At 36.8% G+C, this 144,179-nt stretch overlaps 1 protein-coding gene, 1 non-coding gene and 1 pseudogene across 2 annotated transcripts; 1 reads left to right on the plus strand and 2 right to left on the minus strand.

Annotated features, from left to right (window-relative positions):
* Positions 1–14,998: 14,998 nt before the first annotated feature.
* LOC139707678 (transport and Golgi organization protein 1 homolog) lies at positions 14,999–62,784 on the plus strand. Its single transcript, XM_071619320.1, has 21 exons — positions 14,999–15,056; positions 17,800–17,915; positions 19,502–19,588; positions 21,425–22,373; positions 25,833–25,984; positions 42,518–42,649; positions 47,630–47,701; positions 47,881–47,985; positions 48,629–48,751; positions 48,850–48,958; positions 49,982–50,037; positions 50,126–50,213; positions 50,385–50,523; positions 56,205–56,265; positions 56,381–56,416; positions 56,493–56,560; positions 56,675–56,775; positions 56,956–57,093; positions 58,070–58,146; positions 59,748–59,910; positions 60,925–62,784. Exons 1-21 carry the CDS (start codon positions 14,999–15,001, stop codon positions 61,236–61,238), a joined length of 3,144 nt encoding a protein of 1,047 aa, XP_071475421.1. The 3' UTR covers positions 61,239–62,784.
* LOC139707752 (U6 spliceosomal RNA) lies at positions 29,019–29,126 on the minus strand. Its single transcript, XR_011709231.1, has one exon. It is a non-coding gene; the product is annotated as a U6 spliceosomal RNA (small nuclear RNA).
* A 2,525-nt stretch (positions 62,785–65,309) lies between the features above and the next one.
* LOC139707679 (axin interactor, dorsalization-associated protein-like) lies at positions 65,310–71,551 on the minus strand (annotated as a pseudogene).
* Between the last annotated feature and the right edge of the window lie 72,628 nt (positions 71,552–144,179).

The following is a 144,179-nucleotide window of genomic DNA, read 5'->3' on the forward strand; positions in this document are numbered from 1 at the left end:
TGGCAGTTCAAATTTGGACCAGGAAGACCCTGCTGCTCCAGAGCCTGAAGATCATGAAGAAAGAACCTTCTGCCACCCAGCAGAAGAAGAGCACCAAACTCTCTAGCAAAACCACTGCTAAGTTATCCACTAGTGCTAAAAGGTAACATTGTCAGGTTGTCTTCCAAGCAATTGGATGCTTTTATTTTTACATCAAGAACAATACTCCAGAAATACTTCATGACCAATTTTATTTGTACTTGAATGAATTGTCATCCTTTAGGGGGACATGAAAACGTCCTCACTAAAATTATGCTTCTAAGCAAACCTATTCTGTACCTAGAGACTGAATTCTCTTCCTGACAGTTTAAGGAGTTGGCCAGGAAAATTTGTGAAACTGAATTAGATGGTACATTGGGGATGTTTCCTTTTGTGAGTTATACTCTTGAGTGAAATTAGCACATGTCCACGTGGGTGTCAGTCCAGGCATCTGTGGTGGCAGCTTCATAAAAGGAAATGTGTCACTTTTCATGAAAGGAAATGATCAAAAAAGTTTATATTTGCTAAAAAATGTTGAATGTCAGGCCTTGGCTTTTTTTGAAAGCAGATTTTAAATTTGCTTAGTTTTACAAACAAGTCTTTAAATCCTTCATAATAGGTATAATTTTTTTGTAGTTATAGTTATCCCTCCTTGTTCTTGTGAGAACAAATAAAACTGAAAAGTAGCCATTAACAATCTCAGGAGTCACTTTGCTGTTAAAACTTTGCACATCTTTAAAACTCGTGGATGTTCTTGACATAGTAGTGAAAACAACAGCAGGAAAAAACATTTTGTTGGTTGTAAGTGAAAGATTATTTGTTTCCTGCTGACTTTTATTTTCTATGATGGCAAAAAAATCCATCAATGGGACTCCATTAGTGATAGTGGTTGTATTGAGTAGAACTCTTGTACCCCCATCTTAAAAATAATAATAATTACTGATGTCAAAACACATCTCAATCATTATGATAGTCACTAACTCTTCATTGTTTTCCTTGAAACTCTAATATACATTTAGTGAATGTCAATTTAGGACTAATTGTGCTGTTTTATAGAGGAGAAAGCTGATTATAATGGTAAATGAAATCAGCTAGCATGAACTGATTTGTGTTTATTTAATTACAATTATCATGCTGATGACTCTACATATTAAGTCTCCACCTATAGTCCCCTAGGTGCTAATTTTAAAAACATGAGTTTTCATTAAAAATAAGAAAAGAAACCCCTCCATATGCATTTCAATAATTCAAATTGTATCATAATTTGACTATTAACACAAAGGAAAATCAATGCAACTAATTCAGATTTAAATTTAAGATTACACAGTGCAAAAGAGGAAATAGTCTTGGAAAGGGAAGTAGAAAAATGTAAGATCCCTCTTAGAGGTCAGAAAAAATAAATTCAAAAATGTGATTTTTTTAAAAGGTAGTGTTAACTTGAAGTGGAAAACAAAAAGCAAAAAACCTTTGAAGCAAAGTCAGTTGTGTTAACAAGGGCCTTTGGGTTTTTTTGATGTTTTAGTGCTTCTGGTTTTTAAAATGTTGATTTGTGGAGGATGGGCACAGGGGATTGAATCTAGGTGCTTAACCACTGATCCACATCACCAGCCCTTTTTTACATTTTTTTTTTTTTATTTTGAGATAGGGAATCCATAAATTACTTAAGGCCTTGCTAAATTGCTGAGGGTGACTTTGAACTCAAGATCCTCCTGCCTCAGCCTCCAGAGCCACTGGGATTACAGTGTGCATCATGAAACCGGGCCTTAAATGTTGATTTTATAATCCTTTCTTTTTAGCTGATAAGAGAAATTACAAAATACAGAATACTTGCAAACTACAAAATATAGGATACTTACAACTAAAGATGCTTTGTTAAATGATCAGAGTTTAACTAAAGTTTCAAGCAGTGACTCTCAAACTGGGAGAGTGATTCTAGTCTTATCAAGAGAAGTTTAGAAATGCCTGGGGGCATTTTGTTGTTGTTTCACCATGACTGAGGAAACTACTAACATTTTTTGGCCAGGCCCATGGATAGTATATAACCTTCAGCTAGTAGGAACAGTCCAAACCAAAGTACCAATAGAGTTCTATCAAGAAACCCTGGTGCAAAGAAGCAATCTACCAAGGTCTCTTACTTAACTGCAAGGAAAACACAGTTGCAGTTAAGTAAGAGAACAGAGCAGATGCCTGGTGCAGTGCTGCATGCCTGTAATCCCAGTGGCTCTGGAGGCTGAGGCAGGAGGATCATGAGTTCAAAGCCAGCCTCAGCAAAAGTAAGGCCCTAAACAATTCAGTGAGACCCTATCTCTAAATAAAATACAATGTAGGGCTGGAGATGTGGCTCAGTGGTCTAGAGCCCTTGAGTTTAATTCCTGTTACCAAAGAAAAATAGACCACCCAGGTGACTTGTTTGTACCAGTAGGTCTACCTAAAACGAAAAGGGATTTTATGTGATCAAATTGTTTTATTATCCATTTAAATATAATTCTTTATTTCTTTATGTTTGTCAAGAAGTAAATATATTTAAGATAACAATGAAAAATAATAAAAGAATGACAAGTATAGGAACCTAATGATGACTTACACTTTTTGATTACAGACTTGAGATTCATCTGAAATGACAATGCAATCCCTAGCTATTGCAACAGAAATCTTAACCTCTCAGTGAAAAAAAAAAAAAGAGGGATGTTGAGATACCTTCAATCATCTTTTCTCACTTCTGCGTAAGTACCAAGAGAGGTTGGCCCAAAATATTTTAAAACCTAACACATACTTTTAAACTTGACTTTTTTTAAAATAAGTGCAAGTATATGGTATGGCCTAGTGTTAATTTACAATCCCTACTTTCTTATGCTGTGACTGTCTTTAAATGTGCCCAGTTTGAACTGAGATGTGCCATAAGTCAGATGTCGAAGACTTATTGTGAAGAATGTAAAATAACAGTTATATTTTTATTTTGATTACAAGTTAAAAGAATGACATTTTGAATATATTGAATTATGTAAAATGCATTATTAAATGAAGCTCGTCTGTCTTTTTAAAATATGACTTCTAGAAAATTTAATTTACATGTAGAGTTAATATTATATTTCTATTGGTGGTTCTAAGGGATCAGTGAGAAATAAGAGAAAGATCATGTTCAGATTCTCTATTTCATCATTTGGGTTTGATGTCATTCACTGGTCCTCTTATGTATTCCAAACCATTTCAAATTTCATGTGCATTTGGGTAAGGCTGAGCTTTCATACTAATCGCAGAGAACTTACTTTCCCATGTATGTTTGTTCAGTGTCCCCCACTGAGTATAGTCTTCATAATAGTGATTATGGTCCTGTTTCTAATTTTATTTTATTTTTTTAAAGAGAGAGAGAGAGATAGAGGAGAGAGAAAGAGAGAGAGAAATTTTAATATTTATTGTTTAGTTTTTTAGGCCGACACAACATCTTTGTTTGTATGTGATGTTGAGGATCGAACCCGGGCCACACGCATGCCAGGCGAGCACACTACCACTTGAGCCACATCCCCAGCCCCTGTTTCTAATTTTATACTGCATGCATCAATTAAAATGCTGAAGATTCAGGAGGGCTTGCTTTGCTTCAATGTATGCTCTGGTAGACTATATGTTATCCCGAAGAACATATTTTCTCCTCCACTCTCCCTGTCTCCTCCAAGAGGTGCTTGTGATCTTCCAAGCACACTTTGGGAGGATGTTATCAGCCTTACTTTGTTTCAGTGAGAAGAGGACAGTTTCCAGAGTAGGCACTATCTAAAAATGTCTCCTTAGTGATGAAAGCATTTATTGCCAAGACTTTTGTTGCTTTGTCAATTGTCTATATTGGCTGTAACAGCCAGGATTTTGCTGTATAATTATTTAAACCACATAAATGGGCAATCTTTCATATATTATCTCATTTTCTTCTTAAAAAATGAACTATAAAATTTTTAACTTTGACCCATATTTGTATAGATGAAATATCTGAGACTCAGAAAATTTAATGATTTGCCTATAGTCACACAATTAGACTTTTGACTCTTACTACAATCCTTTTGGCTATATTCCTTACTTCTGCTGTTGTTCCGGTAAGGAAGTAATTTATATTTCTGAAAACTAAATGGATAAAGCCCAACAGTGCACTGTGGAAACTGAGATGTACAGGCCACATGTCCCCAATATCTGTTCTGCATTTATTTCAACACACCAAATATTTGACCTCCATAGAAAGAATGCCAAGGTAAATTAGGCAGAACCAGAAACAGGAACTCATATACATGCCATATATTAGTGGCAATTTCAGATGTTTGAGTTTCTTTCTTTGTACAGTTGAAAGTGGAATAATATTTGTCAGGGCTAGACAAACAGTAGATGCTGGCAGAAGACCTTGCCTTGTATATGACTCACTTCCATTAGTGCAGTACACTTCGACATGACTTTTTAATTGTGGGGAATGCCTCAGCCCTACTGGTCATGCCCAGCCTAAACCTCCATCTTCCCTGGATTTAAGGACAAGATACTTGTTTAAATTCCACTTAAGTTATATGATCCGTTTACTTAAAGTCTAATACTTTCTGCATTTTTATTCAATTAAGTCTAAATCCTTATGCTTGATTTTCAAGGAATTTCATAATCTGACCTAAGCACACAAATATGTCTTCCTTTATAGAATCCTTTCCTCTTAGCAAAATGAGGTGTCCTTACTGTCCTTTAAACATACTTCTTTCTGCTGAGTCTTTCTTCTGCTGTTTAATTCACTTGCCTTTTATTCTCTTTTTAGAATCTGAATCCTATGTACTTACCCAGGTCTAGCTCAAATCCCAAGACTCATCTCTTACTTTTAACTCTTTAATGTTTACAATTTGTACCAAAATACATTTTAGCATTTATTTTGCGGCAGGGTAGGGCCCTTGCCACCCGCCCATTACACTAACTCTTACCAAGGAGGAAACTGGTGTTACCAAGAAAGACCTATTTATTTTTTTAGGAGTTCTCACTCTCGAGATTATAATGAGGAGCTAGAATCACCTCCACCCTTGGAGATAGATCCAAGATTGGGGTCCTTAGGCACAGGTGTAAAGGTTGATCCATTGCCTAAACCTCTTACACTGGCACAGAAGATGATGTACACACACACACACACACACACACACACACACACCAAAACTCAGAGAGGAAGGGAGGGAGGGAGGGAGGGAGGGAGGGCAGGGAAAGAAGGAAGGAGACCCTTTGAAATCCATTGAGAAATGATACTGTTCTGGTCAACCTGACAGAAAAATGGATATTTGTTGTCATTTTCTGACTTACCATATTGTGACCAAGCATAGTGCTTTTATTTTTATTATTTTTTTATTAAGACCTTTACTAGGATTCACCTGGTTTATAACTTTCTACCTTTAAATATAACTGAATCTGCTGGGAGGTGGTGGCAGAGTCTGTAATCCCAGATATTCAGGAGGCTGAGGCTGGAGGATCGCAAGTTTGAGGTAAACTTGGGGAACTGAGCCAGACTCTGTTTCAAAATAAAAACTAATCTGGGCATGGTGGCACACACCTGTAATCCCAGCGGCTCAGAATGGTGAAACAGGAGAATTGGGAGTTCAAAGCCAACCTTAGTAATTTAACGAGGCCCTGAGTAACTCAGTGGGACCTATCTCTAAATAAAATACAAAAGAGGGCTGGGGCTGTGGCTCAGTGGTTGAGTTCCCAAGAGTTCCATCTCTGATAGCAAAAAAAAAATTAATAATAAATGAATAAATAAAATAAAAGGGCTGGGGATGTAGCTCAGCAGTAGAGCACCCCTGGATATTTGTACTAGGGAGTACAAAAAAAAAAAGAATTTTCAATGCATATTACTTTTTGTCTAGTTTATTTCATTCAGAATCTCCCTGTTTTTGCTATTATCAATAGTTCTTTATTCTTGCTAAGTATGTTTCCAAAATTTATTATCTATTTTCCTATTGATATACATTGGGGATTTTTTTTAAGTAAACCAGGTTATATTTATACAGTGGAAAATTATTAAGCAATGAAAATAAGAAGTACATTCACATTCAACAACTTCGATAAGTCTTATAAAAATACATATGGAGCTAAAAAAGCCACACACCGAAGAACACATGTGTATGATTGCACTGTATAAAGTAACAAAACAGGCAAAACTAATCCTTGTTATTAGAAGTTAAAATACTGCCTAACTCTGGGGGAGCGGAGGGAATAATTAGGGGAGCAATGAGAGAGGGCTCATGAAGGTGCATTTGATGTCCAATTTCTTGACCTGGGTTAGGGTTTAGTGGATATGTTTACTTTGTGATAATTCATTGTGCTATACGTGATTTTCTTTTGTCTGTTATATTTAATAAAAGAGAAGCTCTATTAACAGTAAAAAAAAAAATCAATCTCTACATTCATGGAATAGTTAGTAATCAAATGCCTACTATATGTTTAATATGAGTATAAGGGTTCTGAGGCATGTAAGACAGACATGTTCCCACAGTCCAACATTGGGGATTTTTTGACTATTACAAATAAAACCACCATGAATAGTTGTGCACAAGTCTCAGTGTGGATGTATGCTTTTATTTCTCTGGAGTAAATATCTCGACAGATGTGATTTAATTTTTAAAGCAACTGCCAAACAGTTTTCTAACAGTTTGTGCCATTGTTTGTACTACATGTTATACTCTGCAGTTCTAAGAGAGATACCATAGTCTTCATCTTTGTCAACATTTGTTATGATCAGTCTTAAATTTTGTCCATCTTACTGTATGTGTAATAACATTGCAGTTTTGATTTACATTTCAACTTATGTTGGATATCCTTTCATGTGCACATTCACCATATTTGTATCTACTTTGGTGAAGAAAAAAATCTTCTGCCCATCTTTTCAAATTGGGTCATTTTTCTTATTAATAAGATGCAAAAATCATTTGTATATCCTAGATATCATTCTCTTGAGAGATATATGTTTTGCCAATACTTTGTCCTAGTCTGTCAGCTTATCTTTCCATTTCCATAACAATGAATATAGAATAGACAAAGTTTGTTGTTGTTGTTGTTTTTGGTACTGGGGATTGAATTCAGGGGCATACCACCACTGAGAGAGCTAGTTAGTTTTAAAAGTCTCTGCCAAACAGCTTTTTATATTTTCTTCCAGAAGTTGTATAGGTTTAGCTGCTACATTTAGGTCTGTAGTCTATTCCTACCAGTAGTGTGTGAGGGATCCCATTGAGTCACATCCTTGCCAACTTATTATTATCTTTTTTATTATAACCATCTTAATAGATGTGAAGTAGTATCTCACTGAGGTTGTACATTTCCCTAATGGTGCTGGGTATCCTTTCATTTGCTTATTGGCTTTTGCCTATTTTCTTTGGAGAAATGTCTATTCTAATTTCTTGCCATTTGTCTTTTCATATTGAACAATAAGAATTGCTTATATATTCTAGGTAGTTATATTCTAACTACATGAATTGTAAATATTTTCTTCTATGATTGTGTTTTCACTTTCTTCGATGGTAGCCTTTAAAAGTTTTAAATTTGATGAAGTTCATTACTTTATTATTTTTTCTTTTGGTGCTTGGGCCTTTGGTGTCTTAACTACAAAGTCATTGTCTACTCCAAGATTTACCTATGCTTTCTTACATTTAGTTTTGGTTCTTACATATATATGTGTTGTCCATTTTGAGTTCTTACATTTATGTCTGTGGTCCATTTTGAGGTAATTTTTATGTGGGGTAGCGTTTAACTTAATTCTTTTGCATTAAAGACTACATCATTTTGAAATATATTTTCATTTGGAATGCAATTCTAGGATGTCAGTGTTTTTTTTCTTTCAGAACTTGAAAATGCTGATGTACTGTCTTCTGGTTTGCATGGTTCTTGAATGAATTTTGACATTTTACTTTCACTCCTTTGTACATAATGCTATCTGATTTCTGTAGATGCTTTTCAATTTTTTTCTTAGCACTGGTTTTAAGCATTTAGTGTATATTTGTGTTATCTTTATCATTTTTCTTATTTATTGAGCTTTTTGAATCTGAGTGTTCATCAGATATAGAACATTTTTATTTATTATTTCTTCAAATGTGTTTTTCTCACCTCTTTTTGGAACTAGCATAACACATATATTGGACTGGTTGAAGCTGTGCATACTGATGCTCTGTTCAGTTCAGTCTCTTTCTCCGTGTTTGATTTTGGAGAGTCTTTATCACTGCATATTCAGTTTGCCGATATTGACTTCTTCAATGTCGAATCTGCTGTTAATCTCATTCAGTGTAATTTTCACCTTAGCCATTGTTTTATCTGAGCTTGAATTAGACATTTTTATATCTTCTTTTTTCTCCTTTAAATGCTTATGCTTTTCCATAGCATCTTGAACATATGGTATACAACTGTATTAATGTCCTTGTATAATAACTCTATCACAGTGTAATTAATGATCATTTCTATTAATTTTCTTTTCCACATGGGTTATATTTTCCTACCTCTCTGCATGCCTCATACATTTTTATTGGATTCCAAATATTGTGAATTTACCTTGTTGAGTATTGGATATTTTGTATTCTTTTAAATATTCTTGAGCTGTGTACAGCTTTTTGCTGAACTATCTTGGAAACATATTTTGTATTCTTTTAAATATTCTTGAGCTGTGTACAGCTTTTTTCTGCACTATCTTGGAAACATTTTTGTCTTTTTAAGATTCTGCTAGACAGGAGTTACCTTCAATCTTGGGCTAATTTTTGCCTTTTACTGAATGTGTTACTTGATGCCCTTTTATTACAGATTTTCCATTCCAGCTGGTGATTACAAAAATTGATCTCCATGCCAACAATCACCACCACCTTCTATCCTGTTCCTTTCTGAAGGTTCTTTCTCTGGCCTTACATGTGCACCCATTGTTACTTAACCACAGACTTCAGGGGAACCCTCCATGGATGTCTAGAGAGCTAGTGCATGTACACACTCTCCCTCCCTCTGCAGTTCTCTGCTTTCTCCTTTATTCTGCTCTGTGACTTCTAGCTGCATTGGTCTCTTCAGACTTTGAAATCCATCTCTTCAACTCAGGAGATTTTCTATTTGAATTTCCCTTCTCTGGATGTGACCTGAAAAATTCTTTCCAGGGAGTAAATTGGGATAATCCTAGCACTCATCTCTCATGCTTAACTTTATCTTAGAGGTCACGCTTATGCTGCTTATTATCTAATATCTGAGAAATGTTGTTGTTTGTATTTTGTCCACTTTTTTTCCAATGTTTCATATGCAAGGGTAAATATGTTGCCCCTCTCGGAGAGGTTTAGTCCTCCATAAATGTTTAACACTATTCTCTGGCACATCATTTACAATAGATGAGGTTCTTCCTGGTAACAGCAGCGTTAGGCCTTCTGAATGCTCCTAGGCAAGTGCCTTCACAAGTTTCCAATGGTGTATGTTATTATGCTGCCAATTATTTGTTTCAGATATGTTTTTCTTGTCTCATTTAGATTGTACTCTGACATTAGGAACCCTTCATATCTTAGAATTTTATGTCCCCTCCACCCAAACTGGATACATTTACCTTTAACAATTACTCAACTCTTACCCCATAAGAATTCCCTTTGAGGTATTAAAGAATAATGCACTTGAGATTATTTATCTCCATGCCAACAATCACCACCACATTCTATCCTGTTACTTTTCTGAAGGTTTTTAACATAACCTTATATTAAACATCAGTGCCACATATTTAAATGCTATAAGTAAAAGTGAATGCTGATTCATCCACTAATTGTATGTATCCTGGTAGAAAGAACTACCACTACCTTATTCTGGCCAGTTGAGAAATTTTCTTCTCATTATCCACCAGACTAGTTAATATGTCTTTAAGGCAATAAGTTTAAAAAATAATGCTGATAAATCAAAATATTGAAAACTCTACAAACTAAGCAGCTAGTTCTTCAGTAACTGGAAGCACTGACTATGCATATAAAATTATATCTGATTATGAGTCAAAGTAAATATCAAGAAGATAATATACAATTAGATCATTTTGCTATTCTGATTTTTCCACCAATGAATTGTCATTAATTTCTATTCTATAATAAGAAAAATTCTACAACATACCATATTCTATAATAAGAAAAATAAGAAAAAAATTAAAACTAGTTTTTAAAGATCTGCTTAAATATTCCAGTATCATGTAACCAAACAACTACTCTCCACAACAACTATGTTTTTATTCAACAACAAACACATTCAGGGGTACATTCCTGGAGTTGAGGATGCATGCTGCTGAGAGGTGGACCTTAAATGCCTTGTTCTCATAGCTTATTTCCTCTCAGTACTATTTATATACGGGGGCTTAATAGTTAATATATGTGTTTAGGTTAATAGTGTAGTATATTTATAATATCATTGGAACCATGAGTTTATCCAACAAATCATTTGTTAACTCTCTCATACATTCTAGGCATTTCCCTAGTCACTGATGTAACAGTAGTGAACAAAACAACTAATTTCCTGCTCGTGTTGGAAATTGTGTTTGAGGTTGGGTTGGAGCAGTCGAGTAGATAAAAAATGTAAGGCAAGTAGTAAGAGAAGTCTAAAGTGGTAAGGCAAGTCTGAAGAGAAAGAAAGGCAAGGTGATGGGCTTGATAGTCATGGCAAGAGGCTCTATTTTGTGTAGGGTGGCCAGGGAAGGCCTTTATCACATGAAATGCCACTGTTACAGAGACATGATAAAGTGAGGGGGTAGTTAGCTAGTCAGATGATTTGGGGAGTTAAGGTTGAGGCAAAGTTGCAAGTGTAAATGCTCTGAAGCGCAGGGGTGGGCTTGGTGTATTTAAATGGAACTAACAGAGCAATTGAAGAATGTTAGGAAATGGGGAGAAAAGGATGAGGGGAGTCACATTGAATAAGAGCAGTCCATAATAAGGCAGGGCAGTCCATAATAAAGTCATGGCTTTTTTTCCTTTTTTTTTTTTTTTTCCTGATACCAGAGATTGAACCCCCAGGGGCACTTAAACACTGAGCAACACCCACAGTCCTTTTTAAAATATTTTATTTAGAGATAGGGTCTCACTGAGTTGCTTAGGGACTCGCTACATTTCTGAGGCTGGCTTTGAACTCAGGATCCTCCTGAGAGCCTCCTGAGCTGCTGGGATTACAGATGAGTACGACCAGGCCTGGCTAAAGTCATTGCCTTTTATTTGGAAATGGGAAGCTATAGGAAGATTTTCAGCAGAGAGACACAATCAAATTTATATTTAAAAATATCACTCTAGTTGCCATCAGGACAATAGATACTGGGGAAAATGAGGGCAGAAGCAAGGACAGAAGAAGGCTATGGGAATCATTCAGGTGACTTATGATGTGGGTTTGGCCTGTATATTGGCTTAGCAGATGCAGAGGAGTGGTCAGATTCTGGGCATGTTTCAAATGCTTATTTGGAAAGAAGGAAGTCAGAAAAATAAATAAATAAAATGCTGTATAATTTATATCAAATTCTAGAAAATGCAAAACAATCTATAATGACAGGAGATGTTTGGAGACAGAAAAGGAGAGGGGAGGGATTACAAAGAAGGATGAAAGACTCTTGATTTTGGTGATAGTCTCATGGGTATATTCATGTCAAAACTTATCAAATTGTACACCTTAAACATGTGCAATTTATTGTAGGTCAACTATATCTCAATAAAATTATAAAAATAAAGACATAATATTGTCTAATGGACTGGAGTTGGAATGTGAGAGAAAAGAGATCAAAGATGGTTTGTAAGTTTTGGGCTTTGAGCACCTGGGTAATGGGAATTAAATTGTTGTTCTTATTTCTGAGATAGGGAAGACTGAAAGGAGCAGATTTTGAGAGAAAAATGAATTCAGTTTTCAACATGTTATTAGAGATGCCTACTAGATACATTTTATAACATAATAAATACATGGTAGAAAAGAAATGAAGAATGACTCAGATGATCCACTGGTTCTCCAGAAAGCGCAGAAGTACACTGGACCAAAGGGGACCTCTCATGGCCCCTGTAGACAAATGTTTGTGCACACCTTTTTTCCAACGTTTTCTTTATTTAACATTATGAACATGGTGGACTACATTCTTTTCTCTGAGTTTTAAAGATTGAGTTAATTTGGGGAAACAACTGATGGGTTCATTGTTGGAGGTTGATGAATAACTTTAGCAGAGACTATAGTAACAAGCCCTTGGTCACAGACAAATGAGAATGGCTCCACCAAGGATGGGAGCATTGCAGACACTCTTCCTTGGGCTGGCTAGCTTGTGCCTTCCCCCCCTTAACTGTACATATCAGTAATTCAGCTATATTATGATTTAAATCAGATTTTGCTCCTCTTGTCAGAAAGTACAACATTTGCTTGTTAGTTGATAGGTTGTGATGAAAAGGAGTCTACTCCTTGGGTTTGAAACTTAGCTCCGTTACTCACTGGATGTGTGACTGCCTCAATTTACTCTAAAATAAGGATTGGAATAGGACCTACTACTACTGTAAGGTACTATTGTTATGAAGATCAAATGAATTGATATGTATAAAACCTTCAGAATAACAACTGGACATAAAGCGTTCAAGAAATGTTAGCTACTAGCTTTCTTCTCTGACAATCGGTTTTGTCAGTTGGTTCCCACTAAGTTGTGGACTTTTTCGGACCAGGACCAGATATCTTGTCTTTTGATTTTCATCCACTCCCACACCATGCTAGGGCTTTGTCCAGCGTCTGGCATGAATGGTAGCACAAAATGAAAGTTAAAAATATGCTGTTGAATTAAATGATTTCTTCCCTTCTGGATAAAGATAAGAATCTCAAGATCTTAGCCCCAAGACTACTGTCCATCTCTCTGCCCTCACCTGTCCCCGCCTTAAAAAAAAGCAGGCCATTCATTGTCTCCAGTTTACACACTCACTCACAGTTCCATTCACCTTCCCCTTTCCTAATCAGAGGGATCTTGGGGTGGGGCTTCAAGGAACCTCTAGGAGTTTGAAGGGGAGGGAGCCTGGAACCATAGACTAGCTGTGACAAGTCATGAGTGGGATTTGGTAGTTCAGAAAAGGAGGTACCCAACCAGGAATGGGGGATGGGAGTGATGGTGAAGTGGAGTAGGCTAGTTCAGGATGGACCAGAAATGAGACGTTGAGGAAAGCCAGAAAGGACTGGTTGGCGGAGTGGGGGGGGGATGGGTGGGTGATGACTGGAATCATGCAGAGGGTCGCTTGTGACGTCACAGAAGCAAAGGCAGGTGATTGGAGGAGAAAGAGAGTCCTAGTTGCCCCGGCAACGACTGGAGGAGAAGGTCTTCAGTTGAGGAGAAGGTCTCCACTAGAGAAGGACGGAGCTCCGGCTCCCTGCGTTCTCCAGTAGAGTCTGTGCATCGACCCCCAGATATCCCTGCTGACGAGTCACCTGGGAAAGGCTTAAGCCTTCCCAGGCGCCACCCCTCCGCGCCTCGCTACCCACCCGCCCCCTGAGGCCCACCCTCACCTCGGGGAGCGTCACCAGCTCCCCGAGGTGACCACAACATGGCTGAGGCGCCGGGGCTGCTCTTCTGGCTGTTCGTGCTCTGTCCGACCTGGCGAGTGCCGGGCCAACCGGACCCGAGCACCGGCCGGCGCTTCTCGAAGCACAAACTCTGTGCAGACGACCAATGCAGCAGTGAGTGCACAGGCGGGCGGGCGGCCCGGGGTCTCCGCGGTGGCTCTTCGGGGCTGCATGGGGCTCCAATCCTGTGGTCCCCAGCCCCGCGGGCTGGGCTAGGGGGTCGCTGGAAGACGGGTGGGGCGCAGGAGTGACAGAGCCTCGGGACCCTGCGTGTGTCCCCTCCGGCTCTGCCGGCGCCCCGGCCACTCGACTCCCACTTGTTGCCAGCGTTTTATTTTTCTCTACTGAGTGAGGCGGGGTTTGGGAAACACGATTCCCCAGGGACAGCTCTCAGTTTATTCCCTTCCAGGATTCGCCTAGGATCTCAGTGGGTGATGGGGTTGCGTGCCGCGTGCCGGGGGGCTCCCCACGCTGTAGCAGAGCGCTTTTCTGCCCCCGCCACAGGGACCTGGGCCGGTGAGGTATCAGGGCAGATGCTCTCCAGGGCTCGGTGGCCCTAATCCCAGCGGCAGGTTGATGGTGGGGCTCCTTGGGAAAGGCTCACTGGCCCCTTCGTCCTTTTGCTGCACTGGGGATTGGGCTGGTTTTGCCTTTTAACAGGGACTAGAGTTTAGGCTTGGGAAGAGCACCGAGTCCAGGCACGCAATGTGTTCCGAGGTCTCGGCCCCGACTCTGCTTCAGTCCTGTCATTTCTGTGCATAGAAACCTCCCTTCATATTTGAGGTAGGGTAGCAGGTGGGCCAATAATCTTTTGCTTTTGAAAGAGGCCAAGGATCTGCACCAGCCACCTGGGAACTGCAGCCTCTTCTGTGCACAGGAAGCGGACAGAATTGCTTCCCAGTCCTGGATTGGAGGTGGGCGGTGGGGAGGATGTAGCCATTCAGATTCAGATGAAGAGGTTTGTTGCAATAACAATAATAAATACTCCAAGATTTTTATAAGCCAATTCAGTTTTAGACTCAGTCGCTAGTGTTGTTGGAACCTCTTTCCTCTGTATATTTACTGGCCCAGAATACTTCTTATGGCCTCCCGCTTGGTTTCTAGTAACCTTGTAACTTGATGACCCTGTTGTCCATAAATTGTAAGCAGTACATATTTTAAAATATTCATGCTAAAAAGGCCAAGAAGTTTACCATTGAGCTCTTTATGCCTAAATTGGTGTTACCAAAAACAAATTTTATAATTTGAATTGTTTGTTCCACTCCAATAAAGAAAAAAGATGTCTCCAATATATGTTAAGCAGTTCCTAGAGGTAACCCTAAGGCTGGAGTAAATAAACACTCAGAAAAGCAAAGCAGCTGCCATGATATTTCCTTTCAGTTTTGGGTGAACAAAATCAGGCTTCCAGCATGGTAAAATGTTTGCTATTCTTTGCTATCGAGCGCTATCCTACATGGGCTACCTGGACAGTATCATCACTGATGCTTCCTCAGTACTAAGACATGGTGTTGGTAAGGTTCAGTGGGGTAACATAACTTGAGAAATGGCCTATGTCCAAACAGATGTGACCAAACACAACAGGTGGGTCTGTGTTGTGTTGTAGGAAGTAGTGAGGTGTGGATGTCAGGTGTCCTTTTGTGTGCCTTCCAAATAAGTGCTCCAAAAAAAAAAAAAAAAAAGAACTAAATAGGTGCTCCATAGTATGCATTATGTTGTCACCTAATATATTACTGATTTGTAAATCCTCTATGACCTAAGGGGGAACAAGAGAAACATTGCCATTTCCACTTGTGATGAGAATTCCCCACCTTAAAGTGTCTCTCACCTTCAACTTGGCCTCTTAATTATATATGAATTAGGATGCTGACAGTTCTGAAAATAGTCCTATTTTAGCTTCAAAAAAAAAAAAAAAAAAACAAGTTACCCTCTCCAAATCTGTGTTTGTTCCTCAGACATATATTTTTATAAAACACACATTCTTGTGTATTTCACTGCTAATTGGCTTTTAGAAAAAGTGTTATTTCCATTTATTCTTTGTGATTTTTACATACATCTATTGTCCATTTCATCTTAAATCAGAAACTGTGTATTTGGTCAACCAAAAGAAAAATGTTGCTTCTACCAGTTTCTAGATCAATTGTGATTCTAGTCCTGCATTTTAAGCATGAAGGTATTGCCTGACCTTTTCTCATGGTTAAACTTGTTCCTTGTCAGATAGGATACCCACTTTTGATTTTGTTTATTAAAAAAAATACGAATGAGAATGTTTTGAAACAATGTTGAATATAGTCAACAATATTTGCTCAGAGAAAATACATTTCCTGGTAATTTACCCAGATCCTGAACACAGAGACAGCAACTCTGCTGCAAATGAAATTTACAGTGTTTACGGCTGCATGGTAGCACTTGCAGCCACTTAAAGGTAATGTCTTTTAGTGGTTAGTTCAAGTTAATTAACCCCTTGGGGGTTCCTGGATATTCTTCCCTCTTCCCTATTACCTCTGCATGAAGCCATACTTAAGCCTGTCCGTGTCTACACTTGGATTTACATATTTGCAAAATGAAGCTTTTTATGATTATGAAACAGAAAAAAATTGAGGCCTGCAAGAACCAAGAGTTTCACTGAAACCAGCCATGGTTGGTGGTAGCCACTTTGGTTTTTATTTCTCAGCACAGAGAAAAATAGAGAAGCTTCCTTTTCCCTTGTCTAATTGCAGGGAATATTGTATTTTATAGCAATAAAATCTCTAAGGATTTTAGATACTTTGAGCAGGTGAATTAAAAGTGATTCCAGAGAGTACTGGAAAAACTTGATTTTTGTTCATAGTGGGATTCATATTTCCTGATGAGTCAGTATGGACTGTGAAAAATCAAATCCTAATGTTTGTTTTTCTTTTTTAAATGTTCATATACAGTGTTAATGTATCGAGGTGAAGCTCTTGAAGATTTCAGAGGCCCAGATTGTCTTTTTGTGAATTTTAAAAAAGGTGACCCTGTATATGTCTACTATAAACTTGCAGAGGTATCACCAGAATGTTGGGCCAGAAGCGTAAGTAAAAGTTTGACAGGTGTTATATTCTTACTTTTGATGGGTTTTTCAGCAGTGTAGATTTAAATGACTGATTTCTTGGGGTCTTTGTAGAGTTAACCTGACCTCTCTGCCAGGCCCTGTGCTCCTAACACGCCTTGGACCTGGCACAGCATAGAAAGTCAGGAGACTTTCTGAAACAGAACTGAACTGGTTGTGGTTGCTATCCCTCACATCAAGTTCCAGAAGGCTCTACACATCATAAAGGTTGTCATGGTGAAAACCTGACAATTTTTAGTTTTACTGCTTCAAAAGGGAAGGATTCATGGACATTAGAGTTAATCCTGTAAATTAAGTCTGAGATAGTAACTCAGGCATGCATATTTAAAGTTGATTTTTTGTGTATTTTACCTAATCATTTGTGCTGTTTTTACTCTAAAAAAGCAGAGTATTATGTTCATTATGTGCTTTTTTTTTCTCCCCTTTTTTTTCTTTTTTGCAACTTCTGGGCCATCCATTTCCTGCTTTTCCTATATTCTATGCCTGAAGGTTCCCCCAGGGGTTCTACTTCCAGCCAGTTGTATGGATCTTCTGATGAAAGACATGACATTGTTTATATCATTCTTTGATATTTTAAATGGGGAGATTCACTAGGAGTGACCTCATTGAGAGACTTATGAGTATTGTCCTTTTCATTTAAAAAAATGTGATATGTGGATTGTTTACTTAAAATAGTAGCAAGGGTCTTTGATGACTGTAGGGATGTTCCAGTTTAGAGACATTCCGGGTTGCATCCCTGAAAGTTCTCACCCTAAATAAAACACCACACAGCAGAAAATAAGACAGAAAATAAGAGTAATCCCTATGGGAAAACTAGTTTCATTTTGTTGCCATTTCTGATTCTTAGGGAATGATCTTGAAACATGGTGGCTCTAGGTACAAACTTTATATTTAGACAGAGTCCCAGTTGCAGTACTCCATATAAAGAACCATCTATTGTTTCTTTCAAGTATACCAAATAGGATTGGTAATCTTTAAACTTGGAACTGTTTTTCCATGTACCTAAGTGGCATTTTTCATATAGTAGTCATCTTTCTCCCCTTCTTTGAGCTTTTGGATAAATGGCTTGATTTACATTTTCTTCTGTCACATTGTAGCCTGTTAACTATGTTCATCCCTAGGACTCTTGCCATTCTGGGTGGCAGCACTCATCTTGTCTTCCTGAGGAGCCCTGCTTTCAGCACCTGACCAGAAAGGATCTTTGCCGACTGATGAGTATTTGGGTGGCACTTTGTTTGCATTGCTCCTGTGGCATTCATTTGTCTTCTTTGCCTTCAGTCAGGTTGTGTTTTATGTTAGCTCCCTATAAAGTAAAAAACTCAGTTAGAAAAGGACCCCTGTCTAATCCATCTTCCTTTTGAATATTTCCTTTCAGGGCAGTGGCACTTAAGTACATTTGTTCTGATAGTAGCTTATGCAGAATTTGTTCTCTTGTGGCAGTTCTTTGCTCCCCACCCACAAATCAAATCAACAGCACCTTGGCAGGGATGATGTATGGAAGCAAAATTAGATATAAAAATTATTTCCAGTCATGAGCTTCCATGATTCTGCATCATTTCTTTTTCATATCACAAGAAATGGGATACCACCCAGTGTGTAATTATGGAGCTTTATATAATCTATGGTCTCAATTGACACAGATTAAGAAGAGATAAATGTGTTTCCTTTCTCCATACATCTCTGGTTTCTTTCCCTTTTCCAAATTTAACCTTAATAGAATTTTCAACAGAAGGGAAAATTGTATTTCCCCTCAGACTCGCCTCTCATGTCATGAGTGTTATACTTAGGAAATTAAAAACTCTTTATTTAGTTTTCAAAATGATTTCTCCTTTCGAGTTTTTAGTTTTCATTCTGCAATGTTGTTGGTTTTCTAGAGTCTCAGACTTTATCTGCAGTGATGAAGCTTTTAATTGCTCTGTCTTATCTAATCTTCATGGCAGTATTCTACCACTAATACTGGCTCTCAGATGGTTTCTAGATATAACAAGAACATTCATGAATGGGGATATTTTAGAGGTAGTGATAAGATGCCTTTTTAAATTTTCTTTTTTGGGCATTTGATTTGCCTATCAGTTTCCTTTAATTATTGGCAAGAATCTTCTGTTCCTTTTAGTCAGTAGTTAGTAATAAGAGTGCCTTTCTCAAGGGGAACTTTATATACCTTTTGTACACTTTATGTAACTTCATATAATTTAGCTGTTGGTGCTGAAAATAAATGGCGTTCTTTTCTGCAGAGGATTTATTTTCGGTGAAACTGAAGCTTGATATGTGGTTTCGTATGCATTATATTGTAATTTTATTTTCTCCCCAAGTACTTGTAAAAGTAGATTTGGAAAAAGCTAGGAAAGCATATACTATCAATACATTTGCTATAGTGGTAATACATTTTAGAGATTTTGTATTGTTTTTACTTATTAATTTTCATGACTGCTGTGTATTGGTTAAGAAAGACATAAATATTGGTTTATGAGCAATGCTACAAAATGTACAGGTAAATTCTTGCTAGAGGTTATTTGGAATTGCATTTATAACCAGCTTTGATTTACATAGTTTTAACCATATAATATACAGTAATCTCCTATGCAGATCTTTTATTTACTTCAGAAGTCTTAACTTTATGTGCTCTGTGTTGAGAATTAAGCTAAATGTAAAAAAGAAAACTTCAGTGGTTGGAAATGTTGTTTTAACAGTTCTGTACTTAATTTTTATTTGGAATAATAATCTCAGTGTAATTGTTATAGCAACTTTCTTTCTTGGTTATACCATATACCTATCTATTATGTGTATATTTCCTGCCACTTCTGAGAAATCTCTTATTTATATTCCTTGTACAGAATTTATTTGATATTTGTCTCTTTTGCACTATAGGTTGGCCATATTTTTGGATACTTTCCAAAAGATTTCATCAAGGTAGTTCGTGAATATACTAAAGAAGAGCTACAAATTCCAACAGATGTAAGTTATGGATTTCTTTTTTGTTCTCAATTGTAAACTGGCTTATAAATCCACCAGCTATATTCAGTTAACTGCTTCTGAAAGTTTTATAATGTGTTTGGGGGGCAATCTAACATTTGTGTATCAGATTTTCATTTGAAATCAGACTACCTGTTAAAAAAAAGTTTGAAAGGCATTCAAGGGTGATTATATTATAATCTGAAAGTTGTCTAATATGTTGAAACAGATATTCTTGTAGAAGGCTGTTTACTCAACTATGGGGCTTTTCTCTTCTGTTTTATATGTGAAAAATAATTTAATATATTTGTACTTGGCTATTAAATTTAAGAGGTAAATAATTTCATTTTACAGGCAAAACTCATTGGATAGTTATTAGACATTTTAAGTATATTTAGGTTAAATTAATAAACTCTAACTTTTATACTAGGCTAGAACTATGTACTTACAAAGGTTTTCTTATTCTTAGTCATATATGGGATCATAGTCATGTTATAGATTTGGAAAAGGGGACCTGAGCGTTTCAGGTGATGTTCAGTCTCAGATCTTTTAAGGCCCCAACTGCTTCCTTTATACAGCATTCCTGTATGGTGCTCTGACTTAAATTGATTTTGTGACTGAAAGGATTTCGTGTTCTAGAATTCTCACTTCAGCTGATTATATTCTAAAGTTTTAAATTGTATAGTAATTGATGCCCACCAACATTGAAACATCTTTGGGCAGCTCTTTGTCGTGGCTGTAGAATATGCAAGCTGCTAGGCTAGGACAGTTCTTAGATTAGATGGGCTGAATGGATAAAGTCATCCTGTTTGTTGCTGTTGTTCCTAAAATTTCTTCATAATCTCGGGCCATAAAATCACTTCTGTTGCTTGTTGGACTTCATTGTTGGTAAAGAGAGTTCTTGGGATTTAAGCTGTGACAGCAGTTCACTGATTACAGAGAACTCATTTGTTTTGAACTCTGCCTTCTCATTATATTTCCCATTACATGCATCCCTCATGGCTTAGAAATGCATGTGATGGGGAGAGGAAATCACTCATCCCTCCTACATTGAACTGCCTCCCCCACCCCCGGAACCCCCGCAGAATATTATGAAGATTTAATTAGGAGATGGAATTTTTTTTTAATTTCCATTCATACTATGGCTCCTTTTATATCAATTTGCTTACTAGTGGCAAGAAGGAAGACTAGATAAATATATAGATAGTCCTGAGAGAGATCTTAGTGACTGTGAAACCCTGATGAAGAGGAAGGTGTATACCTTGTTGAATCTTGTTTTCAGTTTGTTCTTGTGGTAATAATATCCTTAATATCATTCTTTATTCCACCAAATGTACTTGTATCTCAGTAAGATACTTTAAAACTGATTCATCTTTCTCAGTGCTGCAGGATCTTCCAGCTTTTCCTGAGCAAATGATTAAGAGTTAAATTTCTGAAACATAGGTGTAGATATTAAGAGCTGGAGGATCCTATAAGTGATACCTTGCCTTTCCCTACTTATGCTCAGAGCAAATTGAGAGAGACCCAAGAGTCAGGCAGTTGGAGACCAAATTGTCACCATTTTTACTCATTATGCTTTTTAAAGAATATGACCCATGTGAAAGAAAGAAAGAGAGAGAGAGAGAAAGAAAGAAAGAAATAATAGACTTTCTAACACTGTAGTCTAGAAAAAGACAGATTTACTCAGCCATAGATGGAGTGAGCCAATGGGGGTTGGAGGAGGGTAATCTGGTTGACCCCAAAGATTCTTTAGAACCAATCCTGTATTTGGGAGCGTGGATGAGTTTGCTTTTGTGACTCTTTGTTATTGACACACTAATGTTTTTCTTTTCCTTACAGGAGACAGATTTTGTCCGTTTTGATGGTGGAAGAGATGATTTTGATAATTATAATGTAGAAGAACTTCTAGGATTTTTGAAATTGTATGATTCTGCAAATGAAGATTCTGAGAAAGCTATAGAAAAAGTGGAACAATTTCCTGAAGTCTCCCAGGACGTTGAACCTGAACCTAAACCAGTAGTAGCAAACTCAGAGCAAATTGAAAGTGCATTCTCAGAAAACACTATGGATCTTGAGGAACAATTTTTGGCTCAGAAGAACCATCCTCATTCGGATAGTCAAACAGATAATGCTCAGGGTGAACAAACTTCATTTGAACCTTTTGAAGAAATACTACCAGATAAATTGAAAGTGCCAGAAAGTGAAAACAACAAAACCAGCAACAGTTCTCAGGTCTCAAACGAACAGGAGAAGACTGATGCTTATAAACTTTTGAAAAAAGAAATGACATTAGACTTGAAAACCAAATTTGGCTCTACTGCTGATACACTTGTGTCTGATGATGAGACGTCCAGAATGGTGACTTCATTAGAAGATGATTTTGATGATGAGGAATTGGATGCTGATTGTTATGCATTTGATAAGGAAGAAGAGGAGAATGAGGAAAGCTTTGGGGAGCTCCTGTTATCAATCTTTATAAATGAAGAAGACATGAAATTCCCAGTGGAGTTTGGAGTGGAGAAATATTTAATAGGTGAAGAGCAGAATTCAAATGAAGAAGATAAGGTTGAGTCACACATTTTGAGCGTAGCAGAGCAAATGCTTGATAATCGTGTGAATGATAATAGAGACATAGGAATAAAGGAAAGTAACATATTTGAAGAGGCTGCAGAGCTTGATGATATCCAAGACTCGATCTATTTTGCGAGGTACAAGCACTGCACAGTGGAGGAGACTGCTCCATTGATAACAGCGAATCCTCTAGAGGAAATCTGCGCTAAAGCTAAAGGTAAATACCTGCCTTCGGCTTGAGCTGGAGAAAAGGAGTTGTTCCATCCAGGTGTTTTCGTGTATTATTGTAAAGTTCTGTTCAGTTTCCATGTGCCTAAAGAAGAAAGGAGGCTGACTCAGGGGCCCCATATGTTCCTTTATTCATTCTTTTGGGCTAGAGCATGAAAGGACATTGCTTATTCTTTTTTTCCTTTAGGACAGTTGGGATTGGTTAGCATGTTCAAAAAGAAATTTTATAAAAAGCTAAAGAGAAAGATATAAATGAGAAACTAATGCACAAAAGTAGACCTGTTAACAGTACAGATTTTATGTTAAAATTATAAAAGGGCTTTATTAAACATAATTTCTTAATCATAAAATACCTGTACTAGATCATGTGGGTGTGGAGTGACTAGCATAACTTTTTTTTTTTTTAGAATTTAATCTCTTTTTATGTGGTGCTGAGGATCGAACCCAGTGCCTCACCTGCACTAGGCAAGTGCTCTATCACTCAACCCTAGCCCTAGAATAACTTTTAATGGATAGCTTGCCTGAATTCCCCTCCCCAGCATTCATCTTTTGTGGATACCATGCTATTTCCAGTCTCTTGGGGTTCTGAGGTCCTTGCATTCATATTAATCAAGGATGGAACCAGGATGACAAGCCTTGTAATGTAGTGCTTGACACATAGAACTGTCTTTCAATTAAATATTTGTCAAACTGACAATGAGCCAATATCCTGATAAAAGTTTTCTCTTTCCTGGTTTCATATTTGATCATCTCTATCCATTGTTTTTCAAAATGAAATATTTCAACTGAGAGTATATGATAAGAATTCCAGAACGACATAAAGCCATTGGAAAATTTACTTCCCAAGAGTGCTAATTTTACCTGATAATTGGGGGAAGAAAACAGTTGTACATTTAATCAAAGCAGATATATTTTGGATAAGAATGCAAAGTACAAGTGAATGTTCAGGGTAGAGTATGAAGCTGTAAAGAGATAATCTTTGCTCTGGATCCTATTGGTCTATGTCCTGAGCTCAGGAAGGAGACAGGTTCACCATTTGGCTCCTAGGTTACTTTGAATATATTTGAAAGGCACATTAGCAAGCTAGACTTACGGAATTCCCTTGTCTATACTGGCTCAGTGAGACCAGCACACTTGTAGATGAAAGAGTTCCTGTTATTTCTGAGCAGAATAGACATTTCACATTTTTGTTCTGGACCAGAATTCTCTTCTGCACATTTATTCATGTGGGTGTATGTTGGTTTGCCAAGGGAAGGTAAGTTATTGAAGCCTCTATCATAATAGGACACCCATAGCACAAAAGTTAATAACTAGAATCAACAAATGGGACTTACTCAAACTAAAAAGTTTTTTCTCAGCAAAAGAAACAATAAGAGAGGTAATAGGGAGCCTACATCCTGGGAACAAATCTTTACTCCTCACACTTCAGATAGAGCCCTAATATCCAGAGTATACAGAGAACTCAAAAAATTGGACAATAAGATAACAAATAACCCAATCAACAAATGGGCCAAGGACCTGAACAGACACTTCTCAGAGGAGGACATACAATCAATCAACAAGTACATGAAAAATTGCTCACCATCTCTAGCAGTCAGAGAAATGCAAATCAAAACCAACCTAAGATACCATCTCACTCCAGTAAGATTGGCAGCCAGTGGGAGATGAGAAACAATTTTTCAAAAAAATCCCCAATAATGGCATCAACAGCATTCTACTTTTGTGTTGCTCACTCTCATTTTATCAGTAAATTAGATGATGATTAAATGTTTCATTTTATCCATCCAGTATGGTGCTATGAAGCCATAATTACTGTATTTTGTGTTTTTAAAGGTTCTGGTCTGTAAGCATAGCTATAGCATTATCCTGCACCAGTGCAGGGCTTGGCAGCACTGATCTGACCCCCGCCCCCCCCCCCCCCCCCGCCCCATCTGCACAAACAGAGTGTAGGAGAACTCATAGCAGGGGGGATTCAGTTAATTTGAGAAGGAATAACATATCAGTTCTCCCATTTTCCAGAAGACATTGCATCCATATATGAACACTACTGACTTCTGAACTGTCTTTAACTCCATAAGGTTCTGAAATGAATTATGCACCATTAAGATTTGTTATTTTCATGCTCCAAAACTTTCAAGATTAGGGAAAACTTGGCTTACAAAATTAAGAATGAATTATTTCCCTGGCCTTTTAGGTTCCACCACAAAATGATGTCAATGACCTTTATGGGTAAAATCTTCCCAAATGTCATTTAATGTGTCTCAGGTGCTGAGATGCTGAGCCAATGGGGCAGACTTCACCAGCAGTCAAATTCATAGACCAATAGTGAATGGAGGGCCTGGGGTTGTAGCTCAGTGGTAGAGCGCTTGTCTAACATGTGAGGCACTGGGTTTGATTCTCAGCACTGCATACAAATAAATAAAATAAAGGTCCAACAAATAAATAAAACAAAGGTCCATCAAAAACTAAAAAGAAATTTTAAAAAATTAGGCAAAAGCTTAAAAAAATAGTAGTGAATGGAATCTCAGGGTTGAGAAAGACCTTAGAGGCAACTACTGGTCCAACATCTTTTTTTAGAGGGAGGGAGGGAGGGAGGGGGGAGAGAGAGAGAGAGAGAGAGAGAGAGAATTTTAATATTTATTTTTTAGTTATCGGCGGACACAACATCTTTTTTTTTTTTTTTGTATGTGGTGCTGAGGATTGAACCCTGGCCACACGCACGCCAGACGAGCGCCCTACCGCTTTAGCCACATCCCCAGCCCAACTGGTCCAACTTCTTAATAACTGCATGTTGGACTCCTAGCTGTTTAATCAAACGTACCCCAGGCTCATGTAACTCATACTGAAATTCCACCCCTACAAGCTCTCAGGTCTGACTGGAATTCTACTTCATTCACAGAGCCTCAATGCAGGTCTGTACCCAATTCCCTTTAGTCTCTCTTGGTATTACTGTGTTCTTTTTAAATAGCTGTCATCTGTCCGTTCAATAAATAGTTGTTGAGTATCTCTGCCAGGTGCCAGATGCTGTGTTAAGCCTTGGCTCATTCCACCTGCAAATCTGCAAACCAAGACTCCCTCTCTTTCAGCTTTCCTAAAATTTTTAACACAAAGTTTCACCAGCACTAAATCCATGTTTGTTGAATGTGACCCTGTCTATATATCTCTGGTTTTAAAAATTTTCCTTGAGTAAATATTGTTCTGATAGCAGTTGTATGGTCATGGAAGTATTGGAGAATAGACTGGAGATTGTTCATTTTATAATTGAAGGGTCTGACAGCTCTAATTAGGATTTTGAAGTTTTCTTCTCTGTGTTAATTGTCTTTAGGAGAGCCACATATTCCAGGCACTGTGACTCATATATTTAGTGAAACACTCGGTGAATATTGAAACTGAAGAGAGACAATTCTTATTCTATAGCATAAAATAAAACAGCCATTCCCCCTTTCAGTTTTAGAGCTACTTATAACAGAAGATACTTCTGTTGATGCTGCTGATACAGAAGACCATCTAGAGATAAAGGTGGAAGAGCCAGCAGATGCCACCCTTTTGGACAACATACTTTTCTTGTTATATTCATTCTTGCTTTATTTCTCTAAGACGGTAAGTTTGATATAGTTTCTTCAATTAGAATGTTGATTATTTATTAGTTTTTAAGTGGCTTCTGGTCATGAAGTGAAGAACTTAAAATGTCTTTATGAAAATGACTCCTGACCCTTTGAGTAGATAGCTCCTGAAACAAAAGCCATAGGGGTGTGGCTTAATGGCTACTTAGTTTAGCATATGAGGAAGATTTGCTGTCTACCAAGGCTGGACATTTGTACACCTGTAAAAACTTGGTTCTTCCCCTCAGAACCTTTCATTCTGGCAGGGAGATAACAGCATTCACTTGAAACACAGTAAGATAATGGCAGAAAGAGAGGTATTTATTTGATGGTAGAACATTATTGTCCATAAATGCATTTATTCTGGTTGGAAGGGTGATCAATAAGGTCAGAAAGTAGTTGAGATGTGTTTGAAGCACAGGCAAAGGGCAAACAGGAGTCTGACATGTGGTTTGTTGTTGATTAGACAGGCTGGGGTGGAGGACGGTGGGGGAAGCTGGCAGTCAGAAGAAATGTGTTCAGAGAAATGGAAACATGAAGAAAAGGGTATTTGGGGAGGCCAGGAGAATGTGAATAGTTGGTATTGTAAAGTGTAAAGTTGGAGGGGGATGGTCTGTTGGAGAGGCCAGCAAATCTTAAAGGAAGTCATGAGCCAAAGTAGCATTAGACCATTAATAGTGGGGATCCTTAGAAAGTTTTAAGAATGAAAGGAATTAGGTTATATCTGTTTCTTAGAAAGAGTCACTTAAGGCTGATCTTTCTAAAGAAAATCATGATCCAAACAAGACATTTAATATGTCTAGAAGCTTATCTAAGCATTTTAGGACTTACCTCCCCCTCATGGTATTTGTTGATATTGGACTTTTAGAGTTTAATTATAGGAATGAGAAAGCTTTTAGAGATTGGAGGATAAGATGGTCCTAGGGCCATTGTGACAGTAATCCTTCTCAACTGAAGTTGTTTCCTATAGGTTGTGTTATTTCAAGGCTTGTGTAAGAAAGATGATGTTGTTGTTTTCCTTGTAAAATGTATAGATTTTGAAGCCAGGTAGATCTGGTTTCAAATCCCAAGGTTATCATTTAGAAGTTTGGGCAAATAACTAAACTTTTGAATATCAGATTCCCCATCTGAAAAATGTAGATAATGCTTACTCCAATCATAAGAATTAAATGATTTGACAAGGTAAAGTGTCTGGTGAGGTGTCTGGCATTTTGTAGCGTTTTACCCCCACGCACCCCCTAATTCTCATGTAGGCAGTCAGAGGTGGTATAAAGACAATGAATACCTGGGGAGGAAAGACCACCAGGGTGGAAAAGATGTGGTGGGGAGAAACAAATCATTTTTCAGTTGGCTCCATGTTTGTTCATGGTGGTGGCAGCCACCTGGGTAAGGGGTATGTACAAACCAGGCAGTTAGAATAATGATATTTCCAGTGATTAAAGCAGTCTTCCACAGTCATAATTTGATTATCAGAATGAATCAACATCACTTGGAAAGTTTACAGCCTCACGATATGGGAAGGATTTCTTTATTCATATTTTTAGGTATGCACAGAGCCCTCCTCTAGGTCTAGGTCGGGGGACACGAATGTGGTGCAGGTATGGTCAGTGATTGTACGGTGATAGGTAAGACATAGACGTGAGTGGCAAAGCAGAGGCACAATGTTACGAGACTGATTTGAAAGGAGCCTTCAAAAAGGCATTTTGATGGCCCAGTATGTATAGGACATTGTGCGAGGACTAAAAGAGTCTAACAGGTGTAAGGCATGATTGTGATTTTTGAAAGCCTTAAGAAAAGGACTTAACAAATATATGCAAAAATTATGAACAAGTCAATGTAAAATCTTAAACAAGTAGTATGATATCTGATAGGACTGGAGAGTAATAGGTTCTGATGTGTTTGGGAGATGTGCACCAATCAGATTCATTGATCAATGGAATCTTAGTAGAATCTTAGTGTTAGAAGAAACCTTGGAAGGCTGTTAGTCTAGTTTCTCACTCATTGCTGTCGTTTTCTTTACTGTGGCCCTGATGAGTAGTTATGAGGCCTGTACACCAGTATTTCCTAGCATGAGTCACTCTCTTACAAGGCTATATGTTCTTCTGTTGTCTAGTTCATCCTTGTATTGACTCCAAATTTTCCTCCACATGATTTCCTCTATAAAATTGAATTCTTTTCTACATAGAAATCCTTTAAATATTTGAAGTTATATCTTAATTTAAAAATTATTTTTAGTATTTTTATCACGGAAACTTTCAAATAAGAGCAGAGAGAATAGTAGGGGACTATAGGTAACCATAACATACTGTACATTTCAGAATACTAGAAGAAAAGATTGTGAAAGTTTTACCATAGAGAAATGATGTTTGAGGAGGTAGATATGTTTAACCTGATTTAAACATTACATAGTGTATACATGCATCAAAATGTCATGTTACCTACTTCAATAATTATAATGTTTATTTCTATGTACTAATTAAAAAAAAAAATTTAATTAGAAAAGCTTTAAAGAAAAGCATAAAGAATAGTATAATGAACCCACGGGCCATCACCCAACTTAACAGTAATTCCTTGATAGCCAATATCAGTGAGTTTTTTTTTTTAAATTTGTTCTAATTGGTTATACATGATAGCAGAATGCATTTCGATTCATTGTACATAAATGGAACAAAACTTTTCCTAGTTGTACACAACACATGTGTAGTCCTACATGTACCTCGGGTAATGAGGTTCATCTCATTCCACCATCTTTCCTATCCCTATGCCCCCTCGCCTGTCCTACCTCCCCTTTGCCCAATCAAAGTACCTCCATTCTTTGCCACACACCTCACCCCCTTTATGGGTCAGCATCCACTTTCAGAGAGAACATACAGCTTTTGGTTTTTGGGATTGGCTTACTTCCCTTAGCCTGATATTCCCATTCACCCGCAGATGCCATATTTTTTTTCTCTTTTAATGCTATAAGCAATATTCCATTTTGTATATGTACCACAGTTTCTTTATCCATTCATCTGTTGAAGGGTTGGTTCCACAAAACTATGGAATGATTCACAAATGTGGGTGTCATCCTTGCTCAGGGACCATGCTAATTTTTTTCTGTATTGTCCCAATTTTAGTATATGTGCTGCCAAAGCAAGCACACTCTGAGTTTTAACAAATGTAGATACCCATGTAAAAACTACCATAATCAAGATATAGAGCCGTTTTTTCACTAGAAAAGGGGTTTCCTTGGGATCCTTCCCAGTGAGTTCCTTCACCACCTGTTCCAGGCAACCACTGATAACTTTTTTTTTTTAAAACTATAGATTCATTTTTCCTACAGTACTATTTCATATATATGCCACTATAAGTGGACTCATATCTAGAAGTGCAATTGCCTCCTACGTTTAATGTATGTTTTTATCTTATGTGATACTGTCAAGCCATGCTAAAAAATGACCACAATCATTTTATACTTCCACCAGCAATTTAGGAGACTTCCACTTGACTTCATCTTCACTAGCACTTGGGCCATTCTAGTGGGTATGTCTTTGTGAGTTTATTTCCTGACAATTAATGATATTGAGTGAACTTTTTTTTTTCTTTTGAGATAGGGTCTCACTAACTTGCTTAGGCCCTTGATAAGTTGCCAGCCTCAAACTTGGGATCCTCCTGCCTCAGCCTTCTGAGTTGCTGGGATTACAGACATGTGCCATCATGCCTGGATCAAATAGTTCTTCATGAGCTTGTTGACCATACTGTTTTTGTATGTCAGCTCTCTCTGGCTAGCTGGAATCCAGACTTCTCCCAGCTCAGTGCCAACTGTGGGATTGGTTAGCTTATAGTTGTTCTTGGCCCTCGCAGGTACTGCTTAGAATGTAGCCCCAAACTGAAGACCACCTCCATGCAGATTTCTGGAACTCTTTTTCTTGTGTCTCCCATCTTTCTGGTAGTTTTCTCTACATATTTTTGGCTGCTTAATCTCCTGGAACTCTGGTCTCTCCTCAGTGAGACTGTTATGCCCCATTTGGGTTCCCCTTCCCAAACTGAGGTCTAGAGGGTGCCTCCAGGTAGAATGCTCACCTATTTGTTCTCCTGCTCTTAGGGGTGACAGTTGCATATCCCTTGTGGCTTTCTATCTGAAAAATAGCTCTTTAAAATATATATTTTGACTGGGCATGGTGGCACATGCCTTAATCCTAGTGGCTCGGGAGGCTGAGACAGGAGGATCACGAGTTCAAAGCCAGCCTTAGCAAAAGTGAGGTGCTAAGTAACTCAGTGAGACCCTGTCTCTAAATAAAATACAAAATGGGGCTGAGACTGGGGATGTAGCTCAGTGCTCAAGTGCTCCATATATATATATATATTCCAACTTTCTGGTTGCTTTCAGTGGGAGAACAAGTCTCATATAAGTTACTATCTATTGATTTCTCCTTTTGTTGTAACTTTTTGCAATAATTGAAAAAAATATGTTTGTGGGACTTCTAGGATATATTGTAGTTTTGGTGAATAAATGACATCCCCCTGGTACAACAATTTAACCTGTTTTCTCTATTGCCTTTTTTTTTTTTTTTTTGGTGGTGCTGGGGATTGAACCTCAGGCTCCATGCATTCTAGGCAAGTGCTGAGCTGACAACCTCAGCCTCTCTCTGTTGCTTTATATTTCTTGGAAATTGGTAGTCAGGTTTAGGTTCAATTCTGTTTCTTATGAAAACTTAATAGGAAATATTGCATTGACATCTGCATGTCCTCTCCTTTGATGTTGACTACTAGTCAACAGTGACGTTGGTGAGATTTGCTAATATATTACAGGTTGCAAAATAGCAATGGTCTGAGTTGCTGGGATTTTTCTTTCTTCATTTAAAGGTTGGGATGCCTACACAAATAAAAATTTATGATTGATTATTCTTTCTTTTTTTTTTTTTTGGTACTGGGGATTAAACTCAGGAGCACTTGGCTAGTGAGCCATATCCCCAGCTCTATTTTGTATTTTATTTATATACAGGGTCTCACTGAGTTGCTTAGCAATTCGCTTTTGCTGAGGCTGACTTTGAACTTGCTATCCTCCCTCCTCAGCCTCCCGAGCTACTGGGCTTACAAGCGTGTGCCACGGCGCCTGGCTATGATTGATTATTCTTTACACAGATATTTGGTTTGTATAGTTAAGGCAGGAGATAAACATTTGATTCCTTTTCTTCATTTAAACACTTTTCAGAATAGTAAGATATTCTTCTAGCATTATCAAATGATACCCAAAGGGGCTTGAAATCTTTTTAACTTTTATTTAAGAGTCAATATGATGTCATGCATTTAAAAATATTTGGTGTATTTAATTCAATTAGGAATAGTAATTGTTCTTACCTGATGCTCCATTTCTCCCCCTTTTGCCTTGTAGAAGCCTCTTTATCTTGGCTCCTGGGACCCTTTGCCACCATCTAGTGGTCATTGTTGCCTATTTCCCTTGCTTTTGAAGTATGAAATGTTCCAAGTTCATCTTAAACATTTCCTGTCCAGACCTTGAAGGAATTATTTCTCTAAAAGAACTTTGGTTCCTTTCAATAGGAAATGATATTTAGAGGCTACATTCCAAGTACTAGGATTGCTTATTGCTCAAATTGACTGTCATTTGTAGGCCTTTTTAGTGAACAAAGCTCAGAAATATGTGGGAATTTTTCATCATGTCATTTAGATAATTCCCATGAAAATTCAGGATGCTAGAGAGATTTTACTTCACTTCATGTATCTTAGATTTGTGTTTTCTTTCTCTGATGTTGGAATTCCAGTTTTAAATGACATCAGTATAATTGTTTACAGTCTTGTGCCACTTAATGACATTTTGGTCATTAGTGCATAATAATGGAGCTAAAAAATTCTTGTCACCTAGTATTTTTAGTATCTTTTCTGTGTTTTGATATGTTTAGATATATAAACATTTACAATGTTATAATTGTCTACAGTATTCAGTATAATAATGTCTTATAGGTCTTTATCCCCAAAGCGATGATATACCACCATATATGAATACCTACATGTGGAAATGGCTATATTTTCTAGGTTTGTATAAGTATACTCAATGATGTTTGCACACTGAAATTGCCTAAGATGTGTTTCTCAGAATTTATTCCCATCATTAAGCAACACACGACTATATTTATGTTATTTAAAATACTTTCAGGAATGTATTCCTGAAATTAAATGAAATTCTCTTGTCTTTAAGCTATATCCCACTAAGACGTGTTTGAAATAATTCATTTCTGTGGTTTGTCACCAACTTGATATAACAGGTTGTTTCATTTTTGCTTTCAATATTTAGGTGTTACTTTTTAAGATTTTTTTGTTTATTTTACAATTATTTAAATATTTAGAAGAGCCAAAGTTAATTTGTAAAAATAAGTTGTTTCTGTTTTTTGGTACTGGTGATTGAACCCAGGGCTCCTATCCACTGAGCAACATACCTAGCCTCTTTATTTTTTATTTAGAGATAGTTCTTACTAAGTTGCGTAGGGACTTGCTAAGTTGCTGAGGCTAGCTTTGAACTTGTGATTCTCCTGCCTGATTTTGAAAGAACTCTAGCTTTTGTCCCAGTTTTGTCTACCCTGATGTTGTTACTCTCTTTTATAGTTAACTTTTAAAATTTATTTCATTATGTATTCTGCTATTAAAAAATAAGCAAATGAGAAAAGGGATATGTAGCTCAGTGGTAGAGCACTTGCCTACCATACATGAGGCCATGTGTTCAATCCCCAGCACCATAAAAAGAAAAAGAAAAGCAAATGATTTTTACATCTAGCTATGATAGCTTTATATAGGTACTGGCTTCACCTTCCCAACTGAAACAACTAAAATAAATATGAAAAAAAAAAAAAAAAAACCACAAACAGATCAAATTTGAAGATCAAGCAACATTGAAGATCAAGCAACAAAGAATAATTCTGGAAACATAAGGAACAAATGCTATGATCTCTTTAGTTGTCCCAGCTTTTACTATGTTAAGAGATTCCCAAGCCATGACAAAGAAGGGGAAGTCAGGCAGAACCAGAGGATACCATGAATTGAGAGATGGTGCTGAAATTCCAGGAAAACCAAAGTGACTAGAATTCACAGGGTGGAGTACCAAAAGAAGGTTGCTACATTGAGAGACAATTCTGGAAATCTGTGAAAGGCTCTCTGAGTGTTCAGCAGGGTACTGATCAGCACATAAGTGTGATGAAACTGCTTAGCAAGTCAGAGAAACAATCTTAAGTGATTAGAAGGAACAGGTCCTAACACAGGGACCAGAAAAGCACCTGGAAGAAACTATCTAAGGAAGTTGGGTAGAATAATCAGAAGGGTGTCACCTCAGACTGACTATTACAATTTATGTCATACCTAACAAATATTCAGACCCAAGAGAATCAAATTGTTACCAGTAACTTAACTGTATACAAAATATTAAGAATAGTAATTCGTAATGTATGGCATCCAATCAAAGCTTACCAGGCATGCAAAGAAACAAGAAAAATACAATCCACAATGATGAGGAGAAGAATCATCCAATCAAAGCCAACTGAGAACTGGTGGAGATGTTAGAATGAGGTAATGGCATTAAAAGTTATTACTACGATATTTCGTGTGTTAAAAGGTAAATAGAGATATAGAAGATATATTTTTAAAAATCAGACTTCTAGAGTTGAAAATATATGATAAATACAGTGGATGGGATTAATGCCAGAATAAGCATTGTGATGAAATTGTTAGTGAACTTGAAGACATAGCAGGAGAAGTACCCCAAATGAAACACAGGGAAAATTTCTTCTGCTAAAGAAAAGTGTCCAGAGCATCAGTGAGCTGTGGGACCGTTTCAAGTTGAGCGATAAGAGGTTTTCAGAAAAATATTTTAAGAAATGATGGCCAAAAATTTTCAAAAATTTGTGAAAACTGTACATCTGCAGATCCAAGATATTAAATGGAACTAGAGTACAAAAAGCATGAATAAAGCTATATCAAGGTATATTATACCATAAACAAATTGCTCAAAACCAGTGATAAAGGGCAATCTTAGCAGTTAGAGAAGACATTTATGTAGAGAATAACTAAGGATGACATCAGATTTCTTGTCAGAAATTAGGCATAAGAGAATATAGTGGAGTGATACCTTTAATATATTTGAAGAGCGATAATGTTGGCTGATAATATCATGCCCAGTGAAATATCTTTCTATAAAATGAAGACTTGTACTGACATACAAGCTGAAAGAATTCACCCTACACTTGCACCAAGACAGCAGATGGAAATAATGGAATAAAGGAGTAAAGAACACTGAAAATGGTGACTCTGTGCATAAATATTTAAAATAATTTTTCTTATTTGAATATTTTAAAAAGTCATTGACTGTTTATTTTTTTATTGGTTGTTCAAAACATTACAAAGCTCTTGACATATCATATTTCATACATTTGATTCAGGTGGGTTTTGAACTCCCAATTTTACCCCAAATACAGATTGCAGAATCACGTCGGTTACACATCTACATTTTTACATAATGCCCTATTAGTAACTGTTGTATTCTGCTACCTTTCCTATCCTCTACTATCTCCCCTCCCCTCCCCTCCCATCTTCTCTCTCTACCCCATCTACTGTAATTCATTTCTCTCCTTGTTTATTTTCCCATTCCCCTCACAACCTCTTATATGTAATTTTGTATAACAATGAGGATCTCCCTCCATTACCATGCAATTTCCCTTTTCTCTCCCTTTCCCTCCCACCTCATGTATCTGTTTAATGTTAATCTTTTCTTCCTGCTGTCATTGACTGTTTAAAGACAAATATCAGTGTAGTATGGGACTTAGAAAACATGTAAAGTAAAATACATGACAACAGTATAAATCTCAGAAGGGTAGTAACTATTGTAACGTTCTTATTGAATATGTGAAGTACTATAGTATCATCTGAAGGTAGATTGTGACAAATTAAAGATGTATATTCTAAACCCTGAAACACTAAGATTAGAAAACAGAGTTATAGCTTAATAAGCCAATAGAGGAATCACTAAAAATACCGATAGTGGTATTTCTGCAAAAGAAGACAGAAAGAAAAGAAAAAGAACAAAGAACAGAAGGAACAAATAGAAGATTATATTAAGCTTACACCTATGCACAGCAGTAATCCTATTAAGTGGAAAGTATCTAAATACATCAGTTAAAAACAGAGTTTGTCATATTGCCTAAAGAAGCAAGACCCAAATAGATGTATATGGGAATAACACTGTAAATAGAAAGACACAAAGAAGTCAAAATTAAAATGATTGAAAAAGGTATCTCATGTTAAACACTAGTCAAAGGAAATCTGGAGTAGCTACATTAAACCAAAAGAGGTTGTGGGGCAAAATATATCATCAGGACTAAAGAAAGTCATTTCCTAATGATAAAGGAGTCAGTTAGTCAAGATTATATAATAAATCTAAATGCTTATACTTTTAATATTAGACCTTCAAAATACATGAAGTATAAAAATTGATAGAATTATGAGGAAAATGATGAATATAGGATTACATTTAGAGATTTCAATATCCTCTCCTCAGCAATTGGCAGAAAACAAAAAATAAAAGTAAGGTTGTAGAAAGTATGAATGACATAATCAATCCATCCATTTGAAATTAGTTGACATTTATAGAAAACCCCCAAAGAGCTGAATACCTATTCTTAGTGCACGTGGAACATTTACCAAGATAAACCATATTCTGGATCTTAAATTATCAGTAAATATAAAAGTATTCAAAGACAGGCAAAGCTTATTCTCTGAACACAATAAAATGAGAAATCAATAATGGAAAAATCTGGAAAATTCCCAAATATTTGGAAACGTAAGTGCCAGGCTGCTATATATATAAATTTTTTTTTCTTTTTTTCATTTTTGGTACATGAACACACAGTACATTTATTTTTATGTGGTGCTGGGGATCGAACCCAGTGCCTCACACATGTGAGGCAAGCACTTTACCACTGAGCTACAACCTTAGCCCCCACTGCTAAATAATTTTTGAGTCAAATAAATCAGAGAAGAAATTCATATTTTGAGTTGAATAAAACTGAAAACAACATATCCATTTGTGCAATGTCACTAAAGCGTTACTGGAAAATTTATAGCACTACCAGGCCCAGATAGCTTTATTATAAAAGAAGTCTCCAGTCATTGACTTTAGTTCCTACTATGAGAAACTAGAAAAGGAAAAATAAGTTAATCTCCAAGTAAGCAAGAAAAAAAGATATAATAAAGACCATAAGTCAGTGAAATTTTAAAAAAGGAAAATAAGAGAAAATCAATGAAACCCAAAGCTAGTTCTTTAAGATGAATAAAATTGATCAACATCTAGCGAGGGAAATAAAGAGGAGACACAGATTATCAATATCCTGCAATTAGAGAAGGGATATAACTACAGATTCCACAGATACTAGACTGATAATGGGGATATTATGAACAGTTTATGTTAATTAACTTGACAATTTAGTTGAAATGAAGAAATTCCATTTAAGCCACAAATTGCAAAAGTTCACTCAAGAAAAACAGACATCTTCATAAACCTTGTTGACTATTAAAGAAATTGAAGGTATAGATAAAAACCTTTCTACAAAGAAAAAAATATAAGACCCAGATAGCTTTATTGGTGATCCAATTAAACCTATAAGGAAGAAATGATACTAATTCCTAATAGTAATACTAAACCCTTGTAGAATATTAAAGCAAGGAAATATTTCTCCTATGAAGCCAATGTTATCACTACACTAAACCAAGACAAAGATATAACAAGAAAACCACAGACCTCTCATGGGATCTCCAATGAACCTGTAAAGAAATTCTAAACAAAAATTTAAGTCAAATACAATAATATGTAAAAGCTCAAGAGATACAAAACAAGCATTTAAAAAATATAGCAGAGGTGGGAAATATTGGGGAAATTATATTGTTATTTTGTGTGCATGTACAAGTAGGTGACAATAAATCCCATCGACATGTAAAAAAAATCAGCCCTGATTATTATTTAAAAAAAATTTTTTTAGATGTTGATTGACTTTTATTTTATTCACTTATTTATATGCAGTGCTGAGAATCGAACCCATTGCCTCACACATGCTAGGCAAGTGCTCTACCACTGAGTATCAACCCCAGCCCCTCAGCATTGATTATTGATGTAGAAAAACAAACAACAAACTAGGAATAGAAAAAGGGAGCTTAAAACATCCTCTGAAAAAATGCAGCTAACCTCATACTTAATGGTTGATAATTGAATACTTTTCCCCAAGATCAGAAACCAAACAGAGATGTCCACTCTCATTACATCTATTCAGCATTGTCCTGGGGTACAGTAAGGAAATAGCTAGTATACTAAGGCAAGAAAAAGAAATAAAATGCACTCAGATTGGAAAGGAAGAACTAAAATTCTCTTTATTTTCAGATAACATGAACATATATAGATAAAATCTGGTATGATCTAGAAAAAAGCTATTGTAAGGTTGACGGATAAAATTTATATCTAAAAGCAATTATATTTTCTATATATTAACAATGAATAATTAGAAATTGAAATTTTAAAGATTTCCATGTACAATAGAATAAAAATATGATGTATTTAAACAAACGTGGCAAAAACTAAAATGTATATATTAAAAACTATAAAATATTGCTGATGGAAATTAAAGAGAACCTAAATGGAGAGATATACCTAATTTATGAGTCAGAAGACTAAGGTGTCCATTCATCCCAGTTTAATCACCAGAGTCAACATTATTCCAATCAAAATCCCTGCAGAGTTTTGTAGAAAATGACAAGCTGATTGCAACAGACCTAGAATACGTGGCTTCAAGACTTAAGCTAGGGCTGGGGATGTAGCTCAGTGGTAGAGCACTTGCCTAGCATATGCAAGGTCCTGTGTTCAATCCCTAGTACCATACGAAGAGGAAAAAAAAAGAAAAAAAAATATTCTAAAGCTACAGTAATTAGGATCGAAGACAAAACATTGGAACAGAGCCAAAAATTCAGAGATAGATACACATATATATGGCAACAGTCATTGACAAAGATGGAAAGACACGTAGAGAATGGAAAGTTTTTCAGCAAATGGTACTGAAATTACTGCATATTTATATGCCAAATATTGATCCATGCCTTGCATAGACACCTGAGTTAACTCACAGACTTAAATATTAAACTCGAAACTACAAAACCTCTAGGAAAAAAATAAGAGAAAAATTTTTGTTGAACTTAGGTTTGGCAAAGATTTCTTAAATTTGACAACAAAAGCATTAAAAAGGATTTGACAATGTGGGATTCATCAAACTAAAACCTCTGTAATTCAAAATACACTTCGAAGTGAATGAAATAGACAAAACACAAGCTGGGAGGAAATTACTGTAAAACATTTTTCTGATAAAAGACTTGCATCAAGAATATATGAAGAACTCTTAGAACTCATTAGAAGGAAAAAAATATAGTCCTGTAAAATAACACTTCATCAAAGAAGATAAACAGATAGTAAATAAAGACATTAAAAATGTTTGACATAATTATCAGGGAAATGCAATTTTAAAGCATAAGAGTTACCACTACACACTTATTAAATAGCTAATATTAAAGACAATTGTGCTGAGTGGTTGGAGAAGAGATGGAGGAACTGGATGGGTACACAGCTGGTGGGGATATAAAGTGGTAGAATCACCTTCTTAAAAAGGTAAGCATACACCAGTCATATCCAACCATTCTTTTCCAAGAAAAGATAAGTTAGATAGCAATAGAAGGAATTTTATATCAGTGTTCTTGGCTATTTTATTTGTAAAAGCCCCAAACTGGAAAAAAATCCAAATGTCTATCAATAGATGATAGACAAATTGTGGTACGTACATATAATGAAATGCTACTCAGCAATAAAAATAGATGATAGATAAAACTGATGTAGATGAATCTCAAATTATGCTGAATGAGAAAAGCCGTAGAAATACAATATATTATCCCATACACATAAAACTTGAGGAATACAAAGCAATCTATTAAGATAGACATTTTGCTGGAGGAGTGGGAAAGTGGGGGGCAAGAAGGAAGGGTGACAAAGGGCAGAATTACCTAGAGAATGAGAATATTTTTGGAAGTAAAGGATGTGTATATTATCTTGATTATAATGGTGATTTCATAATTTCATGTTAAAATTTATCAAATTGCACACTTTAAATACATGTAATTTATTGCATGCCAATTTTACCTCAAAGCTATAAGAAATATATTCATCTTTTTTCACTTTCTAAGATACAAATAGTATTCTATAAATACTTTTCTCTACTTCATTTTTTAAAAATGTATTCTGGAAATCAGCTCTTAGCAGTATTTAAAATTATTTTCTTTCTTCGTTGGTTTATTCAACAACTTTTATTGATGACAGTTGTTTCAGCCTTTTGTGACCATCTTGTGTTATTATAATTAATGCTTGAATAACATAGTTTTGTAAATACAAGTTTTAAACATTTGTTGTTGTATTCCCAGTATATTTAGAAGTTAGGGCTGGGGGACTATAGCTCAGCAGTAGAGCACTTGCCCTAGGTACCCTTCCCCAGCACTGAAAAAGTTAAAAAAAAAAAAAAAGTGGGATTGTGGAGTTAATAGGTAAATATATAAGCAGTTTTGGGAGATGTTGCCAAATATCATTCATAAGGGTTGTATCATTTTGTATACTTATCAGCAGTGTCTGAGAATTTGTATTCCCCCACATTCTCTCACCTACTGAGTATGTTGTCAAACGTTTGGATCTTGCCAATGCAAGTGAGAAATGGTATCTTGGTGTGGTTTAATTTGTATTTTGTTCATTATGAGCTAAGCAGAGCATGTTTCCATATTTTATAGCTGTTTGCATTTCTTTTCCTGAGATCTGTTTATTTCTTCAGCCCATTTTTGTATAGGTTTGCTGGCCATTTCATTTATAATATTCTTTATATTTCAGGAACATGATTCTTTGGACAATAATATGTTGCAAATATTTTTTCTCAGGTTGTCATTGTTAAACTGCATGTGTGTGTGTGTGTGTGTGTGTGTGTGTACCAGGTTTAGATACAGCCAGGAAAGATTTTTTCATTGAGGCAGGTTTTGCCCACTCATAATACATAGAAAATTTCACCCAATATTTTCTAGTACTTGTTTATTTTCTATTTTTACATTCATGTTTCTTATCCATTTGTAGTTTATCTTTTGAATAAGTAGAGAAAAATCCAATTTTATAATTTTCCATGTGGTATTTGCAAACGCTACTTATTAGAAAGTCTATTTTCCCCAAACTCACTTTTATTGTACCCCAAATGTCCAGTGCAGTCGGTTCTGTTTCTGGATTCTCTATTCTGTCCCAGAAACTCTATGTATTCTTGGGCTTGGACGAGGGTACATGATTTGATTATATAGTCTGCCCTCCCTGTACCCTTCATTGCTCTTCTTTTTCAGTGCTTTCCTGCTTATTCTTGTTCTTTTGAATTGATTATATTCAACTTGACGACAGATTTTTAAAGATCCACATATGTTCATTCCCTCCCCAAGTTAAACGTCCCCAGTTTCTTCAGTTTTTAGCACGTACTTTTCGGGCTATTCATGATTCTGTTCTTTTCCACAAGTCATGCAACCTTAAAATGTGGCATCCAGAAATGAAGCCACCGGCGTGGGGTGATAATGACATGATTCCTTAGGGTAAGGCTTTTTAAAAAGAGTATCATCCACAAGTGGAGAAAGTAACATAGGACTGGAGTGAGCAGGGAAGGAAAGCCCAGTCCGAGCAGTAGTCCTTTAGAAGGGAGCAGGAGAAGCATCTCCTCTTGTGTCTGCACTTTTGGGGCAGGTACCTGGTGTCTCAACACATTGACAAAAGGGTTTTGCTCTGGGAGGGGCTGGGAGGCCTGACTTTCTCCTTTTTCCTAGTCTCTGCCTATAATCCCCTTCTGCTAGTTCCCTGGCTTCCTCCAGGGCCTTCTAAATCGCAGGTCCTCTCCCAGTTCCAGGGTCAGGTGAGCCTCTTTCCTCCTGGAGTCCTTTCATTTGGACTCTTCCGCTGCACTCTCCTCGCGCTGTCCCCTCCGTGCTCCGTAGTTGGTTCTTCCCGCTCCCGGCCCCGCCCCTCGGCATCCTCCATCTGCTCACTGCAGTCCGCCCAGTGGCTTCGTCTGATGACACGTTTTACATGCGTTGGGCGGAAAGCGCCTGCGTGGAGGTAGGCAAAGTTCACTCCCAGTACCCGCCCCCTGCGCTGGGTCCTCCCGAAGTAGGAAACGGTGAAAGAGAGGGTCCTGTGCTGTTCTGCAGGGAAGCGTCGCTTCCGCTCAGCTGTCCCTACACCATGGACTCAGTACCTGCCACTGTGCCTTCTGTCACTGCTTCCCCGGGGAACCCGGAGCTCCTGGGACTCCTGTAGGTGCTCTACGCAGCCCTCATAGCCAAGCTACTGGAGGTAACGGTCCCATTCCCAGCGAGGGACCCCAGCTCTGGCAGGCGGGTGGCTGAGTTCTGGCAGAGTGGGTGCACTGACTGTCGCGGCGACGGAGAAATGGAGTGTGTCAGGCCCAAGGCAGGCAGGACGTGACTGTATTGTTAAGCGAGGCCGGTGAGGGTGTACTTGAGCTTTCCCCACTTGCACTTTTTTTTTGACGGAATAGAGGTGACAACCTCATGTTATGTTCCGAAATGCAGCCAGCAATCGAAACAGCTAACATTACTACAGGTCTTTTCCCTACGGAGAGTGCTGGGGAATTGGGCCCAAATGACAGTTATCTCTCATTACGTGTAGAGGGCGGTGAAAATAGGGAAGAGTAGGCAGGTGTTTAATGCACTGCCTTTGAGCAACCATTTAAAATTAGGCTTTGAATTTTATAGAAGGATGTTAAATTCAGAGAAGTTTATCTAAGCCAGTTTTCAAGAGTTGTCTGAAATTACATGTCACTTATCTGTTTATATAAGAGTGGAATGGAAGTAAGATTTAAAATCTTATACGTATATCATCATTGTTTTTATTTGTTGCCATCAAATTAATTAGTTCTTTCATATATTTAAGTTTTTGTCTTAAATGAATTTTTAAATTATAAAAACCAGGTTATCTAAGAGAAAAGAATGATCCAGAGGGATTCTAGCCAGGTGTTAGACAATGTGATGATATAGGGCCTGTTACAAACTGGAAATGTATGCTCAATTTAAAGTATTTAGATTCGGGCTGGGGTTGTGGTTCAGTGGTAGAGCGCTTGCCTAGCATGCATGAGGCACAGGGTTAGGGTTAGGGGTTCAATCCTCAGCACCATATAAAAACAAAATAATGTGTCCACCTAAAACTAAAGATACATAAATAAATATTTTTTAAAAAGTATTTAGATTCATTATACTTGAAAACACTGCAAGTGAACAAAAAGTATGAGACTGCCAGTATCCTCTCTCTTGAAGAAGCTATTGGAAAATATTGAGGAGGTGGATTTCTGATGAGGAGGTTGGTTTAGAATTGCCATGATTCTTTGTGACTGTTTTGTTATAAATTTAAGGTTTTCCATTTCTTCTAATTTGTCTGTTTCAGCTGTTTACTACATTGCCTGATGATACTCAACCTGGGCCTGATTTTTATGGACTACCATGGAAGCCTGTAGTTTTCACTGTTTTGTTTGGATTTGTATCCTTTGTCGTTTTCTTTTGGAAAACTATTCTTGTTGTGAGTAAATTAACTTACTTATACCTTAGCACATAAGCACAAGGATTATTTTATATAGTCACTGGCCCCCACCTTTTTTTTTTTCTTTTTCAGTTGCTAAAACACAAATTAGTGGTTTAAGTCAAACTAACCTTATAAAATAATTTAGTGTGGGTGCAGTTGGTAGAACTGGTAATTCTTATAGCCATCCTGACCAGTAGTTTCATATGTATCAGAAGTTTTAAAAGTGGGATAAAAGATGGAATAGGTTAGATAAATATCCTTTTATGTAGCATATATGTCTAGTAATCTATATTAAAGAAATAACCATACTTTGAAGATTTTGGTAATGTTTTTCAGTGGAACAGTGTATTAGATTGAAGACTTAGCACAACATAATTCATTTAAGGGTTATTGTATGTTCGCTTAATGTAATAGTAGGCAGATTTATCTATTTCAAAGCTTTGAGGTACAGAAAATGCTCACAATTAAATGTGAAGTGGAAAAAAAAGCAGAAACTAAGATTTAAATGTTGATGAACTGTATGTTAATATAAACACATATAAACAGGGGGAAATGCTGCAAAGAAATACAGTAAAATGAGAAAAAGGAGATGAGATAATTTTTCCAGTCTTTTATATATATTTTTCCCAGATTTTATGATTTGATCATATGTTCAGAAAATACCTTTTTATTTGGAAGTATAGATTATGTGTTGTCCAAAAATCCATTAAATGTTTTGTTCATTAAGTCTTTTTTTTGTTCTGAGCAGAATTAGTCCATCTCTGTGTATGTGTGTACATATATGTATAAGTGTGTGTGTGTGTATATGTATATATATATGCTTATACATACTTATGTTTGTACTGTAGGTCATTCTGTTTCATAGTTATTTAACATAATTGGAAGAAAATTATTTTAGGTAAATGGGCTTTGCATATGAAAAGCCTCACAGTTAAAGAGGCCAAAAGCATTGGATACAAATATTTTCAAATCTGAGTGTTCTTTTTCTGATTTCTTAATTATATCAGATATATCATTGTTAAGATAAGTTTCCTCTCCTTGTACAATTGAGTGTAAAATCTCTTAAAAAGTATTCCCTTCTTAAATAGAAGAATCGTTTGCCTGGATTCCTGTGAGGAATTTTCTAATCTCATTGAACTTTTTCTCAGCTAAAAGAAAAAAGGAAATAGAAGGATAAAGAGAGGGGAAAAACATTAAAACATTTTATATTTCTCTCTCTTGTTTCTTTCATTTCAAGAACCCCGGTACCTGTTTCTCTTTTTACTAGGTTATGTGGGATCTGGTTCCTAGCTGTTGCTCCTCAGTTTCAGCATTTGACTTTGGAGCTTTAGTCCCTTCCTTAGATGACTGCTTTTATGCTACTTCCCATTTTCCTCTGTTGTCATTTTGAGTAAAAGGTTAGCAAGGCTATGACATTAAACAAATGTTCATTTCTTTCTGTGTTGGGGTTTTCTGAATGCAATTTCCTATTACGAAGATCCCATGGATGATCCTTGGACACATCTGAGTATCCCATCACCATTTATAACATTTGAAAGGACAAGTATATGCTAAGTTACAAAGAAATTTAGTGATGTTTTTAAAAAAAATCCTGCTTAGGTTTTATTATCAGGCAGTTTATTGCTGTCTTTAGGAAATGATTGTTTTTGTCCTTTCCAGAATATGTTAATTGTCATTTCTCTTGTTGCTTGTGCATTTTCTTCTAGCAGTCTTACCTTTCAGATTTCTTGCTATATGTTTAGTGGTTTGCAGAAATAAGATGATGTAGCCTCTTAGTTTCTAAATTCAGCCAATAGCCAAATTTAAATTGGAGTTCTAAGATGTTTTCTGGTGAGTGAAAGTGGCATATCTTAGTACAAAGATATGCCTTTAATATTGTTTCCTCATATTCCTTTTGAATAGTCATTGTTTCTAGACTTTATCCTGGTTATTTAGAATTGTCAAGTAAATGATTTTGGTTACACACACACACACACACACACACACACACATACACACACACATCTTTACTGTGAAATAAGGTACATATCTTAGTGTTTTTATGTCAGAGGCTATTTATGAAATATCACTACCAATTAGATTTAAAAGGCTTGTTAACCTTTACTTATTTTTAATCCTATAAATTATTATCCTGAACCAGAATGTTATTAAATTCTCACTTGGTTATGATTCTGACTGTTGTTTTAGGAATGCTGTTTCTATTGAGCAGATGTTTGACATCAAATTTAATCTTTTTTCTCTCTTCTAGGTAAAAGATAGAGTATATCAAGGTAAATTTTTAGGTTTCTTAAACTTGTAATAACCCTTTGTATTGGTGTTTGATGTGTGTTTTATGTATGTTAGAAGTAGATACAGTGACTTTTAATGTTTATTATCTTTTTTACCTCCTGAAAATTTTACTATTCCTGGGTTGCTAGCATGGATAATAGAGTAGATGATGATGGTTCCAACTCTGAGATAGGAGATAAAGAGGAGGAACAAATTGTGGATAGGGAGATGATGATAAGTTTTAATTTGGGGCAGATTAACTTTGAATATTGATGTAATGCAGATGTATTACATTTGAAGAGTATTTCTATGCTAATGATTTAATCATGCATTAAGTAATTGAGTAGATAATTTAAAGAATGGTAATGTGCATCAGTATGCTTTCATTTCTGTTTTTCTTTGCAAAGAATTAAATGATTCCATTTTCTGAAAAGAAAGTGTTTTGAGAAGGGAGGAATATCAAGCTACAACACTTTACTGTATTTCCCATCTGTGAAATAATCTTAAATTGAAATATCATTTTGGATGGGAGGGGTACCTGGGATTGAACTCTGGGGCACTCTACTGAGCCACATCCCCAACCCCCTATATTTAGAGACCAAGTCTCACTTAGTTGCTTAGTGTCTCGCTCTTGCTGAGGCTGGCTTTGAACTTGGGATCCTTCTAGCTTAGCCCCCTGAGCCACTGGGATTACAGGTGTGCACCACTGCGCCCAGCAAAATATCATTGTTCTTATATTTTTCTTAAATTTTAATAATTTTTATACTCTTATTGCTAATAAGCATAGATTGCTTTTTAAAAGCATAATAGTTATGCTAAGAAGTATTTCCTCATAGTACCATATAACATGTCTTTGCTTTTAGTAGATTGAATAGTTGAATTTCATTTAGTGATTGTAATAATCTTGTGTATTTCCCCCTTTTAGTCAATGAACAGCAAATTTCCCAAAAGGTGAACAATTTCACGAAAGAAAATGAACTGAAGCAGAAATTGTCAAATTATGAACAGAAGGTATAATTATTTTTTTTTTTGTTTCTTTCTCCCTTGGTTCTAGCTTAAATCATTTCTACCTGTTTTAATTTAAAAATCGTATTTTAAAATTTTTGTTTCATTATTTCCTACAAATCATCCAAATTCTAAGCAGTCATATGTATTAAGTACTGCTTTCTTCTGGAAAAGGGTCACTTGTCTGGAACTTGTATAGTAGCACTATAATTTGTTTGTCTTAATTCTGAATGCTTTATTTACATAGATGAAGGAAGAGGTCAAAGAAATCATGAGGCAAAATATGATTCTTTCTGATGAAGCAACTAAATATAAGGTAAAAATCCCTTCTTTGGGGGGAATTACATTCTAAACTCAAAAGTAAATGTAATGAGTGAGTAATCTTGACACCTTTTTTTCCCAGGATAAAATGAAGCTTCTTGAAAAAGATAAAGAACTTCTGGATGAGAGAGCTAAAAGTCTTCATGTTATGTTAGAATATGAGAGAGAACAGAAAGCTAAGAATCAGGACTTGGTAAGAGTTTTGCTGCTAAGTGTTACTGTAATTTGGCTTTTGAAATATTTTGTAAAATTGGTTAAGTTGAACTTAGTCCAGCTGTTAACTAAAGTAAGATTAGGAGTCAAGGAAGTTGAACCCACTTCTGCCCATTTTGTGGAACTTTTAAGTACTGATACAACAAATTATTTTTATGGGCCTAGGAAATATTTTTATTCTCAACCTTGGATAATTTTCATATTGCTTTGATCTGCCCTTGGAAACATGCAGAACAACTAAAAAACTATTGTCCAGTTGAACAGTATTTGTTTACTTTTTACTTGAAAGAGTAATGAATTAATCAATTTTCTCTACTTAAAAAAATTTTACTTACATATTTCATTTTCAATTTCTATAAGTTTCTGTAATTACATAAAAGTTGAAAAAGATAGTAGAGAGTGTGTTCTGAAATATCCTACCCCCAAGTAAGCTTGATCACCTAGCTGAGGTAGTATTTATCAGATTTCTCCACTGTAAAAATTCTTTCCAATCCTTTTCATATTGTATTCTTTGGAAGTTACCATGCACAGCCCACAGTTAAAGTATGAAGAGTTACAAGCTCAGGATGCAGCTCATGGTAGAGCACTTGCCTAGCATGCATGAGGCCCAGGATTCAGTCCCAGGCATTGCAAACAAAGATTGCAGAGTTATGTCCACTTCCTTAAGGAGCGAGTATCTTTATAAATTTTTTGGAATTCTTCTGTATGTGAGATTAGTCTATTCTCCCTTAAATTTTATCATTTTTTACTTCAGATAAGAAAATTTTAAAAATGATCTTGGGAAATTTTTTTCTCTATCACTAGAAAAAAAATTTACTAATTTGAACTGGTTTACTTGAAACAGTAATTAATTAGTTAATTTTCTATGCTTTAAAACATTTTATTTACTTATTGCATTATGTTTTTCTATACTTTGACCTTTTTTTCTGGTTATCTCATAAACCGTAAGGTTGTGGATGCCATGAAATATTTATGACTTCATTTTCCCTCATCTCTTTCAGTTCTTGATTTTTTGCTTAGTCCAAAGCTGGATCCCCTGCATTTACCTGAAATGTAATGGGATGGCTTGACAAATATTTTGTTGTGTTTATCTTTTTTAGTATATATATATATATCAGTATTTCTACTGAAATCCTAATGCATATTTTGTGTTCTGTTTTCACCTGGCAGATAATGGAAAATAAGAAATTGATAGAGAAGCTTAAAGAGGTCATTTCAGTGAATACTGCTGAACTTTCAGAGGTAAAGCTGCCAACTCTTGCTAACGGATATTAATACTACATCTTAGTTTTTTTGCGGACCAAAAATTTGAGGTGTGCTAAAATGTGCAAAAAATGAGAACTATATGATGTCTGGTTTGGGAAAGTATAACTTTGTTTTTTCTTTGGAATTAATTCACTAACTGTAGTGTTTTGCATTAGCTTCAAATTATCCTTAATGAAACTAAGCTTCGTGAAGAGAAGGTGAAGTTGGAATGCTGTCGGCTTCAGAAAGAAAATACCATGCTTAAGAAGAAGAAAGAGCAGGTAAAGAAAATTTGATGTCATACGTAATGTAAACTAGAGAAGTGAATATCATTATCTTGTATCTTTCTTGGATCTGTTTCTGAGGTAAGGAATATTCATGTAGGACCTTTACTAGATATGCAAAGTTTAAACAGTGCTCCCCAAATTGAGTGCATATATTTGTTCTCCATCTGTTTTGGATTTTTGGATTATTGCTTTTCTTATCAAATATCAATCAGTTATTAACTTGCATAGCCTCAAAGAAACTTTTTAAACCAGAAAATTAAGTATTTTATGATCCTCTTTTGAGTAGTTACTGATTCACCGGCCAAGAGAAGATTACATGATAAGGAGTCTAAATTTAGGAGACAGTCATATGTGCCCAGCCATTCCTGCTGGAGGTAAATTATTTGAATTGGCAGCAATTTTCTGGGGAATGCAATAAACAGGGTCAACTTCCTGATAGCTCTGATGTTCTTACTGCAGCTATGAGAGTTGGGGCCACTCTGCCCTCTTCCTTAACCAAGGTCTCAACCCCCTCGATTGAGGCAGGCCACCGAGGAGTATGGCTCTCTATTTCTTTGTCTAAGTCTTGTAGTCCTGATGTATCCAGTGCAGAAACCTCTCCCTAACCCATAGGAATTCATATGTTTTGACTTTTCAGTTGCAGCAGGAAGTCAAAGACTGGAGTACATCACATGCTGAGCTCAGTGAACAAATCAAATCATTTGAGAAGTCCCAGAAAGATTTACAAGTAGCTCTTAGTCACAAAGAAGATACTATTAATGTAAGTTTATACTCCAAATACATGTTTCATCTCATGAATTCTCCTGAAATCTTCTGAATTAAAATCGAGAGTCTTCCAACCTTTTGCTTCTTTTCTAGGCTTCGACTAATTGTATCACACAGTTGAATGGGTTACAATGTGAATCTGAATCTGAGGATCAAAATAGAGAAGAGGAGTCAGATGAATTAACCAATGGAGAGGTAGCAGGTAAGATCAGTCTCAGGGAGGTTGAATCCTTTTTTGCTTTCCTGTCTTTAATTAAGTATACAGATGCCACTTTTCAGCTGGCTGAATTTCTTCTTAAGCTTCAGGGTTGTAGACACATATCATTGGATCTATAGATATGTCTGTTGCATTGGCAGAGGTGGGTTGCTGGGGTATAATGTAGCAATAGGCATGTGAAGAACACTGACTTTTTCTATCCCATTGAAAACTAGTAAGTACACTGCAGCTACAATAGTCACATCCTATACCTCTAAGTATTGAACATTGTACAGTAAGAGAAATTTATTTCTTTATTCAGATGATACTTGATTTTGATACTCATCATCTCTATGGCTCTGTGGTTTTAAGGTCCACAGTCAGTCTTAAGAGTCCGGAGGTAGTTGGAACCATAAACTAAGGCTGTGAGAACAGAGGCTAGAGACTATCAGAAAGCTAGAGAGGGAGTGTAACAGTGTTTACTGATGAGGAAAATATTTCCAGATGTTTTCTCCCAAGTTGGATATTGCTTACATAGCAAGTATTTCAAACCACACCTGGTAGTAGATTCAGGGAGAAAATAGAGGATTGAATCTTTCTAAATAAGACACTTACTTGCCCAGGTGAAGATAGATCTGAGAGAGAAGAAAAGCTTTTATCTTACAAGAATAACATAGATGACATTTCAGTTGTGCAAACTAGAAATTCACCTTTTTTTTGTTTGTTTTTAAGACAGACACAGTACTTTTATTTATTTTTATGCTGAGGATCAAACTCAGTGCCTCACACATGCTAGGTGAGCACTCTACCACTGAGCCACAACCCCAGCCTGAAATTCACCTCTCTCTCTCTCTCTTTTTTTTTAAATCTAAGCTTGCAATTCTCTTAAAAGTCATTAGTCTAATCAGTTTAGTTATTTAATTGATTTTTTTGTTTTGTTTGAACACAATCATTATTTAGTTTGGGGAAGTGAGGAGAATATAGAGTTAAAAGTAAGGAAAGAAAAAGCTAAATTCTTTTGTTTTTTAGGTGATCCGAATAAGAAGATCAAAGATCAAATTAAGCAGATGATGGATGTCTCTCGGGTATAGTTCTTTGTAAGAGTCCCATAGTGCCTGTGAATTCTTCCTGTGCCTCACTTTTAAGAATACCTCTCTTTTCTGCAATTTTTAGACACAAACTACATCAGTAGTTGAAGAGGATCTAAAACTTTTAAAACTTAAGCTAAGAGCCTCGATGTCCACAAACTGTAATCTAGAAGGTGGGTTCTTCTTGAGAAGAAATTGCCATGTTGGAAAGACTTAAAATTTTATTGGAAAGATAAAGAATGGCTTCTTGCTTTCATGCTTCTTACTTTTCTTGGCACTACTCCCTCAAACAAGTTCTTAAGTCCTTGTACACATATAGAGATAAGCTTTTTTATCCTTTACAGACCAAATAAAGAAATTAGAAAGTAACTGCAGTTCACTACAGTCTTCTAAAGTTGGACTGGAAGAGGAATGTAAAACTCTAAGGCAGAAAGTGGAGATTTTAAATGAACTCCACCAGCAAAATGAGATGGCACTACAAAAGTAAGATTTTCATTGTTTGTTATTGTTATCACTGTGTGAACTAATAGATAATTTTATCTTTTCTTAAGATTATTTACAATTTCTTCTAGTTTGTAATAAGTAGAGATTTGTCTTTTTTCCTTTGTGTTTTGTTTCCTATAAGTTGCATTTTTCTTTCCATCATCAGTCTTAAGAGTCCTGAGGTAGTTGGAACCATAAACTAAGGCTGTGAGGACATCGTAATCAATTGTCAAATTCATATGAAGGCAGGAAGTGGTAAACTGGTATTAACAGTCACTGATGTGGAAACACCTCTCAAAGATCTAGACCCTTTCTATGATCCCACTATTTATTTTAATGACCTTTCATTGTGATCAGTTATGTAATTCTAATGTTTTGAACTTGTATCTCTAACTCTGGACCTTTAAAAATACTGAGTGATTTGGAATGACATGTTTTAGTAGAATAAAAACTTCAAAAAGGAATAATATTTACTTATTGATGGTACAAGTTTTGGACTTGAATATCTCAGATGTTCACACTAAAAATTGAACTCTGGCAAGGACCTTAGGAGTTATGATTACAGAAGTACTTGTTTGTAGTATATATTTATATATTAATCTTCTCAGTGTGGGGCTAGCTATTTTTTGAAAGTTCATTTGAAGTTTTTAATCCACAAAAATACTTGAATTCTCTAAAAATAGTTTTTTTGTGTCAGATTTTATTTGTTTGCACCTGATTTTACTCTTCGGCATATATATATATATATATTTTCTTGTAAAGCAAAAGCAAAGACAGACCTTCTTACAGACCTAACTATTTTTAGGTATTTTGACTTCTGTTGCCTAATTAATGCATTAAATATTGAAACCTTTCCATTAACTTTTCTAAAATTCTGTGATCTCCAAGCGACCTTTTTAGAATCTCAAATATTTGTTCAGGCCAGTTCTAAATGCCTGGCCTGTTTCAAAGAAACATTTCTCATTTTATCACTTTTTTTTTTTTAAAGAACACTTGTTTTCTGTGTCCCTACTAGTAATATGAATGACCTAAATGGCAATTAATTTTCTTTGTAATGCAATTAAATTGTAGCACTATTTTCCTCAACTCCTCCGAAATTCATTGTCATCATCTGTGGTTTGTACTCTTTTTAAAAACTCATCCCCGGGTACTATGTTAGTTCATGCCTGTGTCATCTTTTCTGTTCCTAACCTAGATCATCTGTCTTCATTCTCCATTTTTTATATTTTTTATATAACTTATTTCAAATTCTTAGTAGTTTTCTCTATAGCCGCTTGAGTGGACTTTCTAAAATGTAAGTCTGTCCATGTCAATATGTGCCTGTGGTTTATGAAGAATTTGCTTTCTATTTGATGACCTGTTCTTTTTTTCTTCCTTGTATCTTTTTAATAGTTTAAATATTTTTAATTATTTTCCTCATCCCCTCTGTATAAGCTTGATGTAATCATAAATTATAATGGAATTATAATTATATAATTATAATTTTATTCATCTTCTCATAATTTAAAGGCCATGGTATATATTCTGGATTTAATAAAAACCTGACATAGATTAATAGGTTTGTTATTTTTTTTTATGGGCTTTAAGTAGCTCCTGAATCAGATAACTGTTGTGGCATTGTATGTTAGTACTTCATACACTGTGAACTCCACAAGACATTCATTCAATTTATACACATATTTAAAGTTTCTGTAGTTCTGCATTCTACACTGTTTGTTTCTTATTTGAAATTATTTTCATTCTATTTGAACATTGTCCTTTAATGATAGATTTGATTAGTGTATCAAAGTAGTACAAGGATAAACAGAGAATAGTATTTTATCCACTAAATATTGCTACCTTTATAATCTGTATTAGGTTGACATGAACTTCATGATTAGAGTTAAAACCAGTTTCCATTTTTAAAGGATCTTTCTTTTGGCTACTGAATTTTGACTGTTACTTAGTTTTAGCAATTTAAAAATATCCAATTAATTACCATCTGTTTTAAATTTTTTCTTTAAGGAGTCCATTATCATTGTTGTTTGGTCTTATCCCTCCCCTAGTTCCTGTAGTCATTTCTCTGTTTTTTTAACTGTTGTATTGGGAAGTGCCTAGGTGTAGTTTTCCCCACCCCACCCACTTTTTCCTCTTGCAGTTATGTTGCTTGGGACCATTAAACATTTCTTGAATTTTCAAGTCTTTTTCTAAATGTTGATTTTACCTCATTCTCTCTTCTGATTATAATAATGCATATTAGAATTTGATTTCCCCTGCCTCCTACATTCTGGATTTACTTCTTCTGGATATTTTCTTCTGACCTGTCTTAAAAGCGCTAGGATTTATTTTACTTCCCAAATCTGCTGCTAAAATCATTCATTGAGTTTAGGATTTTAAAAAATTCAGGGTTTAAAATATTATTTTAGTTGTAGATGGACACAGTATTTTATTTTAATAGGATTTTTTTTTAAGAGAGAGAATTTTAATATTTATTTTTTAGTTTTTGGCGGACACAACATCTTTGTATGTGGTGCCGAGGATTGAACCTGGGCCGCATGCATGCCAGGCGAGCGCGCTACCGCTTGAGCCACATCCCCAGCCCGACACAATATTTTATTTATTTTATGTGGTGTTGAGGACTGATCCCAGTGCCCCACACATGTGGGGCACGTGCTTCACCCCTGAGCCACAACCCCAGTCCTATTTCAGTACTACAGCTCAAACCCAGGACCTTGAGCCATGTGCTCTACTATTGAGCTACCTCCCCAGACTCCTTGCTCTTTCGCATAAGGGACTAGGGTCTTACTGCTTTCCAAGCTATCTTTAATCTCATCATTCTGCCTCTGCCTCCTGAGTATCTTCCACTGTAGGTAGGTCACCACATCCAACTATTTCTTGGTTTTATAGTTTCTAATCCTTTGACAAAATTCATAATCTTTTTTTTCCTCTTTTGTGGTGCTGGGGTTTGAACCCAGAGCCTTGTGCATGCGAGGCAGCACTGTACCAACTAAACTATATTCCCAGCACTGAAATTCATAATCTTGACTTTACTTTTTTGACTATATAAAAAGCACAGTGATTTTAAAACATGTGCGGATAACCCCATTAGGTGGTTTCCTTTTCTGTGGGATTTTTTCTCACAGAATTTTGTCTTATGGAGTGCCTGGTCAGTTTTGATTGGCCAACATTGTTGTGATAATTATAGATGAAATTTGAGGACTAAGATGAAGTTATCTTCTTATAGAAAAGTGTTGAGGTTACTTGAGTAAGATTGTTACTTTAAACTTAGTCAGCAATTAAGATAATTCAAAAATGACTTGTCTTTTCAATGTTTCATTATTGTTCCTTTTGGATTTTTTGCCTGTTCATCACTTAAGTGTGCAGTACTTTCTAATCTAAACTCAAAGGCTAGGGCTTTTATTAAGGGTCCCTTTATTTGTAGCCCCAAACACTTTTTTTTCCCTCTAAGCCCAGGAATTTGATGAAGGCTTAGTTTAGACTCATTATATCTTTGTGTTATCTTCAATATGTGGGTGAACCTAGGAGAAAAGTACCTTAAAGTGCCAGCCTTACTTGTAATTCTGAGATTCCTTTTTCTAATGGATCTTGGCCACATACATATATCTTCACTGCCTTTTTAGCTTGGATCCCTTCAAACACAATTTTATATTCTTATAAAGATGTTTTGATTGTTCTTAGTGCTCTCAGACTAACTCTTTGATAATTGGAAACAAAATTCTCTCTGTCCTTCAAGATTCAGTTTTCTCCATATTCCTTCTTAAGCCAGTGGGGAAAATTATTATATTCCTTTAGGCATCATTTATACCTGAAACAGTGAGCTCTTTTATTCTTTAGCATCTTACAAGGTAACTAGTATATTATAGCCACTCATAAAATACTTGCTGAAGAATTAAATGAGAAGCTATATAAGAATATATAATCCCCTTTTTCTATTTGGTATCAATAATCCTTTTTTACTATAGTTCTTCTGATTTATGGAAAATTAAGTTTCAAGTTAATTATCTTTTGAATTGGAACTATGGCTAAAGTAGTACAAGGATAGCAGAAAATAGTATTTTTTAAATCATTAAATGTGGCTACCTTTGTCTCAGTAGATGAACATCTTGAGTTTCATGATCAGAGTTAAAACTTGTCAGTAGATAATACTCTGATCGTGGGTCAGTTTGGCTTCTTTTTCTGGTTGACAGACATTATCAAAACTCAGATTTGTCTTTTTGCTTAATTACAATTCTTTTGAAATAGATATCTACAGTGTGAAAAATGTTCTGTGGTTAATTGCATAGCTAAAAGACATATTCTAGAAGATTTTTTCTTTGACTGACTATATCTTTATTCTGGTGCCAGTCTTGGATTGAGAAAAGAGTTCCTCCATGACAAAGATATACTTAGTGTCCTACCCATGGCAGAAACGAGAAAAGAATTATCCCCTGCTTTATCCTAATATGTTTAATTATGTTAGGTTGATCAGTCCTGATCTTCCACATTGAAGTAAAGTGAGTTTTTGTTATCTTACACACAGGAGACTTGCCCTTGGGGCACATGTTGTTTTCACATTTATTTTATTTACTGGTAAGTAGAGAATTAAGAGGAGAAGTTAGAAAATGTAAGTGATTTACCAGAGTTTGATTTACGAAATTGCAGGTTTGAATTCCTATTTTATGTGCCTAAGCATTTTATAGAATTGTGGGAAGTGACATTCACAAAGAGAAACTTTTGATTTGATAACTGGCTTTATTTTAGGAAACTGAGTCAAGAAGAATATGAGAGACTAGAAAAAGAGCAGCGGCTGTCAGCTGCAGATGAAAAGGTGGTTTCCCCTGTAGAGGAAGTTAAAAATTACAAATGAGTTCAGTTTCTAAAGGAGGGTGTCAATGTCTAATGAACTAGTGTTAGCTTTCTTTTTAATCTTTTTTTACATTATGTAGATAGAAGAAAATAGCATGGAAGTATAAATAACGAGAGAATATGAATACATTCAATTCACACAGGAGAAAAAATAAATTCCAACTTAACAAATGAAAAATGTTAACAAAAATTTACTTATACCCAATGGGCAAGACCATAGGGAACTTGGTCAATGCAAACAGTTCTGGGGGTTTTGTATGTTGTAGTAATTCTTTAAGAAATCAGTTTGCTGTGTGATGTATCAAGACCCACAAAAGTGTGGCATTTGATAGACCTTGGAGATCTTCTATGGATATAATTTGAAAAAAAGTTTTAAGGAGGAAGATATTTCTAGCTGAATTACTTGAGAACACACTGATGAACAGTTAAGGAAATTATAATTTATCAATTCAGAATCTCTAGCAATTAAATGATAAAGAAGTTATTAGTATTAGGTTTTTATTTCATTCATTTATTTATTTTTGGTGCTTTACTACTAAGCTACATCCTTAGACCTTTTTTTCACTTTGAGAAAGGGTCTCAGTTGCATAGGTTCCCACTTAATTGCTGAGACTGACCTCGAACTTGTGATCCTCCTGCCTCAGCTTCCCAATCATTGGGATTACTGGCATGTGGCATTGCACCTGGCCTGTAGTATTAGTTTTGATCACACTGGATTCATATAACTATAGAAATGTTTTTCTTATGTATGATAAAGTCTTTAAAAGTATAGCTGATGGAATAAAGGGAAAATGGTCAGAATGTTTCAAATTTTATTCAATTGTTGTAATTCTTAGGCGGAGAATTGAAGAGATGGAAGAAAAATTACAGAAAACTGAGCGCTCATTTAAAAACCAGGTAGTAATTAATACTGTCCTGTAGTTGCAGAATTCTTTGATATCTAATACAGACAATTATAGGCTATTATAATGAGTCCCTAAAAACATTTTTTTTAATGTGTTGTCTTTTTCAGATTGCTATGCAAGAGAAGAAAGTTCATGATAATTGGGTAAGATTTTTTCCCCCTTTTCTTTATTTTGTGCATAGCCTACCACAACTGAATTTGAATATTTTCTCTTTGATAGCTCAAAGCTCATTCTGCAGAAAGAGCTGTAGCTGAAGAGAAAAGGGAAGTTGCTAATTTGAGACAGAAGTATGTGATTTTGGTACCTTACTATATGTTTTATAGTGTTTTAAGATTATGCTAGATATTATCTATGATAGATTGCTGTTTCATAATTTAGCCCATTCTTTCTCAATATTCAAGACTATTGGAAATGGCCCAAAAGATGGCAATGCGGCAAGAAGAACCTGTGATTGTAAAACCAATGCCTGGAAGACCAAATTTACAAAATCCTCCTCGGAGAGGTAGGGAGCACTTTGTAAAAGGAGCTATTTTATTTCTTGGTGCAGAATTATGTAAATTACTTTTTATTTCTGTGTGTAATGGTTATGAAATAATCTGAATGATTTGCTAAAGCGGGAGGTGGGGGTTGGTGTCAGGGAGAAGGCTGCCTTAAAGTAGTAACACGGCATTGTTGTCTTTAGGTCCCCTGAGCCAGAATGGCTCTTTTGGTCCATCCCCCGTGAGTGGTGGAGAATGTTCCCCTCCACTGACAGCAGAGCCAGCTGGGAGACCTCCTTCTGCTATCCTTAATCGAAGAGATATGCCTATAAATGGATTTGGTGAGCATTCACATGTTGCTGTATAGTAAACTGCTTCAAGGTTTTGGTTTTTTTTCCCTTTTGAATATTCTAATGAAAACATAGAATTTGGGCCTGTACAATATATAGAAGATAATTTCTTACTTTATCTTAGTGAATGTTTTCTGTAAAATCTGTTCTAGAATAGAAAACATTTTTTTTTTTTTCCTGGAGGTCCCTGTATTGTTTTTTTTTTTTTTTCTTTTAAATTTTACACTGTGAAGTGTAAACCTTTGTCTTTAAATTAAATCTCTATGATGTTCCTTTCCCAAATATTATAAAAGTAGCCTTAAACTTTATGTATCATACATATTTCCAATATGAAATACTGAGTCTTATTTCCAATTCTAAATAGGACTGTAGTCTTGGTAAGATTGGAATTCAGGTTATACAGATTAAAGAAAAGCCAGCCTACACATACTTCAAGTCTATAGCTTAAAGTTTAGGACCAGTACTTATTAATCTGCTGTTCTATCAACCCAAGGCAGTTCTTCATTTTATTTAAGTCTCTTCATAAATTGTGATTTACTATTGGGCAACCCATTTTTAAAAATATTTTTAATTGTAGATGGACATGATATCTTTATTTTTTAAATGTGGTGCTGAGAATCAAACCCAGTGCCTCACACATGCTAGGCAAACACTCTACAACTGAGCTACGACCCCAACCCCTGGGCAACCCATTTTTAATGTTGCTTTCTAGTTATTGTTGAACCCTGACCTGTCCACCAGTGGTTGATTTCTTCTGAAAAATACATACAAGGGCTCTGATCTTTCTTTCCCAAGGGTCAATGGATGGACCTTTACCTCGTACTCAATGGTCTTCTGAGGCATCTGGGAAACCCGTTGCCTCTGGTAAAGGGACCAAGTAATTTCAAAGAATCTGTAATTGTGGATGCAGGATTTTTATTCTTTTCATGTTAGAATAAGTCTGAATCCATTCTTTGATCTCTAACAGACCCAGGATGTGGTCCAGCTCACATGAACAGCAGCTCCAGAAGTTCTTCTCCAGCTAAGGTGACAGATGAGGGCAAGGTAAGTTCTGTAGTTACTGTGAATCATGTGGTCGTGCAGGAACATGTAGCTTTCCTACAGTACTTGCTCTTTGCTTTATCCTTCTTTGTGTTCTATTTGTACTATCCCATTTGTTTTTTAAAAAGCAAACTGTTCCCCAAGAACCTGAGACCCCCTCAGTTTCCACCAGTACTTCTTTGACTGAGCATCCAGTTGGAGTAAGTACTTAGAGGTTGAGAACTGAATTGGGTTTTATTCTGTGCATTTCTGGGAAGGATATTCAGAGCATGACACTGATCTTGTTTGCTTTAAAACTGCATGCAATATTGAGCTTACTTTTCTCCTTAACTTGGGAATGTTGCTTAAGTGTGTACAACTATAATGAACTACAGAATGTGAAAAGTTATCACTCTATATGGTGTTTTGTGTTGAATGTTCTAAGGCGAAGTAAATTCATTATAAAAATTATATAATTCATCATTTTTATTTTTGTTTGGAAGAATGCTATTTAAGAATTCCTCCATTGTGCAAACCCTATTTTGAGTGATTTGAATTAGATTGGTATCAGATTTTCTGAAAGTGACATACTGTTTCAGTGAAACAATGATAATCTGAGATGACCTCTTGAGCCAGTCCCAAGCAATGGTCTCATTTGTTCACATAAGTACATTCTCTTGTAACTGTGTTGCTATTATATCTGGTAGGTCTTCTGCAGCTCTATAATAAAATAAATTTTTAATTGTTCAGTTTCAAACCCACTACTCATAGGACATGATAAATCAATATCTCAAATGGTGTACAGTAAATGAAAGTAAATATTAAAGCCTTGTCTTCCTTGGAAATTTGTGTATATAGCACTGTGTTGGAAAATACTTCTCAAGTGCCAGTGTATATATATTCCAGGAATATACATCTCTGGAGAAATCTAAGGGCAGCTTAGATAAGATCCCAAACCCCTTTGTAGTAGAAGATTTAAAAGAGAGCAAAGACCCGTTGTTAGGAGTAGAGGTGGGAAAAGCATGGCTTGGAGGCAAACCTTGGGATTGAGTTCCTTTAATATGCAGTGTGGCCTTCAACAAATTACGATATTCCATTTGCTTTTGTTCCCTCTTACTTAAAACAAGACAGTCTACTTAAAGATCTCAGAGGTTGAATAATATATGAAAGACTTACTGACGATACTCTGAATAGTAGCTATTATTAGATGGGTAGAGAATGCATGTTTCATTTTATTCTGTTCATTCTTAATATGGAAGTAATGAGCTATTGTGATGAAAGGGAAGTGATGGGGAGGGGGGACTCCCTTTGATATAGATTGTAGTGAATACAGCATGACATACTGGTCAGAAATCACCTCTGTTAATAACCTCTGCCAGTCCTCTTGCCTTTCCATTTCCTGTGCAGATATAATCAGTAACAAACTGCTCCCTCTTGTGGCATCCTTCTAACTTCTGTAAGCTGTCAGTGGGAATACACAGGAGGGGTGGGGAGAGTTTTGTTGCACTGATGGTGTTCTCTGGACAGATGCTTGTTTTGGGTTTTAGCTTTTATCGGTGTTGGTACTTTGTCTTAATACATAGGAATTTTAAAACTTTTAACTGCTTTCAAATCTTAAATTGCAGGTTAATATGGCTATGAAAGGGCCCCCTCCTTTCTCAGGGGTACCCTTCATGGGCCCCCCGATGGGACCCCCTATGGGACGGCCTCCACCACCTCCCATTTGGTATGGACCGCCACTTCAGTTCCATGGGCCTTTTGGGCCTCGGCCAATTCCTCCACCATTTGGTATGATGATCTGAACAGTAGTGATTGACTTATAAATCACATTCATCTTTCATTTCTATTGCTTGCTAAAACAGTTGGTTGCTATCTCAGGTCTTAACAATGAAAGGATGAAGCTGAGTACATTTTAACTTTTCCTCCAGTTTTCTGGAACATATGGGACACTACATAATCTTATACTGAGATAGGCAATAGCTATCTCTCATAGATAAGGATAAGGGGCTATATACAGAAAAGCAAGAAATATTACTTCTGCAGATGTTTGTTGAAAATCTGTTGCTATGCACTGCAATGGATGGAAAGGTGGATGAGACACATGCCATAACTTAAAATTTTGTCACAGATATGAAAATCCTATAACATAAAGTTTGTAATCACCCATAATGGAAGCATAAGCAGTAGGTTATAGAATATAGAAAAGGAAAAGTCAAACCCTCCTTACCTTGAGAAAAGTCAGAGGGAAGTGTTAAAGAGGAGGATTTAACAGTGACCTAATAAATGTTGCTGATTTAATTAGGTGGCTGTGGAAGGCCTTTTCCAGGAGGGCATGCACCTTGATTCTGATGGCATGTGTAAAGTCCATGCTGAAATACTTCATGAATTTTTAATGGATACAGTAATAAATAGTGGGATTTCCTTTTATCAAAATTTCTTTGATGTAGTAAAGTTCTTATTTCATAATCTATCATCTTGTCATGGTAAATTAGTACTTCCAAATATAAATGGAGCTCTTGTGAGATAGAAATAATTCTGCAATTATATAGTAGGGAAAGAAAAAAGACAAGCCTGGAGCTAGGTAGAGCCATGTTTAAATCCTTAATATGTTGCTTCATGGCTGGTTGGCCAAAGGCTATAACCTAAACTTGTTCCATCTCAGTTTGCCTCATCTGGCAAGTCAGGATGTTCACCAGTTGATGTTCTAGGCTTGGGAGAAATTAAAGACTATATTAACATACTTGAAATCACCCTAGTTCAGAAATTTCTGGGTATTTACATAACTTCCTTTTTATTTTCCAGGTCCTGGTATGCGTCCACCAATAGGCTTCAGAGAATATGCACCAGGTGTTCCACCTGGAAAACGGGATTTGCCTTTTGAACCTCGTGGTTTTTTTCCAGGACCCGCACCATTTAGACCTTTAGGCTCATTTGGCCCAAGAGAGTACTTCATTCCTGGTGCCCCATTACCACCTCCAACTCATGGTCCCCAAGACTATGGGCCACCACCTGTTGCAAAAGACTTAATGCCTTCAGGCTTTAAAGATGAACCTCCACCTACACCTGATTCTCAGAGTAGTGAGGGCTGTTCACAGGCCTTAAAACTGGGCCCATAAAATTAACCTCTGACACTTAGTCAGAAAGTGGATTATGAACTATTCATTGTGTTAAAGGATTATTGGCTTCAAAATATAAAAGTTTATTTTAAATGGTTTGTGTTTTTAGAATGAAGCTGCCTTGGCGCAGTACACATTTTGAGCCAAAATATTTTCCCCCTAAATATCCCCCACTTAAGCTAGAGTATCCTTCCAACTTTAAAACGTGCAATAAGGAATACCTTTGTTTTAGTTAATATAGCATATACAATTGCTAAATGATTTAGAATGTCATAATTATGGACATTTCCTGTGGAAATGCTTTAAGAACATGTATTTCCATTATCCTATTTTTAGTGTATTCCAGTTGATAGAGAAATGGTGTTTTATAAGCTTGATTTTTCTCTTCCAATATCTGGTCACAGAGACTGTTATGCTAAAAATGTTTACTCAAAGATCATAAACTTCATTTTCCTTCTTGCTGAAGTTCTTTGTTGTAATAGTTCATGAAAAATTGTTTATTAATATTTCCCAAGTGTCTTTTGATTCATTGGATCGTCATGAGACTTTGTGCCATTGGGGAAGCATGTAAACTCACTCTCAGAACTGAAGATGGTGACTTGGCAGCATATTCCCTGTTGCTCACTGTTAAGGAGGCTGGACCTTGGTCAACTGTGAACTTCTACAGAGGATTTCTTTTACTTGTGAGAAGTCTTGTGGCTCTATTTTTGTAGCACATTCATGTACTTTTTTCTAACCATTGTCCATGTGAGAATGGTTTTCTGAGAATGAGTTTACATTAGTAGCAAGAGTTGTTTGACCTGAAGTTCTACTGCTTTTGCCATTATTGCATTATAACAGTAAAATATAAGGTGGTATGTTGTGTCTATAAAAAATAAGGAAATTTCTTTTTAAAAATGTACACACACACTCTTCTCTTTCCCATACCTTGCCACTGATTTTCAAGGAATATGATAAAAAAAATTAGAAAAGTATAATCCTCTGAGAAAGAATGAATGAAACTCTTAAGGCTTATAATGTCTTTAATTAGCAAATATGGGCTGAATTAAATTCTTTTTTTTTTTGATAGATACTCAAATATATTTTATTTAAAAATCAATTAAAGCAAGTCCTGAATCTGTAACTACTGTCTTTAAAACAATGTTTCTAAGAACTAGCTCTCCAGAGCTGTAATTTTAATTACGGCAATTTTAACAGTACATTTTAAGAGGTTTAAGATTTAAATAAAATTATAAAAGCCTGGTACTTTTGTTTACTGCTAGACCATATTCTTCCATTCTTTTAAGTTCTAGGAAGTAATAGGATTGTTGAAACCTACAACATAACATATCATTGTTCTTTTTATGTCCCCTAAGTATTCTGAAAATAGGGGCAAAAGCTTCAGTTTGAAACAAAATCTCTGTGAAACAAAATCTCTAAACTACTGAAGAATTCAATCTACATAACCTCCATTTAATATCAGAAGCAGCAGCTGTGTGTAAGAGGAAAACCATATAATAGCTTATGCCATTTTTAACCATGTAAAATAAAATTTAAGTCACAAATACCAATTTTGAACGTATCTTTCAACCTCTACAGGACACAAGGCAATGCTGAAGTTACTATAACTTCTAATTTTAAAATAGCATTTAAATAAAGGTGATGTCAGTTAGGAAGATAGATTTTCAAGGAAAGGCAGATTTATTTTTTTTATTCAAAGCAACAGTAGTTTTCCCTCTAAAGCCTTTTTTGTATTTATTCTATTAGTAAGCTATAATGTGTTCTACGTAGTTTATCTGAGCAGTTCTGAACCCACCCATAGTTGCCTCTCCTTACATCCATGTGATTGTACCACTTCTGTAGCAAAGCCCAAGGTAGCTGCCCATATACAGGTTGTGTAGAGAATACTGTCCCTTGATTCAATTATACTTTTGTATCTCAAAAGTTTTAGAAGTCCTCTCCAGAAAATTGTGTTTGAGTTTAGTTACTAAAATCATTTCATTTGTGAAGCAGTAGTGTTTCAACCTGAAAGTATTACTGCTATACTTGTAATTATTGTCCAGTGACTCATCCCCTCCCACACTAGAAAGTAAATTTAAACAACTAATTTGTGAGATACAGATTGTTTTGTGTTAATTGCTTCAAGATAAAATCACCTTTTTTTTGGGGGGGGGGGAGGTTTGGTCATTCAGGTCTGAATTAAAGCTAAGCTGATGACAATGTTCAATTTAAGTTCATTTAATGCTGATGAAAGACATTCATACAAAGCATCCTTTTTTTTCATATAATCCCATTCTTTGGTGGCAGCTGGGGTTGTGGCTCAGTGGTAGAGTACTTGCCTAGCACAGGCAAGGCCCTGGGTTTAATCCTCAGCACCACATAAATAAATAGAGGTTAAAAAAAATAAAGCATTCTTATGTGAAGGATGCTAAATGTTTCTTCATATAAATTTTCACTTTGAGGGGCTGGGGTTGTGTGTGAGGCACTGGGTTTGATCCTCAGCACCACATATAAATATAAAGGTACTGTGTCCATCTACAACCAAAAAAAAAAGGTTCTTTTTTTTATTATCACTTTGATATACATGTTTTATAGTCTATGAGAAAACAAAGAACAATGTATCAGTTTTGCTACATTTTAATAGTAGATTTTAAGGGAGCAACATCAAACATCAGTAACATCAAACAAAAAGGTACTGAGTACTCCACAGGGTACAGAGTGCTGCCCAAGCACCTTGGAAAGTTTACGTGACATGGAGAAGATGAGGCCCTTCTCTTGAGAAGTTTACAGTCTGGAAATTTTGACTACTCAGAGTTTCAGTTGAGTGAACATTTTATTAAGGCAAATTCTTCATTTCCTAGAACTACTGTAGACTGAACTATTTTTGCATTTGTGAAATTAACCCAATCCAGATGAAAGACTAATTTTGGCCGAGAATTCTTTCAGGCTCATATTTATTAATATTCATCTAGTAAACAAAATTGACCTAACAGACAACTGAAAAATTAAAGACTAGATCTCTTGAAATGCAAGGGCTAAAACAACTGTTATTCATTTTAAAAAGCAAACGGATGGTATCATTAGGGTTTACACTAGTTTAAAAATAGGCCAAGTATTGCATTCCCTTCATGCATTGTTCATTTAAAACAGTGAATATTAAAATACATGGGTTCTACATGTAACCCACAAAAAAGCTCCTCACAAATCTTTATGTTCTGTGTATCAAATATCCACCTCATGTACTATGAAAGTTTTATTTATGTCTCATCATTAAGTTAAAAGTAATGTAAATAGTGAAATTATAATAGGCTAATGACCTGCATATTTTCATATGAATATCAATATATCTAAATAGGAAATAAATGTCAGTTGTATCTACCTATATTATAAAAAATAGAATATCTTTCCAGATTTTGCATACTCATCACTTTATAAAGACAAGGTATGCAGGTTTTAAGGTTTCACAATCAGTTGTCAGAAAAACAGCAGTTGTTCCTGCAGTATCTCATTAGCATCTGACTCAATTATTTTTAGATGACATGATTTAGAAGACGTAAACCCACCCCAAAATTTGTAATTATTCTGAGAGAGATGGTTTTACTGTTAACCCTAGAAACAGTAGCAATGTGATGTAGAACAACTAATCAACATGACTAAAAATATGCTCACTTTCAGAAATACAATCTGGTCATCTGGAAAAAAGTCACAGCTACAACCTAGAGAACACTCCCATATAAGATATTGATCTGGTCAAGGCACACTATTTCTAAGTAGAACTATCAGATGAGGGTGAATTTAGGCCAGCTCTAAGGAACAGCCTATAAGACAGACCATAACTGATCCAATTTCCTTTCAAAGCAATCTGGTACTATCCTACCCACTTCAATTCAAAAGTTTGAAGTTAATTCAAATCAAAAGACCATATTGGAGCAAAAGTGAGCAAATGTGTAAACTCCAGCACATTCTTATTGCTCTATTAAGTTTGAAGATGAGCATACCTACCACAGCAGTATTGTTCCAGGAAGCAGGGTAGGAACAGTGGTAAATTAGGAAACAGACTATTAATTGCACAATTAATTGAAAATAAAAACATGTTTCAAAATCTACAATAAACCTGTATCCAAAGGAGTCATAACAATGAGGTGCTGGACTTTAGTTCTGTGGTACAGCTTTGCAATGGACTCACTGGCCTATAGGTACGGCTTACTTCCTGCCTCCTGAAGGATGAATATGCTACACAGAGCTATGATGATTTCTACTGAGTGGTAAAATTCACAGAAATTCCACATTACTCATGTCAGAATCATTCCTTGTGCAAAGTTTGATGTAGATGAAGATAAAGTGGTTTCTTGGTCAATAACTGCAATTTCTTTTAAAGTCAGTGGGTTTCTTGTATCTGTAACCACAATAGAAAGATCATTGTTTAAAATACTTTGATGATTGATCTACTCCAATGTTACATTCTAGATAAGAGGGACTAAGAAGAAACATGAATTAGTAACCATTAAAACAGTAAGAATCCTATATGTATATCACTTACAGTTCTATTACAATTGGCCCAGGTTTAATCTCATCCATCTCCATGAAAGCAAAACACTTGGTGCTGATAAAACTTTTTTTAGGCTTGTAGTGTTTGAATTCAAAGAAGATAGCTGCACCTAAGGAATTAAAACAAACCACATAAGCCAGAGACCACACATTTCTTACGTGTCACCAGAAGCCTATGATTTTACAAATTAACGTGTCAAACAGTCTGATGACACAACTGTTGATAACTCACTGTGGCTGTCACTCCAAGCTCTTCTACCATGTCTGAGTGACATTTCTCCATATCATTTAATTCTACAAAGTACAACAAAATTGTATAGCAAGAATGTAAGTTATGTACACAGGTAGAATCATAAACTACCAAAGAATATAAAATATTAAATACCACAAGAAAAACAGAAGTTACTTAAGTATCAGCAGTACCTATAGAAATGGTTTCAATAAGCACCTATATTAGATAGAATAGAAATTTAAAAGAGTTCCTTTAAAAAAAAATTCTAGCTTACATCATTTCTCTCCCTCCTGAAACCACCAAGCCCAGATTGTCCTTTCCATATTCTTACAAACTAACTGCCAGTTATAGTATCTTTTTACCCAATGCATCTTATTGAAAGAAAAAAAATAATAATTCTTTAACTGTTAGAAAGTAATCATTAGGTTCCTAAAAGGACTTAAGGTAATTATTAGGGACCCTGCTTCCTTAACTCTGTATTATGAGAAAAACTTCCCTATCAAATAATATTTAACCACATTATTACACAACTAGATAATGCAACTGCTAATTCTCATATTTAAAAAAAAATGTTGATTTGACTTTCTTTAAGTCAATATTCATAACTATGTGACGTAAGATCTTGTGTTAAGTATACTATGAACACAAACCCAGATAAGTACTGTGTCCTTAAGAAGTCAGTAACTGATAATTACAAACCTTTGGTTAATTTTTCAATATGCTTCTGGAGCTCAATGTCCACATTAAAATGAACATATGTATCTTCTTTTCTTGAAGCCACAGGAGTATCTTGCACAGGAGTTAAATCTATGCCATTCAGATCTGGAGAAACAAATAAGTTTCTGCTTATGAGCATTCACATATACAGACGGAAAATCTAGAAACTGAAAAGGTTACAGTTCCTAAAGAGGCATGGAAGGAGCTGAGAGGAGATTCTCAGGCTAAGAGATTCCTATTTGGTGTGAGCAAGTATGTGAGAGTTGTTGAAGTTCATGGGGTATGTGGAGAGAAATGAATATAGACTGGATAGGAGACCTCATGAAGGGGACAAGGAAGCCTTTACATGGCCAAGTGGACAAAACTTGATCTTCATAGTGAAGTGGTAAAAAGAACAAACATGTTTTCTTTAGGGAATAGCCCACTATATTTTTTATGCAAAAAAAAAAAAAAAAAAAAAAAATCTGGAGTATATAATTTGCCACAATGGAGCTCTGCCACCAATTTCTAACTTTGATCAAGTATATGGCTTATTTAGAAAAGCCTTTAAACCTAACCTTATCATAATTTCCCTGTTAAGAACCAAAAATGGATGAGAACAGCCAACAAAAACCCTTTTGTTAATGAATAATTTTTCATATATATTATCTAAATTCTGGTTATACTGTTTACAACATACCCTGAATTTACAACAACCAGATGGTACATTATATATAGTGTTAATTTTCCGGGTATGAAAATTCAGTTTAATCAAATTCAACATGGACTCATTTAATAACTCCTCAGTGTTTACGTGTTATTCATTTATGTGTCTCAAAAAGCTCAAAAACAATTTAGTACATTTAATAATTAAAAAATATTTACATAAAAATATTTCAGTTTAACATATGCAAAGGTAATTTAACATTTACAACATCATTAAATATTTTTGTGTTTTAAGTATACTTTCTGAATGAGTATGCAGTTTTACAAATGGCCTATCAAATAATATAAATATTTCCCAGTACACTATATATTTGATAACTGGTAACATCGGCATTTAAAAGTGTACCAGTATTAGTGCTGTGGATTATGTTCTTTAAATAAATGTTTTTCTTTGTGGTCATATTTTTCTTTTAATTAGCACTAGTGAACCCATGGATCTGACTTTATTTCTGCAATTGATAAAAGTTTCTCCATTTAATTTCAGCACCGATCTGTTCCTTTGGTGCAAAACTACAGATTAAAATAAGCTATTTGTACTAACTATAGTTATTTCTATAAAATGGTATAATTTATTCCTTAATCACATCATCATCCCACGGGATTGCATTCAGGGCATGGATGTTATGGGCGCACCCTACTTCCCTGTCCCCTGATTTTCATCTGCCTCTGTAGGACTCACCTATGTAGATACCTCAGTAGCACAGGAAGAAGAGGGGCTGAAGCAGGAGAGATGGGAAAACAGGATATGGGGCTTTGTGTAGAAAACTACACACCCATGGAAGGTGAGGGGTACTATTGTTAATCTACATCCTGAAGGCTGTAGCTGCTGTTAAGGACAATGTGTATGTTTAGTCCACACGTTAGATGGAATCTGAAGAGCAAAAATCTATACAAACTCAAAAGCAAAAGTGAGTGTGTAAGTAGGAAATATTTTTTGTAAGTCTTTCAGAACTATGTTCTGTTATGATCTTTTCTAGGATTTTGCATCATTATAGAATGCATTAAAGTAAGTTGTCACATATACAAGACCATCCCCTGTCAAAAACTTTGTCCCATATGAGAAAAAACATAATGCAATTTGCCAGTTATTTACCCTTTACACTAACTGTAATATAGGGATCGATGCACTGTCCAGCATCTTTCAGACCAATTTTCTCAATCCTGATAGTGAGTAATGTCATTCCCGGTTCTGATGGCAACCTTGGTAATAAAGTACCTGGCAACAGAGAAACCTCAATAATAAGTTAGCTCCACCAATAATTCAGAGTAAATACTTTGACAAACAGAAGATGTAGCCTACCTCTTAAGAACTAGCTAGGCATTATGTATTTTTATTTCCAAAATTCATGAACATCTGATGTTATACTTTTTTAGAAAAATATTTAATTTTACACATAATATATCTGCATTTCCCAAGCATACAATCACCTTTAAGCAGAAAATAATAATTTCTATAATAATAATAGTGTATAGTATGTATAATAAAAGTTTGTTAAAACATCACTTGAGGAAGCCCAATTATACATAATGGTATAATACACTCACATAATATTTATATTCCATATGTACTTCTATATTATACTCAGCATCTTAATATGAAGTGGTAGAACAAAGACAAGAAAAGCTTTTAAAATACTTGTTATACTGTCCTAAATCTGAGACATTTAATATCAGAGTTGATCAATACATTCTTTCCTTTAGTTACTCCTAATAAAGAAAATAATTTACAATTTGATATTTATGTTTCAATTTAACTATATAGTCTAACATCTATTCTTCATTCTATTTTGTATGATTTATTCTCTCAGAAATTAGTACTATACAGACTGCCATATAAAAGGGCCATTTGCATAACTGAAAATTTTCCCCAAACCAACTAAAAATTTTAAAACTAAAAACCCACCCAGAACAACATGACAACATTCACCCACCAAGAACATATGAAGGAAGAAATCAACTGTTCAGTATGTTCCCTTTTTTGAAACTACCAATAGAGAACAGATGCAAATAAGCTGATTTTAATCAAGTATGTATACAGAACCTCAAAATACACTTAACAAAAGATTTTGGTTGATGTTTTTCAAGTTTCTATTCAACAATGTGTTATGCTACTTTTAATGATGAGTTATTTGATATACATGAAGCAATCAACACACTACATTTGAAAATACACATTTGATTGATGGCAAGTGTGGCTTGAGGAAATTTTGGGAGGTGATGGGAATGTTCTGAACTTGTATAGTGATGACAGATGCAAAACTCTATAGAGGTGTCAAAAATCAATGAATTTTATACTTACAGAAGGGAAATGTTATGATATGCAAATTATACCTCAACAGTGCTGTTAAAAATGTATTACTTTTAATTTAAACAAATATGAAGACAATACAGACAAATGCAAGAATGGGAAGGCCTGGAGGCTGCATTCCACTGTTGCATTAACAAACCTAAATGGGCTCAGGCTGATATCATTAAATATATACATAATACCTTTTATGCATCTTCTTTGATTGACAAATTAGGGTACTTTTAGAAGAGGGGCTTGTACCTGGACATCTGGGATGAACTTCAGAGAGTTAAGAAACACCTCTGAGATTTTATGAAAAATGTGAATATGTATACATTTATATTTATATATATATACATATTCACATGTATGTATATCATATGTGAATTTTTCTGCAGAAAAGTTCATTCTATTATGTAGTACATGGCTGTATAAATATGCTACAGTTTATGTACACATTCTTGTGTTAGATATTTGAATTACTTCAAGTGTTTGGATATAGTTAACAAGGCTATTATAAATACTCTTCTGAACATCTTCTGGTGCCCATAAGCACCCATTTCTGAAACAGAGGAATCACTAAGTCACCTGGCATATTACCTCCATACCTACTATGTAACGACAATCCATTCCCCAAGGTGGTTGTGCCAATTTTTATTCCTAGCCCAAGTGCAGTAGTGTTCCCATTGCTCCACATCCTCACTAGGTACTGTTTTCTCAGATTCTTCATGTTAGCCAATTTTGGTATAAAGAGATCAATCATTTTAATCTGCATTCCTCTGAAGATTAATAAGGTTGAGCACCTTTTCGAATAAATCAAATATATGATTTCCTCTTTTCTGAAGTGTGTTCAATTATTTTGCTCGATTTTTTATTGAGATGTCTATCTTATTGAGCTGTAGGAGGTCTCTATTATTTTGTTGGACAAATATTTTACAAGTAGCTTCTTAGCAGTTTTCCTTTATAAAGACTTTTTGTTGAAGTAGAGCATATACATTTTAAAATGTACAAATTGGAGATCCGGGCTGACTGATCCGTGCGGCCCGCCACGCGGCTACAGACGGCGGGGCACCACCAAGAAGCGACCAGCAAGCAGGGAGAAACGTTGCTTCAGATTCTGTGGAATCCTGCCGGCTGAGCCCCCACTAAGCCCCGGGCTGAGTTCGGGATTTCAGACGGGGAAGGAAGCGATACAGGTCTATCCCCCACAACGGAAACTCCACCAAGGAAACCAGCAGCCACCATGTTGGAGAGCTGAAGTAACCACTGCCACTCTCTGACAGATTGTAACAATAAAACAGGTGTGTGTTACTCAGCTCAGCTCCCATACAGCGGTGAATTCGCATAAAATCTCTCCTAGGCTTTCTGGGGGTGGGATTATCAGAGCAAGCCTGCATAAAGACTCGGGGAAAACTAGAGACACCTGACCTTCAACTCCCCCTCCCATTAGTGGCGAAAACGAAACCTGTCTAGCCAGCGCTGGGGGAGGGGCAAGCGGAAAAAATCAAAACAATAGAGTGCTGGGGTTCCCAATAGACACCCTCCACACCCAGCAAACGGCAGGCCCAGAGTACAGTTTGACTGCCGAGAGGCATCACTCAGGGGAAATCTGGTCTAGCAGGAGAAACCAGGACTAGCAGGAGAAACCAGGGAACTAGAGGCCAGGCCCTAGAGACTGGGCGGCTGGAGACCGCACGCCCACTGGCGACAGTCCACCCGCTGCCCCTGCGACTGGGCGGCTGGAGACCGCACGCCTGCCAGCAACCGGGAGCTGAAACCAACCAGAGACAGTCCAGTCCCACTCCCCCATTCAGACACCCCGGCAAGGAGCCTGGGGCCAGCCATAGCAGAGAGGTGACATCACTGGAGCTCGGCCATTGGAATTCCTTCCCAGTGGATTCCACTTTAGCAGGCATAGTCTACCAACACAAAGGAGAGACAACAGAGATATACAAAACCAAAACAAATCTATATAAGAGAGCAGAAACACACAGCAATCAAATAGAGCTGGAAAGTAACGTGAACATCATGAAAAAACAAGGGAAAAAAGGAGTACAAACAATGCAGGACAACTTAATTCTACAGGAGGACCTAGAAGCATCAGAAACAGGGATAGGGAAAGAAATCAAGGCATACCTAACTCAGATGGAAAGGAATATTAGAGAAGACATGAGGCAGCAAGTCCAAGCAATAAAAGTATATTTTGAAAATGAATTAAACAAACAAATTCAAATGGCAAAGAATGAGCTTTACCAGGAGATAGAGATCTTTAAAAAAATCAAACAGTAATCCTAGAAATGCAGGAAACTATAAACCAAATTAAAAACTCAAATGAGAATATTACAAATAGACTATATCAAGTAGAAGTCAGAACATCAGATAATGAAGACAAAGTTTATCAACTTGAAAAGAATATAGTCAACACAGAAAAGATGCTTAAATCCCACGAGCAATCTATTCAAGAGATATGGGATGTCATAAAAAAACCAAATTTGAGAGTCATCGGGATAGAAGAAGGCATAGAGATTCAAACCAAAGGAATGGACAACATATTAAATGAAATAATTCTAGAAAACTTCCCAGAGATGAAAGATGGAATGGATTGCCAAATCCTGGAAGCCTACAGGACCCCAAACATTCAAAACCGTAATAGACCAACTCCAAGACATATAATTATGAAGATAGCCAACATACAGAACAAAGAGAGAATATTAAAAGCTACGAGAAAAAGGAGGCAGATTACATTCAGGGGTAAAACAATTAGGTTTAGGACTGATTTTTCATCACAGACTTTGAAAGCGAGAAGATCCTGGAACAATGTATTTCAAACGCTGAAAAATAATGGATTCCAACCAAGAATACTGTATCCAGAAAAATTAAGCTTCAGATTTGACAATGAAATTAAAATCTTTCACGATAAACAAAAGCTAAAAAAATTCGCAGCCAGAAAACCAGCACAGCAAAGCATTTTGAGCAAAATACTACAAGAAGAGGAATTGAAAAATAGTGCCCAAAACTAACAGTGGGAGGTATCTCAGTAAAGGGGGAGAAAAATAACCAAAGAGGAAAAACTAGCCAAACTAAAATAAATAAATAAATAAACATGACTGGAAGTACAAACCATATTTCAATTGTAACCTTAAATGTTAATGGCTTAAATTCACCAATCAAGAGACATAGGCTAGTAACCTGGATTAAAAAAAACAAATCCAACAATATGCTGCCTTCAGGAGACTCATATGATAGGAAAAGACATACACAGGCTGAAGGTGAAAGGTTGGGAAAAATCATACCACTCACATGGCCCTCGGAAGCAAGCAGGAGTGGCCATACTCATATCGAATAAAATCAACTTCAAACCAAGTTAATCAAAAGGGATGAAGAAGGACACTATATACTGTTAAAAGGAACCATCCACCATCAAGACATAACAATTATCAATTTGTATGCACCAAACAATGGTGCTGCAACGTTCATAAAACAAACTCTCCTCAAGTTCAAGAGTCAAATAGACCACAACACAATAATTATGGGGGCCTTCAACACTCCACTCTCGCCATTGGACAGATCCTCTAGACAAAAGCGGAACAAAGAAACTATAAAACTCAATAACGCAATCAATAACCTAGACTTAACCGACATATATAGAATATATCAACCATCATCAAGTGGATACACATTCTTCTCAGCAGCACATGGATCCTACTCAAAGATAAACCATATATTATGCCATAGGGCGACTCTCAGTAAATATAAAGGTGTGGAGATAATATCATGCACCATATCTGATCATAATGGAATGAAACTGGAAATCAATGATAAAAGAAGGAAGGAAAAATCCTACATCACATGGAAAATGAACAATATGCTACTGAATGATCAATGGGTTACAGAAGACATAAAGGAGGAAATAAAAAAAATTCTTAGAGACAAATGACAATACAGACACAACATACCGGAATCTATGGGACACAATGAAAGCAGTTTTAAGAGGGAAATTCATTTCTTGGAGTTCTTTCCTCAAAAAAAGAAAAAAACCAACAAATAAATGAACTCACACTACACCTCAAAAACCTAGAAAAGGAAGAGCAAAACAACAGCAAATGTAGTAGAAGACAAAAAATAATTAAAATTAGAGCAGAAATCAACAAAATTGAAACAAAAAAAAAAAAAAAACCATTGATAAAACTAAAAGTTGGTTCTTTGAAAAAATAAATAAGATCGACAGGCCCTTAGCCATGCTAATGAAGAGAAGAAGAGAGAGAACTCAAATTACTAACATATGGGATGAAAAAGGCAATATCACAACAGACAATACAGAAATACAGAAGATAATTAGAAAGTATTTTGAAACCCTATATTCCAATAAAATACAAGATAGTGAAGATATCGATAAATTTCTTAAGTCATACGATCTGCCCAGATTGAGTCAGGAAGACACACACAATTTAAACAGACCAATAACAAAGGAATAAATAGAAGAAGCCATCAAAAGACTACCAACCAAAAAAAGCTGAGTTCTACAAAACCTTCAAAGAAGAATTAATACCAATACTTTTCAAGCTATTTCAAGAAATAGAAAAAGAAGGAGCTCTTCCAAATTCATTCTATGAGGCCAACGTCACCCTGATCCCAAAACCAGACAAAGACACTTCAAAGAAAGAAAACTACATACCAATCTCTCTAATGAACTTGGATGCAAAAATTCTCAATAAAATCCTGGTGAATCGAATACAAAAGCATATCAAAAAAATTGTGCACCATGATCAAGTAGGATTCATCCCTGGGATGCAAGGCTGGTTCAATATATGGAAATCAATAAATGCTATTCACCACATCAATAGACTTAAAGACAAGAACCATATGATCATCTTGATAGATGCAGAAAAAGCATTCGACAAAGTACAGCATCCCTTTATGTTCAAAACACTAGAAAAATTAGGGATAGCAGGAACTTACCTCAACATTGTAAAAGCTATATATGCTAAACCTCAGGCTAGCATCATCCTATATGGAGAAAAACTGAAGGCATTCCCTCTAAAATCTTGAACAAGACAGGGATGCCCTCTATCACCACTTCTATTCAATTTAGTTCTTGAAATACTAGCCAGAGAAATTAGACAGACAAAAGAAATTAAAGGCATAAAAATAGGAAAAGAAGAACTTAAATTATCGCTATTTGCGGATGACATGATAATATATTTAACAGACCCCAACGGGTCTACAAAGAAACTGCTAGAGTTAATAAATGAATTCAGCAAAGTGGCAGAATATAAAATCAACACACATAAATCAAAGGTATTCCTGTATATCAGCAACAAAACTTCTGAAATGGAAATGAGGAAAACCACTCCATTCACAATATCCTCAAAGAAAATAAGATACTTGGGAATCAACCTAACAAAAGAGGTGAAAGATTTATATAATGAAAACTACAGAACCCTAAAGAGAGAGATAGAAGAAGATCTTAGAAGATGGAAAAATGTACCCTGTTCATGGATAGGCAGAACTAACATCATCAAAATGGCGATATTACCCAAAGTTCTCTATAGGTTTAATGCAATGCCAATCAAAATCCCAATGGCATTTCTTGTAGAAATAGATAAAGCAATCATGAAATTCATATGGAAAAATAAAAGACCCAGAATAGCAAAAGCAATTCTAAGCAGGAAGTGTGAATCTGGAGGTATAGTGATACCAGAGTTCAAACTGTACTACAAAGCAATAGTAACAAAAACAGCATGGTAATGGTACCAAAACAGGCAGGTGGACCAATGGTACAGAATAGAGGACACAGAAACCAATCCACAAAATTACAACTTTCTTATATTTGATAAAGGGTCCAAAAACATGCAATGGAGGAAGGGTAGCATCTTCAACAAATGGTGCTGGGAAAATTGGAAATCCATATGCAACAAAATGAAACTGAATCCCTTTCTCTCGCCATGCACAAAAGTTAACTCAAAATGGATCAAGGAGATAGATATCAAATCAGAGACACTGCGTCTGATAGAAGAAAAAGTTGGCTACGATCTACATACTGTGGGGTCGGGCTCCAAATTCCTTAAGAGGATGCCCATAGCCCAAGAGTTAATAACAAGAATAAACAAATGGGACTTACTTAAACTAAAAAGTTTTTTTCTCAGCAAGAGAAACAATAAGAGAGGTAAATAGAGAGCCTACATCCTGGGAACAAATTTTTACCCCTCACTTCAGATAGAGCCCTAATATCCAGAGTATACAAAGAACTCAAAAAATTAAACAATAAGATAACAAATAACCCAATCAACAAATGGGCCAAGGACCTGAACAGACACTTCACAGAGGAGGACATACAATCAATCAACAAGTACATGAAAAAATGCTCACCATCTCTAGCAGTCAGAGAAATGCAAATCAAAACCACCCTAAGATACCATCTCACTCCAGTAAGATTGGCAGCCATTATGAAGTCAAACAACAACAAGTGCTGGCGAGGATGTGGGGAAAAGGGTACACTTGTACACTGCTGGTGGGACTGCAAATTGGTGCAGCCAATTTGGAAAGCAGTATGGAGATTTCTTGGAAAGCTGGGAATGGAGCCACCATTTGACCCAGCTATTCCCCTTCTCGGTCTATTCCCTAAAGACCTAAAAAGAGCATGCTACAGGGACACTGCTACATCGATGTTCATAGCAGCACAATTCACAATAGCAAGACTGTGGAACCAACCTAGATGCCCTTCAATAGATGAATGGATAAAAAAATGCGGCATTTATACACAATGGAGTATTATGCAGCACTGAAAAATGACAAAATCATAGAATTTGCAGGGAAATGGATGGCATTAGAGCAGATTATGCTAAGCGAAGCTAGCCAATCCCTAAAAAACAAATGCCAAATGTCTTCTTTGATATAAAGAGAGCAACTAAGAACAGAACAGGGAGGAAGAGCATGAGGAAAAGATTAACATTAAACAAAGACGAGTGGGGGGAGAGAAAGGGAGAGAGAAGGGAAAGCATATGGAAATGGTAGGAGACCCTCAATGTTACACAAAATTACATATAAGAGGTTGTGAGGGGAAAGGGGAGGGAACAAGGGAGAGAATTGAACAACATTAGATGAGGTAGAGAGCGAAGATGGGAGGGGAGGGGAGGGTGGATATAGGGGATAGGAAAAGTAGCAGAATACAACAGTCACTAATATGCCATTATGTAAAAATGTGAGTGTGTAACCGATGTGATTCTGCAATTTGTGTTTGGGGTAAAAATGGGAGTTCATTACCAAATTGAGTCAAATGTATGAAAGATGATATATCATGAGCTTTGCAATGTTTTGAACAACCAATAAAAAAAAAAAAAAAAAAAAAAACTATACACTTGTACATTGCTGGTGGGACTGCAAATTGGTATAGCCCATTTTGAAAGCAGTATGGAGATTCCTGGGAATCTGGGAATGGAACCACCATTTGACCCAGCTATTCCCCTTCTTGAATTATTCCCCAAAGACTTTAAGAAAGCGTACTATAGGGATACAGCTACATCGATGTTCATAGCAGCACAATTCACAATAGCTAGACTGTGGAACCATCCTAGATGCCCTTCAATAGATGAATGGATAAAAAAAAATGTGGCATTTATACACAATGGAGTATTACTCTGCACTAAAAAATGACAAAATCATGGCATTTGCAGGGAAATGGATGGCATTAGAGCAGATTATGCTAAGTGAAGCTAGCCAATCCCTAAAAAATAAATGCCAAATGTCTTCTTTGATATAAGGAGGGCAACTCAGAACAGAGCAGGGAGGAAGAGCATGAGAAGAAGATTACCATTAAACAGGGCGAGTGGTGGGAGGGAAAGGGAGAGAGAAGGGAAATTGCATGGAAATGGAAGGAGACCCTCATTGTTATACAAAATTACACATAAGAGGAAGTGAGGGGAAAGGGAAAAAAAACAAGAGAGAGAAATGAATTACAGTAGATGGGGTAGAGAGAGAAGATGGGAGGGGAGGGGAGGGGAGGGGGGATAGTAGAGGATAGGAAGGGCAGCAGAATACAACAGACACTAGTATGACAGTATGTAAAAACGTGGATGTGTAACCGATGTGATTCTGCAATCTGTATACGGGGTAAAAATGGGAGTTCATAACCAACTTGAATCAAATGTATGAAATATGATATGTCAAGAACTATGTAATGTTTTGAACAACTAATAAATAAAATATATCTACAATGGTGATGGTGATGATTGTAGTTATGATGATGATGATGGTGATGATAGTAATAGTCATGATGGTGATGGGGATGGATATGGTTTTGGCAATGGAGATGGTTTTGGTGATAGTGATAATAATGGTGGGTGGTAATGATGATGATGGTGATTATGGTGATGAAAATTATGATGGTGATGATATGATAGTGGCAATCATGATGGTAATAGTTATTATGATGGTAGTGATGATGGTGAGTGATGATATCCATTGAGCCATTACCATATATAAGACACTATTTTAATAGCTTTAAATGTTTAAATCAGTTAACCTTTACAATAAGTAATTTCTCAGCTGTCCCTTGGAGCCCAGTGAGTGTCCTAGAAGAGTTATCATGGACTCATTCATCACAGCAGGACCCCAATCAAAATCAGGAAATACAGGAAAATGACAGGGATGTTGAAGCTATTGTTCCTATAGAATTTATTACAACTAATTGTTAAAACTACTTATACAAGAACATGGTAGCACTAAGTGAGGTGGTCTGACCATATTGTCATGAATCACAGTACAGAGATGTAGTTGATTTGCAAGTACCTAGTGGACAGCCTCAATTCAGTATTTTCCCCACATCTAGTATCTGGTGGACAAGTAAACAGGAATTCAGAAAGCCTCCATCACGAGCCTTGATGATGAAGAGACTCATGGAGGGCCACACATACACGGAAGGGTTCAGGAAAGTTTGTTGTGTTGTTAAACTTTGTCACTAAACAGTCAGCATGACTTTCTCAGGACAGTATGCATTTCTGTAAGCACCTATACTGATGCAGATATATTCACTCTGCCAGCCTCTCCTGTCAGTCCAACTTCCCAGTTGGGGAGAGAAGCCCTGCCTAAAATACACTCTCAACATCACTTTCATGTCTTACCATCTCATTTGATCTCATAAGTCATTTCTCCTAGAAAAGCAAGTTAGAATAGTTGCTTGTATTTGCACTAAACATTGAGGTTAAAATCACATAGTATAAAGTAAGGAATTCATATCTTGGGCACTAAGCCTAGAAAAAAATCCTATCTCCTTTATTACAACAATACAGCCCATCCCCTATATAATATATAATGAGTGTTGGGATCACATCCAATGCTAAAATATACCAGAAAGATGACTAGTGATCCACAGGCTATGTAGTCCATGCACATGAAGGGCAACATTGTTGTATAAGGATGCAATGATCGGGGGATGTTGGGAAAACAATAGGCTGAACAATGGTCAAAGGGCACCATTTTTTCAGGGCTCAGTGGTGCACACCTGTAATCCCAGCAACTAGGGAGGCTAAGGCAGGAGGATCGCATATTCGAGACCAATCTCAGCAACTTAGTGAGGCCTTAAGAATTCAGCAAGACCCTCTCTCAAAATAAAAATTAAAAGAGGGCTGTGGCTAAGTGACCCCAAGTTCAATCCCCAGTACCAAAATTAAAAAGAAATAAAGAGAGAGAGAGAGAGAGAGAGAGAAAGAAAAGCACCATTTTATTATAGTGCCTGTAATGGAGAGAGAAAGGGAATAGGAATGAAACCTAAGGGCATTCAGAATCCTAGAGCAACAGATGAATACTCTAGGGTCACATGAGCAAGTGAGCCATGCACAGTTGTTTAGCAGACTCACAGCTGCCCACTTTTCATACAGCAGGTCCCAGTGGGCCTCCTTGCTCCAAAGTCCCTCAGACACTTTGCAATAGCTGAGGGTGCTTGATGCCCACAAGCAATCACCAAGCAGCTAGAGTGGAACTAAATGAACACAGCATTATCTAAGTGTTGGCTATCTCCCAACTCTGAACAGTGAATGGAAAGACTTAAGTTCCAAAATTAGCTCTTACCTGATCAACAGGAAATGAGCTTCAGGGTTTTCCACAGCTGCCCTGGGTCAGGGTCAGAGTAACCTGTCAACATAATATAGCCTCTGATAATGGGAAAATTGTATTTCCAACAAGGAAGTTCAATTGATTTCTGCAGTGGAGACCCAAGAAATAGGCACCAAAGTGGAGGACCCTACTCAGACAGCAGCACTCACTAGTGAGTTGCAGAGGTTCACCACAAAAAAGCACTGGCAGTATGAATTCATTGATCAGTTGACACAATGCTCCAGGGAAAGTCTCTTGGAACTAATAAATTATTTTCTCATGTTTGGGAGGTTAGTTTTCAAGATGGTTATTGTAAAAAAAAAAAAAAAAAAAAAATCAAGGCATCTCTAGGTTATTCTGGAGTCTCACCAGAAAGGGACACATAAACATTTGGGATAATGTCCAAGAGGTTTCTAGGTTCTTGGCTAAGGGGATTATACAATTGTTAGTTAATCAAGTGCTAGAGATGACTCTGAAACCACATGACCGGGAAGCTAGAACAGACAGATGTTGAGTAGACCCTGTATAGAAGTCACCTCCTGTATTCATCATTGCCTCATAGACAGATGGGGTTGGAGGAACTTTGAAAGTTTAATTTTGTACATGCATACACACTAAGGAGATGGTGCAGGAATTTAGGGGTCAGCCTAGCCTCAGATGGTGAACACAAACTGGAGGTTATTATAATCTGGCAACATTAGACATTCTTCATCAGAAGAATTCCTCTGTGCTGGATGGATGGGATGTCCACTAAGAGTCAATTGGTGTCTTTGCCTCGGACCTTGGCCCTATTCCAGAGCCCATCCCCCAAGTCCTCCAGCATGCCTGCATTAGTCTATTTGGGCTATTATTAAAAAATGAACAAAAAAACACAGACTGAGTAGCCTAGAAACAACAAAAATGTGCCATAATTCTAGAGTCTGGGAAATCCAAGATCAAGATAACAGCGGATTCAGCATCTGATAAGGACCCATTTTCTGTTTTAAAGCTGTTCATCTTCTTACTATATCCTCACATGGTGGAAGGAGCTAGGGGATGTCTCTAGGGTCCTCTTATAAGAGCACCAAGCCCATTCATGAGAGCTCCACCTTCATGATCCAATTGCCTCCCAAAGGACCCCCTCCTAGTACCCTCACACTGGATGTTAGGTTTCAGCATCTTGATTTCAGAGCGGCACAAACCTGCTGAGCATAGCAACACCTTTCCTTACTGAAGAGGCTGGAATGGTCAAGCCCTATACTTCTAGATCTCTCTTTCAATGTGATTTCCGAGTGGAAATCAGGTTCCTCCAATCTGATGCACTTTTATGCAATGAGCAAGGCAAAACTGAGGATGGGGCTGTCCACATTGCCTCCTTCCTTTGGGGTCCTGGAGTCAGGATCTTGTCAGAAGCTTCATGGCTTCATGAACACTGCACAGCAGCTGCAGTGACAAGGTCCAGGCTCAGTGTCCTTCTGTCTCCACTCCAGTGTTGTGCTTTGGAGGACAAACAGACCAATGAGCTTTTCATCTCCACAATCCTGGCAGGACTCCCCATCTTCCTGACCATATGGAGTCTGTGGCTCTATAGCAAATAACCACCCCACCTCACATCCCCCAGCTCTGCAGGACTGCTCAGGAGGCCTACTGGGCCTAGAGTCTGCTCCTCTGGCCCTCCTATAATGTCACAGCACTCCTTCACCATCTGCATGTCTGTTCTGCTCAAAAGCTAGACTTGCTCAGAGAGGAAACACATTCGTTCACTAGCAAGAATCAGGGTTGCCCAGCTCACAGGTGCAAGGTTGCACCCCATTTAAGGAATACAAGGAATTTCCCTTTCTCAGTCTCTTCCTCTTTAGTTTCCTAGGGAGACTGAACACATGCAGCAAGTGGGATGTGATCCCTGTAGCATAAACAGCTCAAAAATGCTAAATAAAAGCATAAGAAAAAATATAAGCCCTCTCCAGTTGTCAAAGAATGATGTAAGGATAATGTATCCTAATATATCAATACAAAACTTTTTTTCTTTAATAGCAGTACCAGTACTGCATAAATTACCTTAAATCAGTTAGGGAAATAGTTGGCTGCTTCTATCCTTTAAGAAACCATGTGACAACTACTTTCCCCAGTTTTAGAAAAAAGTTCATGATTCTTGACCCATAATAACCCTGCTTAATGATATTTTAGTTAGTTTTCATTTCACATCATCTTTGTATTTTACCTGTCTATACTTTATAAAGTTTTTAATGGTGTGGTCAGATATTACTTTTAGCAACAGAAAAAGAAGCATTATTTTTTAAAGGTTTAAGTTTGTTAAAAGTCTTTGACCCTGTAACTTCATCTCTGGTGATTTTTTTTTTTTTTTGAGATGGCACTAAAGAGGGATTGTAAATATGTGGGGTTTTTTTTCTCAGTTTTCACATGATATTTCACATAGTATAAAAAAATCATGACATATATTATGGTCTCAGTTTGATAGTAATTACAAACATAAGTAACTTTTTAATAACACTACAAGTGGTGGTTGTGGGTATTATAGGGAATATTTAGCTTTTATGTTGCAGTCGAATTATTTATTCAACCAATATTGATGGATAGTATGTGACTATGTCAATCAATTCTAGGTACTGGGGACACAGCACTATTCTGAATCAACTAAGCCCTTGGGCTCATGTAGCTAATCTTCAGTAGGGGAAAGAGAAGCATAGATCTTTCCTTTAGTTTGTTCCTACCATGAAAAAGTACCGCATGCTGAGTAGCTTTGACAGGAGAAATTTATTCTTTCGTTGTCCCAGATCCAAGATCAAGGTGGGGGTAGGATTTGTTTCTATGATGCCACTCCACTTGGTTTGCAGATGGTATCTTTCCTCCTTTGTCCTCACGAAGTGATCCCTCTATATCCTGATTTCTTCTTTTTGCTTTTCACTTTTCTTATTTTGTTTATTTTTCTAAAAGTATGTCCAGAGTAACTTTACAATTATTTACTTCTGTCAGAAATATATGAAAGTATCCATTTTGCCTGTATTTTTACCAATATCAACTAATTTATATAACCTAATTTTCTCATTTCAAAGTTTTTTTCTACTTTTATATACCTCTTTGATATTGTGCTTGACATTTCTATTCTTTTAACATGCACTTTTATCCCAATAAAGTTTTCCAAAAACTTTGTTTTTAAACTGCACCATAAAAATATGCTATAAGCATTATAAGTCAATTTAACCATTTCCTTCATATTTTGGACATTCACACTGGCTTTATTTCCAACTTTTATTGTACATAATACTATAATGAATGTATTTGCACATGCAACTTTTTATATATTTTAGTTATTTTTTTCTTAAGACAAATTCTGAAAATGTAGTTGTTGGGTCAATTCTTTTTTCTTCTTAGGAGAACATAAGTCATACTGGATTAGGGCCTACCTTTGTGATCAACTTAATTTTAACTTAATTCACTCTTTAAAAATTCTGTCTCCAAATACAGTCACATTATGAGGTACTGTGAATTAGGATTTCCAACATATGAGGTCAGGATGTGAAGACACAATCAGCCCATAACAATAAATAAATGTATTAAATAAATTATGTTGAATATCAAAGAAAAATATGGCAGGAAGTTAGATTAGGAAATGTAACTTTAAATACACTAGCAAGAAATGTCTCTGATAAAGTGACTGGAAGAAAGAAGAGGAATAAGCTACAGAATTATCAGAAAAGAAAAAAAGAAAAAGTATTTCAAGCAGTAGACCATCCAATGCAAAGACACTGAAAAGAAAACCACCAGCTGTGTTCCAGGAGGAGCCAGGGGAGCAGTGAGGATGATGCTAGTTATTGGCATGGACATTGGTCATATGCTAGGGGCTACTTGCCTGACTCACAGGAGCAGACAATTAAATGTTTAAAGAAATCTGTGTGCAAGTTGACAACATATCAGTAGCTTGAAATTGGCTATTATTGAAGTATTTACACCTCGGAAATTGGCAAACACTACAAATCATAGTGTGTTCTCACCAGGGGACCCAGTTGTTAAACATTTACAGTGCACCAGAGAGCCAGGGGGAGAGTTTCAGGAGGTGAGTTCAGAGAAAAGGCCAGGACAGATCCTGTGGGCTGGAAAGCCATTGCAAGGACATGGGCCCTTTCCTAAGGAAAAGTCTTTAGGAGGACTTGAAGAGAAAGGGCACATTATTGCATGTGTGTTTTAAATAGATCTCAATGCAGTACATAGGGGAAATAGACTCACAATGCATATGTCTGGAAGCAGGGAGAACAGAAAAAAAGGCTGTGGCTAGAATTCAGGCAAGAAAGAACAGCTTCTCTACTCAGCAGGAAAGAACTGGTGCTGTCTGACAAGGATTCAATTCTGAAACGTTTATTTTATAAATAGGGACACCAGCACAAATTGGAGAATGTGTGAGACTGGGAGGAGTGGAGGATGACTTTGGGGATTTTGTCTTGAGCCACAACAAGAGAAGAAAGGAGTACTCTCTGCAGAGAAGTTTGCTGGAGTCACTCAAGCTTGAGATGAGTCACAAAGACCCCCAGATGGAATCACACAGTAGGTATTTGGATAAATACACTTGAGTTTTAGAAGAGAGACCCAGATACATCTTATATCTCGAACACAAATATGCATGGTCTTCAGATGCAGAATGAAACAATACTATACATCCTCTAATGATGGTTTGCCATCATTAATCACTAGAGGGCAATATAAACTAATTTTCTCCTGTTTTACAGTCTTGAAAGAAGGGATTAAACAAATCTGATAAAATGATGAAGATTGTTAGGCCAAAAAGCCAGGTGTTCTAACCCAGAACGGAATGTACAAGACACTACATTTGATGATGTTGGCATTCTTCAATGTGGAAAACATTTATGTCAGGCCATACCAAATAGGAAGATTTGAAGGCTGACATGTTCAGAATGAGCAGAAATGTCATTCTTTGCTGAAGTTCAACCCAACATTTACTTACTATGTTTATTCAAGTGGTAGGCAAAATGTTCTGTACTGTTTCTACATGAGTTAAGGTACGTATCAGTTAATACTAGAGGATCGTGGTCACCCATGGCTCTTTTATCTTCAGGAAACAGCAGAGGACAGTCACAGTGTGACTAAGGGCCCTTGATACCCTTGGCACTCTCTTCACCTAGTTACAGTTTCCTAGAAAGGACGTGTAGGATGATCAGAGGTAACAAATGTCCAAGAGAATTTTTACCTCAGAGGCCACATCGAAGGAATGATTAACCATGTGTGATACATTAAAAGGTTAAACATGAAGGAGGAACAGAAGAAATGAGGGAGGAAGTCTCACAATTACAGGGTGATTTATTATCCATAAAAAATAAATAAAAGAATAAGGGAGTGGTTGATTTATACAAGATCTCTGGCCAGGAGCAATGCCTTGAGAAGGGAACTGCTGGCAGCCAGACTGCTTGGCTCCTGACATGCTGCCCATAAGCTACAAGTAGCAAACAGCTCAGCCCTGCTCACCTGCCTCTGTAGTAATTAAAATGTCCCAAAGCAGCCTCTGAACTACAAGCACCTGTCCTTACGGTTGTAATAAAGGGGGAGAGGGCAAAAGTAGTCTCAGATCCTGGTTGGATACCAATTCTTCCCTCAGTGACCTTGGACATGAGGTTGTGGGAATGCATCTGCATGAACAAGGAAGAGAACCAGGCAATGGATCAAGGATGTATTTTATCCAACACATGGCTCTGTGCTCAGCACACAATGCCTGTGCTTACACCTACAGAGTGATAGAAGCAAAGTCTCTACTGGCAGAAATGCTTCTTTTTCTGAAATCCTTGAAAGGTTCCTAGCAATATTATAAGACAAAAACAGTTTTCATTGGTTTGCTTTTCCCTGGAAGAATCAAAGAGACTGACACTTCCCATGAGTTCTGGGGTCAGGGTGAGGAGACCCAAACACTTCAATATGTGGTTGGGTATTTTTTTCTTGGTATAGAAAAAAGTAAACTTGTAGCAAATAGGGTTGAGGATATGGCTCAGTGGTTAAACACCCCTGAGTTCAATCACTGGTACAAAAAAAAAAAAAAAAAGATTGCAGCAAATAAAGTAAAATGTTTAAAAATAGTGCTATGGTAGCTATGTCAATCAGACAACAAATAGAGGAAATTTAAAACCATCATGATCATCAATCTAGAGTTTAAAATTTGGTATATGTAATAACAAACAAGCCTAATTGTTTTAAGCTTCTTTTAGTAGTAGAAAAAAAAATTGCATTCAAGTAAAATCTTTCCTGTAACCCCAGTTACAAACCCATAAAGGTGAATGCTGCTTAGACTGAAGCAAAAAAAAAAAAAAAAAAAAAAAAAAAGAAGGAGCTGAGCCCACAAGTCCCCACCAGGTATTCCATGTGACTGTCATCAAGGTGCCATCTTGCAAACTGTTTTTTTTTTTTTGTCCGTAAGATGTATGGCTAAGAACAAAGTCCACTAGATAATGAAAGTAATTTAAAAATTTTTTTAATCTTGAAAAACACACATGATTTCTTAATCCAAACCATCAGGGGCTGGGAGTGAGTAAGAAAGTGTTCCCCTTTCTGTATGAAGATAAGAATTCAGAGTTTCTATTTCATAGCCATGGCTCAACCAATATATTCGCAAACTTGTACTTAAAAGTAAATCCCAGAATTCCTTGTGGATTCCTCATGGCTGTTCTCTGTAGCAGTCACCAAGATTATAAACAGGCAACTCATTTTTCTTTCCCAATGTCTGCAACCCATTCACTTCCCACTAGCATCAATCTGTCTTGTTCTAATCCCACATAAGATAACTAAGCTTTATTACTGATTCTGAAACCATCTATATCATGACAACACTCTGCTCAGCCATCTTCAGCACTTTCTGCCTTCCCCAAGTAAGGTCCCGACCATCCTGCTAAGCACCCTTACTGCCCGTGTAGTCAAGGCAGCATGGATGGAAAATCCATCTATGGGGACTAAGCTAGACTAGGTAAACCTGAGGCTGCACTGAGCCAGAAAAAGGATTGCCCCAGCCATCTGGGGATAGAACATGAATTGAATGGCTAAACCATTCTGTAGGAGGCTAAAGTTTCTGATGGAAAGAGAACACAACAGGCCAGATCCAAGGACCAGCGACAGAAAGAGAAGGAGGAAGGAAGTCAGAAACAGGAGAGACAGGGGCAGGTGGGACATGGTAAGGGAAGAGCCCTCAAAAGGGAGAGGCTTAAGACTGAGCCTGCACCTCTAAGAGTATGTGGCAGCTCACTTCTAAGAATAGAAACTAGAGACCTAGGTGGAACCCAGTCACTATGGGAGAGCCACAGTCCCCAAGGAACCATGTCAGGAGACCTAAGACACTCCATGTGTTGAAATGCATTAATAGAGACTGCAAGGGGCTGTGTCAAGGGGCCTGTGCTTCTGTGTCAAGCACAAAAAGAATGTGAGCTGTCCTCATGCACCTGTAAGATGTGGTTTTCTAAGCACAGCCGAGCCACCATTCCTCCATAACTGTATACATGTTGTTCTCAGCCTCAGATTCTCCTTTCTTACCAACTTTCCCACAAACTTCCACTATGTCCAGACCAAATTGAAATCCTATGGTGTTGATGAAACCATCTCTAAAGTGTCCCTTTTACCCAATATAAAGTTTCAGCATGCTGCAAGGCAGAGACATGCAGTACACAAAATACAGCAATGTCTCTTTATTTGGAGGGAATATGTTCCAAAATCCTCAGGAGATGCATGAAAGCTCAGCGTACCAAATTATCTCTGTATTGTTTTTTTTTTCTATGCAATCATTCCTTCGTTTCCATGGGGGACTGTCTTCAGTAACTCCTTCAGACACCCAAATCCATAAATCCTCAAGTCCCTCATATAAATTGTATAGTATTTGCATGTAACCTAAGCACATCCTCATGTATACCTTAATTCCTCTTTAGATTACTTATAATACCTGATGCAATATAAACACTATGTAAATAGCTGTTGAACTAAATTTTTAGGAAATAATGAGAAGGAAAAAGATTGTGTATTCAATACAATTTTGTGTATGTGTGTATGTGGTGGTTGGAAAGGACCTCACACGTGCTAGGCAAGAGCTCTCCCACTGAGCCCTGCAATTTTTTATTTAATATTTTCAATCTATGGTTGATTGAATTTGTGGCTACAAAACCCACAGATATGGAGGTCCAACTGTATTTACACACCTATTATAAAGTTTAATTTATAAATTAGGCATAGTAAAATATTAACCAAAATAACTAATAATAAAATATTTTAAAAAGTATAGCAATACACTAGAAAACAAGATATTTATACCTTATTGTTTATTACTGAAACTTTCTATTTAATAATTTTAGACTGCAGTTGACCATAGGAAACTCCAAGTACAGAAAGTGAAATCACAGTTGAGGAGAGACAATGTGCTTACTTTACACAATTGCTTTAGGAAAAACATTAAATACTGTATAATTAAGCTGATTCAAAACCAGCCCTGGATTTCAGATGGAGGTACAGATTTAACAGTCTTCAGTATAAATATGGAAACTAGAACTAAGGTGATATTTTCCTGTAAGGGTAGGTATGTAGAGGGAAACAGGGCCAAAGAGATTTGGGGGTTCCATGTAAGGATCTGTTACTGAACCAAACACCATCAAAGGACAAAGTAGAGAGGTCAGCAAGGGGAAGGTAAGGAAAGCCTGGCTTCATGAGGAGTGTGTTTCCATTAGTGGAGCATAGAGTGTCATTAAAGAGAGGCAGAGGGCATTGAAAATGTTCACAAAGGATATTTTAATGTTTTTTTTTTCTTACATGAAGAAATTTTAATAGAGGAGAGGGGCCTATGTGATAAGGTTTTGAGGAGATAGGGATACACAGAAGACAGGTCAGTATCTAGATGACATGGGTTGAAAAAAATTGGACAACAAAAGGAGTAAGCTGAGAGGGTGGATATCCAATTGACCAAGCACAGTGCTGGTACAAATAAAAAATTGTGATGTGGTCTCTGGAGATTTTCTTATCATTGTCTCAGTTCAAATAAAAACACCACTTTTTCTATGAGCCCACCACAGATTTGATCAAGGACAATGATGCACATTCACTAAATTCACCAAAGCCACATGTAGAAAGCAAAATGTCCAATTATTCCTTTATGGTGAAAACGAGTCATCAAGGAAATGCAATGAAAACTACCAAGAGATTCCTCTAAAAACAAGTCATAATGGTTAAAATTAAAACAGCTGACAAAATCAAGTGTTGAAAAGAATATGGGTCAATTGGATCTCTCCTACTCTGCTGGTGGAACACATCCACTATAGAAAGTTACCAGTAGTTTCTAAAGTTAAACATATGCCTACTCTATTATTCCTAGATATACCACAAAGGGGAACAATCGTACATGTCCACTGAAGCACACAAACTAGAATGGGGCTAGCATCTTTACTTATAACAGTCAACAACTAGAGTCAACCCAAAAGCAAACCAAGACTAGGCTAGATAAGTAATTTGGAATATATTTATACAATGGAATATTGCAGAGCAGTACAGAGTACAAAGAACTATAACTACATGGACAAAGCCACAGCAAGAGGAAACTACACGCAAAGGAATACATAGGTTCCTCTGGTGAACAGATAGGGAAGGGGTACAAAGGAACCATTCAGAGTATTAGAAATGCTCTCTGTTCTATATCTGGGTTTACAGTGTACGAACACAGGTACATACATTTCTTAAGACTCAGGAAACTCTATAAGAACTGTGCACTTGATAATATGTGTGAAATCTAACAAAAATAAAAATAAAAAGTAAAAAAGCTTAATTAGATGATCAGTGGGAGTTATAGAATGAAACCAAGATTTTATTAGAAGAACAAGACCTGTTCCATTGAAAACAGAACCCTGAAGAGATGAACCATGAAATGTCATGAGATCAGAAGCCCCTACCAGGCAGAAGCCATTTATTTTTATTTTTTAAGTTGTCTGGACCTTTATTTATTTATTTATTTATTTATGTGCTGCTGAGAATTGAACCCAGTGCCTCACATATGCTAGGTAAGCACTCTACCACTGAGCCACAACCCAGCCCCCAGAAGCCATTTCTAATGTAGCATGATGCACCCAATGCATAGACAAGTTTCTGAAACATAGTAGGGCCTCATTAAATATATAGTAATTAATAAACAGGGTTAATAAACCAAAAGAGATCTAATTAAGTAACACAAAGCAGTAGTGTTTTGAGATTAAGAAGTTAGTTCAAACCAGTAGGAGAAACAACAAGCAAAAATAGTGCTTTGGTAGCTTGCTCGCTCCCTCTCTCTTCATATGAATTAGTTTTTCTTTTAATGAGTTTATTCTTTGTAGTAAAATTGAGGCTCATATTCGTGGCTCCAATACAACTTGACTCAATTTTTATAAATCTGATACATTTGGGAAACCTTGTAAACTAAGTTTTAATTCAATCCGGAAATACTGGATTTGGGCCAAAAATCAATGATACCAAAATGAACAACAGTATACTGAAACTACAGTAAGGGATGGATAAAGGCCGCCTTTGTCAAACTTCTCCAACTTAGTAAAACCTGCTTAGCAGGGAGAGTGTGGAAACTTGGACAGAAAATCCTCCCATGTTGCCAGTTTCCATCTATTACAGAAAATGGTTATTTAACACAGTACAGGTGGAATAATCCCAATTAATGTTTCCCACATGCTACAACTTGGAGAAATAACATCTCATCCAATGACACAGTGTCATCCAATTGTCTGTGAAAAGCTGCTTAATGACCGGAACTATCGCATTGTCATACGGAAAAGCCACTTGTAAATATTATGTTTATTTGGTTTTCTATCTTTTCGGGCTCCAGTGTGTAAATTGTACAATCTCAGTGACCACACCTACACAATCAGCTCAGAACCATCAGGGCCACGGTCATATATAGCAGGGAGGTAGGGTTGGCAAACAGTCTCAACCCATGGGACTCTCACTGAGAAGCACGAGCATCTCATTTCAGTGGCTGCTGAAGTGGGCCACTTCCAGGCTCAGGAGAAAAGTGAGGCTTGATGAATTAATGAAACCTGCAAGAGCAATGGAACAGCTGGGTGAGAATGGATGCCACCTCTGGTACTCCCTGGTACTGCCACAAGGACAAGACTGAAAACAGGTGGCATGATTCTAAAGAAGTTCTAGAAAGAAGACTGTGAGGGAGGAGTATATGGCCAATTGTGTATGACCTCTCAAGATTCTTTATGTCCTTGCCAAGTCTTCTCGATTCAGGGGTCTTTGTCACCAGTCTTCAAGGGGAAATTTTCTTGTATGTGTGAGCCCAATACTGATCTGTTTAAAGAAGTCCCATTAACCAAAAACTACAAGAGGTTGATACAAAAATCAGATACCAACTTAATAAATAATGGCAAGATGTATCGATATCAAGAAGTGATATTAGTCACATCCAATAGGAAGTTTCCTTGGTCCTATGATGAAAGCCTATATCATAACCAGAAAAACGGAGCCAGAGTCAGTTTGAAGGCAAAGGTGTTAGAGTTCACATAGCTTAAGGCCACCATTTCCCCCTGTTGACACCAAGCCTACAGGTCAGACACCATCTCCTCTGCACAAAGCCGGAGAGATTTGACCAAGTCTGACCCTGAGGCCCCCATACAGGGCATGCATGGAACTGCTTCTGCTATTAAGTCTTCCTGCACAGATGTTAACAGGACCCAGAGTTTTGTACATGCAGACATGTCTATCCTTCAGGACAACTTCTGTAGGCCCTTGGGCTCACATTTTTTATTGATTTTATTTGCTGAATTCTCAAGGTGTGACTTAGGAGCAACTCATAGTAATCATACACTATAAATTGTCCACAATTTCCTCTTCAATCCAATACTAAGTAGCTCTGGGATTGGGTCAAGTCAATTTACCTTGGAGACAAAAGCTATGTAATCTATGAAATTTTAGCATACAGTTTAGAATTTAGACAAAATAGCTAAAGGTCAATGATCTTAAGGAGAAATACTTGCATATTCCTACAATACAGGATTTGCACAGATACCACTGGAGTTGTACTCCATTTCTTCTTGGAACAATTCCTGTGAATTTTCTGTTCAGACTCTCTCTACCAGTTGAACTGCACATGAGGTAATTCACTTCTTGTCATACAATGATTCCTTAGATCAGTTTGGAAATTTCCAGCCTACAAAACATTGCTGCTTCATAGCAATTATGTAAGGTATTCATTATCATCATCCCTATTTTACAGATTACAAAAGGTCACATCAGAAGTTTTAAATGATGTGTTCAAGTTTCTAGCCCTGATAATTACAAGCTGTGGGTCAGATCTGGAGAATTCCAGCTTCAAATCCGGTGTTTTTGCCGGTAAGCAAAGGATATGCCTTTCTGTTGTGTTTGCCTTTTCACAATTTATAGGCAGTTGCGGCCCAATTTGTTTTTGTATCATTTGGCTTTAAATCAGTACAGTCAGTATATACAGAAAACAAGATTTAAATTTATAAAGTCATAAAATAGAGCTCAGTGTACATTCCACACATGTCACCCAGACATGGGGCTGCTCCACACTTGGGAAAGATTCGCTAATGCAACAAGAAATTGCTGTACAGGCCCCTGAGTATCTGGAGTTCCGGAAGGGAAGGATGCCAACCAAACTCGACACCAGGGATCCCATACGTTCTTCCTCGTGGACTGAAACTCAACACCTGCCTTCACAATGCACAGCAGGCCTATCCTTTTCCTTATTTGGAAGGTGCTATCACAGTGTGGATTTGAAACCTGATCAGCCCTGCGGCTGGACAGGCTCTATTGTGTTTCCTGGTAACATCAGATCCAGAGACCACAGACACTCTGGGTGCCTCTGTGCTCCGTATTCTAGAAAGTTCAATTTGGGAATCTCTAACTTTGAGACCACTGTCTGAATATGCTTCACTGTGCGCACTGATGACTATAAGACAGCTAACCAGGAAGTGTTGCCCAGCAGTTACTGCTGAAGCAAAAAGCAGGATAGTGAATATCTTTTCTCCTTGTTTTATCTCATCAATGTAAACTTATTAGTCAATTAATAACTACTTCTCTTCAATCAAATCTATTTCTCTTTCTTTGGAAATGGGCCTAAATTGCACATGAGAAAGAGGAATGGAGTTTAATTACTATATCTTGGGCCAGAGAAGTCAGAGATCCCATGTCCTGTTATCTTCTCCAATTTCCTCCCATCGAAGGGAAGAGAGAGATAATTTGTAACCTGTGCCCATTCAGAAATACACATGTAAAACAAAAGTTAAATGTCCAGATATCAGTGAGGTCTGAGATGGGAAAATCTTTCCATCTATTGCCAGAGCTGAGGAGGGAAGGTGCAGAAATTAGTGGAGATCAAGGACAATCACTTGCATTATTTCTTTTCTATTTTTCCATTTGCTGTCATAGTAAAGAATTAAATTCCCTGCTTTTTCAGGGCTTAATATTCTCAGGAAAATATCTTATTCATATGATAGACTAATTCAGGTAAAGGCATATAAAGCACATTATAACTAAGTTTTAATTATAATTTTATTTTTCAAATTATCCTGGCCATTTAAAGTTTCATCTGATTGGCGGGCTATAAGAACTAAATCAAAATATCTGTTGCAGATACATTTAGCATAAAGCAAATATTTAAAAGGAATTTTGCATGTATTAATTGCTGATTCTTTCATATGCCAACATAATTGTTAATATGAACAACTAACATTATGCTTATAATGATTCCATATGACTGCCTTGTCCTTTTTAATTTTTGCAACTCAGGGGATTAAACCCAAGGATTTGCACCTGCTGGGTAAGTGCTCCACCATTGAGCTACATCCTCAGCCTCACTGGCATTTTTATCATCCCATTTTATAGATGGAAACTGGGGCTTCTGTGGAGACCTCTGATTCACAAACCACTACTTGTGATGAGGGGCTAGTTTGCAGAGCAATAGTTTCCCTCTGGAAGTTATATGCAATTGTACAATTGTTTTAAGATTAATATTTTAACAGACAATCTTGAATGTGGGGGTTCTGGATTATTGACTAACTATATCCACTAACAATTCTATTTTTCTACATGTAGTAGGCATGCCATGAATGACCAAATAAACTTCCAAAGAACAGATGAATGAAAACTGCTTGTTTCCTCAATTTAATAACTTACTAATGTCCCTGTAACACATTTGCTACCTTATTTTCATCACTGAAAAATGAAGAAGACTGAATCTTAGTTGATATTTTCAAGCAATTTCAAAAATAACTTTAATTTTATTAAAAAATTTAATTTCATATACACTATGTTGATCCACTGGATCCACACCTGTCAGATGGCAAGGTACCTGAAAACAAGAAATATATATGAAACAAGAAATATAAATGAAATAATGCAAAAATTTTTAAAAGATTAAAATCACCACAAACCCCAATATCAGAAGCAAGCATTCTCAACATTTGTTTGAACTATTTAAAGTCACACTATGTATATAAGCTCACATATAAGATCATGCCCTTCCAAGTTAAAAGAAAGGTATAATGATTACAATGTCATTAAAATAATTCAGTGAAAGAATTTTACATGCAAAAAGGCATATTAAATGGCCAAGATAACTGAGCAGTGATTACATTTTCATCATATTATATTTCAGCTTGGATCCCAATGTCATATGCAAATTCTCTAATGAGAATTTATTGCTGAGGTCATAATAACAACACAACCATTTCCAATCTGCAGTTATTAGAATTTGGTTAGACATTATATTAAATATTAAAGGTATATTAAAGTGCTGATATTAAGTTGAAAAGGAATAAACTAATATTCTTTGGAAATTTCCAAATAAGCACAATTGACTTTTTTAGTGAGTTAAACATATCAGCATGTTAGCTGTGGAAGAAAGGTCTACACCAGGCCCCAAAGCTCAGTGTTGATATTTTAGAGACAGATTTCTTTTACAAGCAGGCTAAATCCTAGAGTAATGCCTCCCGATTCTCTCTTCTAATAGTTCTCTCATTTAACTGGGGGTGAGGGAACAACTGTTTTTATTTTTGTTAACCTTTGGTAATTTCAGTAGCATCTACACTAGACAGGGAATTTTACACAATTCTGCTAGGTGGATGCTTGTATCCATTCTATTCACTAGGTGCACAAAAGCAAACAGGAGGAAGAGACCTTAAGGGTTGATGATTGCAAATATAGCGAGAGAATTGCATGTTTTGAAAGGCTCATGTGTCAGTCTAATGCATGTTGACACCTTTTTGTAGGTCCATCTAAATAGATAGAGCTTATTAGGAAGAAACTGCACATGTGAAACAGATAAAAGGAGAAACATCCTCTCCCATTACCTTAGGTGGAAATTGAACAGCTGCTTAATTCCCCTGGTTGGAGCCCAGCCCTCCATCAAATGAGCAATGTCTTTCAGAGGATGGTCAACGGCATGCAGATCACTGAGTCCACTGGATCAACACCTGTCAGATGGCAGGGTACCTGAAAACAAAAGGCTTTTGTGGATCAGTTGGCACCATCTGTGAAATACTCCTCACAGCTGTGGTCCACATTTTGCTTTTCCCCTCTATAGAAAGTAGGAGAAAAGGGGGATACTCAGATGGTTATCATGCAACTGAGTGACAGGTCTTTCTTTTCAAGGCAGGATGGCAGGATATCCCTAGTCAGAGATGGCAGGATGGGTCACCAGGGCTGCAAGCTCTGTGACAGTGGGCAAGGGAGATCATCAAAGTTTCTTTCATCCATCTTATTTATTTGAGATTGACAGCTGTTTGATTCTGGCCCTACTGGCAGAAGAATGGACATTTCACATTTTATTGACATTTCACTATTTTATGCCATCTGGTTTCATCATGGTGGCTGATTTAAAACTCCCAACGTGGAGCATCACTGTTCAATAAGAATAGTAGAGAACACACAGCTGCTTATTTGGTTATTTTGTCAGAATCTGAGAAGACATTTACATTTCACACTGGCCCAAATGGCTAATGACTGTTTGTTTTAGCACTTCTCAACTGTTCATCTCTATTAGTTTACACATCTCAACACAACACAGAGAACTGATGAACACCAGAAGTGAATGGCACACACATGGCCCTGAAGTCTTAAGAGCTGATCTTAATGTTGCTCAGACCGCCAGAAATATCAGAATGGATCTTGATTTCAAAGGTTTTTATGGGGGGGAAACTTCATAACCTCCTTTAGCAACCATAGTTCCATTAGGAAATCGATTGCTCCACTTCGAAAATTATACATTATCCACCAGGTACTGGATCAAATCACTTCTAAAGCACTGATAAACAGTTTATTTTATTATTTTTGGTGGTTTTCTGCTACCTCTTGCATAGGTTACAAAGGACTTTATGGGGGTGAATTTTACATGTGAATTACATTTCAATTTAAAAAGTGACAAAGAGCATCCCATTACATACACACACTTTATTTACCTAAGTATGTAGGCATGCATGCATTTACTTCTGTGTGTTCTTGTTTGTTCAGCTTTCAAAGGAAATACAGTGCAAGTAATATAAAGAACATCTCCCAGCAATGGCAACACTTTTGCTTCTCTTCCATCTCCAAATGTAGAACCCTTGATTCTCTCCAATCATAATTCCTATCCACAGCTTTTACTTCTTATATTTAGCTTGACATTTCCCATACAGTTTGCCTTTTGTTTCTATTGGCATGTACTTTCCATGACCTTAAAGAATCAATTTATTTATTTTTGCTTGATTCTGTTACTTATTTTCCATAGTATTGATAAAGCCTCTTGTTGCAGATCATCTTGCTACATAAGCAAAACTCCCCCAGGTTCACTTTGAGATACTTGGTTCCCACTGTCAGGTCACCCACACCTGGTTTCATCTCCCTCCACCCAATCCATTTCTTCAGGGATCTCTGAGTACTGTCAAGCTCATTGTTCACTGTGCATACACACATATTCCTAGTTCTTTGGGGCTACATCATTACCTATGAGCTGAGCCTTTTCTTCCCATAATTTGGCAAACTGATGAAAAACAGAAAACATTTTCTACTTTCTTTTTAATTCTCTCTTTTCATTAAGATTGTTCCCTATCCTCAGAACCTAGTCAATGCATGTTGCTGAATTATGGGAGCCATGTTCACCAAGGTCAATTTGAATTTCAGTCCTCTATTCCAGGGCCCTATCTGTCCCCACGTGACTGTCTCAGCTGCAAATGCACGAAGCATGCTTTCCATCCCATCTCACCCAGGTACATTGATAAAGCTGTTAAACAATAATAGGCCAGGGCCCAGGCACTGGGTAAACACCTGTTCTTTTACTCCAGGTATCACTGATCACTGATAGCCACTCTCGGTACAGACCTCCAGCCAATTCCCCTGTGATGCCTACAATGGGTTCCCCCCCTGGTGACTTCATGTATCTATCTGGAAACAGTTGCTTGTTCAAAGGTGTTTCATGACCAAGATACAAGCACAGTTATAATGATAGATTAATATTTAATAGAATGTTAAATCATTTGCTAGGTAAAATAAAAGGACCATGAGGGTTCCTTAATATGTCTTGCATGTAAGAGAAAATAAGGCAATTAATTATTGTACAGGGGAGCAATGTTGAATAGCTCAATCTTTGCACTCTACTTATTAAAAAGTTCTAAGGCTTACTAACGAGATATTTATAACATGCACATTATGATTCACTTTTGAGGATAGTACAGAATCAATGACTTTCACAACAGACTCTTCATTTTTCTCATGCCTGTTTTTGTTATTTAACATTACTTTCTATCTAGTAGCTTGTAATTCTGATGCAATGGAGTCTTTCTAGGTTGACACCCAACCTTAAAATAAAATTAAACACAAAAGAAACCCAAGGTTAAATAAAAAAGAGATTTGGGTCCTAAGAACAGGGATGGATGGCATAAACAGTGTCATTTAGGATTTTAGTTTTATTTTATGATTGACAAACATGGTCAAATGAAAGCTGCCTAGAGGTATTTTACCTGTTCTTGAAGACCCCCTACCCCTGTGACTATCACAAACACTAAGTATAACTTGGCTCCTCTTTAAAGAGCTTTGTCAGAAGTTTCTCCTTCCTTCATCCTTCCTTTACCCACCCAAACTGCACCCATATTCACCACCGCAAAAATTATGTGGGCTGCTGAGTCAGAGCTGTGGCTCTCATCTCAACCTTGTCCTTTATAATTGTGAGAAGTTGGACAGCTAATTAGTTTATCAGTTTCTTCATCTGTAAAATGAAAAATATGTATTACTTTTTGGAGGGATTTAAAAGGTTTGTTAAACCAATATATTTTTAGAAATACCTGAATCTTATCTGTCTCATGGTAAACAGATTAAAAAACTTTACAAGGTTGAGTTTCTACAGCTTGAATATCCTTTATCCAAAATGATTAGGACCAGAAGCATTTCAGATTTCAATTTTTTTCCAGTATTGGAACATTTGCATATTCTAAATGAGATATCTTGAGAACAAGACCCATGTCTAAACATGAAACTCATTTAGATTTCATATACACTTATAAACTTGAAACAAAGGTAACTTTAGATATTACTTTTAATAATTTTGTCCATTAAACAGTTTCATGGTGTGAAATTTACCACTTGTGAGGTCATATTGCTCTCAAAAATTCAGACTTTCAGGTTAGGAATGCTGAAACTGTATTATATTCTTGCACAAAATACTTTCTTCTACTTATGAGAAAACATTAGATATATCTGAATGGAGGGATATTTTGTTTTAAAAAGAACTCAGGAGCTGTCCCAGTATAGGAGAATATACTGACATAATAACTAAATGCAGTGTGGAGCCTGGATTGGATCCTAGAAGAGAAAAACAATATTAGTGAATAAACACTGCAGTTAAATTAATAGCATTGTACTGATGTTAATTTCCTGGTTTAGATAATGATGCCATTGTTATATGAGATATTAACATTAGAGGAAGCTGGGTAAGGCATACTCAAAAATCTTCTGTGCTATTTTTGCAACTTATCTGTATGTCTAAATCATTTTTAAACATTTCAAAATGTTATTTTTAATGTAAAAAAAATCTTAAAATTCTATTTTGCTCTTTATAAAATCTGCACATTTTTAGTATAATTTCTTTTACCTCCTATTGTTCTTGGGGCCATCTTTTATATTTTTATCATTGTAAACTGATGTCATAAAAGAGGCTTTGTGGAAAGAGGAAACCAAGTATGGCTGTTGGCTTTGCCCATGTTCACAACACTGTTGATCTTGGCAAGGCAGCTGTATTGGGGTCAGAAGCCTACCTGGAAAGGGCTCTGTGGAGAAGGGGACACATGGATGGAGGAAGCAGGCATGTGCAGTGCTTTCAGGGAGGATGGCTCTGAAAAGAAGGAGAAAAGGACCAAGACATCAGTGACAATGGGGACCTGAGAGGGCCTTGGAGATGAAATCTGTTCCAGCATATTGGTTTGTTCATTATAATAATCTAATACAAGGGAAAAATGTGATGATGGAGGTGGAGCAGAGGGAGCTGCAGGAATAAAGCCCTGGGTTGGAGAGAGGTGGGCCTTAGGAGCAGGGAGCTCTAATCCTCTTTTTTTTTTTTTTTAATATTCTATTAGTTGTTCATAGACCTTTATTTATTTATGTGCTTATTTATTTATTTATTTGTATGTGGTGCTAAGAATTGAACCCAGTGCTTCACACATGGTAAGCAAGCGCTCTGCCACTGAGCCACAATGTCAGCCCCAGTTCCTCTTTAACAAGGTGAAAGGCAGGCTTATAGGCACACAGATAGTCAGCTGAGAGGTTGGGAGAGATGATGAAAAGGCTTTTTAGTTATGAATGGTCCTGAACTTTATGCTGATTTGACATGATTTTTGAACTTTATGATGGTGTAAAAGCAACATCTATGCGGTAGAAACTGTACTCTGAATTTTGAATTTTGACCTTTTCCCAGACTGGTAATGTGCCATACAAGACTCTACCAGAATGCTGAACAGTGCAGCAGCTGCAGCTCCAGTTGGCCCTGTGATCATGTGGAAAACAATCAAAGCTACAGAGCACTGTGATGCTAATCTAGGAAGTTCAGGGGACTAGGTATAGTAAATACATTTTTTTTTCCTTATCATATTTTTAACTTACAATGGATTGATTGTGAAATAACTCCAACCTTAGTTAAAGAGCACCTATACTTAAATCTCCACAAAAATGATGATAAAAAATAAGATAATATATTGGGAACATTAGTCATTGTTCTCCAGAGAAACAGAACAGAGTAATACACACACACACACACACACACACACACACACACAACACACACACACAGAGTCCAGTTGTACCTCTTAACGTTGAGTTCCACATTCATGGTTTCAAAGAACTGTGGATTAAAAAAAAGACAAGTTTTCACTGAACATATGACTTCTTCCCCCCCCCCCCATTATTTCCTAAATGATTTAATTGCATAACAACCATTTATGTGTCATTTACATTGTATTAGATATTATAAATAATCTAGTGATGATTTAAAGCATTACGCCCTATGCAAATACTACACCAAGGACTTAAGTGTTTACAGATTATGATATCCTTGGGGGTCTGAGAACCAACCCCTTTCAAACACTGAGGAATGACTATGTATGTTTATGTTTTGGGGAAGGGTATTAGACACAGATTGATTTATCATGTGAATTGACTCATATATTTATAGAGGCTGAAAAATCCCATGATCTGCCTTTTGCAAACTGGAAAGCTGATGGTATAATTCTGTAGCAGTCCAAAGACTTGAAAAAGAAAAGCAACAGACCAAGACCCAGAAATGCTGATGTACAATGATAGAAGAAGATGGAAGTCCCAGTTAAATAGAGAAAGTATTTGCCCTTCCTCCACTTTTGTTGTTGTTGTTTTGTTGTATTCAGACCCTTAATGGACTGGTTGATGTGCACCCATAATGGTGAGAGTATGTCTTCTTTACTCATTCTACTAATTCAAATGCTAACTTCTTCACGAAGCACCCTTATAAACACAATCTGAAATTCTGTTTTGCCTGGTATCTGGGGATTCCTTAGTTGACCCATACAATTAACCATCATACAAATGAAGAGTGAGGAACAGAGGTGTTTGGAGGGGTTCTTGGGAGATTCAAAACTATGTAGAATGGTTTCAGGGAGGATGAGCCAGTGAGCCCACTAAGGTCATGATCAGTATCCAGGGTTCCCTTGAGGTGAGTGTTCCTAAATTTAAATAAATTCTTTCTCCCTTGTGGTCTGTTTTTCTCCAACTGCATTCCGTTTTTTGAACAGAAAAGACTTTGAGCCAGGGTCTTAATGGTAGTGATAGTGGGAGGGAAGGGTGATGGAAAAGGGTATGTACCTAGGAATAATTCTCATGTACATAATGGTGACTGAAGAGAACCCAGTGGGACAAAAGAAGGAAACTCAGAAAAAGAGGAACTATGTTACTTTCAGTTTGTTTGTTTGAGTTGCAGATACTTAGTGTACTGTTCTCTTCCTGCCCTTATTCCACTCCTGAATGCCTTTATTAATTAGATTGTATATCCTATAATCTGTGGAATCTCAGAATAGGCAAAATAGGTAAGAATGAATGACTCATCCCAGGCGTTAAGAGGATCTGTATTTTTCTTTTTTTAAATAATTGTTGTTTTTAACTAGTAATGGTTTGATGCATAAGCAAGTATCCTTCCATATCCTATTGTAAGCATTCAAAATATATAAATACACCTTTAACAAACATTTATGGAATCATATATGCTATGGATTTTTTTAAAAAAATGTTTTGTTTTCTAATTCTGTTTAAAATTTACTTTTTTGATTGATTCAAAATACATGTATATACTTTGGGCATATAATGTGATATTTTAACACATGTATACCATGTGTAATAACCAGATTATGGTAACTGGCATACTCACCACTGTCAACATTTTATTTTTCTTTGTATTGGAAACATTCAAAACACTCTATTAGCTATTTTTATGTGTAGTAGAATTAGTTGTTGTTGACCATAGTTAGCCTACTATGCTATAGAATATTAGAAACTATCCAACTGCTCTTCTGTACCATCTTTTCTCCATTCCCTTCTTGCTCTTACCTTTCCCAGGCTCTGGTAATCACTACTCTACTTTCTACTTCTTTGAGATCAAATTTTGGAGTTTTCATATATAAGTGATATCATATAGTATTTGTTTTCCTAATGGTAGTGATAGTGGGAGGGAAGGATGAGGGAAGAGGGTATGTGCCTAGGATTTGCAAGGGAGAATCTACATGTAGACATCCAAAAAGTCTCAACCCATCTCATTTTTAAGGAGTATGGTAGTTTGCACTGGGTTTGGGTCTTGATTCCAAGACAAAGATGGAATAGCTGGGTGGCCCACCAATTCTGCCTTCCCATTAATTAGGTTTCTACTCTTCTTATTCATGATGTTGGTCATTTGTTTCTGCCCTGAAGTACTGGATTTCTAGCTACAGCATATTTTACATTTTGATTCTCCTCAGCTACACTTAGCTTTGCAAATCCATATTCAAAATGCTTGACATGATGAGGACCTTATTCTCTTTAGCAACTTGCTTCTAGAACCGGCTCTTGTCTCCATTCATAGTTCCTGGGAGTCAGACATTCAGGATGATACACCGCACCCTCATCCCCAACTGTCTGCTTTCTATCACAGATAAACAGGGACTGAGCTTGCCCAAGATGAGGCAGAGCATCAGGGCAGGCAAAGCAGTCCTGATGCTTTCCTGAGGAGGAAAGCAGCTCAGGACATGACATTCAGGCAGAGAAGAGAACTCTGCTCACCAGAGATAAAATATAGACCCAAAAGCATGCCCCCAGTGATCTACCTCTTCCAATCACACACTACCTGCCTACTTACTACCCACTTAATCCATATCAGGGAATTAATCCACTAATCAGGTCAAGGTTTTTATAATCCAATCATTCTGCCTCTGAAAATTCTTGTATTATCTAAAACATGAGCTTTGGGGGGAACACCATATATCTAAACCATAACAGTTGGTCTATAACCCTAAATATCCATTAGACCTTTCTTCACTTTACTCCAGCAAGGTTAGAGATAGTTTCCAATTCATCTTCATCTCCCTCACTTACCACAATCCCCAACCCAAAATCAACATTTGTGGATACATTTTTAATTTTATTAATATTATTTTTCATTCCTAAGATTGAACCCAGGGGCACTTAACCACTGAGCCACATCCCCAGCCCTTTTTGTATTTTATTTAGAGACAGCATCTCATTGAGTTACTTAGGGCCTTGCTAAACTGCTGAGGCTGGCTTTGAACTCATGATCCTCCTGCCTCAGCCTTCTGAGCCACTGGGATTACAAGCGTGTGCCACCATACTCGGTGTGGATACATTTTTATTCAAAGAATGGAAAATGTGCTAGAAAAGAGTTCATCACATTAACATTAGGCCAGGGGATAGATTTGCTAGCTTGGACAAATGGGAGAAAAGTGGACATGGAATATCTCAGCAGCTACAGCCAAATCAGAACCTGAAGGACCTGCAAAGAAGGAGTGAAGAATCACCAAAAGTGAGATGTATATTTAAGAGATGATAATAAAGAGTAATTGAGTATAATGAGTTGTAGTTGGAATATTTTCCCCCAGGTATACTCTTCTTTCTCTGAATCCATCAGCCAATGGCAAATATAAGGCAAAGAAAATGACCATTTATTTATGTCCCTGGCCAGAATCATCTCTGGTACCCTGAGCTCATGGTTCCTTCCTTTCTTATGGAAAGGTACCAATAGCTCATACCTTCTTTGGGGCAACCAATAACATTGTTGCTCTGGGTCACTTCTTTTGTTCTCAGCATCTGCTTTTGTTTGGTTCCTCCAGTATCTGTGTTTCTACCATAGTCAATTCTTTGAGTTCCAGGTATGAATTGAGTCATCAGGCTCCTGCCACAATTAACCAAGTATGTGCCTCAAAACTCTTCTCCCTTTTTCAGTTTCTTAAATCATTCTCTCTAGAGACACTTGCAATGGATGCTATATGGCACAGAGCCAGATAATAGTTAGGGGCAACAGCATCCTGTGCAAAAAGCACACACCACCCATCCCGTGGCTGCAGAACTTTGTACCTCTCCTCCCTGATATACTGTCTGTGTCCCCATGACATATCAGTGATCTCCTATGCTTCCTTCATCTACATTTTGAAGAAAAAAGGGAAGAGCACCAACATACCCCTCTGGTGAGAGTGTCATCTATGACAAACTCAGGGCTGTATGCCAGTCATGAGAACATGGTAAGAGACATCAAAGGGGCCTTTCAGACATGAATATCATCAGCAGAAGCACCACTGTGAGACGAGACAAAGCCACATCCTAAAAACTCATACAAAGGAAACCTAAAAAGCTTTGCCTCTGAGAGTATGTGGACCCATGCTGCCTGCCTGCCTCTCATTGCCATGGTTCCTGAACTTCCTGCTAGGATGCATGCAGGAAGAGGTCACCAGGGTAGCAGCTAACAAGGAGCCACCTGAGAAGATCAGCATCTCCTCCACTCACTGGCTTATGTGCAAGTGGCTTTGAAGTATGTGCTATGTGTCAGGCCCTGGCACTCTGCTGGGAATGGGTTCACATCCTCATAAGATGAAGCAGAGCCCCATCCAAACAAAGAGCAGGAACTCTGGGGTAGGAGTTGCTAAGACAAACCGAACAAGCATTGCTGGCAAGTCAGATGAGAAACATGGGTCAGGATTTAGTGCATGGTTCACCTAGGAGTTTCACTAATCTGAAACCACTCAGTTGATGTCTTCCTAAGATGAAGCTGGTTCTCATTATTTTTCCCTCTAAATTTGTATGAAAAAATTTAAACATCAGTATTTGAAAACCAGCAGGTATTTCACTCATCCAAGTAATTACTAAACAACACTACTCTACTACTGGGGCTCTTCTCTCACACATTGCATTTTTGTATGCAACTCAGGAATTTGTCATCACCTTATACTGGAGGAGGCTGGGGTACAGGGCCACTAAGAATCAGTTCTAATACCAGACCTAGCTGTTCTTAGTAAACAGTGTGAAAAGAATATCATGATAAATACCGAGCAAAGTATACATGAAAAATCAAAGGAAGCATGAGCTCGTGCCAACTGAGATAACGAATGGAAACTCAGGACATGTGAGGACCAAGCAGGGCTGTCAGCACATTGATAAGAACCTTCCTTCTCCTTCCTCAAGAAGCAGTAAATTTTTTTTTAGAAGTAGTTTAAATGTAATATTTATATTTAGCAGGGTTTGAGTACTTTATAGGGGATCATTGTTTAACAAGTCCAAGAACATGACAAGAAGTCAGACTGAGTGGAAAAGTGTGATTTGGTTAGATTCAGTCTTCCTGCATCTTCTTTTGTTTGGGGACATATGGTTTGACTTACAGTGAGGGGAATAATAACCTATAAAGTGTCTTTTTTTCTCAAGCATTCTGTTGTCAGAAATTGAAACTTGGCAGCCTGAGTTATATTTGGCTTGTAGGTATGTTTGTTTAGGTCCTAGATTGTTTTTTGAAACAGTTTATTGAAGTGTAATTGACATACAATAAACTGCATGTATTAAAATGTATACTTGGGTAAATTTTAATATCTGCTCTACCATTCCACCACTGAGTTATATCCCCAGGCCCTGTCACCCCTTTTTATTTGCTCCCTTACTTTATCCTTACTACCAATCCTTTCTCTACCTGCTATGTCCAGAAAACTATTCATTTGCTTTTGGTACTTGAGATTAATTTGCACTTTTTAAACTTTTATATAAATGGGATCACCCGGGATGTGTTCTTCACTCAGGAGAACTGTTCTGAGATTCTTCCATGTTGTTGCATATACTATCAATAGTTATTTCTTCTTACTTGATCATAATACTCCATTGTTTAGAGATACTATAATTAGTTTTTTTCATTTCTGTACACTTGGGTTATTTTCAGTTTGAAGCAATTATAAATAAAAATGCTTAGAACTTTGGTCTATAAGTCATTGTATAAATATATGCTTTCATTTCTCTTGGGTAAATTCCTAGGAGTAGAATGGCTAGAAGATATGGTAGATGTAGCTTAACATTTAAATAACCTCCAGACTGTCTTCTAGTTGGCATCATTTCACATCGCTATAAGAAGTAGATGAGAGTTCTGGTTCATTCACAATCTCTCCAACACTGTCAGTCCCCCTAGTTTTTTGTTCTTTTAATAGATATGGCATTTCACTGATTTGAATTTTCATCACCCTGATGGCCAACCGAGATTTTAAGTATCTCTTTTCATTGCTTATTGTCAGTTGATCTATTTTAATTTGTGAAATGTCTCCTTGAATTGTTTGTCTACTTTGATTGGTTTTTCTTTTGGGAGGGGCTTATTAATTTGTCTTAAGTTTACATATGTATATAGGTACGTGAGTTTGTATATATACCTTTTATCAGATATGGCTGTTACCAATGATTTCTCTCAGACTGTAGTTTGGTTTGTTGTTTTGTTTGTCTGTTTGTTTGGGTGGTTGGTTTTTTGTTTTTTTGTTTTTGTCTTCTGGTGAGCTGAATTTTAATTTTAATAAAGTACATTTTTCTTTTATGGAATGTCTTTCTGCCATTATATCTAACAAATCTTCACCTAGCCCACAGCCACAAAATTTTTCTTTATAAATTTAGGTCTATATACAGTTTTGAATTAAATTTTTGAGAGTGTATACATTAGAATCAAAGTCAATCTTATTAAATATGAATAGCTCCTTGTTCTATCATCATTTGTTGAAAACTATATCCTTTCCCTATTGAATTACCTTTTGTTGAAGATCATTTATCCACGTGTGTAGTTTTGTGTCTGGATTCTTTATATTGTTATATTGATCTACTTGTCTAGAATTATGCTAATTATGTTTCATGAGATATGCTAACCATAAAATCTTAATAATTATAGCTCTGTGATAAAACTAAAAATAAGATATTGTTAATTTTCCAAACTTTCAAAACACTTTTGGCTGTAGCAGGCATTTAAACATTTCCACACGAATTTTAGTATTAACTTTTCAATTTCTTATAGAAATTGTTGACATTTTTATTAGGATTCCATTAAATCTATGGGTAAATTAGGGGAAATTTGACATCTTAACAGTATTAGTCTTATGAGCCTTGAGAATAGTGTGGGACTTCATTTATTTAGTTTTTCTTTCATTTTTCTTGACATGTGTTTTATAATTTTCAGGTCTCATACATAGTTTGTGAAGTTTACTTCTATATATTTCATGTTTTATGCTAATTTAAGTAGTATTGCTTTACTAATTTCAGTTTTCTACTGTATGCTGTTATAATATCTAAGTAGGTTTAAATGTTTATGTTAATTTTTTTACTACAACCTTTGGAAAAACTATTTTATTATTTCTAATAGCTTTTCTTGAAGAATCCATCATATTTTTATATAAATAACCATGTATATCATATATGTGAATATAGACAGTTTTATTTTTTCATTTACAATCTGAATACATTTTATGTCCTTTTACTACTTTAGTGGAGTACTCATAATCTCAGAAATGTACATTCGAATCTTATCACATGCTTTCAGTGCATCGGGATAATTGTGTGATTTTTATTTTTTATATTTTCATATGATGAAATGCACGGATTGATTTTTGAATATAAAATCAATATTTAATTCATTTCTTTTCTTTCCTAAGATAAATGTGGAGCTCTTCAATCAACTCTCAGAATTGGTCCAGTTTTTAGACCCAAATCTCCTTGAATGGAGAGGAGCCCATGTTCTCTTGAGGAAGAATCTTCAAACAATGCTGAGAATATATACCATTAATCTTTCTCCTATCCCTCCCCCAAAAGACCTGCAATATTCTACCAGTGTACCCACACACTGAGGAAGAGGAAGCAATCAGAGGTCTCAGGGACTATGTAACACTCATTCTGATCTGACACTAAAACATCACTAGGGCCCACCACTCAGACTAAGGGCTTATGGAGGTCAGGTGATCAGTATAGTTTTAATCTAGTTCCTTTTCTCAGTGTGTCCAGTGAACTCTCAAACCCAACTTGTGGTCATTTCTTTAGTTCCAGAATGAATAATTGGACTAGATATACCAACAATTAGCACAATACACAAGCTAGTTCCCTCATATATGAAACAGGGGCTATAATGGTAGATAAGGACAAATAGAAATCACTAGAACTGCCTCTACTTGGAAAACTAGAAAATCAAAAGCAAAACCACATTCCAGAAGGATTACAGATTAGTGCCACCATCTAAGGCCTGAAAGATACAGAGATGGTGATTCCTAATATATCTCCATTCAACTTTCTTATTTAGTTTGTTCAGAAGACAGATGAATCTGGGAGAAGAACTGGATCATCATAAACTTAACAAAGTGTTGACTCTAATTGCAGCTGCCATACCAGATGTGTTTTTATTGTTTTGGCAATAAAAGCAATTATTGCTTTGACACATCCCCTGGTATGCAGTTACTGATCTAGCAAATGCTTTTTTCCTCCTCCATACATTGTTAAAGACACCCAGAAACAGTTCACTTTGAGCTGACAAGGCCAGCAATACGCTTTCTTTGTCCTACTCAACACTTCCACCCTTTGCCATAATTTAGTTTTTGGGGATTTTTATTGTCTTTCCTCTCTACAAGATCAACATGGTCCATTAACTTGATGACACTGTGGTGTATGGATCTAATAGGCAAGAAGTGTCACCTACTCTGGGTTTATCGGTAAGACATATATGTGTCAGGGGGTTGGAAACAAATCTGATTAAAATTCAAGTATCTTTTACCTCATGACATTTCTTGGGTTCCAGTGGTATATGGCATGACAAGATATCCCTTCTAAGGTGAAGGGTAAGATTTTTGCCTCTAGCTCCTCCTACAACCAAGAAAGAAGTACAGTATTTAGTGGCCCCTCTTAGGATTTTGAAGGCAACATGTCCCCATTTGGGTGTATTACTCTAGTCCATTTACCAAATGACCCTAAAAGCTGCTAGTTTTTTTTTTTTTAATTTTAAAATATTCACTTTTTAGTTATAAGTGGACACAATAGCTTTATTTTATTTTTATGTGTTGCTGAGGATTGAACCCAATGCCTCACTCATGGTAGGTGAGCACTCTACCTCTGAGCCACAACCCCAGGCCCAAGCTGCTAGTATTTATTTATTTATTTATTTTAGTTTTAGATGGACATAATATCTTTATGTGGTGCTGAGGATTGAACCCAGGGCCTCACATGTGCTAGGTGAGCATTATACCACTTCAACCACAACCCCAGCCCCAAGCTGCTAGTTTTGAGTGGGGCCTAGAGTAAGAAAAGTATCTATTATTTATATAAGTTGCTCTGCCATTTGGGTCATATGATGCCTGCAAATTCATTGGTCTCAAAATATCAGTAGCAGATAGGGATGCTGTTCGGGGCCTTCATCAGGTCCTTATGACTGAATTATAGCATAGGACCCCAGGATTTTTAAGCAAAGCATGCCATCATCTTCAGACAGCCACTCTCTTTTGGGGAGAAAATTCCTGGTCTACTACTAGGTCTTTTCTAAATGGGCAAAGGACATGAAGATATTTGTGTCCCTAGTAAATGCTCAACAAATGATGACTTCACCCAAGCAAGATTTTAATAATGAAGTGGATAAGATAAACCATTCTATGGACACAAATAAGCCTCTCCCATCCATCCCTGAATAAAGTAGCTATGGTGGTAGGAGTGGAGGTGATTTCCACTTACCAAGACTAACCTTATGATCACTGCTGCATGCCAAATCTACTACCAGCAGAGACCAACACTGATATCCTATTATGGAACTATTCCCTGAGGTGATTAGCCAGTTAGTTACTGGTGTCAGGTTGATTACACTGGACTAGTCAACTAAGTTGATTGTATTTCTTAAATTGTAGGTAAGATTTGACTTCTCCTCATACAATGCTTCCTCCAAATCTACCAGCCACGGACTTGGAGAATGCCATGTCCACCAATATTCCACCAATTATTCCATATAGCATTGCTTCTGATCAAGAAGTTCATTTCATAGTCAAAGAAGTGTAGCAATGAGCCAATGCTCATGGAATTCACTGTTCTAATGTTCTCCACTAGCCCAAAGAAGCTAGTTTAAAAGAATGGTGGAATGGCCTTTTAAAGACTCAGTGACAGCACCAGGTAGGTGTCAGTACCTTGCAGGGCTGGGCCTGGTTTTCTAGGAAGCTGTAAACGTTCTGAATTGGTGCTGATTATACAGTGCTATTTCTCCCCTAGACATGATTCAGGCTCTAGGAATTAAGTAACCCACTAACATAATCTTTGTGTCTTGTTTCTATCAACCTTATTCTCTGCTGGTCTAAAGTTCCTAGTTCCAGATGGGAAAATTATTCCATCAGGAAACATGACAATGATTCCATTGAAATAGAAATTAAGGCTGCCTCCTGGCTACTTTTGGCTGCACATGGCTACAACAGGCCAGGAAGGAAATGAATCTACAGGCATGTATGATCTATCTAGACTGCCAAGGGAGAATTGGACTACTACTCTATATAGGGGTGAGGAACAGTATGTCTGGAACACGGGTGATCCCTTAGGGCATCTCTCAGACCATGCTCTGTGATAAAGATCATTGGAAAACTATAACAACCAAATCCAGGCAAGACTACTAATTCCCCTTCAGGAATGAAGCTCTGAGTCACCCTGAGTTCCCAGGTAAATAAGTCATCTCAAGTTTCCAGGTAAAAAATCACAACCCACTGATGTGTTTCCAGAGAGAATATAGAATGGGTATAGTTCAAAGTAATTATTAAGCACCAGCTATGACCATGTGACTGGTTATAGAAATGAGGACTTCAATTGTCATGAATATCTACATCCTCCTTATTTTATTATGAATGTGTTTGTGTGTATATGTACATATATTAAAGCAAATACATTTGCTTTATTCCTTTAACATGTAGTATAAAAGGTATTGGCTTTATATGAGTCAATTTAAGCACTGTCAATTTAACATCATAGTATCAAGGTTATATTATATCAGGAGAAGAGTAAATGTTACTCAAGGACTTCACCTCCACTTCTGGGAAAGGGATTAAGTTCATTTGGTGTTGTATACAGGATAGTATTGTGTTTGGTGGAATTCTGACCTTCCTATAGTCTTTGGAGATTTAGTCTGGCTTAAGGAAATATGATCCAATGTCAAGTTGAGAAGGGGTGGAATTGGGGTGGTTAATTTTATGTGTCAACTTGACTGGGCTAAGGGCTGCCAAATAGCTGGTAAAGATGTTTTTCAGATGCATCTATGAGAGTATTTGGGGAAGAGGTAAGCATTTGAATGAGTGGACAGAGTAAAGAAGATTGCTGTTACCAATATGGATGGATGGTATCCAATCCATTCAGTGCCTACACAGAACAAAAAGGTGGTGAATGCATGAATTATCTCTGTTTTTGCTGGGATGTCCATTTCCTTCTGCTCTTGGACATTGATTTCTAGTTCTTAGGCTTTCAGACTCAGATCAGGACATATACCATCAATGCCCCTGGCTCTCTGGCTTTGGGGATTAGAGTATACCACCAGCTTTTTCTGGATGCCAGTTTACAGATGATGAATTGTGGGTTTCCTTGACCTCCATAATCATGGGAGCCAATTTCTCGTTATATATTTATTATTTCTAAATACATCCTATTGACTCTGTTCTTCTGGAGAACCCTGACTAATATAGACTTTTTATATCTATATTCACAAGGGGCATTGTTTATAATACCCACTCTTTATTAATAGCTTTCTCTGGTTTTAGTATCAGGGCAACTCTAGCCTCATTAAATAAATTCAGAACTATTTCTTCTCTTCAATGTTCTGAGTGAGTTTGATGGGAGCAATACACATAAACACACACATACACACACACACACACACACACACAAACTCTCTCTTCCTTGCTAACAGGTATCTGTGTTGATGATTCCAAAGAGCACACCCTCCTGGCAAGTAGAAAAACCATGAATTTCGTCTCTTTTCTGAAACATCTGCTGATTTACCTTTGCTGGGGTACTTATGTATTATCCAGCCATTTAGTGCTGAAAATAATGACATAGAAGGAAAAAGATAAGGCATAGTTACATAGTTTATTTTCATTCAATCATTCCTTATTCACCAGTTGGCAGAAATGAAGTAAGCATAGTTGAATTTGTTTTATGAAGCACTTCTACTCTGTGGTATGAATAAAATACATAGGCACGTATGAGCTGAAAAATACAAACTGTGTCATTTCAGTAATTCCACAGATAGGTTAAATTATCTTACAATTTGCATTTAAAACCAGAACTACACAATAAAAAGATGAACAGTAAAATTCATGCCAAGGATTTGAAATTTTTTAGTTTTTTTTTTCTTTTTTTTAACTTAGAAAGACAGTAAATAGCAAGTGGAAAACACCATGACAAGTTGAGAGAAAGCATGGAATAAAAGGAAAAGGCTATGTGTTTTAGTATCTGCAAGGGCAAAGGGCACTATATTTCCATCTTGATGTTCGGGCAAAGGGCACTATATTTACACTTTGCACTGGATTTTAGGGTGGGCATACTGGAGGCTTTCTTAGAGTTGAACCAAGAACTAAAGAGGACAACAGAACAAAGGGTACCTTCAAATGGGTGTTGCTGCTACTCTCTGATAATGAACAAAAGTACAAATAGAGTAAGTGCTATAGTTGGGATCTAAAATGCCCCCCAAAGGCCCATGTGCTGAAGGCTTTTTCCCCAGTCTGTAATTATACTGGGAGGTGGTAGAATGTTTTTAAGAGGTGAAGCCTAGCGAGAGGAAGTTAGGTCACTGGGGGAATGCCCCTGAAGTGGATATTGAGACTCTGGGCCCTTTTTGACTCTGCTTCCCAGTTACCATAAGGGGAAGAGTTCTCCACCATGCCCAAAGCAACAGGGCCAACCAACCATGACCCGAAATCTCTGAAATCATGACTAAAATCAATCTTTTTTTTTCCTTAAAAGTTTAAGGATCTCTCAACTATTTTGTCAGAGTAACGGAAAGCTGACTCACATAGTAGGTTGGTAAATTCTTGATATGACTGCTTCTCCTTTTTTAGTTTTTGATTCTAGTGGCCTGGTTTCTTTTCCTCACCCTCTTCTTTGGTTCCCAGGATCAAGTATGTGTCCTGGAAACAGGCCCTGAAAAAGCTGTCCAGGCCTAGAAAAAGTTGTCATTGGAAAGTATAAACACAAGCGTTCCCCATCCTCACCCAAGTATCCCTAGTGAATTCCTATGGCCAGCTAGAATCAACCTGTTTTGGAGACCCCAGCAGCTCCCCTCTATTGTACAGGTTGGCAATGATCAATCATTGTGTTTATGGGCTCCTGTGGTCTCTGAGGCTGGTGATCAGGAAGGCCTCACCTACCTCCCCTTTTCACCCCATGGGATTTTTGGATCATTCAACAGGGGTATTGATCCCAAGATGGAGAAAACTGACATCTGCCTAGGAGGCATGTGATGCTTAAGTGATCAATTGGAAAAACAAAAATGTAATACCCTACAGAGGAGTAAACATTCCAGAGCTGCCTGCATTTGAGAGATCTGTTCACTTGAGTTAATGTCTAATCTGGAAGTGTGGGAAGGTACTATTTCTGCACAGTTTATCATGCCTGCTTATGTTGGTATTTTCTCTCTGTGACCTCACCCATCTTTGCTTTTTTTCAATGAGTAAAACAAAAGACAAAAATGGGATTAGAAAATTGAGTACAGTATCCCTGAAGCAATTCCAGTTCTGACAGTCCATTCTGCTTTCATTAAAAAAGGGGAAAAAAGTAAGATGAAATGTATAAGAAGACCCCATCAAAGAAGAAAGTATGATATTGCTGAACACAGAGGATATGCATACCAAGAGAAACCTTTGGCTGGCAAGATATTCCATCACCTCCAGGCAGCTGCATCTCCCCTCTGTCATGATGTTTCTGACACAGTAGACAGCTTAAACTGCTCTTTAGGTAAAGAATGTTGCATTTGAGTCTGTTGTTTGTGTGTGAAAATTTGCCAACTGAACAGACAGTGAACTTTTGTCATAAATCCATGCATATATAACAGAAAAGTCTTCCCTGAAATTTTGTCATGGAGAAAATCAGAAGCCTCCACTACCATTTTCATTATTATGTATCCGTTGATCCTTAAAGGCCTCCAAAAATAATTCTAGGGAGTTTGTTCATTGTACAACCCATGTTTCCTAGGCTACTCTAGCTTAAAAATAATGTTCAACTAGAGTGATAAGTGAGAATGTTTCTCTGCTATCCATCACCCTAAGAAAATGTAAGTCACTGATATCTTCCCTAAGATGTTCCTCCTGTACTACACAGATCAGTACTCCTGCCATACCTGGTGGCTTCCCCGATCCCTCTCCACTCTATGACCCTCCTTGCTGCAGATACTATATATGGCGGCTCTTGCTGATAGCTACCTCTTTGCTAGGGCCTTCCTTCATAACTATAGGACACAGTAATGTGGCTCTGACCTTCCCTAGATATTGATATTTTCCCCAGACACAATGTGGTTTAGATGTAGCTCAAATTGCAAATCAAAGGAAAGTCTTGCATTAGCCTTCCTAAATATAAAATTGAAAACATAAATTATCCTGCATTAGGCCAGTGTTTAGATAATGGGAGGGGGGTGTGGATTCAGTTCTTATCCAGCAGAAGTATAATACAGTACTGCAGAAGCTGGCCACTATAATTCTAATCCCCATGATAATATCATTGGTATCTAGATACATCCAGCAGTTGCCTTTTAAATTTTTGCCTTTTAAAATTTAACCACTAAAGACATATTTTTCAATATTTCAGGTGGTATCAATTTACTCCCTGAGAGGCAATTTCTAAAAGTTCTATTATATCACATGACCCAAATTCACAGTCAAATTACTTTCTACTTATTTATGTTTCCATTTTCTTTTATTCAAAAGCAATACTCAAACTCTAAAAAATGTTCACAAAATAATTGGAGAAGCTGGAGAACTGACTGGGTATTGGATGTTGGTAAGGAATTTAATTTTTTTAAAGGGGTAATAATGATATTGTGGTTTTATTAAAATGAACAGATGTTTATTTTCTTTTGATACATTTCCAACTATTTAGGAATGAAATGATATGATGTCTGGTATTGTTTCAACATAACCCAGTATAATGGGGCAGGAGGGGAGGGAGTGGGAATGTCAAGACTGGCCATAAATTTATTGTAAATTGTTGAGACTGAGTGATAGGCTTATTATATTCTTCTATTTTTGTATAGTCTTGAAATTTTTCATGATTCGAAGTTTTTAAAAGAAGCATTAAAAATTTAACTCTTATTTGTGATAAGAATCTTATTATTATTAGCTTATGAATGTCTATATCAATGAACCAAATTAACACAATTCTTGAAAGAAAACTATTTTGAATCTCCTAAATAGCCCTTTCCCCCTCATTTTACTTGGTAATACAATGGGGAAAAATCAGTTATTCTTTCAAAGTGATCTTTTTTCACCAAAATCAAATTCCTGCATAGCATTCACTACAAATACCACTTTGTGGCCATTTACTGACAACTTAGTGAATAATAAAGAAATACATGCTGTGTATGATATATCAAAGTATATGAGTACATTCTACTGTCATTTAAAACAAATAAATTTTTTTTTAAAAAGAAAAGAAAAGAAATAGATGCTTCTGCACTTAGAACCCTAGTTGGACATTTCTCCATGATGGAACTCAGGGTCAGCACAGTTATGAAAGTCTGAGATACCAAGTACAACATGGAAAGTTGAAAACACTCTACATGACCAGTCACATTTTATATATATATATTTTTTAAAGAAAGAGTGAGAGAGAGTGAGAAAGAGGGAGAGAGAGAGAGAATTTTTAATATTTATTTTTTAGTATTTGGCGGACACAACATCTTTGTCTGTATGTGGTGCTGAGGATCGAACCCGGGCTGCACGCATGCCAGGCGAGCGTGCTACCGCTTGAGCCACATCCCCAGCCCCCACATTATATTTTAATAGCATTTACTGAGCTCTTGGGATGGGCAAGCACCTTGCCAAAGGCTTTACCTACTTTCACTTAACCTTCATTAATGTCCTGTAACGTGGATACCATGATCATCCCTTTGGGCAGGTGAGAAATCTGTTTTAGAAAGTTGAGGTAAACTTACCCTGGGCAAGTGATGAGAGGAGTATAAGCTAGGAGAGGAGTCCAAGAATGTGTGATTATAGAGCCTGCATCCATAGTAGGTTTTGAACTCTATGTCTACAGAAAAAAAAGGAAGAGCTTAGAAATGGCAGGTTTCTGTTTTCAGATAATTAGTGTGCTGTGTACAACACCAGACTACGCATCCAGTGATCTGTTTAAGAAATCAAGATACAAAAATTGAATCACCAAAGATTAAAAACAAAGGTCACCAATGCTGGCAAGAATCACAAGGCTCTAATATTCATAACTTACCTAAGTTCATTATAATAAAAAGACAAGAAAAAAGTCAATAAAATAAAAAATCGTATAAATGTGTTTGACAATCAGAGAAAAGGAAATAAGGTTTCACATGTGGTCTCAGTAAGTTTTGTTAAGAATTATAGAGACCTTTGCCTTTTATTGGTATTTGAGAGTTCATTGACCCTCTTATGCTGCAAAGAAATTTATCAAAAATTGTCCATTATGACCTGCAGCTCATCTTTCAAGGTCGCTGAGTTCTATGACCATCTGAAGCCTCAAGTAAAAGGACCTTGAGAACAGTGATAATGAGTCACTTGGCTTTATCTAAAATGTGCCACTGAGCATTTGAATCATGAAAAAGCATAATGTGGATATTTTATCTTATGTCCTTTTGGGTTTCTCCCTGTCCCTGGCTTGCCCCTACTCAATAGGGCTGGCTGACATGTGCTGCCCACAGCAATTAGACATGTAAATGAACACTGTCAGGCAGCTACTTTTTCCTAAAATGTGCACACATAATCACTCTCAACAAGGCGTATCAAAATCCCATCAGAAAGTGAATCATTTGTCAACCTGACCTTTCATAAATTAATTGAAAGCTCCACATGGGGAGGAGGGAAGTGAAAGCAAAGAATAATATCAGGGTGGACACTTGACAAAAGCACTAGAGGATCCCTTTGCAGCCTTTGTTGCAAAATTCAGGACTGAGTGTCTGGTGTGGATGGGAATTTAAACCCTGAGCCAGAGATCTAACTCAACTCTCAATAAGCTCTGTGACCTTGGGCAATGGCCATCAGGAATGTCATAGCCTCTTTGGTGAACCAAGGCCTGTGGATTCTGTGAAGTCTTCCTGTATAGAAACTCCATGTTTCTCTCATGGGGCTATCTACAAACTGCAAGGAAATGGATCTTCATGTTTCTCCAATAACTAATTGTGTGTAAAAGAGGGTTTACCAGTTATGAAAACACTAAATGCAAGATGACAGCCATTTCACAAATGAGTAATAATGCATAATAATGAGTCAGTCCTAAAGAATATACTATGAAATAAGGGGATTTTACAATTATTTTTTTCACCAATCAATTTAGAGAATAAATATCTGACAGGAAAGGCCATTTACCATACAGTATGCCTGTGCACACTGAATTTGAAGCTTGGGTAGTGTGGTGGATTTTTGTTTTGTTTTCTCACCATTTCTTGCAACATCTCTTGAGTGTGATTTTTTTTCTCTCTGATCCTCTAAGCATACTGATTCTTCTGTTTAAGTCTCTATCTTTGACTTAAAGCCTATTCTACCTTTATGCCCTATCTTCTAGGATCTTCTCTTAACCTTTAAAACTGGGTGAAGAGCCTTCCTTCAAGCCCCAGAAGATCCCCATGCTTGCCTCTGTGTTCACGTGTGAGGCCCACAATTGCTAGGCCCTGCTTGCTCCTCCTGTTTCTCAGGGGTATATCTGTGCTCTTCTATCCCTAATACCAAGCCGAGTACCAGACATAGCAGGTAAACATTATTTATTGAACGTTGAATGACAACCGTCTCTTAGGATCTCATAGACTCTCATTCTATAATCAAACAGAAATATTTTTTTCACTTGTCAAACTGGACAAATTATCCCCAACTTAACGACTGTTCAACTTACAAATTTTGATCTTTACAATGGTGCAAAAGCAATATGCCCTCAGGAGAAACTGTACTTTGATTTTTAGAACTATACTTCCTCTTTTGAAATATGCTTCAAATTCTGAATTTTGAACTTTTTCCAGACTAGCAACATGCTGTATGATACTCCATTGTGATGCCCGTTGTATTCTACTGTAAATGTTTGAGCACACTTAAAGTAGGTGAGTGTAAGATATGGTGCTTGATAGGTTAGGCACATTTGATGCATATTAGACTTATGATTTTTCCAACTTTTATTGTGTGTGTATGTGTGTGTGTGTGTGTGTGTGTGTGTGTGTGTGTGTGTGTTTTAACCCAAGCCTCATGCATGCCAGGCTAATGCTCTACCACTAAGCCAAATCCCCAGCCCAATATTTGCATTTTTTAATAGGTTCATCAGGATGTATTCCCACTGTAAGTTGAGGAGTATCTGCATTTAAATTACCCCAGAGAATCAATGTGATTGGTAAGCACTTGGAAGCAGGAAATAATTCATAAAGATAAGGAAATTGTTTTTTTTCTATGATACTTAAAATACATTAAACTTTCACTTTTCCTACTTTTGTAGGGTTGCTTATAATACAAAAAAAGAGAAGTTTCAAAGATCTATTTTAAAATTTAAAATGCTACTAGAAGAAAAAGATCATGCTATTAAACTTTAACATTTTTTAAATGTCTGTAAAACAGAAAACACGATTTCCCTTTCTTATTGTCACACTCAACCTTCTCAGTGGAGCACCTGTGAGAAGCATATGAAGATAGCTGTCACAATCGCTAAAGGTTACCCTTTGATGATCGGAAAAATACTCTTTCACTACAGGAGTTTAGGTTCCTGAGCAGCACTGCATAAATGCAATTCTCTGTGGTCAAAGGCACTATCATTTCTCTGTACTATTTGGGTTTCCTGACCCTGAGGACTTTGGCATCTCGTTTAGCCTTTGGTTTACTCTGGTTAAAGATTTTCCAATCCTTCATTAGGAAACAAGGCTATGAAAACTCTGCTACTACCCACCCCCAATGCTCACAGGAGCTCACCTCCCAGTCTCCATGTTTAAGCCCTGGAACAAGGCTGGGGTCACAAGAGTTACACATCACTGTTTTAACTAATGCTCTTTTGGCTACTTCTGAGTAGATTTTAAAGCTTTTGGAGAAGTAGAAATGGTATTTTGTGGGTTACCATAATAGTGGAAATGCCAAGAAATAAAATAATGTGTGTGTAAGTGTCAGCATAGGTAGTAATGAAGACGTGGCCATCTTAATTGTGAGCCATTGAAACAGAATTGTTTGGTCAAACCATGAATCTCAGGTTCCCTTCACCCCTCTTCACTCTTCAGTCCATCTGGAATGTCCCTTCTCCATCCTCCCCTCAACTCCATCTCTGTCCCCTTATCCATATTATACAAATTCTCCCTGTCCTCAAGTCCTAGGTCAAGGATTATTTTTCCCTTCTCATAATCCCTCAGTTAGATTGAATTTATTTCTGCTCCATGGCCCCCTAAAAACTTCATCTATATTTCTGTTTGCTCACTTATTTATTAATTTAATAGATCTTTACAGAAGGCTTAATGCACCAATTTTTATTGCTTGCTTCATACTTTTATATAGACACATGTTTTAATCTCCTTTATCAGACAGACAGCTTTTGAGGGCAGTTTTCATGTCTGTTTATTTTTATTTTTATTTTTTTTGAGCATCACCAAATATTTTTGGTAGGAATATTGTTAGTATTAGTTTCATTCTTTTTCCTCTTTTCCATCAGATTCTAATATAGTTTAGGTGTCTCCTCCACTGTGTCAATTTCAACAATGCCTCATGGAGTTACACAATCCCTTTCTGCCCCTTCCTTTGATCTCTCCTTCTCCTGTCTTCCTTCTCTCCCTCCCTCTCCACTATTCCTCCTCATTCATTTCTTTCCTCCTTCAATTTATTCAACAAAATTACAAAACATTTTCCTGGATGTGATGATAGAAAAAGGAACCCGAACAAACAGCCTTATTCTTGACGGATCTTAGGTTGAGATTTCTAATGAGTCCTCCAAAACCCAAACTCACCTCTTTATAAGGAAATTGAAGGCTTGGGATTAACTGACATGTCAACTTTCAGAAAGCAAGTGCCAGGACAGAGCTAAAAGAAAGGTGTACTTATATATGTGTGCTTGCACATATATGTGTGTAAATATATTTTAATTTAAATTAAAATCTATAAAAATGAAAAATTTGACACAGTCCCTCTGCGAACTCTTGTGGGAGGAGGCAAACAGATTCTTAATTACAAACCTCATGTCAAGCACCTTGTTGGAGGAATGGAGGAATGTATGGGCTGGGGCATAGAGAGGAGGGGGCGTCCCTGACTCTGTAGGTGAGGGAGTAAGCTCTGAAACAGAGTTATAGAGCAGATTATTCTATAGTTGAATCCTAAAGGATGAGTTGGAAAGACAAGAAAGGGAAGATGGAGTACTTCAGGCCAATGGTCTGGAGCCCTGTGCAGATCTGGCAACCTCTGGGTGTAGCCGGAGAACAGGGCTGGGCTGCCTGGTAGATGTCTGTGCTGCAGAGTGGCAAAGGAGGAGCTTGGAGTGGTGGTGTTCAGGTCACAACGTGTTTCTCATGTCAGTCTAAGTAGGCGTTACCTTATCCTAAAGATGGTAAAAAGTCTTAATGGGTTTTAACCAGGGGAATAATTAGATTTTAATTTTAGAATATTTTTCCGATAACCATTGGAAGAATAGCCCCCGAAGCAGGGTAAGCCCAAAGATAGTAAGATTTGTTAGAAAGGTGTTTTTTGATTTGTCTTAAAACAACAACAACGACAAACAACACTCAGGCAAGAAATAGTGGAAACAGTTAAATATACGAAAAGAACCAGTTTCGAGTGAGAAGATTGTTTCTTTTTTAAACATGGCCACATCAAAATTACTGAAAAATAACTATAACTACAAAAAATTTGTTGAGATATACAATATCAAAAGGTATGAATTATGACATCACAGACAAAATGTGGGGGTGAAGAGGAATTGTAGAGTCATTTTTAAATATGTGATAGAAATTATCAGCTTAAAGTAGATTAATAAAAACTATCCACATAAGCGTTACGGTAATTACAGAACAATACCAGGAATACACACACAAAAGAGGAAGAGAAAGTCAAAGCATCTTTCTACAGAAAACCATCTACTCACAAAAAGAAGAGAGCAGAGAGGAAGAAAGGAATTTCTTCCTTGTTTACAAACAAAGAGAAAGCAATGAATAAAATAGCAGTAGTAACTCTTTACCATCTGTGACTACCTTGAATGTAAATGAGTTAAATTCTCCAATTACAAAATATAGAGTTGCTGAATGACTAAATAAACAAGATCTAACTACATGTTGCCTGCAAGTGAGCCATCTTACCTTTAAGGGCATCCATAGGTAGAAAGTGAAGTAATAGAATATTCCATGCAGATGGTATGCGATGCAATAATAGGGGGCTTCAATACCCCACTTTCAACAATGGATAGATCATCCCGTTGGATAGAGGGAAACATGGGACTTGGTGGACACATTAGACCAAATAGACCTAACAGATATTTAGAGAACAGTGTAATATACATTCTTCTCAAGCACACATAGAACATACTTCAAGATAGACCATATGTTTGGCCACAAAGAAAGTCTGAAAAAATTTTAGATTTAATCACAGCAAGTATCTTTTTCAACTACAATAATATGAACCTAGAAATCAATAACAGGAGGAAAATTCATAAATACATGCAAACTAAGCAACATGCTTCTGAACCAATGAGTCAAAGAAGAAATAAAAAGGAAAAACTACCCTGGGCTGGGGATGTGGCTCAAGCTGTAGTGTGCTCGCCTGGCATGCGTGCAGCCCGGGTTCGACCCTCAGCACCACATACAAAGATGTTGTGTCCGTCGAAAACTAAAAAATTCTCTCTCCTCTCTCTCTCTTAAAAACAAACAAACAAACAAACAAACAAAAAACCAAAAAACAAACAAAAAAACTACCCTTGAGGTAAAGGAAAATGAAAACACAACACATCAAAAGCTAAAGGTTGCAGAACAAGCTGTTCTAAAGGGCATATTTTAGGGTGATAAAAACCTTAATGTAGAAAGAAGAAAGATCTCAAACACTCTAACATTATAACTCACGTAAGCAGAAAAAGAAGAAGGATGTGAACCAATATAGCAGAAGTCAAGAAATAATGAAGACCAGAGTGGAAATAAATGGAACAGAACCTAGAAAACCTACAGGAAAAAAGTACTTGGGTGGCGGAACATACTAATAATCCCAACCACTCGGGAGGCTGAGGCTGGAGAATTGCAAGTTCAAGGCCTGCCTGGTCAATTTAGAGAGACCCTCAGCAACTTAGGGAGACTCTGTCTCAAAATTAAAAATAAAAAGGGCTGGGGATGTGGCTCAGTGATAGAAAAGAACAGAAAAAAAAATGAACAAAACTCAGCAAACTCTTAGCTAGATTTTTTAAAAATGAGCAGATTCAAACAACGAAATGTGGAAATGAAAGAGGAAACACAAAAACAATTCTTCAAAAATTAAAAGGACCCTCAGTGAATAGTATGAATAATTATACACCAATGAATTGGATAACCTAGAGGAAATGTGCAAATTCCTAGAAATATGCAACCCACCAAGATTGAGACAGGTGGAAACAGAAAACCCAAGCAGACCATAACAAATGAAGAGTCAGAAGTAATGAAATTTCCTGACAAAGGAAACGGACTGGACACCTTCATTGATTAATTCTACCAAATATCCAAAGAATTAATACTAAACCTTCTTAAACTCTTCCCAAAAAACAAAAGTAGAGGAAATACTTCCAGTCTTAACAAAGAAAAACAAAGCTGAAGACATTATACTTCCTAATTTAACATTAAACTTAAAAGCTATAGTAATCAAAATAGCATGTTACTTGCAGAAAAACAGATATTGAGACCAATGGAACAGAAGAGAGAACCTAGAAATCAACCTATACATGTGTGGTCAACCAGCTTTTGGCAAGGGCACCCCATGGGCACCACATAGGCACCAGGAGAGGAATGAAGATGGACTCATCTTACACTGTCTACAAAACATAACTCAAAATGGATCAAATACCTCAATGTCAAGCCTGAAACCATAAAATTCCCAAAAGAAAGCACAGGGACAAAAGTACCTCAACACTGACATGAAAGGCAAAACAAGCCAGTGGAATTAGGTTAAACTAAAAAGCTTCTGCACAGCCAAGGGAATAGCAAAACGAAAAGGGAGCTTACACTAGGGAGATGGTGTTAGAGAATCACATGTTTACAAAGGGTTAATAGCCAAAACATATCTTTAAGAAACACATGACTCAATAAACACACACAAGGGAAAGAAAAAAATACGACTGGCATTATTTAAAAATGGGTGAAGGACCTCAGTAGATTCTTCCCCAAAGATGACAAAAAATGGCCAACATACATGAAATAATGCTCAAAGTCACTAGTCACCAGAGAGATGCAAATCAAAACTACAATAAGTCATCACCTCATACCTGTTAGAATGGCTGGTATTGAAAAGACTCCCAGGCTCATTGCAGCATTATCTACAATAGCCAAGATATAGAAATAACCCAGTGTTTATGGATAAATACTTAAGAAAATGTGAAATATACATATAATGGAATATTATTCAGCCTTAAAAAGAATGAAATCCTGCCATTTGTGATATCATGGATGAACCTGGAGAATGCTATTATGCTAAGTGATATAAGCCAAATATGGAAAGAAAAATATTACATGTTCTCATTTAAATATAGAATGTAAAAAAGGCTGTTATACAGAAACAAAAAAAAAGTGGGATTTCCAGGGGCAAGTAGGGTGAGGGCAGCATAGAAATGGGGATCCGTTGGTCAAAGGGTGTATAGTTGCAGCTATGTAAGATGAATAATTCCAGATATCTAATGTATAGCAGGAAGAATATAGTAAATAATATTGTATCAAATACTGGAATTTTGCTAAGAGACTAGATTTTAGGGGCTGTTACCACACACACACACACACACACACACACACACACACACACACACAAAGGTAACTTTGTGAAATGAAGGATTCTGAGTTACATTTCACTATGCATGAATACATCAAAATACATTATACCCCTTAAATAAATACAATAAAAATAAAACATTGGTTACATAAGGATCACAACTTCACATTTTTCTACCATATATATTTTTTAATTATTTCTTGGAAAAACTAAATAGTATTTCTGTTAATATGCAGTAAATAACTAGCTGGAGTAAGGAGAAAAGCCATTGAAAATCCTAGAAAGCATATACAGGATAGAGTACCACATTAATATTCAGTACACAGAACTTTTAAAGGAGAGGATAAACATAAAATAACCATGTTGACAATTATTCAATACCAAAGGTTCATGTTAGAACTTGCAGTCAATTTAACTTCTAGTTAACTATCTATAAGTCACCTGGCCTTGACCAAAAACATTCACACCGAGTGAGCTTTATGTGACAATGTCCTGAATAAGCAAAGCTGGAGGCTATTTATAATAGCTAGCTTAAAGAGGTCCCCATCCTGCTGAATTGATGAAGTTTCCATTCCTGACTAACTTCAGGAGACAGACGAGGCACAGAAAAATGAACTTGTATTTTTGCAGAAGGAGGAGAAATAATGATTTTTCTTTTCCTTTTTGTCATAAGACCTATCAGACTCTTCAAATCATGGGCAATGTGTACTAAGTCCAGAGATAATTTAATTCTGCTTTTAAGTTATAGTACATTAGGTTTGACCAAAATGAAAGACAAGACTTATAAAAACTCATCTCTCTGGTTAAAAAAAAAAATCCCAGAAAGCTGACATATGGCAAGAAAGTTATGATATGAAGTACTGAATAAAAATATCTTCTACAAATAGACGTGAAGATCAATGAAGCATTGCTCCTAATGGTAAGAAGCTGAGATCCAAGTTTATCAATTGGAGAAGGGATAAAATGTTGTATAGTCGTACAATGAAACATTCAACGGGTTAACATAAATAACCTGAGGTATCAGGAGAGACTGAATGTACAAATGAACAACAGCCAGACCATATATAAAAATAGTACTTTGACCCAGGACCTGCAGCAACCTGCCCAGGAAACCAATCCCTTTATCTCCAATAAACAGCTCAGGAAGCCAGTCTGCTTGAATTCAAATCTGCAGGAAGTCAGATTTCTATCACCAATGACAGTGAGGAAGCTCAACAAAAATCCTCCCCAAACAATCAGCTCCAAATAGCCAACACTTGATTATTACCTCCCAGCTTCCTTAATTTTTGTCCTCACTCTCAATTTAGAACCAAGAAAAGTCAAATATGCCTCCCTAACTAATTATATAAACTGCCCCACTGATAGTTAGCCTTTCCTGCTTCCCCAGGACTCTCCCTTTTAATCTACTATAAAGTAGCAATGTTTTTTTTATATATATTTATTTTGTAGTTTTCAGTGGACACAACATCTTTTATTTTACTTTTATGTGGTGCTGAGGATCGAACCCAGCAACCTGCGCATGCCAGGCGAGCGCACAACTGCTTGAGCCACATCCCCAGCCCCAAAAGTAGCAATGTTATACTCAACAGCACTACCACAATATGTGAAGCACACCTAGAAGTGCAAAGTTTGACAAAGCTGGATTGTGGGCACATGGCTATTTTATTTTTCTCCTTAAATTCCTATGTACTCAAATCTCTAATGATATGAAAAAGAGATGATAATAGTAGCTATACAAATTATAAGATAAAAATATTTCCTTCTTTTTTGGCGGGGGGCACTGGTTACCGGGGATTGAACTCAGGGGTATTTGACCACTGAGCCACATCCCCAGCCCTATTTTGTATTTTTAGAGACAGGATCTCACTGAGCTGCTTGGTGCCTCCCTTTAGCTGAGGCTGGCTTTGAACTCGTGCTCCTCCTGCCTCAGCCTCCCCAGTCACTGGGATTATAGGCCTGGGTGACTGCGCCCAGCTATAAAATAAAAATATTCCTTATGCAGAAATTGTCATCTCTACTTGCCAGAAAAAACATCTGTAGTTTTGTTTGGTAGTTGGTGTCTTTTCAGAGATCAACAGAAAACAAGTACTTTTTGTGATTTGACTTACTTTCTATGCAACAAGGGAGGCAAGATATTGATAACTGCTCCCCTTTTCTTGGCTTTACTCTTTCCATGCTGTGAATGTGAGTGTGCATGCATGCATGTCTTCCTATGATCCCTTGGGACCTTACCACCCCTCTTCCTCATCCATATATTTTCTTCATGCATATTTTTATTCTTTTTTTTTTTTTAAAAATATAGGTTAATTTTTTCCCAAATAAAAGAGTGGTATGTTCATTGGAGAAATGAACCTGAGAATGAATCTGACCCTTTAAGATTCTTCTCTAAGAAACACTGGTATCATGGTTAATTTCTATATTTCTTTATAGATATAATATATTTTTGAAGATACTATATCTATAAAGAAAGACAGACTTTACAGTCATACCATTCAATAAACATATTAGTAATTCTAATGTATTTTTCTAGTAATTGTATTTATATAGTACATTTAAAAAATAATACCATGACTTTAGATTTCATTACTATTTTAAAGAGATGCCAGCCACATAATTTCTATAGCCAAATATGGCCCTTAGAGTATCTATAATTGTTACCTGGAAGAATAACTTAACATAGGAGAATATTAGGAATAAATACATGAATAAAATATGTCAATAGAGCAATGAGGAAGCATAGGAATATCATTATCTACATCATCATTGATAATTAAAGTATAATAAATAGATATTTTTCCCATTAGTTCTCTAAAGCTCATCTATTTATCATAAGAATTTTTGACAAAATTCCTTAAGAAGGAATTGTTACAAATTACCATGATACCAGTGTTCCTTAGAGAAGAATCTTAAGGGATCAGAATCATTCTCAGGCTTAGTATGAGTAACCACTGCATTGTGGAGACATGTTTCCAAGTCCAATGGAAACCTTCTGATCGTCGGCAATGGTCTATCTTAAGAATTTTGGCACAGATCCAATGTAATTCCCTTACCTATAATTTGATTCTTTTCTGATCATGACCTGCCCTATAATTTTTTAAGTCATTAGAAGAAAGAAATCATGAGAGTTCTTTATATGACTCAGTGAAAGTCATTTTGATTCAGTGTTACTTTCGTAACATTATCTGTCTGTGAGATAATTATGTTTTATGGTTTTAGAAGTTATAGAAGCTAACACAGCTCCAACATAAAATGATTTAAATCAAGAATATATAAAATATAGAGTGAAGGCATTGACCAGGGCAAAAAGTCTGTGATAGAAATGTCTTTTATTACAAATCAGCTACATCAAAGGAAGAACATGCAGATTTATTCCATATTTAATGCAATACTTCTGGGCAGCAAATCTAATCACCCTGAAGCCTCGTGTGACATGAGATACAAGAATGACCTAAAAGGTAGAGTCTATCATAATCTAAGTTTCAAATATTGAATTGACTCAAGCATTAGTCCATTTAGTCCAAGGAATAATTACTGTTGGCCATTCATTTTTGTATACAGTGTTGATCAACTCTTGCATGCTAAAACACAGGCATGTGGCTTTGGGATGCAAAGGTGGGAAAATCTGGGTCTATCTCTGACTTCTTTTTTTCCAGGTCAGCTACACAACTGCAGATGTCTTAGAGACACCTCCCTCCAACTCAGGGAGCCTGAAACTGAAGGCATTATCTCTTCAAACTCTGCCTTCCAGTCTCAATCAATGCCATTTACCTCTTACAGTTTCCCAGCCAACAATGAAATAAGCCCTTCTCAATTGCTCTGATGAGTCCTTTTCCTTTAACTCCCCCAACTTCCATTCTGTCATTGCACATATTAACTGACCTATTAATCAATCAAGAAAGTGCATAAACGTCCCTCGAACCCAGGCCCCCCTCAGCTTCTCAACTTCACTTTCCCTATCTCTTCCATGGCCTTAGGTCAGTTCCTGATCATCAGTGAGCTAATCAAGGGCAACAGCTTCCAACCAGCTAAGTGCCTGAAGTTGTCTTTTATAAAAATTCATCTGATCATGAATTAAATATGTCTGTGAGCTCCCTGTTGCTAACTGGCAGGAGACACCAAGATCTGCATCGTTTGACCCAACCTATCTCCTTAGCTTCATCTTCTGCATGAAGCCCACACTTTACAGTTGTGTGGCCTGGGCCATAGTAGAAATGGATCCTATGTAGAAAGATGAAAATTGACAAATAAAACTTATAAAGCATTAAGTATGCTCCAGTTTTCTGTCCTAGCAAACAAAACTGCTTAAAGTAATTGGAGATCAGGAGTGAATTTACGATTCTTAGAATTCCCAGAGTCCCACATGGGAAATAGAGACACAGGGAAGGAAGGCTCAGTGCTCTGGGTCTGCACCCTACCCACCTCTTGTTCCACCCCTGAATTCCCCATGTGACCAGTCTTATAGGCAATACTGTGGACACCCCTGTCTGATGTCAGAGCTCAGTCACAACATCCTGCAAAGGGCCTCTGACCCCACTTAGGGATTGAAGATGCTTCTGTTCTCTGTGCATTCCCACCCTGCAGGAAACTGTAACGAGGAAAATGCCAAGAGAACTGCCAGCAGAGAGCCAGGGTTTCATCCAAGCACAATGTTCCAGGAGACCTAGAACATGGAATTCAGGTTGGCAGGTCCTTGGTCCCATAATCCTCTTGCCAGAGTGACACCCCCTAAAGAGCTGGACTCAAGACAGGAGTTCCTATCACCCAAGGCTAAGGCAGTAGTCGTCTCCAGCACAGACAACACACCAGAAACATAGAACACCACATCATTTCTTCTGTTGTAAAGTTTTTCACAAGGAAACTTAGACACATCATTGTCGTCTACTTCATTTGTTTCCTTGTTTATTTTTGTTTCTTTAACCCTTGGCTTCCTTAGTGGACCTTGATTCCTCTTTTGTGAACCCCCCTTGCCTATAAAAATGCCTGGTGTCTCTTGATAACAGTCTGATAAATGAAGAGATTAATTAGTGAATTTGTCAATCATTTCCCTATGTACATCCCACTCATTCTTCTCTTTCTCAGTTTCTGTTCTCATTACTCAATGTCTAATCTAACAGGGGTTTTAGGAAGGAAAAATAAAGTTAAATCCTTCTCCATTGGTGGGAGGGTAACAGGCTCTCCCACCTGTTAGGCAATGGAGGGGTAAGAAAACAGAGACAATAAGTTAGGGCTCTAAAGACAGCACTATGAAGAAATCACAAGAATGAGACTTATTCCTGTAGAATCATATTATCATATTATCATAACACATACTTCTTAATTCTCCCATAGGATTAATTCTAGAATAGGGCCAAGTAAAAAGATTGCTTAAATCTTCTTTTAATTTTTCAACATCCCTAAGAGTATACAAAGTATTCATTCCTAAATGAATGGCATAGCATGGCATGGCAGAATTTGGAGGTATATGGCCATCAACCCAGAGTATTACATTTCTGAATTTATACAAGAGAAGTGATAGAGGAACCTTCTTAGTCAATGTAATCCAAACACTTAGAACAATCTAAAACATCATGCAATACAAAAGGGTCAATACCATCCAGTGTTTAGAACAATGTCTGGTACTCCTAAATATAGCTTACCTTATTTTCTTTATGTTATTCTATTTTTTCTTCCCATCCTCCTCTATTTCCTGATTATTATTACAAACTTTTGAAGGTGCACTTTCAACACTGGCACTTACACCATACTTCATGAGTTCTTATATAGCATTGTTTCAGGTTATAAAAAAGACTTTAAATTGGAATAACCATGAACATTAAGATGATAGCACGCCAATCGTTAAAATCCTCACCAAAGATTATGATGCATGTAACAAATTTGATGATTCATGTTATAACCATAAAGAGTAGTGAATATTTCTGTTGTCATCTGAAATAAAGGCTCCAAGTATCAAAATCATAACTGCTTTACATTTTGCTTTGCTTGCCAGCTTTGAAGTTATATAGATTATTTTAAAATTAGATATATTTATATTTAAGTTTTTCAAATTTTACACATCAAATGAGATTCTACTAATAGTTACTAACATTTAAGTCACACTTTTTAAATTCATATAACTTAAAATTCATAAAATATGATGAGATTGTATATTTTCAGATTCTTTCTTAAATTCTCAACACTTAGGTTATACTGCCAAACATTTCATTATAGAAATAAAAAAAATAGAAAGGCAGAGAGAGGGTGTAAAGGAAGAAAGAACACAATTTTGGCAGTGATAGAATAATTACTGACCACAGCTGTATCCTCTTCCCCATGAGCACATAGCTGGACACCAGTCTCAGTTTCCTTGCATGTGACTGGCCAAGTCATAAGTGATGCGTGCCACTTCTAAGACTGGCCCTTGAACATGTGCAACTTTTCATGTCCTTTCCCTTTCCATGGTAATGGTGAAAGCCTTGTATCAAAAATGACAACGTCACAAGATCAAAGAAAGCTGGCTTTCCTAATCATTATTTGGATGATTAGTTATCATTAGTTCATGCCACCCACTAATCAGGAATACACATTATATGATTGAGAAACTGATTCTTATTGTGCTTTGTCCTAAAGATTTTCAAGTTGATATACAGCTCATATCTGTTGTACAGTGGCCAGGTTACCTTATCTAATATACACACAAGATCTCATCAGGAAGCATCACTACACTTTATGCACAAATTAATGGCTTATATTGAAGTAATAGGCTTTGGAGTGTTTGGCAGCAAGAGCATATTTTTTTTTCCAATTCTATTTTACTCACACTAACATTGAAAGTTTACTCGCTTTTCCTAAATCAAAACCTGTGGGATAATGAAGTGGTGCAAAGGTGTGCTATATGAGAAGAAATAACAACTAGGTTCTAATACTTACTGAGGAAGCTCTACAACTTGGGCAATTTAGATTAGGAGAGAGTTTCTTCAACCTGAAATACATGCTAGAGGCAAAGATGTGTCATTGGAAACATGCCTGAAGCAGATCTAACAATGACTTAGGAATCATATCATGACCACTCCTGGTAGCTCATTGCAAAAGTACTTTAGCCCTTGCAAAGTACACTTCTTCACAACTTCCAAGAACTTGTGTTGTTCTATCAAAGTGTTGAAAGGAGAGAAGTGTTAATCACCAAAAGGGGTGCTGGGTTGATGATATGCTAATTTATGATGTCATGTTAAGGGGGTACCTTGAACTTGACTAGAAGTACTATTATAAGTAGTACTGTTATGGGCAGCCACACAAGGTGACTTGTATTCTTAATTCCATCATTAAGAATTCCATGGTAATAGGCAAACAGATATGCCCCTGGGAACCACAGGAAACCAAATGTCAATCTACACATAGAATCTACTCCCATTTCCTCGAGAAAATTGGGAAGACTTACACATCATGGAGATGCTAGAAACAGTGGTGATTTAGAGGAAAACTATTATCACCTCTCACAAAGACCATCAGAAACTACCTTTTTAGCTTGATAATACAATATAGTTATATTATCTGAGGTCTCTTCCACTCTTGGGGCTCAACATAGTGACATTTGATACTCTATTTGAAGTGGTGTGTCACCAACTCCTGCTTTTTCCCCTTCTTTCATTGCCACTGAGCTCATGAATTTTACCTACCAGTAAATAGTAGGTGAAAACTGAGTGTAGGCGGAAAGGATATTTTAAGTAATCATAATGTTTGAAACAACTAAAGCTTAAACAACAGGGATAGCAAGAATCACAACCCACCCAGTGTACAACCACTTAAGAAAAGGGATCTGCACATTTTAGACCAGTACCTGACACAGAAGACATGAAAGCCACCAAGTAGAGAAGGATTTGGAGCACGGTGAGAAAGATAGCCCTATAGCTCCCATAATTATTAACAAAGTATAAGGTGCACATCATATTCCCCATGTGCAATGTTAGAATGGTTCCCTCTAGTCTCCAAAGGGTCTCTAGTCTGTTCAGAATAAGAGTATCTTCATGGACTTGCCATTATACATGGAGAGAAGGAAGAAGAAAAGCATTGATTGGTTACCAATTAATTAGGTTTGATTTTTCATTTTGGTTTCTGAAATATAAATGCCTATAGTTAATTTCTTATTAAGCAAGAAACCAAATTCCAAGATTTGTACTGATTTCACATGTCAAAGCCAAATCAAATGTGTTCTGAGTAGAGTTTCTTAGACTTTCAGGTAATTGAGGCAAAATCTTTGAGAAAGTTGAAGTGAAAGAATGATGTAGTAGCAATTAGTCCTACTCCTTTGATAAAAGACATCTTTTTGTGTCATCTACTTGGTTTCCATAACCCTAAGTCCTACCAGATTTGTGAGAATGGGGGCTGTGCACTAGTCATCTAAGGACCCCCAACCCTTTGTGCGGGGCCAATGTAGTGACATTTTGATAACTCTTTTTGAAGTGGTGTGTCAGCAACTCCTGCTTTTTCCCCTTCTCTCATTGCCGCTGAGCTCATGAACTTTACCTACTAGTGAGTAGTTGGTGATAAATGAGCAAAACAAGACAAGATCCCTGCTCTCCTGTGACTTTCAGTCTAATAGAAGAGAAAATGATAAATAAAGCATGGAGATAAATATATACTTAATGCTCTGAAATGCAAGAATAGGTTTAGTATATGATGAAATAATAGAATCGAAAGACTGTATTTGGATTGAGAATTCTGGGGAATGTTTCTTAAGAAAGTAACATATCAACAGAGCAGGGGTTGGTGGGTAAAGAGTTGGAAGTGCCAAGCAGCAGAAATGTATAGTCCCTGAGCAGGAAAGATGCTGGTGTACTGGAGGTGAAGGTTCACCTAGAGCTCTGGTTCCCAGTTTCTCGAGTATGCTCATGCTTCACCTCCAATGACTCCTGCATTTTCCACCTCTCCCTCAGCCTTTCCTTCTGTGCATACACCTGTCCTCTTCCTACAACTTCCACTGATGCTGAACCAGCTACCTGTGGCCCCGGCTTCAAAAAGTCAATGGCCAATTTTGAAACAAATTGCTTGATGTATATGTAGCATTTTGTCCTGTCAGCGGCTCCCTCCTTTTTGACAATTTTTCTCCTCTCTTGGATTTAGGGACACATATTTTTCTTGATTTTTTTTCTTCCCTCTCTAGACAACTCTTTTTTTCTGTCTGTCTCTGAAATATTGGTCTCCCATATTCCATGTTCAATGCACTTCTTTTCTCTTTCACAAAATGTTCTTCCAAGATATCCTCCACCTTCCAACACATTTAGCTACGATCAACATTCTGATGAATCCCAAATAGTTTTTCCTCTCCAGTTCAAGCATCTCTGCTTCTGTTTCTTGGTGGTTGTTTCAGCGCATCGGAGTCACTGTGTGCCGTGTTGGTGGTGATTATCCAGTAAGGAGCACACTAATCTTGCTACACTATCCTTCTACCTATGAGCATATTAGAGATAATGTCACTGCCCCACAGTTCACACCCCACCTCACGATTTATTCCCCAAAGGAAAAGTTACAAATCTTACTAATCAGCTCTTGAAACATTCATTGGGTTGAATTTGAAGAATAGGTGGGATCAATGTTCGACAGCAACAGAATGGCACTCCCCCACCCCCCTCCACCCCTGCCATTTTGTTTATTCCCAGGTCTTGCTCTTCTAGGAAAAGGACATTTAAGCAGAGTTCAGCCAAGGGGACAGCCAGCCAGCCTATTCCTCCTGGTCTCTTTGAGTTCAGAAACCCAGCACCTTCCTCTCAGATTCAGCCATCTTTTCTTATGGGTCAGTCCTGCTTACATTTCTGGGCTTAAGTCTTGTGCTCTGGGCTTGCTTTGGGGTATAGGATGCTTACCTTATTATTACTAAAGCATGGCTTATATATCATTTACCTTTTTTCTTAAGCATACATGTGAAACTACAGAGGGAAGAAGGGCACTAAAATCCATCCCAGTCCAAAAGCATCACCAATCAACGGCACCTCCCAACTGCCCAACTTGAGTGTCTCAGCCTCTTTCTTCTTCCTTACTCAGAGTTATCTTCCCTCTAAAAATTCTTTTCTAGTAGAATCTAAATATATTCTCCTTATCTCTGTTTCTTTAGTTGGAGTTCAGTATTTCTCATCTGGAATACTGCATACAGCAGTGTCAGTATCCTTCTTCCAGAACAGACCACCTCCAAAAATTTTTCCACACAGATATCTACATGCAAGCCTACTCAGATTACTCTCCTGCTCCAAATCCTTTGGTCACCCCCAAAGATTTCAGAGCAAACCCTAGCTCAGTCCTCTCTGGTCCTATCTCTTACCATCATTGGCTATAATTCTCAGGAGGCACCACACAGTGGTTCAAAGTCTTCCCCCATTGTCCTGACAGCCCTCTTTTCCAACCACTTTTTGGATCCTGTTTGTGACCCTCCTGTACCTTTCCCCTGTGCTTATTCTAATTACTCGCTGCTTTTCTGTGCTCCCATTGTACCCTGAATGTTCTTGTGGCTCCCAGATAATCCACAGGTTCTTAGACAAACCTGTATCTCTCCTGCACAGGATAAATCCTGGATCAATGTTTTCTGGATGAATGACTCAGTGGAGGTGAAAAAAAAGAATGAGGTGTTTCCAGGGTCAACTTGAGCACATGGTGACAACAGCAGCTCTAGGGTCAAATGACTTCTGTGAACCCAAATGTTTATTGAATGAACTCCCAGTTAATATTAGGGTTGGAAAATAAATGATTGCTCTTTGCTGTGAAGAAAATGAAGTCATGTGATGTCAAGTTTGGTCCAACTACTAACTATTCTGATATCAAGACCATTGACATTAATAAAAGCTATTATTTACTATTAAAAAGATAAAAGTCAATATTTGCTGTATTCATTCAACCACACCACTAGTGACAGCTAAAGGGCATGAAATTATTCTTGATTTAGAAGCCATAAAAAATCTCCTGGGAACATACCTAGTTTTCTTTCAGAATATATGATTCTCCATTTATTAGTTCACTCAACTCTACTATAGTAGAATGCAGAAATCATTGCTAATTAAGAAACTTTACTGTCTTCCTTCTTATTAGCCATATTCTCTTTTGCAAGTCACCTTCAAATTCTCCCCTACTGTGATAATTTGAAAAAAATTAAAGTTACTGAGTAACCCTGATGAGACTCAGAAATTTAAAAGTAGCAAACATCAGATAGTATAGCAGGGAAATGCTTTTAATTCTGATGTTTAATGCATGCCTTTGGAGGGGCAAAGGGAAGAAAAAGAAAAGGGTAAGAGAGAAAAAGAAAAGAGGAAAAAAGGAAAATGTTTTTCTATCTAGTGTTTATAATATCTGGCACTACCACACATTACAAGAAAGCATGACTTAAATGACTTGCTTGGTTACATTTTAAAAACATCACCCTTTAGGATTTAATGACTGGATTTGGGATTAGATTACCTCAAAAGTGCATACTTGTTAAACTCTCAGAACTTTTTTTTTAAATCTACTGGTAAACTGTCTCAACATAAGCATATGAAGACACTTATTGCTCTTACTATTAACCTTTTGATTCACTTCTTTCTCATCCCCCAATGTTACTACCTAATTTCCCCCTACTGTCATTCTTCTTTTTATTATTGGCACAAAGTTAAAAAAAAAAAAACAACAAGAAATAGTGTTGGCAAGGAGATAAGCAAGTTGGAATCCTTATGCTTTGTTTATGGGAATATAAAATAGTACAGCCACTGTGGAAAACTGTATGGAAATCCCTCAAAAAATTAAAAGTAAAATTATCATGTAATTCAGAAAAATCTATCTGGAAATATAACCCCCAAATTAAAAATAGGCTCTCTTAAGAGAAATTTATAAATTTATAAATTCAGGTAAATTATTCACAAAAGCTAAAACACACCCAAGTGTCCCCATTGACAGATGAATGGATACACAAAATATAGTGTATATCTACCATAGAAAAATGCTCAGTCTTAGAAGGAAATTCTGATATGTGCTATAACATAGTTGAACCTTGAAGATACTATGTTATATGAAATAAGCCAGTCAGAAGAGGAAAAATACTGTCTGATTCCATTTAAATGAAGTACTCAGAGTAGTCAAAAGCATAAAAACCAAAAGTAGAATGGTATAGAATAGGGAAATGTAATATTATTATTTAATGGGGACAGAAGTCCAGGATTGCAGGATAGAAGAGTTCTGTGGATGGGTGGTCATGAGGGAAGAGTGACAATGTGAATATACTTAATGCCATTGCTATACATTTTACAATGCTTAATATAGGAAATGTTATTTTATGTGTATTTTCTCATAATAAAAAAATAGAAAATATGTAAAACAACTAAACATTAATAATCTAAAAATAGAAACTAGTCTTTTCATGAACAAATACAAAAACACTGTATATTTAGGCACTGAACTCACCCGAAGTCTTCTTAATGCTATTTGAAAAATATTAACCCATATCAATTCTTGGTTTTTTTATCATTAAAAAAATATATATATTTTTTAAGGTAAACCTCAGAATCACAAAGTAACCAGAGGTAATACAAGTAGATGTAAATGGTAGCAGAGGAAAATAAAATACTGGTGCAATAGTCTGCTGGTTCATATTTATGAACATGAGGCAGAGATGGTTACTCCAGGCTAACTGGAATCTTTCTTGTGATTATTTGCTGACAATCAGTCCGTTATGCTCTTAGTGATGATACCCAGCATTGTCACACATCTTATTTTGACTATTTGCTATTCTATTTTTTTTTCCTGCTACTCCCACAATCAACTGTTAAATCTCCCTTTAGGCTTATTATTTTCTGTTTCCCTTCTCTTTTCATTCCTCATTTGCTTTTGCTTTGCTTTCACATAGTTACAAGCATTTTTCTCCTCACTTGAGGCCACTGGGGAGAAACCAGAAGCTACATTCATCTCTGCATTGCACATTCTGTACACTCTTCTGAAAGGATAACAGAAGTGTTGAATTCTAGTGCTACTAGGGACTTTTATGATCACTGAAGATATCACAGGTTAAGAGACTTGGACAAGATTATTATGGCCACTTGGTGACTGAATTGGGAATAAACCAGTTCTTTTAATTCCCTGCTTCTGGCAAAAGAACTGCCATATATGTGAAAAATTTCTTTCTTCTACCCATAAATTTGCATTGCTAGGGTTTCTATACGATTTTAATTTCTCTTCGTAAGCTGCAAGGATCTGTTATCTTCTATTCCAAACTTTTCATACTGTTTGCTCTATAGCTCAGGAAGGAATTTGGGCCACAGCTGGAGGCAACTGGGCAGAGAAGAGCCTGCGTGAAGCTGCCACAGCTGCAGATCTCTGGATCATGAGTGTTAGCCCCGATGGCTACACAGTCTGTCATTTGCCTGGGTGTTCATATAATGAAGATGAAATTTGGTTTGTATTTAATTATTGTTTTGATAATTTGATGGCTTTGAATCATTTGCCAATGGTATGTTAGAAATTCTTTTCCTTTGATCTTATCCCTCTTCTTAATGCATCAATTAAATACCACTGATTAAGGCTCACAAATAAAAAAAATAGAAATTTTCATTTAAAAAAAATATTGAAGGAAATGTACAATGTACCCTTCATCTCCTTCTCTCAGAGGATGCCCAGAGATTAAGGAAAAATGGTAAAGCAAGAAAAGAGCATTTAGAAATCTAACTGGCTGACCGGCAGGACTCAAGGGCCCCCAAGAAAAGTTGGAGGGTGACATCAGGAGAGGGAAATGTTATCCTTGAGACACAGAGACTCAAAGGACGAAAGTGGTAGAGAGAGAGCTAGGTGGAGACACGGAGGAGTGGTCTTGGTAATGGCTGCCCCTTGGTCTGCATTGTGACCTGTAGAAGGCTGGAAAGGACAGAACATCCTTCAGGATTTATCCAAAGTCATAACAAGAAAGAGAAAATGTCTGCCTCTCAGACAATGGGGGAAAACACTAACAAGAAGCTTTGAGTTCTAATAAAGCTTCATTCTAAAAAGAATGTGTGAGACAGTGAAGAGTCGCCATGTTTCCTTTTAGAAACATGAATGAGATTCGGCCTCTCTCCTTGGAGTTCCCCCTTTGACCTGATTGTCACTGGCATGAGCATGCTTGTCCTATGCTGTTGTTTATTGTTTAGCAAATATCGAGTGTCTCTTAAATGCCAGGGACTGTACATCCTGAGGATTCTGAGATTTAAAAGCCAGCGGCTCCTCCCTAGGTGCTCACAGCCCAGCAGGAAAGAAACTCAGGGGACAGCAGGGAAGAGTTAACTCTAAGGGGGAAAGAGAGAACAGTGGGTAAGCTGGGGAGATTCACAAATGAGGACATTTTAGAGCTGGGTCATACGGGTAAGCAGAATTTGTCAAGGACTTAAAGGAGTTAGAATTACCAAAGTCCAATGGCAGAGTTTAAAGTGAGACTATGAAAAGGTCCAGATCTGTGATTTCCTCTATATTCTGAAAAACAGATATTTTAAAACTTAGATGGATTGTTATTTTAAAATCTCCTAATCATTTTTCTTTGACCAATTGTTGAGATTAGTTTGGATTTTGAACATATGGCATTTTCAATATTTGCAGCCATTAAAAACAATTAATTCACTTATTATTGAAGAGGCTCCCATTCCATTTTCTAGCATTCATCTAGAAACTGTAAGTCCATATAAATTTGGCTTCAATCAGTGGTATTCCTGTTCCCAAATGTTTTAGAGGAAATGTTGTAGAGAGTTGGGTTCACCCAAACATATGCAGGCCACAGTGTTCCAAATCCAGTTCCTAGCTTGCAGCCTATTTTCTAAAATTATTAAGTTTTCTAAAACTATTATAGCTATAGCTCTGACTAAGTAACAGGTGAGCAGCTGTTTGACTTTTGACTATGTTTACAAGCAAATGCACAGTTGAAGAAGGTCTAACATCTATAGCATGCTATGATATAAAGTTCTCAAAGTGTTTCTTTTTTTATTTTGTAAATATGTTTTTTATTAGTTGTTCAAAACATTACAAAGTTCGTGACATGTCATATTTCACACATTTGATTCAAGCGGATTATGAACTCCCATTTTTACCCTATATACATAATGCAGATTCACATCAGTTACAATCCACTTTTTTACCTACTGCCATACTAGTGTATGTTTTATTCTGCTGCCTTTCCTAACCTCTACTATCCCCCCTCCCCTCCCCTCCCTTCCCATCTTCTCTCCCTACCCCATCTACTGTAATTCATTTCTCTCTCTTGTTTTCCCCCCCCTTTCCCCTCACTTCCTCTTATATGTAATTTTGTGTAACAATGAGGGTCTCCTTCCTTTACCATGCAATTTCCCTTCTCTCTCTCTTTCCCTCCCCCCTCTACTCCCTGTTTAGTGGTGATCTTCTCATGCTCTTCCTCTCTATTCTGTTCTTAGTTGCTCTCCTTATATCAAAGAAGACATTTGGCATTTGTTTTTTAGGGATTGGCTAACTTCACTTAGCATAATCTGCTCTAGTGCCATCCAATTCCCTGCAAATTCCATGATTTTGTCATATTTTAGTGCAGAGTAATACTCCATTGTGTATAAATGCCACATTTTTTTTTTTATCCATTCATCTATTGAAGGGCATCTAGGTTGGTTCCGCAGTCTAGCTATTGTGAATTGTGCTGCTATGAACATTGTTGTAGCTGTGTCACTATAGCACACTCTTTTAAGGTCTTTAGGGAATAGTCCAAGAAGGGGAATAGCTGGGTCAAATGGTGGATCCATTCCCAGCTTTCCAAGGAATCTCCATACTGCTTTCCAAATTGGCTGCACCAATTTGCAGTCCCACCAGCAATGTACAAGTGTACCCTTTTCCCCACATCCTCGCCAGCACTTGTTGTTGTTTGACTTCATAATGGCTGCCAATCTCACTGGAGTGAGATGGTATTTTAGGGTGGTTTTGATTTGCATTTCTCTAACTGCTAGAGATGGTGAGCATTTTTTCATGTATTTGTTGATTGATTGTATGTCCTCCTCTGAGAAATGTCTGTTCAGGTCCTTGGCCCATTTTTTGATTGAGTTATTTGTTATCTTATTGTTTAATTTTTTGAGTTCTTTGTATACTCTGGATATTAGGGCTCTATCTGAAGTGTGAGGAGTAAAAATTTGTTCCCATTTTGTAGGCTCCCTATTTACTTCTCTTATTGTTTCTCCTGCTGAGAAAAAACTTTTTAGTTTAAGTAAGTCCCATTTGTTGATTCTTGTTATTAACTCTTGTGCTATGGGTGTCCTATTAAGAAATTTGGAGCCCGACCCCACAGTATGTAGATCGGAGCCAACTTTTTCTTCTATCAGATGCAGAGTCTCTGATTTGATATCAAGCTCCTTGATCCATTTTGAGTTAACTTTTGTGCATGGCGAGAGAAAGGGATTCAGTTTCATTTTGTTGTGTATGGATTTCCAGTTTTCCCAGCACCATTTGTGAAGATGCTATCCTTCCTCCATTGCATGCTTTTAGCCCCTTTATCATATATAAGATAGTTGTAACTTTGTGGATTAGTCTCTGTGTCCTCTATTCTGTACCATTGGTCCACCCGCCTGTTTTGGTACCAGTACCATGCTATTTTTGTTACTATTGCTCTGTAGTATAATTTAAAATCTGGTATCGCTATTCAAACTGATGCTAGCCTGAGGCTTAGCATAGATAGCTTTTACAATGTTGAGGTAAGTTCCTGTTATCCCTAGTTTTTCTAGTGTTTTGAACATAAAGGGATGCTGTACTCTGTCGAATGCTTTTTCTGCATCTATCGAGATGACCGTATGGTTCTTATCTTTGAGTCTATTGATGTGGTGAATAACATTTATTGATTTCTGTATATTGAACCATCCTTGCATCCCAGGGATGAATCCTCTTGATCATGGTGCACAATTTTTTTGATGTGTTTTTGTATCGGATTCTCCAGAATTTTATTGAGGATTTTTGCATCTATGTTCATTAGAGATAATGGTCTGTAGTTTTCTTTCTTTGAGATGTATTTGTCTGGTTTCGGAATCAGGGTGATGTTGGCCTCATAGAATGAATTTGGAAGGGCTCCCTCTTTTTCTATTTCCTGAAATAACTTGAAAAGTATTGGTTTTAATTCTTCTTTAAAGGTTTTGTAAAACTCCGCTGTATACCCATCCGGTCCTGGGCTTTTCTTGGTTGGTAGTCCTTTGATTTCTTCTTCTGTTTCACCCATTGATATTGGTCTGTTCAAATTGTGTGTATCCTTCTGATTCAGTCTGGGCAAATCATATGACTTAAGAAATTTATTGATGTCTTCACTATCTTCTATTTTATTGGAATATAGGGTTTAAAAATAATTTCTAATTGTCTTCTGTAGTTCTGTAGCATCTGTTGTTATATTTCCTTTTTCATCCTGTATGTTAGTAATTTGAGTTCTCTCTCTTCTTCTCTTTGTTAGCATGGCTACAGGTCTGTCAATCTTATTTATTTTTTCAAAGAACCAACTTTTAGTTTTGTCAATTTTTTCAATAGTTTCTTTTGTTTCAATTTCATTGATTTCCGCTCTGATTTTAATTATTTCTTGCCTTCTGCTATATTTGCTGTTGTTTTGTTCTTCCTTTTCTAGGGCTTTGAGGTGAAGTGTGAGCTCATTTATTTGTTGGTTTTTTCTTTTTTTGAGGAATGACCTCCAGGCAATGAATTTCCCTCTTAAAACTGCTTTCATTGTGTCCCATAGATTCTGATATGTTGTGTCTGTATTTTCATTTGTCTCCAAGAATTTTTTGATTTAATCCTTTATGTCTTCTGTAACCCATTGATCATTCAGTAACATATTGTTCATTTTCCATGAGATGTATGATTTTTCCTTCCTTCTTTTATCGTTGATTTCCAGTTTCATTCCATTATGATCAGATAAAATGCATGGTATTATCTCCACCCCTTTATATTTACTGAGGGTTGACCTATGGCATAATATATGGTCTATTTTTGAGAAGGATCCATGTGCTACTGAGAACAAAGTATATCCACTTGATGATGGTTGATAAATTCTATATATGTCAGTTAAGTCTAGGTTATTGATTGTGATATTGAGTTCTATTGTTTCTTTATTCAACTTTTGTTTGGAGGATCTGTCCAATGGTGATAGAGGAGTGTTGCAGTCACCCATAAGTATTGTGTTGTGGTCTATTTGATTCTTGAACTTGAGGAGAGTTTGTTTTATGAACGTCGCAGCACCATTATTTGGTGCATAAATATTGATAATTGTTATGTCTTGTTGGTGAATGGTTCCTTTTAACAGTATATAATGTCCTTCCTTATCCCTTTTGATTAACTTAATCTTGAAGTCGATTTTATTCGATATGAGGATGGCCACCCCTGCTTGCTTACGAGGACCATGTGCGTGGTATGGTTTTTCCCAATCTTTCACCTTCAGCCTGTGTATATCTTTTCCAATCAAATGTGTCTTCTGGAGGCAGCATATTGTTGGATTTGTTTTTCTAATCCATGTTACCAGCCTATGTGGCTTTATTGGTGACTTTAAGCCATTTACGTTTAGAGTTACTATTGATATATGATTTGTACTTCCAGCCATGTTTGATTATTTATCTTTTTTTTTTTAATTTGGTTTGTTTCTCCATGATTAGCTTTCCCCCTGCTCTCTGGCTTACTGGGGTACTTCCAGGCGAATGGGAGCCGGAATTCAGCTGCTCCGGGCTCGGTGTGTGTTCTGATAGGAGCAGGTTCCGAGAAGCAGTTTCCGCGGGTTCTTTAGCACTGGGCCTGAGCAGTTTGTCTGCAAGACGCAGGCGAACGGCAGCCTGAATTCGGCCGCTCCGGGCTCAGTGTGTGTTCTGATAGGAGCAGGCTATTCGCCCCAGATCCACGTTAGCTCAGCAATGCCTAGTGATCTTGAACAAATGGCATTTAGATGATTTAAGACTCCCTATGCCCGCACAGCTGGAGAGGTCAGAGACTTGATACCTCCGTGCCCGCCGCCATGTTGGATCTTCTCAAAGTGTTTCTGTTAACAGGAACTTAGTGGTCATGAGCTTCTTGAGGTACAGATGGCCCCCTAATCTTTCTCCGAGGATGTTCCTTCTACCAAGTTCCTAAGTGATGACCATGGACACTCTGATTATAACCAGAAAGTATTCTTTGACCTTGTGCTATTTTGAGTATTGCCCTAAAAGCAAAGGAGAACATTCTAGTATATCCTTTGGTGATGTTATAAAGAAACAGGGAGAGATGTGGAGTGACACTACTGCAGAGAACAAGCAGCCTTATGAAAAGAAGGCTCCTAAGCTGAAGGAAAAATGGAAATGATATCGCTATATACCAAACAAAAGAAAGCCTTATATGGCATCATGGGAGATGTCAAGGCTGAGAAAGTTAAGAAAAGGAAGGAAAAAGAGGAAGATGAAGAAAACCAAGATGGAGAAGAGGATTATGGAAATTTGATTCAAGTTCAGGTTTTCCCCTTTGTCTTTAGAGTATTTAACCCCCCTGTGTACAACCCACTTTTTCTAAAGAAAAGAAAATGAAATTTATGGTTGTGTAAGATTTGTTTCTGAACTGTACACTACAGTTAACATACCACTCCAAGTGTCTTTAAGTTGTCCTGTCCTGGTGGTATTGTCTGCAGCCACTTACCTTGTCTGATACAGTATGGGGGTTGTCAATTGGCAGGGAAATTTAAAGCAGGCTCTTGCTAATTATATATGGGGATGGTAGTTTTTTGTAATCTTCATTTGTTCCTGATATAGCCCAGGTATTTACGAATGTAATTTGAAAATAGAAGTTCCCAGCATTGGAAAGCTCAGGGAGATAACCCACAAATGTAAGAATTCTAAAATATAAAAACTTGTTGTCCATTTTCACTGAGAAGGATGGTGGTCCTTTCTCTCAACAGAGCAAGGTGCGAGCTCCATAATTATAATTGTTTAACATCAAAAATACCTTCATTTTCTCTATTCATTAGCTCCTTTATCTCTAAGATTACAAATGTAATTGTACAGCTCAAGTAACAATCAATTCATTCCAGTAAAATGTTTTAATCAAATGGCCCCTCTTGCTAGAAATTTCCAGAACTAGCACATGTCAAACCCATTTAAATGCCAGAGAACTTTTTCTCCCTCAAGTGGATTTTAGCACATATCACATGCTCAGCTTAGAGGATCTTCCCTCCATTTGTGTTTGACATCTCCTCTATTGGCGCCATTTTGTTTGTTTGTTTTCTTTTCTTTTGTTTTTTAAATCAAATCTAAAATCTTTCTGAGATAGACACAGAATGCTTTCTATACAAAGATTTGAGCTCTCGCAAAAAACAGGAGCCATTAAACTGGAGAACTGAA

This window comes from Marmota flaviventris, chromosome 11 (assembly GCF_047511675.1).
Source record: "Marmota flaviventris isolate mMarFla1 chromosome 11, mMarFla1.hap1, whole genome shotgun sequence".
Classification (NCBI taxonomy): Eukaryota; Metazoa; Chordata; class Mammalia; order Rodentia; family Sciuridae; genus Marmota; species Marmota flaviventris.

Coding starts and splice junctions, on each gene's coding strand:
- LOC139707678 (XM_071619320.1), top strand. CDS start 14,999: ATGGGCTACCTGGACAGTATCATCACTGATGCTTCCTCAGTACTAAGA. Junction 50,524..56,204: donor AATGAGATGGCACTACAAAA/GTAAGATTTTCA, acceptor TGTAATTCTTAG/GCGGAGAATTGAAGAGATGG. Junction 59,911..60,924: donor GCCAATTCCTCCACCATTTG/GTATGATGATCT, acceptor TTTATTTTCCAG/GTCCTGGTATGCGTCCACCA.